Source organism: Tachypleus tridentatus, chromosome 13, assembly GCF_004210375.1.
Source record: "Tachypleus tridentatus isolate NWPU-2018 chromosome 13, ASM421037v1, whole genome shotgun sequence".
Taxonomy (NCBI): Eukaryota; Metazoa; Arthropoda; class Merostomata; order Xiphosura; family Limulidae; genus Tachypleus; species Tachypleus tridentatus.
Genome location: NC_134837.1, coordinates 241,585,962 through 241,716,178, shown reverse-complemented (window position 1 = coordinate 241,716,178; position 130,217 = coordinate 241,585,962). Strand labels below are relative to the sequence as shown.

General features: G+C 31.0%; 2 protein-coding genes and 1 long non-coding RNA gene across 4 annotated transcripts; 1 reads left to right on the top strand and 2 right to left on the bottom strand.

Moving 5' to 3' along the window:
• The first annotated feature begins 1,011 nt into the window (after nt 1-1,011).
• LOC143236705 (uncharacterized) lies at nt 1,012-28,192 on the top strand. Its single transcript, XR_013019714.1, has 3 exons — nt 1,012-1,220; nt 18,624-18,904; nt 27,962-28,192. It is a non-coding gene; the product is annotated as an uncharacterized LOC143236705 (long non-coding RNA).
• On the bottom strand, nt 2,081-57,454 carry LOC143236699 (transmembrane protein 145-like). Its single transcript, XM_076475124.1, has 13 exons — nt 57,322-57,454; nt 54,647-54,721; nt 46,045-46,119; nt 40,094-40,294; nt 38,564-38,645; nt 35,934-36,005; nt 33,525-33,674; nt 29,444-29,616; nt 18,682-18,854; nt 14,365-14,485; nt 9,226-9,285; nt 8,766-8,918; nt 2,081-7,389 (listed from the first exon to the last, which is right to left on the bottom strand). The coding sequence occupies exons 1-13, from the start codon at nt 57,448-57,450 to the stop codon at nt 7,300-7,302; spliced, it is 1,554 nt and encodes a 517-aa protein (XP_076331239.1). The 5' UTR covers nt 57,451-57,454; the 3' UTR covers nt 2,081-7,299.
• A 10,107-nt stretch (nt 57,455-67,561) lies between these two features.
• Nucleotides 67,562-128,973, bottom strand: LOC143240578 (glycogen synthase kinase-3 beta-like). 2 transcript variants are annotated; one of them, XM_076483242.1, is made up of 10 exons: nt 128,383-128,973; nt 118,484-118,621; nt 111,304-111,494; nt 98,503-98,586; nt 97,821-97,931; nt 96,355-96,485; nt 84,944-85,050; nt 83,073-83,266; nt 80,135-80,321; nt 67,562-71,800 (listed from the first exon to the last, which is right to left on the bottom strand). In XM_076483242.1, the coding sequence occupies exons 2-10, from the start codon at nt 118,515-118,517 to the stop codon at nt 71,547-71,549; spliced, it is 1,293 nt and encodes a 430-aa protein (XP_076339357.1). In that variant the 5' UTR covers nt 118,518-118,621; nt 128,383-128,973; the 3' UTR covers nt 67,562-71,546. The 2 variants fall into 2 exon arrangements, with proteins under 2 accessions (XP_076339357.1, XP_076339356.1); XM_076483241.1 differs by lacking the exon at nt 118,484-118,621 and having other exon boundaries at nt 128,383-128,939.
• Nucleotides 128,974-130,217: the final 1,244 nt, after the last annotated feature.

The following is a 130,217-nucleotide window of genomic DNA, read 5'->3' as shown; positions in this document are numbered from 1 at the left end:
TTCTCTTTTTGTACTTCAGTGATGTTTTCCTTTTAAGTCCTCTCTTTCTTTCTTCGAGTTCTTTTTTATTACTTTAAGTACTATTATTTTAATTTTCTGTCTCTTTCTACTCGAGCCCGGCATAGCCAAGTAGTTAAGGCACTCGACTCGTAATCTGAGAATCGCGGGTTCAAATCCCCATCACACCAAATATGCTCGCTCTTTCAGCCGTAGGGACCTTATAATATGACGGTCAATCTCACTATTCGTTGGTAAAAGAGTAGCCCAAGTGTTGGCGGTGGGTAGTGATGAGTAGCTGCCTTCCCTCTACTCTTACACTGCTAAATTAAGGACAGTTAGCGCAGATGGCCCTGGAGTAGCTTTGCGCGAAATTCAAAACGAACCAAACTTTTCGTCAGATTACATCTCGTTTCGTTTTGTTGAAAATCAAATTCATTTAAAGTTCTATTTTGTTTTCACCAAAATAATCGCGCTTCTGATAATATTATAGCAATAGGTTCTATCATTGGATGGATTACTTTTTAAAAATAATGCCAAATGCAGTCCATGTAACCATAAAGAATTGATTTACTCCTTGTAAACGTTTGCTACAGAATATTAAAGGTTAAACCCATATTATGCTTAAACATTCTGAAGTGTGTTAGTTTAATACAAAATTACCATTTCTCTGTTTCATTACTCGAAATTATTAGACCGAAAAAAATAAGCATAGACAACCATTTCACTTTAGCATCTTCGTTAGACAATTTAGAAAGATCAGCTACATAGAAATAATGATCTCATCTATCTTCAGGCTCTTTAACAAACAAAACTCAAATTAAACCCTTCAATCGTACCATGATAAGGAACAAGATTAATTTTGTGGACTTATGAAATACGTCCTTATGAACTTGTATGAGAAGTTTCCTGCGTAAATTTATTTGTATGTTCTTTCTGTTGGTTGGTATACTGCCAAGTACCTCATGTGTCTCAGCGTTAAACACGCAAACTTATAACGGTGACACTCTGGGTTAAATCCCTTGATGGGTGCAGTGCAGTCAGCCCAACGTGCCGCTTTGGGTTTATCGGTAACTCGAACAATCGCGATCTGATGGTTAGGGCGCTCGACTCACAATCTGTGAGTCGACTTCTAACCCTGTGCTCGTTTTATTAGATGGAGACTTTATAGAGTGGCAGTCAATCACAATATTCTTCGGTATAAAGCAGCTCAAGAGTTGGCGGTGAGTAGCGTTGACAATTTGTTTCCTATAGACTATCACTTTAAAATTAGATACGATTAGCTCAGATAACCTTCAATCACCTTTGTATGGAATTCAACAAATATCAGAGGAGACAAATACTACCTCTATACGAACCCTAATACTGTTACGATGTCGTCAGCATCCTTACAGCAAAAAATTTACGACTGTCTAATACATATAATTATTAATGGAGCAATTTTAACTTTCTATTGTGTCTGAAAATATTTTCTGGATGAAAAGAACAAATTTAAATTATATATACTACCATAATATTATATCATGCGTTAATTTGTTCAAATTCAATGCTTAAGAGCCATCAATACCTGGTTTGGAATAGAAAATCATTTTTAGTTTTTAATTATATGTAGAATATCACATTAAACTCGCATCATTACACATTTACACTAGTTCTATAGACATCTAGGTATTATTATAAATAAGTAATTAAGTCTGTACTACAAAACACAAAATGTTGATTTAACCCAACGGTTCTTACTCAGCTTGTGGTGAGATAACCATTGTCGGTTCAAATTGTCCCTTTAGATTATTTGTGGAAAACTTGTATAATTATATAAAGTATCCAACAGCATAGCGTTAAGATTATATAATGAATTGTTGATAAACGCAAAGTTATACAATTGGCTATCTGTGTTGCGTCCACCACAAACATCGAAACTCGCTTTTAAGCGATACAAGCTTTCTGACTCGTTGCTTTGCCGCTAGGGGGCTCTATTGTGTTCCGCTGAGACAAAAAAACAAAACAAAGATAATGTGAACCGCGAATAAAAATGTTTGTTGCTTGTTCATGGAATGCTACTATGGCTATTTGCTGTTGTCGCTAATTTTAAACTGCTGACCACAGGGAAGGCAACTATCTTGCATCGCTCAGTGCCAACGCTTTAACAATGAATTGTACAATTGATTGTAATATTATAATATTCCCTCCTCCCAGCTGAAAGTGCAAACATGCTCGGCGTTTCGTTTCGATCACTCGACTCCAGAATGTAAAGTCGAGCGTCTAATTATTAAAAATGTTGGAAAACCATTAATGCAACACATTACAAAAAGTTAAATCAATATATATAAATACTTTTACTCACCACAACAAACATATGTTTAAATCGAATTTCAAGAATATGTAGTATTGACATAACTAAAATATTCTACTTCATTATTCAGCAACAAACCTGTATAAAACACTAAAAAGATTTTTATCAACAAGTGCATGAATTTGATTTATTAATATTTTTTTCCATAAAGAGAGAGAGAACTGAATGTATTTTATTAACCACTTTGATAAATTTATAGCCATATTAGGAAACAATATACCCCCATACACACATACCCACGATGTTTTCAAAGGATATTATTAACTACGTTTCACATTCGTTACAGGAATATCAACATTTCATTGGCCACAGTTACACGACATATTATTATCGAATTAAATTACAAGCTCAGTCCATGTTTTTTAAACAGAAGGCACGTTTTACTCAATACTTTGTGCGTACAGCAGTCTCGCCCAAATAACCGATTTCCCTCGTCCAATAACAAGGATGAGTGAAACGCCTACCTGGTATACTCTTTAATATTGCTATTACATATTTATTAATCTATGAAATCTTGTTTGTTTGTTAGAACTGGACAAGCCTTAATTCTACGTCCTGGTTCTTGATGACCAGTAATAGCTACTAAAACTGGACTGAAGAGTTATTATGCGTTCTTTTTATTAAATATTCCCTCCAGGCCAATAGAACTAAAGGGTGCAGTAAACAACAACAGGTGTGATGGTTCAATTTATTTTCTTCAATACAGCAGTGGAAGGGAGTATCTATTATTGACGTGAAAATCATACAGCAGGGTTTTTTTTTTTAATGAGACTAGACCTAAGTATCACGACTATACCTCCCACGAGAAGTAATAAACGACCGCTCCCCGTAAATGAAATAGATTGGAACGTTAACTTATGTCCTTATTATGTCGCGAAAATACTTACATTTCAAAGTACATTGATTTGAAACTCGTTAATGCAGTACCACCTGAAGAAGTTACGATAGTCAACGCGACATATATTCAAATGAAAACAGCACATTTAATAAACATGCAATACTTTAGTAAATCAAGATTACTGTTTTTCAGATAACTTTTAATTTCTGTTTCTTTGTTTTAAGCACAAAGCTATAGTACAGAATGAGCTATCTGTGTTATGCCAACCACAAGTATCGCAACTCGGCTTTTAGCATTATAAGCCTTCAAACTTACCGCTGAGCCCTTCGGATACATCAAGTATTAATAAAGTTGCTTTATCACTGCCAGGCTAAATAAATATATGCATATATAATTACGACCACAATTTTCTCCACATATAAAGATTTAAAACACATGTGTGAGTATGTGTTTCAAATTTCAATTTATTTCAAAATTGATGTATTTATTTCAAATACACCTATGCAGAATGAATACAAAAAGGTACATGAATCCTATACCTAATGTTACTTCACCACGCAATGCAGATTCTGTTCAAGTTTGAATCAGACGAAAGTCACTCATTCCTCTGAAATTTGACTAAAATGCATAGCCACCATGCATGTTTTACTGCTTGTTTTTTTGAATTTCCCGCAAAACTACACGAGGGCTATCTGCGCTAGCCGTCCCTGATTTATCGGTGTAGGACTAGAGGGAAGGCAGCTAGTCACCACCACCCATTGCAAACACATGGACTACTCTTTTACCAACGACCCTACGACTGAAAGGACAAGCATGTTTGATGTGACGGGAATTCGAACCCGCAACACTAAGCAACCTTTACTATTTCAAATATTTGTAAATAACCTTTATCTACAAATTAGATGTAGCTCTGTAAATAATGGTTAAGTATAAATATTTATGGCAGCATTGTTCTAGAGTATGTTATTATACGATGTGTTTGTAAGTTATATTTTTTATTTTAAAAATACCCTGTACATACGTGTTATATCGAAACTTACGCAAGACTGAACTAACGATGATACTACAGGGTGGCCCCTAAGTCCCTACCCATCCATATATTATTATGTTACATTCAATTATGCATGTATTATATTTTTTTTTTCAGAGAAATATGGCCGATGTAAGCCCATTTACACTTGAAGAGCGTATTGTGACAAGTACGTGGGCACATGAGTGCAAGAATACTGGTGACACCATACAAATACACAGGATACATAAGATATATGGATGGGTATGGACTTACGGGCCACCCTGTAGTATCACAGTTCTACTATAAAGTACAGTTAATGGTCCCACACAAAGCAGTGTGTTAATGAACTGTATTATACTGTCGTAGATCTATTTTAATAATGGAGTTCGTGAGAGATTAATTCTTAGAATTTTTTCTTTATGTTATTGTAACAAATGAAAAATATAGTACAGAATCTATGGTGTAAAATTCTGTTTCCCATACTGGCAGAATATTAGTAGAGAAACTCTTAAGCTGGCACCATACAATATGCACTTATTTTTAGGAACACTGACATATAAACTGTGATTACCGCTGGTTGAAGAACTTTGCTCCACGTGTTATAGTGCTACTCTATATAAAAACTAAATCTATTAGAGTGTAACTCTACTTGTTGCTGTTGTAATGGCATTACTTGGTATTAAAAAGCACAACTTACTTGTGCCATAGTAATGTATTAAGGCATTTAATTTCTTACCCACCAAACATATACAATAATTTCAGCTTATTAATAAAAACGTTTCTGAACCTGACGATCACCGAAGAAGGTCGAAACGTTGTTCGCTCCTCTACGTAAAAAAATTTCTCAACCCAAACGAGCCGTTTTTACATATATAAAAAAGGTTCTGCACACAAAAATACTCTTCCATTCCAATGTGTCATTACTAATAATTTGAGTCAATAATGATAAAAAACAAAGCAAAATTTTGACTTTGGCCATATAAATAGTTCAATAAGTTCTATGGTGTTTTGAATCTGTTTTACTTCATCATATAACAACATAAGTTAATTTAGGTATACGAATATGTTATGACATTTTTTCGAATTTAATACTTAATGTTATATAACTCTTAGAGCTCTGTGGAAAAAGAACTCTTTAATATACACAGTTCATTAAATTCTTTCTATAGATCTTAAATAAAATATTAATTTTTAAGGAAAATATACATTCAAATCAATTAGGTAAAGTAATATTTTAGTTTTGTGACACAACAACTATTAGTAATATTTACTTAGATCTTTAGTTATCAGCAGAGGCTGAAAACAAAACATACAGTAAAAATTGTTGTACTATTCAAATGATTCATTATACACCAAATTTAAATCAAAACAAAAACAACCTCAGATTCTAGACCTTTAAAGCCAAAATTGTGATGAAGAACTGTATAACTTGTTACGATAGACTAGTAGTTTGCAATCAGGGAGCTCAGGTATATGAAAATGGTAGAAAATATTGTATCATCAGAATTATAAGTTTATTATAATAACTTAAATTCAAAATATCACCATAAATAATGTTAATTTACTTGCTACCAAGTTTGAGAAGTACAACAAAAATGAGACCATGAGTAGTACAGTGTTTCCTGACTAATTCATCAAGGTACAACATTGGTTTAACACAGCTAGATATACTGCAAATTCAAATATTAAATTCTAAAAAAAAATCTTTGAAATTTTCCACATATGTAATTTTTCCCAATTACACATTTTCATAATTATTAATAAGGTCAACAAAAAGGAATTCGGCTCACTTATTTGTTTGTTTGTACTTAAACATAAAATTACATAATGGGCTATCTATGCTCTACCCAACATGGGTATCAAAACCCAGTTTCTAGTGGTATAAGTCCACAGACATATTGCTGTGTCAGTGGTGGGCAAATTCAGTTCACATCCATGTAAAATAAGCTGATGTAAAGTCAAAGTTTAATCAACATACATTAAAATCCTGATTCTGTGTGAACAGATCACATAGGTCAAGTAAATATGTATTGTAGCAAATACATGATTCATGATGATGAGAAACCCACTTGAAGTAAAAATGTATTCTCAAGATGGCTGGTATGGGTATTAAAACTTTATTTTAATTAAAGTTTTAATATCCATACCAGCCATCTTCAGAATACATTATAGCAAATAATAATCCACCATCAGAAGTGGTAACAGGTGAAAAGGTATATGTATTAATAAATAGGTAAACTACATGAAGTTGATCTAGTGTCTTTAATGAAATTAATACATTTTCCTGAAAGAATCCTACTTTAAGGAAATAAAAATAAAAAAAATTCTAATTTTTGTTGATGAAAAAACATTTTGTGCACAAACATTACCAAACAATACTTTTGTGCCCTTGAGCAAAAGACAGAAAGAATGTAGATATTTATCTTATGAATGACTTACCACATAAAAATGAAATTCATAAGCAAAATTTATATCAATTTCAAAAAAATAAGTCCTATAAACTAAGGAATCTCAGAATGACATTAGAATATGTGTCAACTAATGGACCTCATACATGTAAACTGCTCTCTATGAGTTTCTCTTTCACCAAACATGCTATCCATGTTGAGCTATATGAACCAAACAATCTTATAAAAATGTCATTTCCCTTAACAGTATGCTGTTTGCGACCTCTTATACAAGATGATATTAAATTACATGACACTTCTAACGACTTGTAATGACTGACTGCAGGATATCACACCTATGAAATTTGTGCTTTGTAGTGATATATGCATGTCATACGTACACACTTACTGACTGCAGACCTCACACCTATGAAGTTTGTGCCTTGTAGTGATACATGCATGCCATACTTACACACTTACTGACTGCAGACACCACAGCTATAAAGTTTGTACCTGCCATACTTACACACACATGCAAAAATAATATTTTCTCTGAAAATTGTATGTGGTACATGAATAAGTTTTTAAGTCATCTCTTTAGTATCAACTAACTAACAGCAGTAAATATATTTTTTACTAATAATAAATTGTTTAAGGTGCATAATCTGTATGTGTATTTCTAGAAGAGATGTTCACAAAATTCTATGTTTTTTTATTTGTCAAAAGAGTTTCTAGGCCTTAGAAAGATGTTTTTATTGATGTTTTCTTCTGAAGCTCCTGATGTAGCTAAGCAGCGATCAGCCTGAAAGAAAGACTTAACTCATTAGCTCTTTTATTTCACTTAAAAATAACTTCCAAGTAAAACACAATACACCTTAAAACATAAGTTGAAAATCGATATAAAGTTAGTGAATGAGGTTATAATACTATCAGGTAACAAATTTTAAAATTTGTTTTCTGAAATATACATGCAAATTACTTCTACTGAGACTACTGTTTTTGTGATAGAAATACCTTTCAAGTTTTTTAAATTATTAAGTACAGTTTTTCTAAGTTACTGTAACTATGAGCAAGAAAGAAACAACATGTCAACAGAAAGAAATTCAGCGTATAACAAAAATTGTTTTCTTATTTATTTCCAAATTATAAAAAAGAAATCACAAACATATTTTAAAGTATTTATATTTAGCATATTCATTTGCAAACACAATTTTAAAATCAAAAGTGATTCATATTAACTTAAATCTTAAAGTGAAATATGTTTGTGTGTTTGTAAAAACTAAATAATTGTACACATTAACATCTAAAGGTAAATTTATAGCCACCATAACTGAAACATGAACAAAGCTTGTTCAGTATACATGATTAAAAAAAGTCCAAAAACTTTGTATCATATAAGTAATGATAATACAAGTTATAAACTATTATGATGCAAGAATATTGAAGAATGTGATAAAAATTAAAAGTTAGAAACACATTTAAGGCAACATAATTTAAACATAATGAGCTGCTGTACATACCAAGCAGTAGTGAAACATTGGAAGGCCTTAACAGTAATTAGTAAGTTCTTGTAAGACTTAATTTTTTATTCTTTCAATTTTTTTAAAACTTAGCACATTTAAATAATATTCATAATACTCTGCTATAATTCTCCATTTTAATCTTGGAAATGTCTTTAAAAGTACATATATGAAATTTTATAAAAAACATAAAATCACTCATCTGTGCAAAAGTAATTTTTTTTAGTCTCACAATTATGTTTTTAAGTGAGAACAATACTGGTTGAATTACTTATCAATACGATACTCATAATAATTTCAGTTTTTTTTTAAAGTGAATATATTTGTGGTTAATCTTGTACTCTAGAGGTCACTGATATTTTTTTAACTAACTTAAGTGGAAAGTATACTTTTCCTGATTATGAACCTAATATTACTTCCCAGTACATTTCAAAGTGCAGATAAAATTATGTATAATTATTTAATATGTAACATATGGCACTGAAACAAGTGAAACTAGTATGACAATCCCATATACTTCTGACAAAAACATAATTCTTTATAGTAATGAGAAATGCAAAGATTTCATCTTTAATACATTTTCTACAAAATAAAAATTTTTAAATCAAATTAGATTTAATATTTGAAATATGAAGTTATATATCTAGTGCATATTTACCATTTCCATGGCTGCTTCCTGACCCTGAATGCCAAACAAAAAGGTATAGTTCAACTGATAGTTTACAGAGTTAGGAGCATATGGATGATGACTGAAATTGTCAATGGTGTTATCTTCAACACAATCTTTTCTAATATGTTGCATTATGTCAACCTGTAAAGTGGATGATATGTCTGTTCAGCTAAGCAATACTTAGCTACTGTAAAACTAAAAAATACTTTTTTTTAATGCATTTATGTATACCTGAATTGCAGAGAACACTAATAATCTTTGGCTAATATCAATAACAATTACTGTATCATTTTTCATATAGAGCTAACTTTTTTTATTCTCTCTTTGATTCTTGATGGTTCTGTTATTGAAATATAAACATAATTTTATTCCTAACATTATGCTCACATTCAGAAAATTCTAGGGCCTGGGAAAAACTAATCAGATGAATTTTACAGTAAAGGATTACCTGTGTTGTTCGAACATGGAAGGGGAAGTTCTTATTAGCTGTAGAAGGTCTTGTTAAAACCTGCAAAATGATAACCTTTAAATGTATTTGACATTGCAGAAAAATGCCCAATTTCATAAAAATTTAACCAAACTGAGAAAAAGTAATAATTATTAACTGTTTAGTGGCATAAAGAAATGGCAATGCATTATATTTAATAAATTTCATGAAACTGAATAGCTAGTTAATATTACCTGTTATTCCATGAGATAACTTTAAAGTTTTCATACATACAGTTAAGGCACTTTAAACAACTATTACATCACATTGTATTATGTCATACACAAGACAATCATGACATGCATACAACGGATTATTATTAGCTACTTTTACATCATCACAAAAGATAAAAACTAAATAAACAATTTAATTTATATTAAATAAAATTATTTTAAATTGAATTTATATACATCTAGTCATTACATGTATAGATGGTCATTATTAACTGCTTTTACATCACATTCTTTTAAATGGCATTCACAGAAGCATTTCTGATTGCTTTTATTTTACAATGTTTAAATAACCTGTATAACTAATAGTGACTCATTACACCCTCTTGTACGTCATAAAGATACAACTTTATTTTAACTGCCTTTACATTACATCCTTTTAAGTAACACACATGGACACATATTTACATACTTTATTATGTGCCCTGTAGTGATGGGAGGTCCATTACATCTTACTGATGCAGCCTTGAAAAAGTCTCTTCATAACTTTTACATGGTAAACTGCAGTGTGTAATATTTAAGCCTTTCTATTTTATTAAGAACCTAAACTACAAAGGTTCATACAACTGATATTAATTTTCCCACAGAGTGGCATAAATATATATTTTAGTTAAGCAGTAACTTTCTAAATAATGTTACTGAAAATTAAAAAAACGAAAGAAAACCTATGATTATACAGTTACACTAAACCAACAAAATTATTCTATCACAGTAACTGCTAATATTAACTTCATGCAGAAAGCATGGTACTTTTAGATTAATAAAGTAGCTGGCTCATTAATCTTATAGAATATTCTTAGTAGCAAAAAGCATATTCATACAAACAAAATCCATTCAAAAAACATAACTAACAATCAATGGCTTACTGAAAAATATTTACAGTAGCATGTGAAATTTTGTGTAAAATAAAACAAAAACTTTAACTTTTTAAATCTGTCATTTTATTGCACATTCTACTAGAATTGTTTTCATTACATCGTAATAACTGTCACCAAACCCCATAAAATATATAGTTTACTTATAACAGGTGGATTATAACATAGTTTCAATTAGTTTTCAGTGAAAGAGACATAAATGTTATTGGATGCTGTTACATTCCAATGGGTAAATTGGGATTTTCAACCAGATGCTGGCAGTGTCCACTCGGATTTAAGGACTTAATACACTAAAAAAAAAATCCTTTCATAAAAATGTCTTCCACCTTATCATAACTGTAACAGATGTCACAGCCATCAAGAGATTGAAATAAGTAATATAAGAAAGTTGAAACTAATTTTACATTTTATACACCTCTGAGGTTCACAAAATCTCTTTAAAGTTAAAAGACATGTAATTTGTGTTATTCTTAACACTGTGACTTGTAATATTTTGAGGTTTTGACATACGACAAGTTACAGAAGAAATAAAACTCATTATTCCTAAGAAACTTAGTGCCTTTGAAAGGAAATTTATTTATACTTGTAAAACAATGTAAAATGTTACTTTTTATTAAATATGATAAAAAACAAAACAATAAGATATCAAAAAGTAGTATTATATCATTGATTATATATATATATTCATTGTCTTTGTTTACATGTGCATATGGGGAAAGAGCCCTTCTAGTTTCTATAGAAAGATTTATTCAAATAGTTTTGTCATTCAATTTTATTTAACCTTAGTCACTTATGTTTTGTTATACAGTATATTCTATTCACAAAAAACGTGAAGGAAAATGTTAATGCTACAGCATACAATGACATTCTAGAGAATTGTGTACTTCCAACTTTGTGGCAACAGTTTGAGGAAGGATCTTTTTTTTGTTTTAGCATGACATTGCCCCTGTGCACAAAGCGAGGTCCATAAATACATGGTTTGCCAAGGTTGGTGTGGAAGAATTTGACTGGCCTGCACAAAACCCTGATGTCAACCCCATCGAACACCTTTGAGATGAATTGGAACACCGGCTGCGAACCAGGCTTTCTTGCCCAACATCAGCGTCTGACCTCACTAATGCTCTGTTGGCTGAATAGGAGCGAATCCTGCAGCCATGTTCCAAAATCTAGTAAAAAGACTTCCCAGAAGGGTGGAGGCTGTTATAGCAGCAAAGGGGGGAACAACTCCATATTAATGTCCATGGTTTTGGAATGAGATGTTCAACAAGCACATAGGGTGTGATGGTTGGGTGTTCACATACTTTTGGCCATACAGTGTATGTAAGGACAGCCAAAACATATGCACTTAACAACACCTAAAGTATATGTGCATAAAGACAGCCAAATTGGATTCAACTAGGGATAACTAATTTGGGTGCAAGAAGTGGTAACTAAGCTGTTTAGTCAAGTACTTTAGTTGAATATTCATCCATCAAATATTTGATACAATTATTTAAACTAAGTTTCATTAGTTCTACAGGACAATGAAAACTATGAGATGAAAGTAAACATGAAATTGTGGAAAAAAATTAAACTAAGTAGGAAGCTGTAATAATATTTTAACAAAGGAGCATATAACAATTCCAGATGAATACTCATATTGTAGTTCACCATGTCTAGATTGTACAACTGTTAATATTCTTATTTTAGTAATTCCTGGTGAATTACCAAGCATGCATATTTCCCTGAAAGAAAAAAAAAGGCCAATGTATAAATGAAAAATGCAAGGCTTGAACTTCTGGTGTGATTAATAAGATCAGTGCCATTTCTTTTAACATCAGATATCTGATCATACTGAAGACAAATAACAGTTTCATTAGTTTTACCTGACACTATATTACAGAAAATACAGATTACAACATGTTGCTCTTAGTATCCAGTATTTCATAGGAAGTTATACTGATGATGAAATAAGGTAAATATTTAAATATATAACAAACACACAAGAAATAAAAAAGAACATAATGCACCTACAAGTAACAGGTAATGAGGTAAATGTTGTGAAAAGTGAAACAGATGATGGATTGTCAAGTGAATTATGTTTTTTCCGCACATTATAACTTATGATAAAGCATGTTTTCAAACCTCAGCAAGTTACACTTGATTGAAAGATTATTATACATTTTAACCAGTCATCTCTAGCATGTTCAAAATTAATGGCCACAGAAAACAATTTAAATATGACTCATTATAACCTTCTATAAAATGTACAGACAAGATGGAATTTAAGGTTTCATTTCTGTGGAAGGATTTTTGGAAAAAAAAATCAAAACAAAGAGCTATGCATTTCTGTACAGCTGAGAACAATTATTAGCGGTCCCAGTTGATGATGTGTTTAAAACTGCTACAAGCATTGGAAGAAATTACGAGAAACCTAAGTTTAACAGATAAACAATTTCACATGTTGCCCCAACTGTGACTGTACTTCACTGCTATCTGTCAAGACCAGCACAAACTAAACTATTTTGGACAAAGAACAATAAGACCATCCTTGAGAGGAATATTAAAGCTATATTTGCTGGAATATAAAATATTTACACCCATTGCTGATGTTTTGTTTGACCTTGAATTTAGCTGCTAACTACATAATAACATCAAGTTAAATCCGACATATTAACAACTTTCCATAACAAAAACAGTGGAAAAAAATTATATATACAGAGGGAGAAAGAAAGAGTGAGAGAGAGTTGCCTATTTTAAAATAATGTTAAATAAATTTTTTTTAAACTGTGGCCCTCTATCCTTAGAGTGCCTTCAACATTTTCAGTCATATGACTGTAAAAAATACAAGGCTTATAGGTTAATCTCAACTGGATATAAAAATTAAGAAATTAAGAAACTGTTTTACTTCTAACAATGTTTTCATATTAAAACAATACTTCATATACATAGTTCCACATCAAAGCCAAAAAACACTTATATTTGTTAAAAATACACCATGAAAAATTTAGAGACCCACTCCTTAAATAAAAAGCAAACAAAGACACGAACACAAAATATATATATACATATATTAAAATATATTTACGCACATAAATACTCATACTCAATTACCCTTATTCAGTATAGGACAATAAAAGCATTGTAATTATATGTTACCTTCATGAGAGAGTAGTTTTATTTTAAAGGAACAAGTGCAAAGCCAAGGAAAATAGTTAATTTAAGGCCTCATGGGAATTGCTTTGAGATATTTCTTTGCATTTCATGCAGTCTTTTGGAGTCACTGATTGTTATATAAGTTTTAAATGGTGGAAAATGGAAAGATATTGAAAAAGTTTGTAACTATTAAATCATTTCAGCTGGCTTGCACCTATGACTTTACAAACTTACAGATATTTCACAAATGTCACTCCTACTATAATCTTTATACATTCATGTCTGAAGATCACCAACATGTTACAAAAAAACATTTTACAAGTAAAATATATCAATATGTATTGAAACACAAGTTCAAAACAACTAACTGTATGTAGAACAGTAACAAGAAAAATTATAACATTAGTAATAGATTCAGTACAAAATATACACTAAATCTTAATATACTTTAGATTCCAAAAACAAGAGCAATTGATAAAATTTACCATCTTTATATCAGCACAGTATTATTAAAGTGGTAAAGGCACAAACTTTTAACAAAGCTCTAGTTTCATTTCTGTGCCGATGGAATTAAGTTCCCACATCTCAATAAGTTTGTCAGTAGAAATAAAATATCAGAAGAAACAGATATATTGTAAAAACACATGAATTACATTTATACTTATTCAACACAGAAATACAAGAGCTTTAAGAGCTTTGTGATGGCAATATTAACATAAACAGAAAATTTTCAACTACTACATGTGTATGTGTGTGTGTACATATAATACCATTAACCTAATGGTCAGTAAATTCTAAGTTATATATTTTCTAGATAGTTTATTAAAATTGGTTCTTGGTTACATGAGAAAAAAACTTACGAAAAAGGCAAAGTGAGCAAACAAGCTGATGAGTAACTCAACTCCATTAATAGTTTTTTCTCTCATCCATTTAGGAACTACAAAGTTTGAGATTAAGATCACTACTGGGCCAGAGAGAAACCTAAATGAAGGTTATATGATATTAATACATAAGCAACACTTGTTCATGAGTGCTAATATTTCAAGTTTTCTAATAGCATTTTGCATGGTATGTTAAATGATGATAAAATAAAGTACTTTATTAAAAGACTTATACATAAGGTACAGCTTTACCATTTATGTCCGTATTGTACAAATTTACATTTCATTCATAATAAGAATAAAAATATAGCTGAAGTAAATATTTCAACCAAATAGTTACAGTTAAATGATCAGATGGATAATCAAAATTGAAATGAAATTTTAGACACTTATTAATTTTCATATGCTGTGCAAGTTTTGTATTAACCCTTTTGGTACAGACTTAGTATAATATACATGAGTTCATCTACACATTTGCACATGTTAAGTATTTGCACTATAACGTTTGATAAAATATACGCATCTTCACAAAAGTTGGTAGACTTTTAATACAGATTACTAGCACTTTGTATAAAAAAATTCAGATTTTTTTAATAAAATATTTTTACTAAAGATCTGTTTGCAAAAATAGTCTGTTTCATTACAAGTCTTAGTGTAAAGTGATTTTATGTTGTGATTACAAAAAAACTATTCTTCATCACTAAAATCTCAAATATTATTTGAGTAATCTTTAAAAACCTCCTGAATATATTTCAAACATTTGTTTTTAGTAAGATATCATATTTTATGTTGTTTTCCATACTCTAACTGTGTGGGGTCTGTAACTTTACCAACCTCAAAACCATCATAAAAAAAATTAGGAAATAAATATACATTATGGTTTTTTCATGCCAAAATGGCAATATATTATAACCCAAAAATAAAAATGTTTAGTCTAATAAGCTTAAGTCTCATAACCCTATATATATATTTTTTTATTATATAGACCTTCCAATCATGCCTAGCTGACAATACATAACTTCATTCGTGTGATGCACATGTATTTACATTACGTATCCAGCAAAGTAAAAGTGATCTTTAGTCTTCCCTGTCTTGGCTGTGTTTTAGTGGACTAGTATTTTGTAATATACAGTCACATTTAAATTATTATACATTATTTTTATATATACACTTATGGCCAAAATCTTAAGGCCAATGAACATAAATAAAAATATGCATTTTGCGCTATTAGACTAAACCACTTATTTGAGTAGAGCTTTGAAAGATGAAAATAAGAAAAGGGAAAATAAAAGTAAAAACCTTTTTAGCATTTAATAGGAAAATGTGAACACTATGAAATTAGCCTAAATAATAGCTGGTCAAAAGTTTAAGACCATACTGAAATGAAGTGTTAATTGGTAAACAGTTAAAGACATTTAGTCATTTGTATTCAAGCATTAGTATTGTCAACATCTCCCACTGACATCTCCTGTGTTACATTGGGTAAAAACATGGCAAAGACTAAAACGTTGAAATAATTTGAACGTGGCAGAACTGTCGAGCTGCAAAAGCAAGGTCTCTCTCAACTGGCCATAGCTGGTGAGATTGGGCATAGTAAAACTGCTGTTGAAAATTTCTTAAAAGACCCTGAGGAATACAGAACGAGAATTTCAAGTGGTCGGCCCAAGAAGATTTTGCCGGTGTTGAGCAGGAGGATTTGATGAGTTGTCCAGCAGGACACCAGCCAATCGTCAAACTAGATTAAGGCCCTTATGGATGCAGAATGCAGCTCAAGAACAATAAGACAGCATCTTTAAAGGCCATGCCTCCTTCCACACCACGAAACAGCTCAGTTAAACTTTGCTGAGAAGCACCAAATTTGGGATGTAGAAAAGTGGATGAAGGTTTTGTTCTCTGATGAGACAAAATTTAACCTGGATGGTCCAAATGGCTTCCAACATTACTGGCATGATAAGGATATCCCACCAGAGACATTTTCTACACGACACAGTGGAGGAGGTTCCATCATAATCTGGGGTGCTTTCTCTTTCCATGGAACAATGGAGCTTCAAGTTATACAGGGGCATCAAACAGCAGCTGGCTACATTGGCATGTTGGAGAGAGCATCCTTATTGACTGAAGGCCCTCGCTTGTGTGGAAATGACTGGATCTTTCAGCAGGACAAAGCTGCAATCCACAATGCCTGCAGGACAAAGGACCTTTTCATGGCAAATAATGTGATTCTTTTGGACCATCCAGTGTGTTTGCCCAAACTGAACCCCATTGAAAATGTTTGGGGTGGATGGCAAGGGAAGTCTAAAGAAATGTACGTCAATTCCAAACAGTGCATGATCTTCGTGAAGCCATCTTCACCAATTGGAATAACATTCCAGCCAGCCTTCTGTAAACACTTATATCAACAATGCCAAAGTGAACGTTTGAAGTTATTCACAATGACGGCCGTACAACTCACTACTGAGACCTCTTGTTGGACATTTCCTATCCTGTTTAGGACTTCTTTTTGGTATAGTCTTAAACTTTTTACCAGCTAGTATTTAGGTTAATTTCACAGTGTTCACATTTTCCCAATTAAATGCCAAAAAAGGTTTTTTCTTTTCTTATTTTCATCTTTCAAAGCTCTACTCAAATAAGTGGTTTAGTCTAACAATGCAAAATGCATATTTTTTCTTTATGTTCATTAGCCTTAAGATTTTGGCCAGCTGTGTATATATGTATATAATTATTATTATTATTTAGAAAAAATTATTAAACTTATTTCTCTTAAAATACAGAACAATAAAATGATGAAGTAAAGCAAACAATTATCTCTTCTTGCTATAACCTTTGTATCTGGTTGCTGCTAAACATAGGTTGCCAAGTCTTTTAAAATTTCACATGTAGAGGATATCAAACAAAATTTTTTAAAGTTTTATATATATAGTTTAATAACCAAAAATCATAAATAACTACATTGATACCATAGAATTCTACTTTAATTTATTTAGCTTAGTAACTAAGATATATTTAGATTTTAAAAAAATATGAAGCTTTGAACAGACAAAAAACTGAGGTAGACTTTTAACAGGTTAAAATGGCTGAGAAAACTAGTCTGAAAACATTCCAAGCTGTTGACTGGTTATTCATGTCATATGTTGTAGTAAGAGTATATAATGGACCATTTCAAAAAATGGAAAGAGTTGAACATGGTCATACTGTCTGATTCAGTACATAAGCTACATGTTAGAAAAATAAAAGGTATGAGGTTCTTATTTTATATTCTAGCTTGTCAGTATTAGTAATCCGAGTTCCTAATTTGTACAAAATTAGACTTAGTATTTTGACATCACAAACACCTAATTTTAAACAGTGCTGCATTCATCATACCACGTGACTCAATAAATCTATATTTAGATGTGTCCTTGTAAAATTTAATTTTAAATTAAAAACTTAACTCATACATAATAGTAAAGTTTGATTTGTAATATACAATTTGATTCCAAATGTACTGACATAAATTCATAAAATAGTAGTTCAATAAACTTTTGAATTCAAGTCAATAAACATGATGGTATGGCCTTTGACCTGTGACCTGTAAAAGGGTTAACAATTCACAGACACCCTTTCTTTAAAAAAAACAACATCATATTTGTATAATTTCACTGAAAAAAACCTGCAGACTGCATGGAAGTTTCATCTCTTTTAATTTCTCACATGACTAAACAGTAATATGTTGTCTGTCAGTCACATATTGCAATTTGTGCTGTTGGGATGCCAGTAAAACATGCACATGCCATAAATCATGGGAAGAACTATGCACTCTGCAGACATAACACAGCATAACATATGGACTTCAAAAGCAAGAAGTAAAAATGTTTCTTACTCTTAACTTTGGTTGCTTTCTTTAAACACTGTATGGTAATAAGAAAATACTTGCTAGCTTCACATTCAAATCTTTACACATGCTAATATACAAATTATAACAAATGTTCAGTTAGAGAAAGTATTATTTCTAATTGTTTATCTGTAGTGTCTCTAAAAAATCTAATTAATTCTTTTTTTGCAGAGTAAAATATTGTATTTGTCATTAATTTTCACTACAGCATATTTGTTTATAGTGACAGTTAAATGGATCACAATTAGCTTCTGATTTAATACATACTGCTTAATGTAACATTTTAAAAGTATATATAAAGAAAACTCAGTTTAAATATGTGAAATAAACTATTTTCTCTCTAAAGTTCAATATATTAATATTACAGGTGTATACATTTCTCCTGCATCTTTTCTGCATTTATTGGATAGAAACAGTTTATTTACCAAAATGTGTAGATGAGAAAGAGTTTTGTGTAAAAAGCTGACTTCTCTGGGTAATGCAACAAGGTAAAAGCATTAGAATAAACAAACCAAATCCATCCCACCAGCCGCATGCCCACTAATCCATACCCTGCTGGACTATCATAAATGTAGAGCACTTCTCCAGGATCAAAGACCTATAATACAATACATGAAGTTACTGCAAGATATTACATGCATCTAAAAGGTAAGCTATATTTAACTAAAATATCATATATCAATACTTTTTCTCAGTTAAAATGTTTAATGATATTGTGGCATTTATTAAACAATGATCTTAGAAAAGCCAAACAATTACCTTCAGAAATTTGCTGTTTCTCTCAAAATATAAACTATGAATACATAGCACTGATGAATAAACAATAATTAATGTTATTAGTTCATTTTATGTGAAATGGCTGATTGTATAGGTAAAAATTAAAACACCATATTTTTAACAAACACCAATTTTATTAATAAAAATAAGCTCCATTTGCTACAATGGTTTTCTTTCAATGGGTATTAATAAAAATATCTCATATGTATAAAATTTCATTGCTTTGGAGACAATAAACTCTTCAAAAGCTTTGACAATAGTCTCCTGATTCCTAAATGTTTCGTTCTGGAAAACCAGCTTCAAGTGCCAGAAAAGGTGATAATCAGTTAAGATAGGTCATATGAGTGTGGTGGATGATCCAAACTTTCATATTTCAATTCTCTGAATTTTGAAACAGTGAGTGGTGAAGTAGGGGGTCTGGCATTATCTTACAACAGAACTGGTCCATGCCTGCTCATCAATGATGGCTGTTTAGTGATTGATTTTTGATGCATTTTATCAATTTGTTGGCAGTAAGATTATACTGTAATTGTTTTACCACATTGTAGAAAGGAGTCATGGATAATTCTCTCTGCAGACCACCAAACTGTTATGATATCTTTTTTGGGTGAAAAGGCAGTTTCTATGCACTTTTTGGAGATTTGCCTGCATCTAACCATTGTCCTGATCTCTTCCAGTTGTTGTATAGGATCCACTCTTCATTGCACTTAACAATTCATTTCAAGAATGACGTCCTTTTGTTTCTAACCAGTTTCTGCTCTTCCATCAAATCATGCAGTACCCATTTATCCAATTTTTTAACCTTCCTCATTGTAGCCTGCTGACTAGAAACAATTCCACTGGAAACTTCTAAGTCTGCTGCAAGTGTCTGAACTGTCATTTTGAGCTAGCTTTCACAATAGCTCTTAATATTTCTTCATTCATAACAGATTGAGGCCTTCCATGAGGTTCATTCTCAAGAATCATATCAGCAGAACGAAATTTCTGGAACAAATACCAAATAGTCCATTGAGAAGTAGTCCATTGTCCAAACACCAAATTGATGTTTATGGTGGCCTCTGCTGTATTTTTTCCAAATTTGAGCTCATACAGAAAAAGTAGTCTCAATTCTTTTGAATACATTATCTTGTATAGGGTTCCAAAGAAACACAAAAACAATTATAATACAATTTGGTATGACAGACAAATGAAAAGCACAGCACTCTCATCACTACTGAGTAGCATACAGTCAAATTATTGTATCTCACTTTTCCTAATCACAGTCATTCTTCAACTAAGCAAAAGTTAGCTAATTCATATGAAACAACCTAATATATACATATTTGGAAAGTTTTTAATTTGTATCAATTCAATAAGCATTTTAACCCAGTGATTTTTCAGAATATTAAAACAGGTTACTAAACTAACAGATTTTGGATAAAGCATACAAAAATAACATTTTTGACACATGATGTTTTAATGAGATATCACAAAAAACAAATTATTGAGTTAGCAAAACATTAATCAAGTTACACAATCAAACCAAGCCCCCCAAAACCTTAAGCCCAAGTGCTCAGTAAGCTTTGAAATAATATATAATAAGTCCTAAAACTATTAATCCATTCAAATGGTTCATAAACAAAGAAAGTCCAAAACCATCTTTACACTCTCTGTCTTCTCAAACTTTAACTGCTTTAAATATAAAATAAGCCACTAATCCCATCAAATCATATATAAGTGTAAGGCCATGCTCCTTTTGCTATCAATTATTTTATAAGTTTTGAATGTTCAAACCCTTCCTCTTCTATTTTGAGAGCTCTATATACCACAGAAAATACAAGTAATTAATGTATTGATTTCAAACACAGAATATTTTCAGGATTTGGAATTGACAAAAGAAATTTCACAGTTATTTAAAGTTAACATTTTCCTTAGTTGAAAAATCTATTTCTGATAGATACTTTTCACCCAGTTTAGTTACCTTCCCCATGCATCTGCAACTCCTACCAAATTTCATATTTTAAGATGAACTGCACTGATGCTTAACAACATCATCATGTAACAAAAGTCTTCCATCAATATGAGAACAACATAATCTCCATGTGCAATAAATTCCCCCTATTCAGTTATGATAGCTTCATTCTTTGATGAGGCATGACAAAACTATACATCAGAAGTGGTGAGGTATCAATTGGAAATACATTTACAGAAAAGAAAAATGTTAATGTCTAAGAAGATAACTCATTGCCTAACACAGTTTAGCTAGAACACATTGAAATAGTGATGGGGCCAATGTAAATTTGTATTTATATGACTCCCCTTCAGAAAGTGACAGAAGGAAAGTCCATGGAGTGTGACCCCTGATGGCAGGGGCTCCATAGAAGCACACCAATAGGAAATTGCATCTCATCTTAACCAGGGAATACTCTTCACCCAGAATGTAAGAAGGAAAAATGCAAATGAATCCCAATTGTTGTAGACACACTGAATGAGAATATGACCACCCAAGCACTTACACACAAGTGATCCTAAAGCCAGTATGTATATTGTGATTGGGGTGCACTCAGACCATACCACAGGTACTCATCTCAACTGTAATAAGCAAAACATGTGACATACTCCAGCTGCAGGAAGTGGGCATATTAGTGATACATTATGATTCTGAATAGCATGTGTTACCTCATTTCTACTGAGCAGACTCTACAGAACAGATTTCAAGAAGGCACTTAATGTATGAAGGTTTGTTTTGTACAGCATGATGTACTCATCTCAACTCTACTGAGTAGATTTTGGCTGCACAAAGAGAGCACAATAGATTTTGACCATGTTTGTTGTTCATTATGTGCTCAACTCAACTGAAGAGGCTCAGGCTGTTGAATGAGAGCATGAGTGGTATGAGTTATGTTTTAGAGCAGTGACCCACAATACACTGTCCCACCTCTCAACTCACTGTACCAAGCCCAAGCTGTGAGAATTCTCTTTGGTCTACCACAACAGCTAAACACTGGTACGTAATAAGGATGGTAGACTTATAATGCATGCTAATCCATGAAATTCATACTGTCTAGATCATACAACTGAATATATATGTATACCTTAAGTATGCCTCAAGTGCTCTTGTGGAATGCCCCATCTCACTGTGAAGCTGGGGCACTTGGTATGAGCATTTTCTATTATCTTGTCTCAATGCAGATTTTGAGTAAATATAACCCAGGAGGCAACATCATTACCATATAGAATCCTATGAAAGTAAAAGGAGCCCTGAAAAAGGAAATGGTAAAAATTCCTCTCAAAAAAGGTGGAATGATTGATGAAAGGTAACCAGTGGAAGCCTATATCCATCAGGAGAGAAAATAGCCAGATGGTGTAGAGAAGGAAGGGGATATGCACTAGGAGTTTTCCACATGCACACCAGAAGGATCTCAGAGCTGGTGAAGGTGAAATACAAAACAATCAGAGAGATAATGAATAGCCTGTGAGTATTCACAACCAAAGAAATTACTGGGGCCCATGCCATTGAACAGGATACTGGAGCCAATCCAGGTAAAATCAACCAAATCAATGAGCTGGAGGAAAATAAGCTAGAGGAGAAAGTACAGATAACCTACAAAGCAGATGAAGTATGAAGAAGGGAAGATTTGTACAAGCAAAGACTTATACTTTTAAGTGCAATGGAAAAGAGTGCAAGAAGCATCCATTGCATCAACAATGGAATGATGAAATTGTAGGTAAAAAAAATAAAAAAGGAAGTAAAACAAGGTTGATAAAAAATGAATAAACCTACAGCTCAAACTGGACATACATAACAATGCAAATCTCCATTATGGTCTTAGTAAGGAACAGGAGTCAGGCAAAGAAGTCGGAGTGTGACTGAGAGAAGAGTACGAGAGATAAGCACACTGTGGTACCGTGAAAGGCAAAATGCCAAGAACAATGCCACCCAATAATGAACAAAGGCACAACTGAAAAAAAACATAGACAAACAGTTGGGTAGAAAAACAGAAAGGTGGTTCACAGCAGGACTGTCAGGAGGAAAGACAGTTGCAGATGAATCAATGATGAAAATTCCACCACTTTCATTGATAAACACAACAGAAGGGTGACAGAAGTGAAATTGGGTAGAAGTAGGAATAGGCAGACAGAAGGAGTTGATATCAGGAGGTGAGGAAGCCTGAAACAGAGAATGGGATCAAAAGCATTCATGAGCAACATGCCACACCAAGTGTGGCAGCCCACCAACAAGTTTTAAGCTCATGGCAAAGGACAGACAATAAGCCAAACTTTTTGTGAATATGCCCAGAAGTGTATATCCAATGCCCAAAAGCAAAGGGTCCTAGAATACATGTCTCTTAGACAGTTTACAGAAGAGACAAGTACAGAACTGACTGAGTGAAACATGACCAAGTGATCCACCAGTATGGGCAGGAACAGGAATGTGCCCAACAAACAGCAAAAAGATCAAGCACATTGAGATTGAGTGTACACTCATTATTTGCCCAAATAACAGAATTTCTGCTCTCTATCAAAGAGGGAAACATCAGTGAAGAGAGAGGTTTGGTCCAAGAGGAAGTAAGGAAGTGCTTGAAGAAGTATGGGCATGGAACAGTCACCATGAAAAGTCCTCACAAGCAAGGGCAACAGAACTCCAAAAAGAAATACTTGAATCAACATGACGTTAGGGATTTCAATGAAGTCAGAGTCCACAAAAGTGAAAGAACCTCTGCACAGGAAGAAAAAGAAAAGCACAAAACTTGACGACCAATATATCACAGATAATACATGAGGGGAAAACAGATGAACTCAGCTGAGACATGAAATGAGGAGAATGCTCAGAAGTACCACATATTGAATGGGCAAGAGTAACAACTTAGATTTCAGGATAAATCATGGGGACAATCATTAAGCTGGCCAAAAAAAAAAAAAAGGGCAGGGAGTCAGAAAAAGGAAAGGATGAAAGTCTATAGCTTGGGATAAAGAGTCACAAACATGACTTTATATTTTTCCATGTTGTCGTAGATGTTAATTTTTTTTTCATTCTTATATCAAATAGGAGGAGAAGGATAATAAAAGTGGATTTGTAGTTTGGTGTTGTAAATGAAAAAGTCCCACAGAATTACATTAAAAAGAAATGAAAATTTAACTGTGATTAATAGTAAGGTTTCGAACAATAATACGCTTGTAAATAAATGAAAGAACTGACACAATTAGTATACTGTTATGTTTTCAGGAAGTTCATGACAACAAACCTGTGTTCTTTCATGATGAATGCCAGCAAATTAAACTGTTTTAATTTATATTTTTTGTAACATACATTAAATATTGTGCATAATTACAGACAGGTATAAATGTAAAGTATATGCTGTAAATGATGAAAAATACACTGCTAAAAACTGCAAAATTTTATAGTGTAATTTTATATTAGTGAATGCATAAAATTAAAAAGCATTTTATGAAAACACCAATTTCTGTTGATGTGTAATCATAAAATTGTAAAAAAATAATTTAAAAATGACACTTGTGTAAAACATCTTTTTACAATTAAAATGAATACAACATTAAAAGGTACACAATCAATAGCTATTAAAAACAAGGACTTGCCCTGAAATGACTCTACATATGTTTCAGTGTCTATGTTACATTCTTAACGAATAACAACAAAATCAAGGTTGTGACTTCCATAACCAAATAATCATTTACATATCAAAACACCACTTAGACTTGAACCACCTATACTTAAACACATCTTAATATTTTTAAGGTAAAAAGTTAGAAGTAAAATGTAAAGTAGACAGCATGAGTTTACTTACCATATGTTTAAGGCTTATCTACAAAAAACAAGTAATATAATTAAAAAATACAAAGAATGTATTTTAAATTAAACAGTCTCACTAGTACTAAAGATATAATAGAGGAAATAGATAAATGTGGGATTTATAAAATTCCTTTTAGCTCTGGTCAAATTTACAGTAGCCAAATATGCAGAAATTTAAAATGCAGAATCAAGGAACATAAAAACACAGTAGTAAAATAGAAAGTAAATTAATCAATATTAGCAGAAAATGTGGCTGAAAAATCTCATGTTATAGAATGGAGAAACACTAAGATAATAACACAGGTAGAATTTAAAATAAAATTAAATATCAGAGAAACTACTGAAAATGAAGAAAAAAAAGATGATATATTTAGCAGAGAAAATTGTCTAGATCTAGAAATAGTAGAGTACTGGATAAGTACACTGTAATTCTGTATAAAGTTTAGCCAGCATTTGATATTGTTGTATTAGAAATTACTGATTGTGAAATGAACAAACAAGACATAGACAATTTACAATAATACTTATTTACAAATTCAGCATATCCCAAATTTTCTCAGTTCACAGTACTCTTAGTGTCTTAACAATTTTTTCACGGTGCCACTAGGCAAAAAGAAAAACATAACAGTTATTTTTATTAAGCAGTTAGGTCCAAATAACTTAATACTTAATAAGTATTTATGTCCGAACAACTCAGTAGCCATTTGAAAGAATAATACACATGAATTGAAAACAAAAACATATTTTATTTCATTTTTAAATAACCACAATTACTGATGGGATGTGTGTCTGTTAGGAATTGCACAGCTTCTCAAACCTTAGAATAAGATTGGACAATGCCATTCTTATTTCCTGTTCCACATTGATTTTTGCATGGTACTTGCTTTTTATCACAGCAACTGCCAAAAACCCAGCTTCCAGAGATATGGCATCGCAATTGGAATTAGGGTTCACCAAACTTTAGCACTTAGCAGCAGATATTCATCTTTTACTGATATCCAAAACTCAGTTAGTTCATGCTGCCAAGTTTTGTTTTTAAAGCCTTGTTACAAGACAGCTCAATACGATTTTCTTCTTCTGCAGAGGTAAATTCAGATAGGGCCTTAGCTTTGAATGGGTCATGGATTCATGAAAACTTCACATATTCTGTAAAGTAATTTTCAAACCAGACACTGAGATGTGTTAGGTACTCCTCGAAAACAGATTTTAGTTTGTGGGTCAAATCAATTTCATTGGATGTAACAAACTGCTGCAACAAGGGAAACATTTGCCACCATCTTCATTCATTTTTCTACTCCATAGTAGTAACTTTTTCCTGAAGGCTGAAACATTCTCTGCGAGTTTCAGAATCTGGGTGTTGCTTTCCCGCAGAGAGAGAATCAACGCATTCAGTTTTTCGAAGAGATCACACTAGTATGTTAATTTTTACAAAAAATCAGTATCCAAGAAGTTTTTAGCATGTTGTGTTCTTCTCTTTGAGATAAAAGTAGACTTTCTGTTGTAAACCAAACACACTTGACAGTACATTCCCACAGGAGAGCCATTGTGAGCTACAGTAGCACAACAAAGATGTGTCCTCAGATCCCATATCCTCACACAATTTTAAAAAAACCTCACCTTCTGCAGCCAAGTTTTTATAAAGTTCACCACTTTCAACACACTTTCTTGGACTAGGTTGAGTGAAGGACTCAGATGCTTTAATGCAAGGGCTTTCCCTGTGGATTTTGCAGTGGGTCCACAGTGCATCAAGAGCTTTGCTTCGTATGAGTGCCTTCAATCCTCCATAACAGCCAGACCTAGGGAGGCCATCATTGGCACAGATGCCTAAGCACTTAGTCCAGTCTAAGTTGTTTTCACACATAAGAGTGTCAAGGATCCTAAACAGGTCTTGAGCCTTTGTACCTGCAGTGATACTTTTACAAAAGAGAAGATTTTCCATAATTTTGTCACCATCCATAAATCATGTGTAGTAAATCAAATGAGCATTCTTGTTATTATCCATTGCCTCATCTAACTGTAACCAGAATTCTTTCCCTTTCATTTTCTCAGTTAGTTGGCCATTGATGTCTTTGGCCATATGTTTGATTCCACAACTGAGAAGATTGTTAGATAAAGGCACCTTTGAAAGCAGTCTTCCTGCAAATTCACCAACCATAATGTTGAAATCAGTTCTTCTGCAATGGCATGAGGCTTTTTACATTTTGTGACTGTATATGCTACCTTGTAGGATGCTAGCAAAGCATTGCTTGGTATTGATGCTTGTTTCAAAATTGTACCTTTTTGTTCTTTCAATTCTTTTAACTTTCTGATAAAATAATCATGGGATTTACTAGCAAAACTTTAACACATAATAAACACTGTGGACACTCTTCATGACTGACATCTACCGAAGTAAAACCAAAATCTAGATAAATATCGTCACATTTCTGATATTTCCGTTTCTTCACAACTTTGCCACTGGTCTGTGGTTCACTATCCTTTTCTTTCCATTTCAAGGACTAAAAAGCAACAAAATAATTCACTGAACTTCACTAGACCTCACAGACACTTGATTACAACACTCTTCAGTTATTTCGATTGCTGATAGATCTGAAGAGTCAACAGGTTTTTTATACAAAATCTAAGAAACAAGAAAGTTCAAGAAGTTACTGGCATAGCTGAAATTACAAGTAAACAAAAACATATCTCAAACATTTGAGAACGTCATTGAAAGGAATGTAGTGTGATCTAATATTAAAACTGTGAACTACCTCGAGCTAGTAGATTACGCAATGTCTGACAGAAGTCGATGTTGCTGTGTTTCCCTTAAAAATCTGAAATATCCCACAGTGCCCTAAGACACAATAAACTGAGAAAGTTTTGGAAAAGCTGGCCTAAGTTTTCTTTAATAAGAACATATAAATACAATGCAAATCAAATAAAGTCTGAAATGAATAAAACAGAGATAAAGCAATGTTTCTAAACTGAAGATAATGTTAAGGAGAAATTTATTGTACTCATGTCATTGTATTTTTTATCTAAGTAGTAAGGGTTTATTTCTTTAAGATATTTTTTTCAGTTTATTTATTTTTTTAACATTAATAAATTGCTTTAACTTCTTTTACATTTTATTTTGATATTCTATTTTTTCTTCTTAGTTTTACTATTGGACACTTCATGACAGTATAGTCTAGGACTGTGATGGCAAAACTATGACACGCTGCTCTTTTTTATTGGCATGCCTAAACTGACATTTCTATTGTCCAAAAGTTAAACCCAAACTATAAAGTGTGAAAACCAATCAAATCAAGAGATGTTTTTAATTTCATCTAATTAAACAGAAAATGATTATAAGATGTTCTTTGTAAATAAACAGTCAATTCTCTATATTTGATGGCTATTTAATTACATATTACTGTGGTTAGATCTGAATTGAAAACATCATCATTCAAAGGAATGTAGCACAATCTAATGTTAAAACTATGAACTACCTCGAGCTAGTAATTTGTGTAGTGTCCAACAGATGTTGATATTGATGTGTTTCCCTCGAAAATTTGAAATATCCCGCCAGTACCTGTGCAAGTTCACCAAACAATTTGGGAACCACTGCACAAATTTATTAAATCACAATAAAAATAAGTTTACACTGACAATATTTACATAATTATTAATTTAACAATATTCATACAATTATGAATACTGATACAATCACATAAATACAAAAAATTAATTGACCTTGACAGAATCAAGAATTTCTTAATAACATATGCTTTAACAAGTCCAATTTCACCACCAAATAAAATTTCAGCTTCTTTTTTTTTTAAATCATCACACACAACTCTCAAGTTGTCTAAAAGCTCAAAACTGATGACTTTAGGCATTCAGTGATATCTCTGCATCCTCAGAAACATTTATATACTATTATAGAGCTCCAGAAACTTCAGACCGTAAAAACTTCCACACATGAATGCCATCACATTTTCTCCAGAAAGTTTGATTCTAATAAATTTGCTGACCTCCAATCTGCATTCCAGAAAGTTTCAACACCTCATAGTTTTCCAGGCCTAAGTCACAAGCATTCCGAAATTATCAATAACTTTCCTGTAGTTCAAGAATATTTTTCAAAAATCAACCATATTAGTTATGCTAAGAATTCTGATCAGGCTTATTTGGTTTTTAAATTGGTCTTTTGTTCCATATTCAAAACCATAAGTTTTACATCTAAACATTACAGTGCTATTATTTATTATTAACACTATTACGTAACAGATATGTAAAGCATGTGAGTATACTAGTCCCAACACTGTTTTTAATTATTACTCCTGAACTTAGTGTCACAGACACCAAAACGTGTGTAGAGTCATTTTACATAATAGAGTTATTATGTAAGATTTTAATATTGTATTCCCTTTACTTGTAAACAGAAAAAAACTTAAACTTAAGTTACTTGTGTTAGTCTTATCTTGTTCCACAATTTCATACAGTATATAATTTGACTAAAGAAATATTCAATTTTGGAGAAAAATTTTCATGTGGATTAACAAGTTGTTATATGCTTTAAAAATTCTGCTCAAACCCTATTTTATAATTGAAATGATAAGAGTTATGTTGCACTAGATAAAACTCACTATTCCAGGTACCTTTTTCTCATATATAAACAAGGCTGAATATACTACTGTATATAATGTCATGAATATGCCTATTTTAGCTGATGTCAGTGATCTCAAACGCCCTCTTGTGACAGTGTATCCCTTAGCAATAAGAATCAATAGGAGAAGAAAGGTCATTGTACTTGCTGCTTCAAGCAACCTTCCTGAAAAAAACATTTAAAAATGAAATCACTACAGAACAGTAAGAAAATGTAAATGCATGTTTTCAAACACTGTAAAGAATTAATAACAAGGATAGTAACTCCATAGAACAAATACAGTATAATTCAGTGAAAAAAAAAAAAATCACAGTCTATACTAGAACATCAGCTTTATGCAAAAAGGATGATGTTTTTTACTGTAATAAGATGAAGAAATTTATGTATAGAACATCAAAACGTCCAATTTAAGTTACAATTAACAAATCACTACCCTTAATGATTGTATGACCATGATCTCTCTAGTAAAGGTCTACTTATTGATTTTGGGCTCTTGAACTTTATCTAATCTTCTATAAAAGCATAAAACCTATGGTTTTCTGAAAAAAATTCATGTGTAAGCTGACTTAAATAACACTATGTAACAAAATTTTTACTTTTTCTTGTTCCTGGGCAGGAAATGTCATTTCCCAATTGCTTATGCCTAAAGTAAATGGAAAATACCTATTTTTCTTTTCAAACTTTGCTTTTGTGACCTGGGAGTGTATAAGGAAAACATGATGGGAAAGTATATTTGGGGGCTGATACGTGAAAGTAATTTACATCACAGTCTCAAATCTCAAAAAACTACTCATTTCTAAACATTTTTGTATAACTTTAATATAAATAAATGTAAATCTTGATTCATATGTTGTTTTATTGAGACCTTATGTAAATGAAAATGTCCAAACTGCCCATTTTTACATAAAAAACAGGTTAATTTCTAAATTTCGTTATCCAGGTCATAAAAGCAAAGTTTGAAGGGAATAATGGCCATTTTCTGTACTTTTACAACATCAACAATTAAAAAATAACACATACTATCCAGGAATAAAATTTGTGTTGCATAGTGTAATATGACTTTGTCAGTGATTTTTTTGTAAGCCCTCTCAATATTTAACCTTTCTAGTGATCATTTATGGGCATGTTCTAATAATGTTTATCTTAATGTGAAGACTATGTGCAAATTTCTTCTCTACTTACGTACATTAGAAATGGCTTTTCTCTACCCTTCATATTGTCCAGTTGCTTACATCTTCCTTTAAATTAATTATGGCATTCAAATTAACTCTCTGACCACAATAAAATAAAGACCATACTTAATAACATGAAAACTAACCTTAATAATGACAACATATATGTTGGTTTTAAAACATTTACAATAAAAACAACAGACAAAATTGTTTTAAAGCTGACAAAAACTCTGTAGACTTTGATTTTTAAACACCTATATATTCACTGGCTACTCGTATGCAAATTTTAAGATAAATCTTCTTGCCTTCATATGCTAATGCTATAGCTTTAACAATGGCATTAATAATCAGCCTGTTAGTTCTAAAACTGTAGGGTTAATTTTCTTCTTTATGTGAACTGTAAATCTATAGTCTTTTAGTTATTATTTCAGAAGGCTTTCTTTGATGAAAATTTCAAATAATCCAACTATATCATAGTTTTATTCACATGATGCTCAAAGGTAATAAATTAATTTTATTGGTCCCCTTGGTTATTTTGTTCAAGTAATCACTTTTGTAATTACAAAAATTCCTATTCATAATATGACATTAATGGAGTCTGAAGGTGTACTTTGTTCCAGCATGAGTTTGCACGTTAGCAGGTACAACATATTTATACAAGTAATAATAAAACATTTTGAAATAAATAAGGATAATGCACAGATGGCAATCCCAAAAGTACAGAAATGAGGTATGAATGAATACACACAACTATACAAAATTCCCTACATAAGTAGCCAAGATTGAATAAAAGCACTTAAACTGAATAATGCTATAAAGTCTTACAATGTTTAATTACCATAAGCCGTACTATTGACTCCTTATGTGAGTATTTTTGTATGGTTGTGTGTATTCATCCATATCTTGTTTCAAAATTCTTTTGGCATTGTCATCCCTACATCATCCTTATTTTTTCAAAATTCGTTTATTACTTGTCTTCCCTCTTTTTTTTAAATGCCAATGAATATTTTGTAACAAATGGCAGCTGCTATTACAGCAGCAATTTTAGCCTGTGTGATGTTCATCATGTGTTAAAATTGGTGAAATGTTATACTGTTTCTGCACTCTCCAATGCTAACCCTTCTGACACCAGGACCAGAATAATCAGCAGAACATTTGGTTCTTACTCTACTTACCAATTCTCTGTGTTAGTGATTTTTTTTGCCTAAATTCAAAATCTTAATAGCTTTTGAAAACCTCAAAAACAGGAATTAGGTTTAAATACATATACATTTCTAAGCTTGGTATAAGAAAGATTTGAGACTATAATGAGCAATATATAATATGCATTAGTCTTTTTTTACAACCCCTCCCTACATACTTAGTTCTACCAATGCTTAGTAATAATTTCCAAAGAAAATAATTCAAAAATGTTTTTATAAATAAGATAAAGTGTGTAAACCTACTTGTATTAGTTTCAACAACACATACTATGTTATTGGAAAACTTTTTTTAATACTATAGGCTTATACATGCCAACATTACACCTGTACTTGTATTTATTACTAATGAAAAATGTGTAAGTTTATTAGATTTAAATTGATTTTAAAAAATGGTTGTTAAAAAATTGGCTTCGATGTTGAATATCGATTTCAGTTTATGGACAATCATACTTATATTATAAAATTAATATGATAATGTATGAAGAATAGAAATATACTGATGAATTACGGTTCACAAAACCAGTGCAGTTTGTAGAACAAGTATCCATGAAACCTAATTTTGAAGCCAACTACAATAGATAAACTATCTATCTGCTATTAAAAGAATTTTCAAAAAATATATAATTTACATTAAGTATTATTTGTAAATTATCAGGACTTATTTCTACAATTTCAAATACAGTGACATTTTAAATAAGATTTTATGAATGGAAATGCAGAAATGACAATCAACAGTTCTGCTACCAGGCTGTAAAAGATTAACTAACCTTTTCATTGTGTATTTGTAGGTTTCTAGACCATAAGATTTCTGTTCATATTTATTAAATGTTTCTACAAAATTAATCATCCTTTTGATTGTTTACCTATTGGTTCTAAGACTTTAAACAGCTTATTGTTCATCTATTTATTGATTCTAATATTATATTAGTTTTAAAAGCCTTATGTACAATGCCATTAATCTGTTTTGAGTATTATCTTTCTTACTGCTAACGTTAAAAATCTTATTTTTAGGTACCACAGAGATTAGCTGGTTCAGATATTTGATCTTCTTGAAGACAATGTTTTAGTAGTTTGAAAATTTTTGTTTTTTTAGCTTTTAAATAACCACGCATATGTTAGCTAAAACACCACTGGAATAGAAAATCACTTTTTGTCAACTATGTGTTTATTGTAAGGACCACAAATTCCTAAATTAATCTAAAGAAACAAAAAAAGGAAATTACATACAAAATTGTAACTACATATAAATTAGTTGTTATTTCTTAAAAGTGAAAAACTAATTAACACCTTTCTTTAGTGTAGTGATGTGGACATCTTGGGAATTCTTTTACAGACATGAAACTACCTTATGTATACTTTGAGAATGTTTTAATCTCTGAGGCCTTCTTAAGCACTGAACCCAAAATGTCTTCCAAAATGGATAAAAACATATTAGGTAGTCTTCCCACTTATACAAGATTCCTAAGATTATTGGCATTGGTTTTATAATATGTAGACAGATCACGAACAAAGACTTTTCAAAAATGGTTACAAATGCTATAAAATATGCAGACAAATCTATGATCAACATTTTTCAAAAGAAATGTCAAACCAAAAACAGATGTAAAACTGCAACATTGTGTAAAAGTACAGTACTCTCTTCATTGTCTTACATTACTTGAAAGATTAAAAGTCAGGCCTTCTATCTATGTTTCCTTACCTAAGAGTTTAAAACCAGGGAGACCGATGCCATCATGTGCAAATACTGCATAAAAGATACACAGACAGGAAACTCCAGCTGACTCCAATATCAAAGATGCTAAGAAGAGTTTATATGTCACATGAAGCAGGTGGCGTGACCGAAGAGTATCTAGAAAGTATCACTACTAGTATTTTCAAAGAATTCAGAAAATTAATTATATAAAAGTGCATTTAGTACAAGAAAAATTTTACAAAAGAGCACTATAAAACACTTCCTGTAATTATTATGTAGCTATGATTCATATTTGCATCATTTGGTAGTTTAAACTAGTAAGAAGTAAAGAAAAAGGTGCAACTATTTATGGATAAAAGACTTTAGAGCTAAGTGTACAATACAACATACACTTAACTATCAACAATATTGCTGGTTTTATGCTCTATTTTTATACAAACGACTATTCTACAAATTAGCAATTACTATTCACAAAATTTCTATGACACACTCAAAAATTTAAAAACTTAGTTTGAATCATCCAAATCAATTACATTTTACAAATGATCCTTAAACTGTTCTTTTTATATTTAATTTAATTATCCACTATTTGTTAAACTCTGTGCCATGATTTCATTTCAGAAAAATTCATTTCAAATCTATTTTGTTTTTATACATCTTATTAAATAACCTAATACAAAAATAGCAGTAATTGGCTAAAAACAAATTCATAAAAAATAAGGTACCAATGATTAAAGAATTAATAAGTATTTAAACAATTAGACAAGTTTGGATTGGCAAAGCTTGTCAACCTCAAAGGGTGGAGAAAAATGTTCTTAGCATCTTATATGTTCAGGTTCAAAATGGTCAGAAAAATCAACATTCACTTACAGTAAAAACTGGAAAGAATAGGAAGAAAAAAAAAAAGGATTCCAAAGAGGGTTTAATATTTTATTATTGAGAATGTTTTTGATATTTTAAACTATTTATATTAATTCTTTTGTGTTACATTGATAAAAGAATTTTGGTTCAGCAATGATTTTTTTGATTGATCAAAATTAATTCTCTGGTTAATTGTGTCAACATTTAATGCTAAAGTCATTTTTTAAACTTTCTTTAGACAACATTAGATTTCATGGTCCTTTACTTCAGTTGAAATAAATTATTTTGTTTAACCAATATAACCATGATTAAAAGAACAAGAAATGGAATAAATACCATGCTTGTAGTGGGTTTCTATCTTATCTTTCCCTTTGTCAAATGTATTTGAAAGTTTGTTTCACTGGCTCAAAAGCAAGTATTATTCTATTTTAGAACAGCACTAATTTGTTTAATATCAAGTGGTAGTAAAATATCATTAGATATGACCCATTTCTTAACCTATCCACAGCTGTTTGTCTGTTTTGTTAAATTTAAAACCACAGGAAATAGGCAACATTTTAAGGCAGTTCAAATCAGTATTGATTTCCCCTTTTTGTTAGAATAAATGTTTCAAATAACTCAAATAAGAAATGGGCATATGTTAAGCTTTTGTAAATAATGCTCTTCGGACTTAATGTAGAGAAAAAAGGCTCATACATTCTGGTTTTCAATACATTTCTGTGCCTAACTTACCATATGAGCATCTGTAACTAAAATATCAAGTCAATATGAATCAGGATGAACCAAGTTTAATTCTTCATGAAATTGTTTAATGAAGTTCTCTTTCAACTAGAGTAAAGGAACATGAAGGTTATCATTGTAAGAAAGAAAGAAAAAATCAGCTTTAGCATTATATGTTCACAAACAAAAATATAAAATTAATTTTGATTAATAAAAAAATTCACTGTTGATCCGAAATTAATTCATAATTCAAGCACAGAAGAATCAATAGAAATAAAAAAGTGAAACATGTTTAATAATGAAATAGGATTTGAACTCAACTCTATTTGGAAGTTTGTCTTTATTAAATGTTTTGCTCTACTACTGTTTGTGAACAAATGATCCTTCTGGACAATTCTGAAGTAGAATGTACAAGATAATTAAAACAATTTTACTCCTTCCCTTGAGAATGACACTTGGCCTGTTTTTTGTTGTTGTTGTTAACTCTTTAGTTATTTGTGCATCATTATACTGATGGATAAACACTTGTTTTCAAATGCACACACTTTTACAAGTTTTCATAACAAATCTTTTTACCCATGTGATATTAATGTCTGAGTTTAAAAAAAAACATGTTCTAAGTTAGGACTTATTTTAGTTGAACTGTTTTTCCACAACTGAATCCATACATCACACATTTCAAGTTATAATCCATCTGAACAAGTCTTCATAAATGTGCAGCACACTACAATAAAATAAAATTATTTTAAAGAACAGTATTTAGAAATTAACAGATGTATTTGAAGTGTTATTTGTGAAGTTTTAAGATAAAAATAATCTTAACAAGTAACTTACATGCTTCAAAACATGAGGCCAAAATCAAAAGGAAATACACAGCAGCAAATGTGATGTCAGTTTGCAAAATATCTAAATGAAATGTTAAAAGGATTACAAATTAGCACATTTCAATTGCATAGTAAATTATCCTTTCCTGAGGCCCATCGAGCCAAATCTAGCAATATAAAAGAAAATAGTCATGTTAAACAAAACACAATTATACAGATAATAAGTTCATCTGTAATATCTGACAAAATTCCATTATTTAAATACAGCCACTCAACACGAAAATTCTTTGAATTTTGTGCTAAAAATAAAGCATTGAAACAATATCTGTGGATAATACGCCACTCATTCCAAAATTCTGAATCTTTATGCACACACCATTATTGACAAAAGAACAATTATTTAAATTAGGTCTATCATTTTTCAAAAACAATCAGTAAGGTGTCAGCTCTTAATGATTCTTAACAAAATTAAATTCATGCAGATCAGTACAAATTCAGTTAAGTCTGTAATAAGTTTTGGGTTTATTTAGTACTCTCGGAGAAAATTCTATAAGTTTTAGGCCTTCATCGTGAGGAATGCTTGTAGAAAGAAGAAATATCCATAGCACAGATAATATATAAAGTTCAAATTAGGAGTATGCAATATCATAAAACAAAAATTATATTAAATAATAATTAGAATACACTGAATTATCATTTGGCCATAACATTTAACATATCTGGTAAGGTTCAGACAGCCTATGAAATATAAATCAGTCCAAAGACTCAAGCTAACAATGCAAAATAATCCTCATAATAAAACCATACGTTCATATAACCAAAAAATAATAACTATACATACTAAACACTCTGAGTTATACTGTTATTGGAACTAATGAAATATAATTTTACAAACAATGCACAAAAACCAGTTATTTGTTTCATGCATTTTACTGGCATGTTAGAAAATGCTGAGTGAAGTAACAGCATCCAGCTACTAATCATATAAATCCCCATTTTAGACATTTGCATTTGCCAAAAAAAGTATTTCTTTATGTAGATACTTGGAATACCAACGAATAAATCTATTTGTAACAAAAGCTATGGATGTTCAAAGAAATCAGTCACCGAGCTTGGTAGTCATCAGTATAACAAACTTTGTTTGTACAGTAAGAGAAGCAAATTTTATTTGTTTTTGACAAATTGGGAACATTATTAACTCTTGGAATACCGTTAAAACATAATCAGGTATTTACATAAACACGCCTCTCATGGAGTACTTCCACACGACATCTGGATATATCATCATTAAATTAACTCACTAACATGTTATTGGAATAAGATAACTTTAGTAAGCCAAGTGACAGAGTACTCAGTTTATCAAGAAATTAAGTCTGCAATGAGGAGACAGAAACAGCACAATGTTGCAGTGAGACATAGACCTAGCTACCCTTTAGTAAAATGTAACTTGCAGCTTAGAGTAACAAAATACAAACATTACGGATATCAGTAATGGCTGAAAATGTTGAAACATCATGCAATCAATGGTAGGATAAAACAGACTGTGCAAAATTAAAGCATTTTACAGCTAAATGCATGAATATCAAGTAAAAGATTTGAAATAAGATGTTTAACAGAAAAAATAAAGATACTTCTGATAGACTTCATAATGTAGGTGTTAAAGTGGAGGATAGAAACATTGTAGTTGATGGTCCAATGTTAACTACTTACAACAGGGCTAGTATGTACTTGTATTATTTAAGAGCAAATACTATCAATTCTCAAAAGAAATACTGAAAGTTATCAACTCTCAGCATGTTTTAATTGTGTGTTTTGGTCTATTCAATTCACAAAATAGAGACAATCATAAAAAGAAACACATCTTAAAACTAATATATACTTACATTTAGAAAGATCAAATATTATCCACTCTCAGCAGTGTGTAAACATTATGAGTTCTTAGTGTTATTGATCTAGGAATATTACACAGATGTAAATATATTTTTTCCAACTTTATTTCTTTTACCCATCTTATGTAATATACATAATGGAAAATTAAGTATCCTTAAAATAATATACATTTATATAAAAGATATATATATATGCCATTACACATTTTACAACTACCTCTTTTGTAACATATAGTATGCATACATAACTATTCATACAACATCCTTAGAAAAGCAAGAAAAATTTTCAAACTACCTATAATAAAAATCAAAAACAATAAATCCCATCAATTAGATCGCCAGCTTCATGAAATGATACTAATATGCTTTGCTTGGTTCATTGTAGGTTTTGTACAAATAACTGGAACAATCAAAGAGACAAAATAGCTTGAAAGTTTGTTGTTCTTATTATGTATGTAAAAAGTGGGTTTTCTCGACATCAATGATTTTGTTGTTCTTATTGTTTTTTTTGTTTGAAACCAGAATCTTAAGCAATGTGTTTTAATATAATGATAAGACTTTGAGCCAATCACCATCTAGTATATTATATTAATTTTTATGATGTCTTTAGGGGTTTTAAAAAACTCGTAAGACAAACATTTCATGAAACAAATTTTGCTAAAAATTTACATTATCAAATATAATTTTGACTTTAAAAATTATGCATTCAGATAACTTTTACTGAAAAATATGACAGTTTGATAAAACTTACAAAACTCATCAGCAGAAAATTGTTTAAGCCAAGAATTTTTCTCATTGTTAGTCAGCACAAAACGATACTTGAACTTTAAACCCTGAAAATAAAGTATAATGATTATAAAACCTTAAATAAATTACAAAAATATGTTGCAGAGCTTATGAATAGCAGTTGTGTGAAATTACAAAAACATGAAATGGCAACAGTGTGCATTTGTTAGTTGTCATATTTGTGTTGTACCAATCGTGGATAAAATAAAGCCAAGTTTTTAGAATTATAAACTTAAGACTTATGGCAGAGCCACTGATGGGAAGAGGGACAGTATATTGTTGAAACTTAGAAATGAATAAGTAATTCATTTCACCCTCTATTTTGTTATTATTAGATTTTTCTTTGAGTCAAACAAAACTGAAAAAGGCCATAGAGGTTTATAGAGCAACTAACTCAGTTTATAAACTATAAGTGTGTTAAAAATATCTTTAAGAAAATTCAAAATGAAAAATAAGTGTGTAATTACAAATAATTTACAAGGAAATAAGAAAACACTGTGAAATTAGGGTGAAAAGAGCAGATGAAACAATTTATAAAAAAACATGTGGAGAACATGAGAGGAAAAACATTGGAAAAAGTCTGAATATTGGAACATAAAAAGTCACCCACTGGATAAATAAAAATTGTGTAAAAAAATAAATGTGCAGAATCTACCTTGATGTAACTCAGAATATATGTCACTTGTAATGACCAAAATATTCAAATTGAATATTTGGGAATTTGTCTGTAATGAAATAGGGAGATTCAAAGGAAACTGAAGGATTCTAATGAAAAAACGAGGAGGAAAAATGGGTTACATAACACCTCCAAGCTTGAAAGGCTAAAACAAATTATTAGACTATAATTGTTTGCAGAAGGAAGAAATATATGGCAAAAGAATTCCAGAAATAGATGTGTCCCTATCCCTAGTTGCCAGAGACTTAGAAAGAAAAGACCTATCAGGATATAGTAAAACCTAAGGGAAGAGAAAAAGTCTTACAAACATGCCAGCAACTCCAACTTATGACATCAACATGTCAGCAGCCAAAAAAATATAATTCCACCTGAAAGCAGAAAATCAAGGCAAGCAAAGAGGTAGGGAGAATACAAGGTATATCTATCATATCAGACCCTCAATCTTAAAATACAAAGAAATTGTTAAAACAAAATTGTGATATGCAATTTGTTATAATCTCAGCAATTTTTGCACATCTAATTCACTATTTTTGTATCAAAGCAAATTCAAATACTCCAACAAATACAATTGTACTGCCTTTTATTTTTGTTGATATTATCAGTTGTATTTCATATTTCATGATGTCAACTTAATACAATGAAAAATTAAATATATAGGTTTAATATAGAATGTTTACATCCACAAGTCACAAAAACTAATTTTTTTTTAAATCTCTATCATTAGAAAACTAAAATATATTTATAAACCTAAAATACATCCAACTTTCTAGTTTTAATTCTTTCTAGAACTCCATCACTTAATGCTTTAACAGATCATACCTTAGATGAATTGCAGTTACTAACAGCAATAAACCACCAACGTGGTCGTGCAGTTTCAAAGATTCGGTATTGGAAACAGTGATACATACTTTCACCACCAGGATTACGCTCAACAGCACAACCTGAATTAGGACTTTCTATAGTGAGGTTTATCACTTGACCTCTCTGAACAGAAAGAACAGCTTCTCTTTCCTGGCAAGCCTGTAAATATTTAAAAAAATGAAAACTTTACATTTTCAACAAGTGCAAGTGTATTATAATTGTAAGTTTTTAAGCTAATCTTCAAAAAATTTAAGACCTGTGCAGTTATTTATAAAATCACAATATATATATAGACATGCATTCACATAATATATATTTTCTGAAAAAAAAAACACATGAAAGAGATTGAATAACACACAGACAATACTAAGAGTAACCATTAAAATATACTAAACTCTTGAATACAAAATACACACACACACACACACATACAGATATATATATATATCTAATTGTGACAAGGCAGAACATAAACAAAAAAAACCAAGGCTACAAGACCAACTAAAATATTATGAACTATGGAATATAAGGAGCATTTTAGCAAATCAAGACGTCCAGAGTCCCAGTTAACCTAAACAAAAATTGAAGTATTCACAAAATCCAGCCCAGATCTCTAAAATATTTATCAACCCATTTCCTAAACTCCTAAAAGGTTGCAACTTTTAACACTCTAGAAGGCAATTTATTCTACTTATTTTTCATACTTTTAGAGAAAAAAAAATTTCCTTCACGCAGAGATGTCTGACCTTTCCAAATCTTCAATTTAAGACCTTTTCAGGTGAAATGAATATAAGTTTAAGCTTCACAGAATACGTCTGCTTAACATGACATTCCAACAAGATAAGGTATTACAAAACAGTACTAATCAACAGTACTCATCAGCTGAGTTTAAGCTAAGGAATATTGAACAGACAGGATACAATATGTATAATACATAATGAAAATTATACTTATCAAAACTTGAAACAAAAAATAGTGTTTGTGGTTGTGTATTTCAGGAACATTCATCAGACTAAACAAATGCAATGTTTCTACCTAAATTAAACCATATATTCATCTAACATGACTATGTATCACATTATTGGTTATTTTCATTTCACATAGTCAGGGATATGGTCTGTAGATATTACCTGAACAAACAGTGACAGACATTGCTATTCAACAGTCACTATAAGTCATGTTCTCCACAGGTGATAACAAGCATCACCTACTTTGAAAATGACACAGGAACAAAAGTGGCTTAAAACCAGATTTACTTAATGGTTTTCTTGACCACATGCTATGAGAAAAGCCTGCATGTACACAGAACAAAGAATAAATTCAAAATATATTTTAACTGTAGAGAAAGAATAAATCTAGGTCATATTCCTGTAACACTTTTTATGTCTTCCTTACTTTAAGCTTGTCTCAATTCAATAATTAACTTTAAAATAACCAATAAACTTAAAATCATACTGGTCAAAAAATGCATTAACCCTTCCTGCCTTTCACATTTCACAGATGTCATAACCATCAAACAATGAAATACACAAATATCTTAAACAATAAAACCATTTAAATGCAATGCAGTATACCATTAAAAAATGGGTACAGAAAGAAAACAAAAAAATGCAAAGTTTACAACAGAAACTTATAACACAGAACATTATGTAATTACGATAAAGAATGAAATACAACTGAGTAATCAGAAAACTAGGAAAGTAAAATACAAAAACAAAAAAAATGTTGAAAAACAAATTACTTCACAACCCTTTTAAATCAAATTTTACATATATTTACACTCATACATGAGGCCCAACTCCCCTTTCTCCAATCTTCATAGCAGACCCTTCAAAATGACAGTAGAATAATGACTGGTTAACGTTTTGACACTGAAAATGTGGTAAATCCAGACCAAAACTTTCTCGGTCTGTGCCAACTCCATTAAAATGTTGGTTAGCTTCCTCTTCCAGTTTTTGAAGGCAGAGTTTCATTCTAGTGATGCAAGTTTTCTTTATAGTTACACAAGGCTAAGGACTTGGTTCATTTTCCCACCATATCTTTAAAACTGAGATCTACTGCAAGGTTAATTAGACATTGATAGTGGTTATTATTAATATGTTAGTCCTCTGTTGTCAATGTAGTTTTTTTCATTCACTCTAGGTTTCATCACTAGTACTGCTTTTACCTTAAATGTTGTTTCTGGTGCAAATTTCAGTGTTTTCTCTATATCAGTAACCCAGTGGTGGTAGTAGTTACCCTGAAGAGTATGGTTGCTCTGGTTGGCTTTCAAAAAGTTCTGAGGACCTAGTTGGTTCTCAAGTTGACTTCAGCTCAGGAAATGCCTTTTTATTCATAACGAAGTGATTCCATTAGAGGTGAGCATACATTTGTTCGTACTTATATGAAGTTCTATTGCATCCTCTAACTTCAAATTGGATGCTGGAATTTTGTTGTCAGGAACCATCCTGGTTCCTGTTTCATATGAATGTATTCATAGGTTGTGATGCCTCCTTTGAAGCTGGTTCCACTGATCTGTTGCTGTTGTTGCTTGAATTTCTGCAATGGTTGTGGCTTCCTGTGGGAAGTCTAAGGTTAAATGAGGCTGCCAGAACCCTAGAGATCTTATGGGTAACCCAACAACAGATGTTGTAAGATCCTCAAAATCAGATGCATTACTAAATGCATCTTCATCCATGAAAACATCTGTGTTAAATATCAGGTCTGCCCCCTGGAGTCTTGGGATCAGTCTCAAATACCAGCTCCTTACCCAACAGGATGGTCCAGGTACATTCCTAATCAAAATATCCTCTGTTCTTTATTATAACAGTTTCACCAAATAAATATGGAAAACTGGCCATATAAAGATGAAATGACCAATACCACCCACAAACTTAACCTTAAATACCAAAGGATTGATATGAAAATGTTATATCAGTGAAACTCAAAAGGTTAAAAAGTAAGAGAAGCATGCAAGTTGTTGAGATTCTTAATCTAATAGCTACAACATAAATCACCCCTATAAACTATATTTAGGGGCCAAGCAATGTATAAGACCTTTAGTACAGCATTTTTCTCTTTTTAGGCTCTAACAAAACAAAGAATCAAAAACCAAGCTATTACTGTAGTATATAACAATATACATAAAATAAAAACAAATCTTTCACTGCAGGAGGAAATATTATGTGCCTTTTAAGAGTACCTGCAACAAAGGTCTAGCAGATATTATACAAAATCCTTTGCAGATCTCTTGCTATTCTACCAGATCAGGTAAGTAATATTCATGAAAGTGGACATTACACTTCGGAAAAAATCACTACACACCTCAGAAACCAAAGCTGCAAAAAAACCATTCAACTGAGTTTTCAAAACCTTCAATGCATCAGGCATTATATCTACTGACACCAGCCATCTTAAACTACCTTACATGAGCAGCTACCATCTAATATGTTAGGGATATTTACTGTTGTGAAACTGTTTAATAGCTCAGAAAGTAATGCTTGCAAAGTCCTTTCAATCCAGTTAATCTTATGACCAACAAACTGTCCAAACTTCACTATACTCAAGAGGGTGTTTTCAAACTTCTAGCTAACATCTCTGGTTGAACAAGTTGTTCACACACTATTCATTACATTTACTAACACCATCCATCATAGCCTCATGATAATCAAGTGGATATCACACAATATGGTATAACACTGGCTGGCAGCACTCACCACTAGATCTTGAAATATTCTCTTTACCAACAATGAGGATTGTCACATTATAAACCCTAGGATCTACATACAGCCTAATGTTTAGGACTGGGTGATTGCCTTGTGAATGAAGGATCATGGATATGATACCAGATACCATCAAACACCTCTTCACAACATATTTCCCATTTTTCATTCTTCTCACCAACTTTACATACACTATATTCATAGTATATAACAGATTTATTGTTTCTACAACTTAGTTCACATCAACCAGGTACATGTGTTCCTTTTAAATATTAATATTATTTGTTCTAAACAGCATATTTAAAACAAATAAAAATTATTTTACACACTACCACTATCATTATAAAGAAAATCATTGCTAAGTTTCATTACAGCTGACAGCAAGAAAACAAGAGGTGGTTACAAGATTTTTCACTTTGACCAATCCTTCATATCAAATTATGAAGAGAGAACCTGCTTCCACTCAAATTTCAACAGCTAAACAAAAACTCAATTAGTTACACACAGTGATTAGCAGATGAAGCTACTATGATACTAACAATTAACATTCTATGGTTATCACTGTTGACATAAATCAATACATAACCATGATTATGTTAGTGCTCAATATAGGAATCACTGTATCACTTATTCCGTCAGCAAGAAATATATGGCAGTAAACAGTGTGCACTGATGTACTGGAACTCATGACCAAAGAAGTGTAAGCTTCGTGAAGAAGAAACTTGCAAAATCGTTGAGAAAATAGCACCCAAAGAGGGAACAAATCTACAGAAACACCAAAAGATGTATGGATCACTCTGTTGGAAGGATATAATTTGGACAAAGAGCTAATCCACCTTTGAATTCAAAGTTTCTGGGACATAGAAGGCTGACAAACTTGAAATTGTTGTTATAAGTCCAAATGATAGTACCCATTGTTTTTCTGGGTTATAAATTTAAAAAACCAAACATGTGGAAGTAGATGCTATAATACATAACACAAGAAAACAAGCTTTCACACAATTTATTTTAAACATAACATGTTATTACAGTGTTAATTCTTACCTCACCAAAAGTTTTGCACAAGCTTTGAGGTTTGGTTTGTTTTGAATTTTGCACAAAGCTACATGAGGGCTATCTGTACTAGCTGTCCCTAATTTAGCAGTGTAAGACTAGAAGGAAGGCAGCTAGTCATTATCAACCACTGCCAACTCTTAGGCTACTCTTTTAACAATGAATAGTGGGATTGACCATCACATTATAATGCCCCAATGGCTGAAAGGGCAAGCATGTTTGGTGTGGCAGGAATTCAAACCCGCAACCCTCGGGTTGCAAGTCGAGTGCCTTAACCTCCTGGCCATGCTGGGCCTGTGTAGATCGAAGGAAGAAACAACAGAGAAGTTGTCCTACTGAATAATGATAAGACACCAAGACAGACATAACAGAATATAGTGGTAAATCAATTTACTGTTAACAAACTAAGGGTTTGCATGTGCATGGACAGTTCCTTTGAAGACCAAACACTGGAAATGATGAACATATCCAGGATTGCACCACATATGAACAGAAAGTTGTCCATGAATGGTACAGTCAGTCAAGGTGGAGAAACAACAATGTCCAAGAATGTGTGAGATTGACTGAGCCAACATGATAACAAGAGGTGATGGAATTTAGAGAGAAAAATGAGAGAAGTTAGCAGATCTTTTAGACTTATTCATCAGATTTGCTAGAGTTCACTGAAGGAGATTCAAATTGTTGAAAAAAATACAAGTTATTTGAATTGCATTTTCTGTTAATTTTTATTTAATTTTCCAAACTTTAATACTGCTTGCAACTACAATTCTTTGCTGTTTACATATTAGTTTCAATACACAATACTAAGAACAAAAATGTTAATATAACAATAAAGTCCAAGTGATGACAAAGCAACATGATTACTAAATTACATAAAACAATATGGCTGATTGTTATAGAAAAGTAAGTAGATTTATAATACTTAAATATCTTTTGAATGATCAGTACAAACTATGAGTTTCAGAAAAATACAGATAAAAATATACTGACCAAACACTAAACATTTAAAGCTATGCTAAACACATCTTTGAAATGCTTGTAAAAATGATGCCATATTTACTTAGGTGAAAAAAATAAAGAAGTTAATAAGAATGATGGCAAAGATTAGAAAATAAAAATTGACAGCCAAAATTATTTTTGTACTAAAATACCTACCTTGTCATTTTTATAGATAGAAGGCCACTGATTACTTGAGTCATAATACAACAGAATATTCTGAACTTCATAATCCTACACAGAAAAAAGTTAAAGTAAAAATAATAAATCAAAAACAAAAGATGTAATGTATGAACAAATAATGTAAACACAAAAACCAATAGTGGGGTAATAAGATAATCCCCACCATCACCTTCATTCATTTACTTTTATAGGAGTACTGAATTTAAAAAAAAAAAAAATATCTTGGCTGAGGGACAAAATATTGGATATATATGACCTTCTCAAAAATTTACCTTTTCTCTCCCAATCTCAAAACACACACAAAAAAAAAAATACTATCCATCCATATGTTATTATGTTATATTCAATTATGCATGTATTATAAATTTGTTTCTTTTTTTCAGATAAAAATGTGGCAATGTACACCCATTTACACTTAAAATGTCTCACAGATCATGGTATTGCATAATATTATGCAGCGAGAATGAAAGACAGCACACAGATACACTCAATACATAAGATATATGGATGGGTAGGAACTTACAGGCCACCCTGTAGAATACAACATTTAGAATTTTGTTTTTAGTAAACAGTGAAAAAAACACTGGTTTTGAATTTTGCACAAAGCTACATGAAGGTTCCCTGTACCAGCCATCCCTAATGTACCAGTGTAAGACTAGAGGGAAAGCAGCTAGTCATCACCACCCACTGCAACTCTTGGGCTACTCTTTTACCAACAAATAGTGGGATTGACTATCATATTATAATGCCCCCATGGCTGAAGGGACGAGTACATTTAGTGTGACAGGGATTCGAACCCACAACCCTCGGATTAGGAAAAAAAATATAATTCTTTATCCTAATTATAAATATGGATAAAAAGCACTGAAGGCTCAACCATTTTGACAATTTCAAGAAATAAGTTTATAATGTTTGTCATATAATCATGACCCTGCACAAAAATAGTGTACACACACAGTTTTTAAAAGTTAATAAAATGAAAACAGGTCAATAAGTTGTAAAGAAAAAAGTGCCAATTTTATAAGATGCAAAACTGTGATACATTCTTTACTGCTGTTTTCTGTCTGTTGCCATCTATTACATTCTTTACAGTGTAAAATGGATAAGCTGGACATAAGTATTATTAATATCTGAATCATATACACATATATTAAGAGCTTAGATGCAAAATATTGTTTATCCAATTTCACCATTTTTAGATTTTTTTTCTATAGCTTTCATAAACAATATTGTGAAACTTATAAAGCCATTAGAAAGTGGTATACGAAAACCTAAAAAAGCTGAATTAATTATAAAATTGGTTCAACACTGCTAATAAATAAACGTAACATTTTATTTTTACAATATTTGCTATTCCCGAGAGTTATCGTAATCACTAAAAATGTAATGAACTGAATAATTTCGCAAAAGTTGGAAAAAAATGACTGATGTGAATTACAATTTACAAAGTTTATAAGACACAATTAACAATTATATTTTAAAAAATGTATGAACAAATTTTACAAAAATTGAAAAATAAATTTTCAGCTATCAGTTGTAGGCTTTCCCTAAAAGATTTATTATAATTTCAAGTCACTTTTTTTAAAACAGTTTTACTCAGTTTAGACTTCTTGTTTTGTTACAAAAAACATAGGTATCTCTTGTCTGGTGGTAATGCTTAAGTTTATAATTGTTTTATAGATGTGTTTTGTCGAAAACAAAACACTTTACCGTTTCTTTCTAAAAGGCTATTACATTTAAATAACTTATAACATGGAATATCAGAATAATTCCTACGCTCCAATAATTCGAAACAACAACTAAAAACTTATTTTAACACTACACTATCACCATCAACACTGCACATAAAACCACGCAAAAAACAATGATTTTGGTCGTAAAATGGAAACACAAAATTACTTTTGTTCTATGACAAACGAGATGACAATGCTCTTAATTTCTTCTATACGAACACCTACATTAAAACAAAAAGAATGGAAGTAATGCTTGACTATAACAACAGAAGATAGTAAACAATTTCTGATTACATTCTGAGGTTTTTTGTAAAACAAAAGAAGATGTACATTAAAGGTGACAGAACAGCAATATTAAGCAATTTCTAAAACTGCATCAAAAGCACTAGCTCACTGGGCAGTTGTGCAGTGTCATAGTCGGACAATCCACCAAACTTGCGAAGGAAATGCTAAGTCTACTACAACTTTGCAGCTTAAACAATCCTCCTACCAATGGCAGAACATGCTCTAATTGCTGGTATTTTGAGGTGCTCCTTCCTCCGCTTTCTCCCTAGAGTGCTTTTATTCGTGCTGGTACTGGTACACAACTCAGAAAATTATTTCACTTTGCTGTTTGAGCCTGATAATGTTATTTTCATTTTTCAATGTCATTGAACATCAAGCTGGCAGCAACGGTAGTAGGTGGGGTGGCTAGAAGTCCCAGTGGTACCCAAGGTAATGCTGAAAATCTTTATACCAACACTGCCAGTAAATAAACATATTTTATTTTTACAATATTTGATATTCCCGAGTGTCATTGTAATCACTAAAAATGCCATCAGTAATCAGTGTTTTTATGGTATCTCCCTTAAAATTTAGGGAATATGTTGGACCAAATAATATCATTGAAGATGTGAAATGGTTTGATCTTTGTGTGGCTTTATATTGCCCATTTTTCAACGGGATATCAGTCTTGTTTCCAGCAGCTGGAAACAGTTGAAGTTGATTAAGTCACAGTAATTTGCCCCATGTTTCTATGAGCGGATTGAGCAGTTTCCAGCAAACTGTAGAGAGTGCAACACTAGAAGAGGCATGAAATTCAATTGAATATTGAAACCTAGATAGTCGTTAGCATTGTCGGACCAGTAACATATGTAAAGTGAGCACCTGTTATCATGGGCTCATTTAGTTGAAGTTGCCAACTCGTACTGGGAATAACAGGCACCTCAAGAAGATTTTGTTTGCCATTGTCATCCAGAAGAAAATATACTGTGTTGTTGATACAGTAGGTATGGCCTGACTAGTGTTGACAAATGGATACTACGGTAGCAATAAGACTATCAATACTATTTGTCTGATGATGGCGACACGAGTGTACGGGATCAAAATTTCTACACAAGGAAAGGACCAATAACTGTTAGCTTAACACCATAGGAAAGAGTGAAAGATCTTATTTGGAAGAGGAAGTCATAAGCTTAACAGAAAAGATTGTTGAGTTAAGAGACTGGATAATGGGGGTTCTTCTGCCTGACTACATAGCAGCAAGGATAAAACAAGAAGACAAAATGCAAAGAAAAAATACGCCAAAAACTAAAGCAAAGATGTAACAAAGGTGGATGGAAGACCCTAGGAAAAACCGGCCTGATCAACAACATGTCTAACAGAAAGTTGGAAGATGAAGGAAAAGAAGCTTGTCGCATGGTTTAACATTTTACACAGAAATAGGAGGAAGAAGTTTCTTAAACCACATGATCCACAATCACAATTGGACGGACGGTGATGCTGATAAAGGGTTCAAATAAGGAGTAGTCACCTGATACAAGGAAATGGGAGATTCCCAGCACCCTACTATTCCTAAGAGATACATCATAGTTCTAAAGTGGCTGAGCAACAACGGCAACGTCTTCGTATCTAAAGCAGATAAAGGCGGAGTAGTAGTAATTGTGAACAGGAATGAATACGTAGGGAAGATGGATGCACTGTTGGCTGAAAACTCCTCATACACAAAGAAAGAGAAATATTCCAGAAAGAAGGAAGCTGGGACATTCAAACAGAAAGCAATGAAGATCGCAAGAAAAACAGATAATTAGAAAAGACTAATGCATATCTTAGAAAGAACCCTCGTACTCCAACTATGAGGGGGATGTCAAAGATACACAAATAGGGATCTCTATTTGATCCCTAGTATCAGGCATAAGCAGTGCCCCACAACAGTTGGTTAAAATCCTGGCTAAACTACTATTCCAGACCTTGGGCTTGATAAGAAACTCAACCTGAAGGTCTCAATAAGTCTGATCTGAAGAATACAAAGAGCAAGGTTCAAGAACAAAAAGGGTAAGCTTTACGTAAAGTCACTGTTCACGAAGATACCTAAAGAAGCTGTTATCAGTGCTAACACCAGATTCATTCAAGAGATAAAAGAAGATAAAATCCCTCTTCAAAGCGAAGATTACACTGATGTCGTATTTTTGAAAGATTTGGTTCATTTGAGTTCGTGGGATAAGAATATCGTCAGCACAATGGGCTCGCCATCAAGTTCTGTTCTAGTTCCTCTAGTAATAGAAACATTGAAAGAACATTACAAGCAAACAGAAGCGATTTTATACACTTCTTCTCAACAGAAACAATGAAGTAAAGACAGGTGTGGGATTGGGCTTCTTTCTGAGGGCATTAAAGATATCCAGCTCAGAATTTTTCGATTAAGAAAATAAACCCACAGTGGAAGTTTTAAGGAAGCTTCGGTACCCTACATGCTCATAAAGCTAAAGCAGGCTATGACCCAATCTTTTCTACTAAAAATGATCAAATTGGTTATACCACACGTGCTGTTTATTGTAGTAAAAATGATAAATAGAACTAATTATCTACTACTGGAAAGTAATCCTTAAATAACCTTTAGATGTCTAATTCATTTGGTTTATATGGGACAACTGCACATATAGCTGCATTAAATTAACCCCTTATCACACTGTTCAATGACAATAGCCCTACAAGTGATTGAGTTCAGCCATCTCCCATACACATTTCTCTCATCACTTTATGATTGTTACAGTCGTTTTGTTCCAGCAAAGAAGAGGTGAGAAATGTGTGTTTGGTCTCTAAACTAGAGATCAGAAATACATTATCCACTTGACAAGTGGTGATCAATGCTTGTAACCTTGAGAATTTAATGATTTGTTTCTTCAAACTACCAACTTGTTTTCTGAAATAACTCAAGTGTAACCTAGCTAAATTAGTGAAACCTTTGTGATTCTACTACTAAGTTTAGGAATTATACTCACACAACTAATGTAAGAACTAAGTTATATGTCTACTAATAAATGTAGCCAACACAAAATTAATTCATGAAAACTACCAAGACAAATGTCAAGCACAAAATTTGGAAATAGCTTAATTTTTAATTTAACACATTCCTTAATTAAATATATTTAAAACATAGATAAATCATGATTTCTTTTGTTTCAGATAAACAATTAATCACGATTTCATTTTTTGCAGAAAATTTCTTGAAATTTATTAATACCCCAATTTTTTACAGCAATTACAAAATATTTCTGTACCAACATCAATGAAAATAATTGACTCACTGTTTTTAATTTATTGTGATGTAACTTATTCTCAAAACTTTTAATCCCTTTCAGTTGTATTACAAGCCTACACATATTTCATTATAAAACCAAACCAAATATATTCTTTACAAACATTAAGCAAACACAAAATAAACGGTGCTTTTTTTTGTCCCAAAGTGGTGAAGGCTATATACTGCTCTTGTATATTTTATGCTTATATACAAAATGAATACAAACCAATCCATATAAGACAAGCGTGTGCCAACATAGAAACATACATATTCAGAACTGTATATATGTATTACTTTGCATTTCATTACCATTCAGTGACAATCCAAATAATTAACACAACCAATACTTTTCTTTTTCGACTTTGGTATGCATATGTAAGGCTTTTGGAACCCAATTGTTAAGCACTTGCAATGTTAAAACAAACAATATCATGGTAATAAATATAAATTTTGGTCAAGAAGTTAGTACACAGAACCACCTACAATACTTGTAATGCTTCCAAACTAGACACAAATCTGGAGCACTTTCGAATAGTTGACTGTTTTCCTTCATGAGAATAAATAGTTACGTTTCTCTCTTTCTGGCAGTTATTCTGTATGAAAGTAATTCGTTCAGTAGGACTAATTAACCACCAAGGACATTCAATTTTTAATCATCTTTTGCCCCGCTCGTGGTTAAAAGAAAATGTACGCCTGATTTGTAAAAGTTTGTAATAGGGAGCAGACTGCAAATAAATTGGATGAGCTGAAGACTTTGGAATTAATGAACGAACTATCGAAGGAGATATTTATGTGAATATGAATAAACGACCAATGTGTGACATAAGATCCTTCATGACACCGTGGATCTATAAATCCTATACCAAGAGTTAGTGTGGGGAAAATGGGAGTACTCCGAGAAAAATTACTTTTGCTGGTAAGGCGCAAATCCGTTACCAGTGCCCAGTTAGTGAGAAGAAATAAGTGTGGAAGGCAAAGTGAAGGTTGATGCTGGGGGTTAATTAATGCTTTTTGGAGTCTCTGATTCTTCGGTTCAACAGGAGTTTACTAGTCTTCGGGTTCAAAAAGGATTTAGACAGTGAGGAATATTTGGTTTCACTGGTACGTGGATGGAAAAAGAAGAAGAGTGTGTCGGGTATGTCGTTATGGTGACGATAAGGAGAGCATTGGGTTTGTTCGACGAAGAGGAAGCGAAAAGAGGTTCTGAGCTGAGTGACGGGAAAGGTGCAAGTTCAGATAGGTTACTGGCTTGTTGTGAAATTTTGATGGTTACGGATTGAGTTAGCGACTGGGTCTGGATACCATTTTTTTCTTCTTGCGGTTGTTTAAGTGATGTGATCTTGTACTTCTGTTTCTGGTGTGGGCAAAGGCTGAGTTTCTTCATCTCTTGTATTTGGTTGTTTTTCACTGTGGATTTTTTTTCTAAACACAGCAGTGGAAAATTATTTGGTATTATTCAATAAAGCATACCAAAAAAACAACAACAATAACTACAAATGCATGAGTTTCGAAAATCAATCGTTAAATCACTGTATCAAGTAAATGTTCAAGCAGCAGTAACACCAACAACAATAGCCGGAAGAGCCAACACACGGCTCATTATGAAGGGTTACACTGAGAGAGACAAGTTTAACAGAATAATTTGTAAAAGATGCATTGGCTGCTACAGTGAAATAAGAAAGACAATTACTGCAAAAGAAGCGGACAGAAAAATAAAAAACGTTTGCACATACTATGATGAATGTAAAGGTAGCCATGCTCTACGCATTACTTGTTTCAATAAAAGGCATAAAGTCATATAACTTCAAATTATACCTATACAATGACTGTCACTTTGTACTGCTTTCTTACTGTTCATTATTTTTATTTTCACGGTGAACTGATTTATCTGTTTTCTAATCTCTTTTGAAAACAGTATATTGGAAAATTTACACAACATTTCGCTTTAAAAATTCTTTTTATGCTTTTTTCATATTTACTATGTCAAAATAACAATTTTGTTGCAAAATTCTTTTTTTGTATCCATTTATGTATGAATAAAGTTATTTGCTTAGTCTTTTTTTATATACTATATACAACTCTGAGGTTAATAAAACATGAGAAAAAATAAGTGGACTTAGAAAAGGAATATTGTCCTGATGTTCCACTTTCATCTGTATATGTAGCTGTTGTGTCCCAATCAGCAAGTGGTCCTTTAAAAAGAAACTAGAGTACGACTCACCAATGGGTTGTGTTGGAGCCAACGTGTTAATGATGCAAGTTACACTCGAACGAACCAACAATGAACCACTAACCATACAAGTATTTGTGATAACGTTCGAAAAACACTACAACTGTACACACTTTTTTCTCCTCTTTAGATTTCACCAGTCGCATGGTTATTAATGAAAAATGCGTTAAAGAACAAATATTTGGTTGTTTTCAGGTTTAAAAAAAAACAGCAAAGAAATTTCTGAAGGAAGGTTTAATGAAGCAAGAGACTTTGTTAAAGTTTCACTAACACCACAAAAGCTACTTAAATATTTTTTAAAAAAAGAAAAAAAGAATTCAATCATTATTACACTTAACTAATACTTGAAAAGAGAACTTAATATAAATTTGTCGCTTTTAAAATTTTGCGAAAAACATCAATGTTAGTGAGAAATGCTTTAAAAGAGAGAGACAGAGAAAGTAAATTTTTAAATGTTCTAATTGAATATAATTTACTGAATCATGTTTCAAAGAAAAATTTGTGTTTAAACTTAAGAACATTAACATTATATTTTTTTTTTTTGTAAATGTTTAAAATCGTGTCATTTTCAGATCTAAGGGCCCGGGATGGCCAAGCTTGTTAAGGTCTGCGACTCGTAATCTGAGGGTCGCGGGTTTGCATTCCCGTCGCGCCAAACATGCTCGTCCTTTCAGCCGTGGGGGCGTTATAATATGACGATCAATTCCACTATTCGTTGGTAAAAGAGTAGCCCAAGAGTTGGCGGTGGGTGGTAATGACTAGCTGCCTTCCCTCTAGTCTTATACTGCTAAATTAGGGACGGCTATCACAGATAGCCCTCAAGTAGCTTTGTGCAAAATTCAAAAACAAACAAACAATTCAGATCTAAATTGCTGCATGTCATTCGTTAATAAATTACATTTTCAGAATTCTTATACATGAAATGCTTTATTAGTAGTGATATTAAAATAACAGTCTATTATCAGACTTCCACTAAAATATAGAATTTAATATGAATGCGTCAAATAAAACTTACAATTACCATTTTCAGATTTTATCATTCATAACAATACTTACCAATGGATATTCCAAGTTGTAAGAAAACCTTCCGTGTTTTGACAGGAAGCAAAATCGAGTTAGAAATTTCCAGTTCTGGAATATATATAAAATAAAATATAATTATTTACATGAAGAGTTTTTTATGTTATTGTTATATGAATGTATCAAAATGTGTTTTTGAAGCGATTTTTGAAACCTAATCATTAAAGTATGGTTGTTAGTTAGTTTGAGTTTTTTGAAAACTGGCTTGTTGGGAACATCTGAAAGTTATCTGTTTAGTTTATTTAGTAGAGAGCAAGCACTGTATACGAAATGTACGGGAATATCATCTCCAGAGATGAAAAAATTTGGATTATGACAGGAATATTAGCATCCATCTAATTCTTAGACAGCCTCAAGTCAAAAACCAAGGAGGAAAGATTGTGGTAGCCAAATAGCTTGCTTGGGTTTTCAACAAATGTATCTTCGTAACCACTGTTCTGAAATTAATTATTAATTCAGGCTAGACAGTCCATACTGAATTTGTTTCAGTGCCAAGGAAATAAGAAATACAGATTAACACAAAAGCACAGAATGATAGATGAGAGTCTCCCTGAAATAAAAAATAAATTATGTTCAATTAAAGAATAAAGTTTATATTACTGCCATTTTATAAAGTGTTAGCAGATGTTTGGTTTTGAATAACTTCTGTCTATAAAAGATAATAATATGATTGAGCCATAACCCTACTGGTCTTAATTTTAATTTAGGCTTAAAAATTCGTGTGGTAAAATTCTTCAGTGAGTTTTATTAAAGCTTCCGTCTATTATGAACATTTATTCTTTTTCTTTTCCTTTAATAACTAACTCATTTTGTTTTAACTTTTTGATTTAATAAATAATATAAATTATTTACATTCAGATCCATTTACATTCAACATATATTTTTAAAAACATTTTGCAAAATAAGATTCTAGAAATGTTAGGCGGAGAATAAATTGAACACAAACAGCAAGGGGAAAAAAAAAGAAACATAAGTGAGCAAATAAACTTTGCTTAAATGTCTTTACTGACACACTGAAAGAGAGTTGAGAATTTGTCAAACTGTCAACTAGCTTGTGAATAACAGATTGATTATACTAGCTGCGAAGATGGAGAGAAAACGTTTCTTACAAACGTACACAAAAAACAGGGTGAACGGAAATTCTGATTTGTTGACCTAATTCGGATGATAATACATAGTACTATAAGAGAATTTTATGTTAAATATGTTACCAGCTATCCACATAACTTTGACATGGGAGAAAAAACATCTATACCAATTTATACAAGTCTCAGTATTATCTTTTTCCATAGAAAATGGTCCAGCATGGCCAGGTGGTTAAGGCACTCGACTCGTAATTTGAGGGTTGCGGGTTCGAATCCCCATCACACCAAACATGCTCGCCCTTTCGGCCGTGGGGATGTTATAATGTTACGATCAATCACACTATTCGTTGGTAAAAAAGTAGCCCAACAGTTGGTAGTAAGTGTTGAATGACTATCTGCCTTCCCTCTACTTTTACATTGCTTAATTAGGGACGGCTAGCACAAATAGCTCTCGTGTAGCTTTGCGCGAAATTCAAAAAACAAACAAAACAAACGTACTTAACACGTGTGGAAACCGGACAATTAGACACCTAAAAACGACGACGTAGGACACTTAAACAACTAATAATTTTAGATGGCGTTAAAAATTTTAAAACTTCGCAACATTCTCAAAGTTAAAGGAAGAACTTGCTGATTCGCAAGAAACTTGTCTACTTCTACGATGTCTAGTTATTCGGTTACTATGCTTGTCATATAATAGAGTAGCTTAAATCGGTAATATAATAAATCTAGATCTATACAGTTTACATAATGAAGTAAATTACACCGATGATATTGTTGGCCAAAATATATACGGTTCATATAATGAAAAAAAATCAATGTTTTATTTTATAATAAATATGTGGTGCCAAAATGCCTAATTCGTCTTTTTTTAGGTGTTTAAATGCCTTGTATCTAGTTGTCCTGTATTTAGGTAATCTCGTCGTACATGTATATTTTAATACATGTTATGATACGAACCCTTTCATTCTCTCTCTTTAAAATCTATATTGGTTATGCAATAGTATCGTGGCTGTTTTATTTCACCAGTTATTGGAAAGGCTATTTTCATTTCAGTCTTGCAGAAGCTTAAATTTTCTTTTATGTAATAAAAATATACTTAACTTACATCATTCTCTCTCTTGTAGTATAGTTGTTTTAAACACACTGTCTCGTAACTTAGTTATTGCACGATTTCTTTTCATTTGTGCCTTTCAATATTTTTTGCTTCCGTTTTCTTTCTCTTTTAATTTTCTCGATCAAATTATTAATTCGTAGCATTGATGTCTAAAAGTAAAATTGTGACCCACAATATTTTCTTTAATAACCCGTTAGTTTATATTCTCATTTTATCTTTCACTTTCTTACAAACTATACATACACTGTTTAAGTGCATCTGTTGTATTCCAAAACCTAATTTGTAATATTCCAAGCCGTTTGTGTTATCTAACATTTAATTACAGTTATTGTAATGTTAATGTTATTGTGTATGTGGTATCTGCCTCAGTTTACCAATTACCCCATTACCTGCCGCGTTGTCAAAAGGCTGATTTATATATTTTGAATCAAGCAAACCTAATTACTTACCTCTGTTGTTGTTAATTCACCTATTACAACTTTTGTTTCTACAAGAAAAAAACTGATTGGGAAAGCCAGACAAAAATATTCGAATAATATCATACAGTAACCGCACGAAAAATAGATACGCGCTACCATATTAAAAGTCAATAGGTGGCAAGTTGGTTACCATAGCAACATCATTTATAACGTAATGATCGTACGTTAGCTTTTTCTACAATGCTTTAGATTGCATTCAAGAAATGACATATAAATTCTGAATTTTAGTTGTGATACGAACAACTGAAATTTTAGTACATAATATATTTGTCACAATATATTTTATACAGGTAATTTTTACTATAAATAAATTAATATATAGACCTAAATCATTATTTTTAGATATCTCTCAAAATGATCAATTTCGATTCTAATTTAATATCAAATTTCGGAAAAAGCTACCAAATCATCACAGTTTGATACGGTGATATTGGATAACATGTAGGGGGTTGGACCTTCCGTCTAATTTTATATTGATAGAATTCTTAAAAATTAGATTGTATTTCACCCGTTTAACAATCGTGTGCTACAACTGTCTATAGAAATAAAGATCTGTATGTGTATATGTGTGTGTATCTGTTCCTTATACGATTCTAAATTTCTTGATCAATCAGCTCCAAGCTTGATACAGGTTGATATGAAGAAGGCTACGAAGTGGGGGTTATACCCCAATGTAATTTCATATTGGTATAATTCTTGAAAACAGTACGTCTTTTTTTTTCAGTACTGGCACCATTATTAATTTTTATTTCACGTTTTGGCATTTATTATCTTAAGAGAAAAAAAATAGAAGCACAATTTCCTATCCTTTGTTACAAGTGAGATTTTATTCCACCCGTCCGACAAACAGGTACTCCAGCTAATAATATATGAACATAGTATAACACAAAGACTACCAAAAGACCAAATCAAGTGTTATTGCATTTTTGTTGTTGTTTTTCTTTTTCTTATACTTAGTGTTATTGCATTTTTGTTGTTGTTTTTCTTTTTCTTATACTTAGTGTTATTGACATGGAAGACAATTAAATGTGAAGAATTAATTTACGAACCAATCTGTAATTACTTTTTCTGGGTTAAATTGATTTTTTTTTTTTTTTGGTGCAGTAGGGAATAACTAAATTACAACACATCTAACAAAGTCATAATTAAATAAGCACTCAGAATAACTACAAGTGAGGATATGGAAAGAAATTATTAAATGCAAGTCAGTTGAAAACGATAGTTACTTGTAACACCATTGAATATTATGTGATTATAAAGGCACAATAGGAATAGATAGTAATAATGCATCCCGGGATAAAGAACTTTGCAATTATGAAGTTCGAAGTATTTCTCACCTAACAAGAAAACATAATTATTAAGCACAAAATGTGTTATAAAGCTTAAAGCTAGTCATTTTACAACATTTTACATTTCTAATTCTGATCTTAGGTTCCAAGTTTTTATCCAACCAGTTATTATTATCAGAAAGAGGAGTTATCTTAGTGAAAGAAAGTAACCAAATGTTGAAACGTCTCTTAACATGAAGTAAATCAGCCTAGTACAAGGTTTTATGGATATTAATCAAATACTTTATTGGTGAAAGTTTGTACGAGAATGTTATTATTTTGAACCATCCTGTGACATTAATCGAATATGTAAAAAACTGATTATAAGGAGCACCTAACGTGAAGCACAAAATGCATTCCTGTAACAGTAGTTCCATATCTCATATTTGAAATATGCTTTTATGTTGGATTTTGCTCAAAGGTACGTGAGAGCTACAGTCATGTGAAAAAGTTAGGACACCCTGTGAAAGCCTGTGTATTTTTGTAACATTTTTGGATATATAGATATTTAATCTCAATTTTAACAATACTGAGAGATTATAGGAATATAACTAAACAATTAAAACTGAAGAAAAGGCTTTTCAAGATAATCTGTAAATGTAATTCTACAAAAATGCATGTTCTAACTGAGGAAAAAGTTAAGACACCCCCACATTTATTCTCACTTAAAATGGCTCAACTCACACACAGATGTATCACACCAGGTGCACATGATTAGAAGATCGTTACTCAGCATTTTTAATGAGGCTTGCCCTATTTAAACCTCAGACATTTGGTTTGGTGTGCTCCTGACTGTTGAAGTGAGAGTGAGCACCATGGTGAGAGCAAAAGAGCTGTCTGAGGCCTTCAGAAAGAAAATTGTAGCAGCTGATGAGCCTGGTAAGGGATTTAAAAGATCCCAAAAGATTTTGAAATCAGCCATTTCACTGTCTGGAAAATAGTCAACAAGTGGAGAGCTTTCAAAACAACTGCCAACATGCCCAGGTTTGGTTGTCAAACCAAGTTCACCCCGAAAGCAGACCACAAGATGCTAAAAGAGGTCTCCAAACACCCTAACATGTCATCACGGGACCTACAGCAGGCTTTGGCTACTGTTGATGTGAAAGTGCATGCCTCTACAATCAGAAAGAGACTGCACAAGTTTAACTTGCATGGGAGGTGTGCAAGAAGAAAACCTTTGCTCTCTAAGACAAACATCAAGGCCAGACTGAAGTTTGCTAGAGAGAATGTAGACAAAGACCAGGACTTCTGAAATAATGTTCTTTGGACAGATGAGTCCAAAACTAAATTATTTGGACACCAGAACAGAGGACATGTTTGGCGTAAACGAAATACAGCATTCCAGGAAAAGAACCTCATACCAACTGTGAAGCATGGAAGTGTCATGGTTTGAGGCTGCTTTGCTGCAGCAGAACCTGGACAGCTCACAATCATAGAATTCATCATGAATTATACTATATATCAGAGGGTGCTTGAGGATCATGTAAGATCATCTGTACGAAAATTAAAGCTGAAGCGGAACTGGACCCTGCAACACGATAATGACCCAAAACATACCAGTAAATCCACCAAGAACTGGCTGAAAACTAAGAAATAGAGAATCTTGGGGTAGCCGAGTCAAAGCCCAGATCTTAATCCCATTGAGATGCTGTTGGGTGACTTGAAACAGGCTGTACATGCAAGACGCCCCTCAAACATCTCACAGCTGAAAGAATTCTGCATTGAGGAGTGGGGCAAACTTTCTTCAGACCGATGTCAGAGACTGGTAGATGGCTACAAGAAGCGTCTCGCTGCAGTTATTTCTGCCAAAGGGGGTAACACTAGCTATTAGAGGATAGGGTGTCCTAACTTTTCCTCAGTTAGAATATGCATTTTTGTAGAATTACATTTACAGAAGGTCTTGAAAATTCTTTTATTCAGTTTTAATTGTTTAGTTATATTCTTATAATCTCTCAGTACTGTTGAAATTGAGATTAAATATCTATATATCCAAAAATGTTACAAAAATACAAAGGCTTTCATAGGGTGTCCTAACTTTTTAACATGACTGTATCTGTGCTCGCTATCTACAATTTTGAAATGCTAGACTAGAAGGGGTGTGGTTACTCGATATCACCCATTTCCAAATTTTGCCAGACGGAACAGTAAATTTGACATTCACCCTTAAAACGCACCACTGCCCAAAAGTGTGAAACGTATTTGGGTGGAAGACAGTAATGGGGAGTGAATTATGAAACCTCGGCCTTACATTTCGGTACACTAACTATTGGCCCATGTTCGTAGATGTAAATGTATTTACCCAAATGAAATAACGAGTGTGATGAATATTGATGCTTTATGAACAGTTGAAAGAAAGGAGAAAATAACTAGGTAAATTCGTATGATTCTTCTAACAACAAGTTAAAAAATCTCCTGTTTGCAGTGCGAAAGAGTCAATTATTTTTTCATCTCTGACACTCAATTTTGAAATATGTTCAAAATCAGGTTTTGATACCGGCAGGGAGAACAGCGAAGATAGCATAATTTGTAATTTTGTAATTAATAACAGGATAAATGTTTTTTATTAAAAATTCAGTAAATAATATAATTAGTAAAAGTGGTTCATTGAAAACATATCTAATTAAAACAGATAAATTTTTAGTTTGTTTAAGTTTTGAATCCTGCAGTAGTCACTTCGACTTCAGATGGTTTGTTTTTCCTCCAGATGTTTTTATTAGTGATGTATCGTTCACACGTAAATCTCAATCGGTGTACATGTATTAGGTCCACAAAGCAAATAGCTATGAATTTTATATCAAAATGTTAACGTGTATGAATCTAATGGAAATGGATAACAAAAAATGTTACATAACAGTAAAACATTTGTATTCTTATAAAATATCAATGAACAGCTGGACAAGATATGTTAACGGATATGCCTCTTACGTCTAGGTTGACAATTTGCGGTAGTTACTGAATGTTGTAACCAAAGCCATAATTGGAGTCGACTGCAATCGACAAGGACCAAGAAAAATCTGAGTTAGACCAATCAGAAGTAGTATTATATTCAAGAACTGCCTAGAATGTCATGTTATTCATACAACCAAACAAACTTCTTCGTTATAAAAACAAACCAAAAAGACAGACCTGCGTTTCCTCCTCTGTTTATGACATGACCCACAACCTTTACGCTCCACTGATTCTCAGTTGTATGGTCATTAAAGTTAGACTTGAACAAAAATTAATAAATTTTTGTTAGCACTCATGAAACTAACATTTGTAATAAAAATCTTGAAAAAATTTCTTGGGGAGACATTTTTACACAAAAAATTACCAAATTAACCCTATTACACCTCAACTTTATGTACACGTTATCTTTACTCTGTTATTTTCAATTTCGTTTCTAGAATGTAAAGATAACATTAAATATTAAACTTAATATGATTAAGGTTATCAAATATTATCCTAGTTTAGAGTACTTAGTTCAGTTATTCATAATTTTTATTCTGTGAAATTTGGATGTCATATTTTGCCACTGGGTATCAGCTGCTGGTTTGTTTGTTTTTTTTAATTCAGTGCAAAGATACACGAGGGTTATCTACGTTAGTCGTCCCTAATTTAGCAGTGTAAGACTGGAGATAAGGCAACTAGTCATAATCACCCACCGTCAACTCTTGGGCTACTCTTTTACCAACGAATAGTGGGATTGATCATAACATTATAGCACCCCAACGGCTGAAAGAACGAGCATATTCGTATGACGGAAATTCGAACTCGCCACCCTCAGATTATGAGTCGAGTGCCTTAACCACCTGGCTATGCTGGTCCTAGCTGATGCTACAAGTGTCGTTAAAATATATAACTGACATAAAGAAAAACCTCTGCTTTGATACAACGCACTAGTTGAGGCCCATGGCTTAAGATTGCACATAAAACAAGGTCGCAGTATAGATATTTGACCATAAAGAAAAGTTATCTCATCCACCTGATTTACATGCTAACACGATGTTCCTAATGTGTCTTGAGAAGTTGTATATAGTATATCTCTATTATTCGATTTGCTTTTTATACTAATTACTACAATCTAAGCGAATTAATTATAATTTATGATATTAAGCCGCTAATTTAAAATCATTTACTTACTTTACTTCTGCATTACGGGCCCCATTACCCGGTGGTTACATAAAATTCATACTTCACTAGAATAGCTCTTCTACATTTGATGTTGTGCAAGTAGTATTAATAGTTAAGAGGTTGGTTGAAACGTCATGAATCAACGAAAATACGAATAGAACTTAACAAAGTTCGTTGTGTTTGGTCTTGCCGTATAATTTTTCTAATTATTTTATTACAATAGTTTAAAATTACATCCAGCAGAATTCAAGATCAATCAAATAATAGATTAAGAGGGGTAACAGACTTATTGTTGTACATTTATTTTAATACTTACGTTTGTTTCGGTATAGTTTTCTTTCTTGCATGTAACGTATATTATTGACTGCATTATGATAGGTCCCGGGCTCATATCCAGCACGGGCAGCCATTTATTATGTTACGTATTATACTTTATATACGTCAAGTAATAAATCAAAAACTCGTCCGAAATAAAGTATAATACGTAACAGAGGAAGCCAGTGTTGTCGCTTTGGGGTTTTAGAAGAATTAAAAGTTTTTCGTGGCCAAGAAGTATGGAAAACTATTGTCTTCCAAAGTGACACGTGATGTACAAGTCGTCCGTCCCGATACACGTGATCATGCGGGAATTATAAGGCAATTATTTTCTGGAACCAATATAATCTGCAACCAGAGTCAGATGATTAAGGCCCGACATGATCATGTGGTTAGGTCTCTTGCCTTGAAATCTGAGGGAAGCTGGTGTGTTATAATACCCATCCCACTAAACACGCTACTTTCAGCCATGGTGGCGTTTTAATGTCATAATCAATTCCACTATTCGCTGGTAAAAAAGTAGACCAAGAGGGGCGGTGGGTGGTGATGACTAGCTGCTTTTCCTCTAGTCTCACACTGCTAAATTATGGACGGCTAGCGCAGATAGCTCTCTTGAAACTTTGCGCGAAATTAAAAAACAAACAGATGATTAGCACCAAAACGAACGAATTTCGTGAAAAATGGAATTCGCCACCTTGTCGTGTTACAACGAGGAACCTGCTAAACAATTAGCGTAATATAGAATCAATGGTGTATATTTCATCTTTACTAACTTAATTTTTAACACAAGTTGAGGTACCCTTCATTTTTCCGGGTTACAAACTAAAAAACCAAAACCAAAAATGTGGAGGTAGTTTCTATAATACATAACATGAAAAAACAAGCTTTCACATAATATATTTTGAACATACTATGTTATTACGATGTTCATTATTACATCACCAAAAGTTTTGCATAAGATTTGAGGTTTGGTTTGTTTTCAATTTCGCTCACAGCTACTCGAGGGCTATCCGCCCCTAATTTAGCAAAGACTAGAGGGAAGGCTGCTAGTAATCACCACCCACCGCCAACTCATGGGCTACTCTTTTACCAACGAATAGTGGGACTGATCGTAACATTATAAAGCTCCCGTGGCTGAAAGGGTGAACATGTATGGTATGACGGGGATTTGAACCCGCGACCCTCGGATAACGAGTCGAGTATCTAAACCACCTGGCCATGCTGGGCCCTTGGATGGAAGAAAGCAGAGGGTTGTTACAAATGATGTTCATTCAAACTAGATTAATGTACAAGTGAGGTACCTGAGGGCTCAGTCGTATGAACTCCGCTCTTTTTGATTTACACCAATGACATATATGAAGGAATGGTTAATAAATTGCTTATGTTTATTGATTGTATTACAGTCTTGGATGTTGCTAGTTGTGAAGATGATACTAATGCTTATCCAAAACGGTTTAGATCATTTAGTGAGTTGAACAAATAAATGGCAGATGGGTTTTAATTACTGAAAATGGAACACAGTACATATGTGTTATCATAACTTGAATTATAAGTGTTACTTGGATAGGAATAATCTCATAAACTTTATGAAAGAAAAGAATCTCGGTGTAATGGTTGGTCACTCTCTTTAGCTATCTAAGCAGTGTGCTGTTGTTAGTGGTAGGTGAAATAGGATTTTAGGTTTTACCTAAAAACATATTGAATACAAGTATAAAAAAAGTGACAATTTCATTGTACAGCTAACTGCTTAAGGCAACATTTGGAATACTGTGTATAGTCTTGGTTTTACCTTAGGAAGGACATTGAACTATTGGAAAAGGTTTACAGGAGGGTTATTAGAATGGTGCTTGGGATGGAATTGTCACATGAAGAGAAATTAATATTTTTGAAATTTTCTTTTGAAAAAAGACGCATCAGTGGATCTGATTAAAGTATTTAAGATTTTAAATGGAAGTAATAGTGTTGATGCATCATTTTTTCCCATAATTATTGGCAAGTATAGGAGGACTAACGGACACACATTTTTGTAAGGTAGGAATAATTTTTAGCTAAGTTTTATTTTTCTTACCGGATGGTTGAACTCTGGAATGAGTTGCCTTTGGATGTTGTGAAGGCAGTAAATGAGCTGAAGAAAAAGCTTGATAACTGCATGAATGTTAATCACCTTTCTTTTTTAATACATTTTACTTTAGAGGCTGGGATAGCCATGATTATTGTCCCTCAACACCATACCATGTTATTCTATGTACTTCAGTGAATACATCTTTCATTTTATTAGAAAGCAGGTTATATCATGATACAACAATCCTATCCTGTTTAAAACCACTCCATTTGCACATTCAATGGTGACTGCAGCACTTGTCACAGTTAGTGACCTATGCAATCATCTAAGACAAGTACTACCAGTTAGCTAATCTCTATCAAAAGGAACAGGATGCAATCTCAGCCACAACCACCACAGAAATAGTCCTCAGGACTTTTCTGAGGACAGAACATACTATTAACAGAAAACGAATATTTAAGCTAGTTATTAATTAGCATTTACTAATTAAGTAAAAAAAAAATGTAAGTAATAATTAACTCAAGGTAATCACATAAACTACAAATTATGCCTATAATAGTTTACCCTGATTTAAAGGATATCTTCTGGCTGCACTGATACTGCTCTTAATAATAAAAACTACTTTCAGTCAACTAAAATTAAAGTAAATTAGAATGTCCATGCCTCGTGAAGTATTTAAATGAGCATTTTCTGTACGAGTACAAAAATTGCCATTTATATCATAGGATTATTCTTGTTTTATTATGCCACATTTAAGTGATGCACCACTTTCAAGCAACTCTTGTTTCCTGTTTTAGGTCTTTAGACCACAGTAGCTATGCAACTCAAACATACTAATAGGGAATGCCATGAGTGACCAAACTCTTTCAGTTTCAAGAGTAAAATTTCATTTTTTTTACTACTTACGTTTCCAGCAGTCATTCTTTTTGTTAACTGGGAAATAGTGATGCCTACTGGATTTTTTTATTTATTTATTTACAGCAAAGCCACATCAGGTAATCTGCTGTGTCCACTGAGGGGAATCAAGCCCCTTAATTTAGCAGTGTAAATCTGTAGACTTACCACTTTACCAGCAAGGAACTTGGAAAAAGAAATACGCTCTAGCAACTATCTTTTTATTTTACAACAGCTATTTCTGAGACAGACTTTGCTGGCATATGCAACCACTATTTATGTACCTCTTTAATGTGTACTAACACTAAACAGTTCTACCTCTGCTACTTTCATCCACAGTGAAGATAAATTTACAGTTGGACTTGGATACGTAGGCCACACTCGGCTTGGATTTTGTGACTGGAATTCTAGGAAAGCAAAAACATGAACCAGAAAGCTGAATGCTATGTTCCTTGTGTTATGAAACATGAATAGAGTTTAGGTAGCAAAAAGCATTTACTGTGATGTAAATCACTTTTCTGACATTGACTTGTAACCTCAATAGGTATTTATTCTTCCAGACAATAAAAATTGATTATTGTCACATAATTCATGATTGCTAAAATGGTATTTTACATTGCATGCTTCTTATTTGAAAGATGAAATCTGTAAGACAAAAAAATGACATGACTGGTGAAAGACAAGGAATAAAGCTTCACATTCAACTGTGAAAGTTTTGGTAACTTTCCATTAACTTTTAGAAAGTTTATTACAATATGTTGTAATAAAAGGATTTGAACTACAAATATTACAATATGTCTTTTATCTCACAACAGAACATAAGAATATTAATATCCAAATAATTTTTTATTTGCAAAAAAAAACTATCTTAATCATGTAAATAACCTTTAATTATTTGATTTGCTTTTATAAATTTATTCAAAATCTCAGTATTTTCAAGTTTTGTTAAATACAGAACCCCATCTTACTCTACATTTTCAGTGTTTTAAAATTCCTTGAAGTTTCTTAACAATAACTTTGAAACTAAATTTTAATTAACTGCATGAAAACATTAAATGGTACAGCATTGAATTAGACTTATCTCTACCTTGTATGTTTTTATAAATTAGTAAGATGTATAAGCCTCAAATATTTAAACAGGTGACCACACTTTTTGTAATTATGAAACTTTACAATAAACCTATAGATCGTGTAAATGTATTCTGGTGACAACGTTTCCCATGTTAATTTAATCAAAAGTTTATTCTCATTTCCCTGCCTTGTCAGTCAAAATTTAATAATTGTACTGGATTGAGAAGCAGCTGAAAATAAATAATCTCACAACACGTACAACTGTTAAGTACTCTATGGTAATAGCTCTTTGAATTTGTATCAAACATACAGCTTTAATAAAAGTGCTAGTGAGCTTAGTTTTTGCATTTTTTTCGAATTACTGATAAAACATTGAAAGATCAGCAAAAACAACAAAATAATTGACACCAGAATATATATATATATCTTTTTTTTTTACATACAATAAATTTATTACACATCAGTGCTGGCAGAATACACAAAAAGCCACCTGAGGTACTTTCTAAAGGACTCTACATGACCTCAAGCTGTATTAAACAAAAATTATTTTGGTGTATAAGATTGGGTAACACAAGAATGCATCTTGTCAATGATAAATAGCTGATATTTGTTCAGTCAAATTTATGTTGAACACTTAATGAAGGTACTAATGTTGCTAGTCAAGATAATATGGTTCCTGATTTCCTGTTACATAGTTAGAAATGTTCCTTTTTTTTTTTTAATTCAGCACTATCAACAAAAGCTCAGAACACACAGCTATGATGAAAGTTCACCTGTAAATAAAACAAACTAGAAAACATGATAATAAAACTTTTATAGGAATTACCTAAAAACATTTTTTACAAAACATTATATCTTCTGAAGTAAAAGCCAAATTTTTTTATCATTTAATACCTAAAACACATTTAATAGATACAAAACTCACAAATGGTACGACATATAATTTGCTTCTTGACTGGTATTACTATAATCCATTAAGAAAGTGGATTAGAAAAACATACTGTGGAGAAAGTTTAAAAAGTGTTAGTTATGACAGTTTATAAAATTTCTAATTGAATCATACAAAGAGAAACAGGTGCATCAAATTTAGAAAAAACAAAATACAAGTACAATTACATTTCTAATCTAAAACCTACATACTTCTCCAAATTTTTTTTACAGTTATCTCAATTGTTTCAGTTTATTAATTGTATATATTCAATAATCTCATTAAACTCTTGACTAACTTTACTAAACTACCTAAATACCAGAACAGTATGTTATTAAATAACCTGTAATCTATTTTTGTTTCTTTATCTAAACTACCCTTCTGTGGTATTCCAACCCTAAACAATCGTATGTTACTATAATCAAGATTTACTGAAAAACAATTGAGAAGTACTTTCTAAAGGCACGTACAAATAAGTGTTTTTTTTATGTTAGTTACATTTTTCTGATGAATTTTGTATTATGCAAATGTCAGTATCTTAATCTTTATAAAATAATTTAATGTATTACATTATTTTAAACTTTAGCTCTAAATGAAACAAAAAATACCATCAAGTAACATTTCACTGATAACTTCAAATTCAATACTGCCAATACAGATTAAGTGCTTAGAATTTCTATGTACATTCAAATAAATGGATACTAAATATCTTTCTTAGACTTAATTTCAAAATATTAATCTAAAATTGTTTTATTTAAATCCTTAAAGAATTAAACTGAAATCAACATCTTTATATAATAATTCCTTAAAAGATTGTTGTAAAACTTTTCCAATTCCAGTTGCCTTTGCAAATCAATAAATACAAACACCTGCTAAACATTTGAAAACAAAAAAAATAACAACATCTTTGTCTGTAATTAACATGAACTCCGTACCTCACTGAACTACAAAACTGGATTAAGACACAACTGATGTACTGAAACCATAAAGAAATAGCTTCATAAAGAGGACTATACTCAAATAAAACCTCTTAACAGGGAACAAGGTCTTTTAGTAAGCCACGTTTTTCAAACATTCTAATATAATTAACCACAAAAACATACGTCCATCTTGATATAGTAATAAATTATGACAAATCCCAACTAATATTTCTAAAACCCACTGGCTTGTAGTTAACAAAGGTTATCATCACAATAATTTAAAATTTTGCCTCGCTTAAAAATATTACAAATGAATGTGATTATGTGTGTTGTGAGATATCTATTTACACACAAATACACACAAAACTCCACTTAGTTGATGTTAGAAAACTTCTAAAATCTTGACACAAGTAAGAATTATATATATTTTTAGTCTTTAACTAATTTTTTCCACTTTAACAAATGTTCAAACAGAACTAAGGAAAGTTAAACTCCATACAGACTTCGTTTTTGCTTTAAACATTGGATTCATCTAGTTTGATAAGATTCATTTGAAGTAATTTTTTTTTATTACAAAATCTTCTTCCTGCAAAAAAAATTGTAACAGACACCGATAAAAAGCTCCAAGTCAGCAATACAAACATGAAAATACAGTTTTGCAAATGTGACACCAGAAATCATGATTTTTACACAAGTTACTTAAAACAATAATAGTGATGAAATGAACAAGTTAGTAACATTTATTAGGCCAATGAGAAATAATATTTGGACAATTTTCTAATTATCAGTTATTTTATGTCTTAGGCATAGATGAAATAAGACACATAACTGCTGATTCTACATCTACATCAAATAGTGTTTTCAAATTATCTAAAAAAATGTATAATTTAATATTAAGTAAAAAACTTTCCTTGGAAAACCCTAGCTTCATTAAATAAATTTCTTGAAGAAAAAAATATAATACTTATCTATCAGAACAGTGAAATTTTCAAGAAAACAAGTTCTCATAAACTGAAGTTATTCCACATTCCAAAACACTTAGTTTACTGTAACTATGTAAGAACATAATTTCTACAATAATCCTCATGGATATAAAACCATTTAGATCTAGGACTTCTTTTTACTGTTATAGAAGAAAGCATCTTACAAAATGTAAGTATAGAAATTGCAAGCCAAAAATTAAAATGTACATGGCACAAAGCCTTCTACCATCACAAGATAAACCTGAAGATGCTAGTTATAATCAAAGACACAAAATCACATCTTAAAACAAACTTTCATTTCAATAAAACCTGAACAAGAGAATAACTAAGTTTTGTTTAACATAAAACTGTAATAAACCTTTCACATTAGTCAATATTTATAGATTACAAGTGTTGTACTGTTAAACTTCCTGATGTGCTTCAAGAACTCATTCATATCATCAATAATTTCCTGGGAACAAAAACCCAAAAATCCTTTGAAATAACCCCCCTCCAACATATGGATGACATCCAGAAATGCTTTATTTATATGCACACTTTTTAATAGACTGTTTTTAAAATAATAAAGCAGTGACTTGAAAATCAAATATTTTATTAAGGTTAAGCACTGGGATATAACTCAAGACTTGTACCACAAATATTATATATATATATATATTTTTTTTTTTATATATACAAAAAATTCCCTTTTCACTACTTGGGGTTACCAAGCATTGTGAAAGCATTACAAATGTCTGGTTATTAAGGAGCTACTTCCACAAAACAGGCACATTTACAATCCCTGACTTTTCAGCTGGAAAACATTATAAATAATAATATATCAGTTTGTTCAGAAATAATACTCAAATGTCACTGATTACAGCTCTGTCATTTGGCAAGAAATATTAATTATATGCAACTCACAAGTGTATTCCACTTAAAATGCTACTGTTTTCTTGTTCTTTAAATTTCATATATCTAGTGAAAAAATTTGTAAATTTTAAATATAACTTCTTGATTTTAATATATTTTTAAGCCTCTCTATTTCATTCAATATAATTGTGAATACTTTGATGTAAGTGCAGCAAATATTTACTAATTGCTTACTCAGATATAAACCTGGCAACATTTAAAGTTAAAAATGCAGCTTTCACTAAACCAATTACATGATATTTTATTTAAACTGATGTTTTCCTTTATAACTTATGTTTGTCACATATAGTTCAAAACTACATAATGCTAACAATAAACATGCTCCATACATATCAGGAAAATACCTAGTGAAAGGGAGTCTAAAACACACTGATAAAGCATTCTGGCCTATGTACAAGCACTCTGTATTCTTTTACATGCAATATAAACCTTTACTTACTAAGGCTTACAAGAATTTAACAAACAAAAAGATACAAGCCATAAATGGCTGGACTGGTCTAAGATGTAGACAATGTGCTGCACTGGGGAGTCGGTTAATATTTTGTTACCACTATGAGTCCAAATGTTTCTACACTGTTGCTTGTTGTCTTTAACATTTGCTCTTCTATTCTCTTGATCATCATGTTAGGCTTAGCTGCCAGTTAGTCCAGCAATTCAACAGTGTTAAAATCACGCTGTAGCTGTTGATGCTGAAGCTTGGGCAGATGATGAAGCCTCTGCACTAGATCCTGCCATGGCAACAGAATTAGCTATCTCTCCAGTCCCCATACTACCACCACCTAGACATGGGTTTCCATTACTACCAGTTTCTTCTGAATTCCCTCCTGGATTAGCCGAGGTTACAGTGTTTTGTGGATTTCCAATGTTGTTGCGAATATGGGGAGGAACAAGGATAGAGTTCAATGATGGCTGGATTCGCAGTTCTAGAAATGAAAAAACAAATCAAAACTTAAGTATATTTTGGTGGTCTAATTTCATAACAATTACTGAAATAATGAAGTCACAAATCATATAAAAATAAAAAAATACTATCATGATAATCAAATGGAAATGGGCTGTAAAAAAATAATAAAGTAGATATAATAAAAAAATACAGATATACTAAAAGAGATATAGCTACAAAAATATAATGCTGAAAACCAGATAACAGCTAAGTTCTGCATTAAAAAAAATTATGTTAATATTCTCAGCTGACTGTCATATTTTCTTTTTTACCAACTGCATCACATATCTAAAAGAAACAGATTTAAATTAAAGTGGACTACAAGTCCAAAATTAAAGAAAAGAGAAAATTGTAGAATTTAATAAGAGAAACAATATATATATATATATATATTTAAAGTTTAAATATAGTTTAAAACAAGAGTGTATTACACGTTTTTTTTTAACAAACAGTGGGATTTACCATCATATTATAATGCCCCACACCTGAAAGAGCAAGCATGTTGGATGGGAAAGGAATCAGAACCCACAACCTTCAGACTGTGAATTGAGCACTCTTACCACTTGGCAATGCCAAGCCTAATTACATACATGCATCTTGTCTTTAATTATAATTCTTATTCTTAGGTAGACACTCCTGGTAATAGCACTCTTTCAGAAAATAAAACAGGAACTTAATTTCTTTTACTGTCTTTAATAATAAAATGCAATACAATTTCTTTCAAATATATTTAAACCTAATAATATGAAAACTTACACACACACACACACACACACACACACACACATTTAACCTATTATAAACTATTCAATTTTTCAAAGTCTTGCTGTGCTAGTATTTTTGAAGAATTATATACCTGACCAATTCTGCACTCAATTGTAAAGACCAAACATTAAAAGCACTTGACTTCTGCAGTTTTTGTCAATTTTTTTTGTTCTACTAATATTTATGAATTCAGTACTACATTTATGCTAATTATTACAGTGTGATGTTAATTACTGGAAGAAATGCAAATAACAAAATATTACACATAGTAGAACAGAAATATAGTAGTATAAATATACTGAAAACAATCTGTACAAAGCTGTATAGATAGAAACTGAGTATCTTGTAGTGTTTAATAAGTTTAATTTTAACTGAAATTACATTCCCAGATTATCAATTAGCATATGCTTTTAAACAGATCCATTAATTTATACTGATTTTTAAATGTAACAATTCTAGTGCACATGCATATTAAACTTTATGTGTATGTCGCATGGCTACTAAAAAAGTTTGATTTTAAAAGCTATGCAACTTGCTAATTACACTGATTACAAAAAAAAAGTCATATAATAAAACAAACTATTTATTTATTATTTCAAGATAACTCATTTTTGACACTTAACCCTTTCATGATGAGTTACTGTAACTTGTGAAAATTGAATTGTGAATTTCACTTGTACAATAACACCCTGGGATTTCTTGACATATCTCAAAAACTGGTAAGATTTTGTTAAAGATCAAAAAGTATCTTGCACATAAAGAATGACTATTATAATTGTTTCTACTACAAACATTTATCTACTGTAGTTATTTGCAACCAACTCTTAACAAATTGAGTACAAAGTGATTTTTAAGTATAAAAATACTTTTCGTTATCTGAGTTTTTATATCTCATTTGCATTATCTCTAGAACATCCCAAAAACAATATTAAAAGTTTTTTCAAGGTAACTATTTAATTTTATTTTTCATTTTCTTTATCATATCACTAACTCTTATTATCAACATATAATGCAAAGAAATAATTATATTACAAAACAGAAAAAATACCTTTTAATCTGTTCAGAAAATCTTTTAAAGATTTTCTTTCAGTTAAATTCAGAATTTCACATACAATTAATTTTCAATATTTTATTTTCCCTTCTTATACTTTGACACTTTTTATTCACCTCAATGGTACCCTCAAGGTATATTACTATGTAATAAACAGACATGTGCAACCCTTTAGTAAAATATTCATACACCATGTAATATTGTGAGGCTTGAGAACTACTGTAAAGTACAATGTACATTTACAATATAATTAATACACAGTTAACTAAAATATAACAGTAAGATTTAAAAACACAATTTAAACTATATTTCAACTATAACACACTTACATAAGAAACTAAGTGCTATAATCAGTCAAGCAACAAATAATACCTTTCAATTACATATACTTTGTGATGACAAATGCATGCCCATTTAAAAATAAATTATATTATAGTGTAAAATTAGCTCTTTCTAATGAGTACACAAGTGTATGTAACATCTACATGTAAGCTATATAGCTCAAACAAATCTGTTGAAGGTAGGTGTGGTATCTGTCAGGAGTTGTAAAAATTCATTATTTGTTTCCACTGCAATCATTCAAAGAACTTATGAAACATACAAGTCAAAAAACTATGTAAGCATTGTAGAGTCTAGATTCTTTGCTCTCACTAGTTGATCACCATGCTTATAAATGTGATCTGAACTCAATGTAGAGAATTTAAATTACCTTTAATTTGCCACAAGTGAACTGAAATTCATTATTACTTTTTTAAGTATTCTTGACAGCAAAGAAACCACCACTGAACATGACATAAAAGCACATTGTATAATCAATGAAAAACTTTATCAAAAGTAAATTTTAAACTTTGCAATTTTTCTCATAGAAAATTTAAGAAATTTCTTTTAATTCAATCCAAAATCCCTTTAATTAACAAGCACAATGCCTGGCCCCTGTAATACTTTTTAAATTCTTTTTCTTAACCATTAAGATCAGCAATTCTAAACCATTTAACAATACATTTAACACACTTTACATGTACTGTCCCCTAATATTGGTGTAGTTCTATTTTCTTGTTGGCTACTCCAATTTCAGATCAGTCTAGCACCTGTGACATTCACTGACCCTTGAAAAAGGCATAAGTTAAGATGCCATATTGAATAAATTAACTGTTATCTGTAGCTTTTTGTCCTCTTTGTCCAGAATACAAATTAACTCACACAAAAACATATATAACACTAAGACCATATAATGAACTGTCAACACATTTTAACACTTTGTGGTTTACACTTGTCAAATCCATGTTCTGTAAAGATGGCATTGCAGGTTCTAAAAAAATGCAAGTCAAAAGAAATTAAACCAATACTGTCTTTTTAGCTACCAGTCCCAAAAAAGAACAATGATAAGGATCCAGGGATGCAAAAAAAAAACAAACTTTGATTATGACTACTTGAGAACTGTCAAGGCTCAATGGTTGCATCGAGATTTAAGTTTTTCTTTTCATACCAGTGCATGTTTAGTACAATGTTACAGTATTATAATAGTGTATTACTCACAATTTTAGACATATAACTTTTTATGCCAAACAGTGTTAATGATTACTGCCTCTACAATGCTGCATAATAGTATAATTAATTTATGTCTAGTCCTGTTTTGTATTAATTTACAACATAAAAATTCCTTGAAGATACTTCTTGTCTTTTATACATACAAATATATTTTATAGAGTATAAATGCTGGCAATGTGATTGCTTTGGTAACAAATACCTCAAAGTTACCATTCTTACATTCGCATCATTATACTACTACAGTACCTCAAATATAATACATTTCTATTGAACAGCTTCAATATACCTACTAACATTAGTTTAATACTTTAAGTGGCATGACTAATGAAATGAGTGTTGGCTAATGCAGATTTCATTGCATTAGCTATAGTGGCTAAAAGATTTATGAAGCATAAGTGAGGAGATAGATGTACATCTGTGTAACTGCCATTTTATTATTGAAGACGCTGAGTGACAAAGTAGAAAATTTTCATAGCCTATTATTAATGTGACAATAAGTTTCAAGTTACAAGTAGGTTTTAAAAGTTTTTTTTTTTAAAAAAAGACTTGAAACTAAAGAGCCATGACATATATTATGTTAATTTTGTTCAAATACACTGATAATAAATTTTGAATGCAACACAGTGAGTTACACAGAAAAGCATTCAAGGGGCATCCATTCTGGAAGGGTTAAAGAGAAGTAACAGAATGCATGACTATTTATGAAGTAGTTAAAAAGTTTTAATTTTTATTTTTTTAACTAGACTCTGTAAAAGTAGCACAATGTGATAAATTAAGTCATTCATTGATATTTTCCTTACTGATGTTTTCATGAAGTTTTAATCTGTGATGATGAAAAAACCCACTTGAAGAGAAAAATATACACATAAAAACAGCTGGTATGGGAAAAGAAAACTATTTAGAGGAGCAAACAATGTTTCGCTTTCTTCGGTCATCATCAGGTTCACAAAGAAAGAAAGAGGTAACTGACTGATAGCTGACCACATGTTTGAAGGTGGTTGTGTAATTGAGTGTAGGATTGTAGAGGGTGTGTTTAGATGTTGGATTATATTTATTAATATAGGTATAAAGGTGTTCCTTTGTATTGGTTTATTTTGGGCTTGAGTTGTTGTACAAGTAAGGCTTCTTTAATTTTGCATTTGTTTATGTTTGTTTCTTTATTTAGTATTTGGGTGTTTATGGTTATGTTGTGTTTGTTCGATTTGCAGTGTTCAAAAACATGTGAAGGTGACTTTGTGTTCTGTGAATCTGGTTTCCATTTTTACACTTGTTTCTCCAATATAAAAGTTGTGGCAGTTATCACATTGTATTTTATAAATAATGTTGGTGTTGTGTTTGTCAGTGTAGTTTTCACATAGTATAGACCTTAGTTTTGTGCCTGATTTTTAAATAAATTTGGTATTAATTGGAATGTCACATTTTGTTACTAGTTTTTGCCAAATGTTGGTTATTTTGCTGCTGATGTCGGGAATATATGGTATGCAGCAGTATATGGTTTCCAGATTTCTTAAATTGTGGGGTATATTTACTTTTGTTGGTTGATTTTGCTTTCCGTCTAGGTGTGTGCGTATAAATGCTTTCTTTGGTTTGTGGAGGAAGCTTATTGATATTGATGAAGTATTGTTTTACTTTGTACCTATCATTCCAATGCATATGAAATAGCTTTCAAGGTAATGAAAAATTATGAATAAAGTTTATTCCCTTACCATTCCAATGTGAATATGATTGTACACTTAAGGGTTAAGATGTGTTAAGTCTATATGATGCATAATTTATGTTAAAGAAAAGCTAAGAGCTTTAAATCTAAACATATACATTACAATCTTAAAAGAATACATATTTAGATTCAAGTCTAGAATTAACAACACTTTCAGTCTTATTTTGAAAAGCCATCTTTAAACTTCAAAGAAGTAAGTATTTATCTTGCAGATTTAAAAACCTGCTGAGAATCTATGAACATCTCAAAATTTCCTGTTTGGAAAAGAACTAATCACAAATTCCTGTATATGTCCCTGATTACTACTATGTTAAATTAATCTTTTGTAAAACATTGTACAAAGTATAAGATATAATTGAAAACATCAATTTAACTGATATTTTAATAATTTTGTCTCCATTAATGTAAGTGTAAAGCTACATTACTCGGCCATAAGTATAAGTATATTTTCTAACACTGCACAACAATTTTTTGAAAAGTTTTTGCTGATTGTGACAGGTACCCGGTGGGTATGCACAAATATAGTTTTGGTTTTGCTTCATCACATAGGAACTCTGAGAAATACATAGTTAACTGTTTACCTGCAATAACGTATTTAATTGCGTTTATGTTTCTAATACACTATTAAGTTCAACATAATTAAAAGTGTTTTGCTCCTGATTTTCATTTGTATTCAATGTCCAGTGCATCACGTTGCAGTGTCCAACAGTAGTCAGCAAGCACCGACAGATTCCAATTGACCTGATATTGTTTTTCCATTGTAGCAATATCCTGGTGAAACTGAAGATTTCGATGAAATGGTACGTGATGGGCAAATTTGGATGTGATTTTCTTGATCAGCAGCCATAAATTTATAAGGAACACTCAACAGTGTTCAAGAAGCAAAAACTTTGTTGTGCAGTGTTATTAGCCAGTGTAACTAAAATACTAATATTAAAGAATTTTCCTGTACTACAAATATGAGTTTGATACCTTCTATAGGTGCAATGCAGAAATAGTCCATTGTTTATATTTTTAGGCTCCATGAAGTTGAATAAAGTATCACCACAGACAAAGTGATATTTACCTTCTAATATTCATGTAGCTTTGCGTGAACTTCAAAACAAACAAACAAATTTTCTAATAAAATTGAAGGTGCGAGTCCAGTGCAATATTAGTCGTTTATTTTTGAACTTTACACAAAGCTACACAAGGGCTATCTATGCTAGCTGTCCCTTATTTAGCAGCATAAGCCTAGTGGGAGGGCAGCTTGTCACCACTATCCACCTCCAACACTTGGACTACTCTTTTGTCAATTAATAGTGAGATTGACTATCGTTTATAATGTCCCCACAGGTGGAAAGGGTTTGATGGGAATTTGAACAACCTTCATATTATGAGTCTAGCACCCTAACTGCCTGGCCAGTATTAGTCATACAAAGGGTAAGATGTGCAAATCAGAAAGATATGTGATAACTACAACTGATATCAAGTTTTTGTATAATAGCAATAATCAAAACTACCTTTTGACATTCCATTACATAGGTTTTGGTTCTTTTTTCTAATTTCATGCAAAGCTATTCAAGGGCTATCTGCGCTAGCTGTCCCTTAATTCAGCAGTGTAAGACAAGAGGGAAGGCAGCTAGCCATCACCACCCACTGCCAACTCTTTTACCAACAAATAGTAGAATTGACCGTCACATTTTAACACCCCCACAACTGAAAGGGGGAGCATGTTTGGTGTGACAGGGATTCGAACCCACAACCCTCAGATTATAAGTCGAGTGCCTTAACTACCAGCAGCCGAAAATCTATAAGGAACACGCAACAGTGTTCAAGAAGTAAAAACTTTGTTGTGCAGTGTAATTAGTGGGTTCACCTATTTCAGCCACACCCATTACTAACAGGAGCATAAAATCAAGAATACTGCCATGCAATCTCCATAGATAAACACTAGCAGTAGAATGGATCAAACTGAAGAGCTCAGTGACTTTCAACGAGACACTGTCACAGGATGCCACCTTTTCAACAAGTCAGTTCATCAAATTTCTACCCCGATCAGCTGTAAGTTCTGTTATTGTAAAGTGGAAATGCCTGGGAGCTACAACAGCTCAGCCATGAAATGGTAGGCCAAACAAGCTCACAGAACAGGACCCCCCTGAGTGCTGAGGTGTGTAAAAATCATCTATCCACAGTTGCAACACTCACCAATGAGTTCCAAATTGTCTCTGGAAGCAACGTCAGCACAATAACTGTTCATTTTGGAGCTTCATGAAATGGGTTTCCATGGCCAAGCAGCCATACACACAAACTTCGAATCACCATGTGCAAAAACAAGCATCAGGTGTAATAGTGTAAACCACAACCCCGTTGGACTCTGAAGTAGTGGAAACACATTCTCTGGAGTAATGAATCATGTTTCAGTATCTTGCAGTCTGATGAATGAATCTGGACTTGGCAGATGCCTGGAGAATGCTTCCTGCCTTAATGCATAGTGCCAACTGTAAAATTTTGCAGAGGAGGAATAATTGTCTGAGGCTGTTTTTTATGGTTTGGGCTAGGCTCTTTTGTTCCAGTGAAGGGAAATGTTAATATTACAGCTCACAGTGACATTCTGGAGAATTGTGTGCTTCCAACTTTGTGGCAACAGTTTGGGGAAGGCCCTTTTTTGTTTCAGCATGACAATGTTCCCGTGCACAAAGTGAAGTCCATAAAGACATGGTTTGCTGAGGTTGGTGTGGAAGAACTTGATTGGCCTGCACAGACCCCTGATAAACCCTATCAAACACCTTTTGGAATGAACTGGAATGCCAACTGCGAGCCAGGCCTCCTTGCTCGACATCAGTGCCTGGTCTCACTACTATTCTTGTGGCTGAATAGGAGCAAATCCCTGTAGCCATGTTCCAAAATCTAGTGAAAAGACTCCCCATAAGAGTGGAGGCTGTAATAGCCACAAAGGGAGGACCAACTCTATAATAATGCTTATGGTTTTGGAATGAGATGTTCAACAAGCACATATGTGTGTGATGGTTGGGTGTTCACATACTTTTAGCCATGTAGTGTATTTCCTCTCCTCTTCAAGACCTTGGTATATTTAATTTTCTACAGTTAAACAATATTGTAACTATTTATAATAAATCCTTTATTATCTCATGGAATTAAGTAATCGCTCAATTTCATGTATGTTTTATGTGATTAAGTATCAACTCTATTGTTAAGTACCATAAGTTCTAACTTTTAATAGTTTAAGTTACCATTCTCAGTGAAATTAAATAAAGGTGGCAATTCTCTCCCAGTAGGTAATTTTGTCCCTGGTTCACGTAATTCATCAAAAAAGGTATGAGCACATGCTTGCAGAGGAGTGATACGAGCTGATGGAGTATATTCTAGTAACTTTGCAACAAGATCAATAGCTTCAGGTGGTGTCCGAGCTCGGAATACCTAAAAAAAATTAATTTTTTGTGATAAGTGTTTAAAATAACAATTCAAACATTACAATTACAAAATGATTTTCATTCTTTTCAGTCTTCCCAATTTTCTTTTAAGTACCATATTATCTGTTTAGAAGAAACAATTGAAAACATTACTCATTACAGTTTATTCAGAAGTTTAATACTAAAACTTTTGTAAGTTTCATTTCTACAAGTCCTTTGTAATGCACACAAATAATAAATACATAATTGGAGGTGCAGCTTCCTATACACAAAGAAATACTAACCAGCTGATTGTAACCTTTTATTTCCTTTAAATAATTTGTTATAAATGATAAAAAACAGAATTACGGTTGTACAGTATTCATTTCAAAATAATTGTAGGAACAATTATGACATTTTAGAGAGTCAATTTTATCAAATAAATGCTTTATAGAAATTTAGAGTGCATATTTGAAGGAATAATTTAATTCTTTATATGTTTTCAGGTAGAACATTCTGTAAATGCAACATTACATAGTTGGACATGTAAACTACACGAGAGAGAATTTAAGAGAAACTATATTTTTACATTTAATTCACAGGGACTGAAAAAATATAAGAAACATCATTCTTTATGACATATCGTACTATAATTATGCTGTTTTTGTCAAATATCAATCCATTTTACAATGCAAATTATTATATACATTATATTTATCCTCCAGTTGTTATTGCTGTATGGATTAAGAAAATTTTATTCAGGTAATTGTGAAACGTGTACTTTCTCAACTACAGTACCTGCATAATAATCACCATAACAGGTACATAAACCTAGGTTTAAGTCGCAAGTTACTTGAGCTTCACAAAAAAATTAAAAGCATTTTTTTTCATGATAAATTATTAGCTGCATATATCACATGACAAATGAAGTAAACTTAATGATGAACAGTAAAATGATGGCAACAACAATGAACATTTGACATGTGAGAGTAACATTTAATTATTGAATGTCTTAGAATATATATATTCCATCTTCAGCTAGCGATATTGAACAGGGTAAGACATTAGGTACAAATATTTGTAATCTTGTAAACGTAAAGATGAAATAAATTTAAAGCCAAATAAACAAGAACAGGATAATGCAACAATTGTAACAATATTATACAAATAGTCAGAGCAGACTTAACTGTAGTGAAGCTGCGTTATTATTTAAGATTGTAAGTTCGTTTACAACAGACAGACTTTAACTAAAAATTCAATATTGGTTGATCCAAATGAGATGCTTTGAAATTTGTAAACAAGATAGGATGGTATTTTTTTTTTCATTGTGTGTGTGACTGATAAAGTCTGGTGGATTTTATAGTTTTTTTGTGTTTTTTTTAACCAGTTCTGTTTGATACTTCCACATGTTCACAGGCTTGCAGGTGTAAGAGGCATATAGTGCTGCCAATGTAAGTGGCATAACCACTATACATGTGTATTTATATACAATCCCGGAATGTGCAGGAGTAGGTAATAGGTCATTAGCACTGAATAGATTTTGTATTTTAAAAGGTGATTCAACTGTCATTTGTAGTTGAACTTGCAAATACAATATATTAATTATTCCTAAAATTTGTAACTTTGCTATGAAACTTTGCTTACCTAAAAAAAAAAAAAATCAATCAATCAATCTTAATGGGTATTTGTCAACAATGTATGGATTCTTTGGGAGTTAAATCTTTGAGAAAGGAACTTGTGTTAGGGCTTGAAAAAATGATGGGATAGCCATTGTTTATTAGAATTTTTGTAGGTGGTGATTTCAGTATGAACTGATCATTCCTTTTTTTGTAGACAAGCAAAGTTCCATGGCAAAGTCACAAATTTTAAGAATAATTAAAACATTTTATCCACAAATTCAACTGCAAATGAAATTTGAATCAGCTTTCAAAATACAAAATCTATTTACACCTAAGGACCTATTACCTCCCATGCAACATTCCAGGGTTGTATATAAATGCAAGTGGTGCCTATAATGTTACTTAAAATTGGCAAAACTGTATGCTACAAACACCTGCAAGCCTGAAAACATGTGGAAATATCAATCAGAACCTGTTAAAAAAATAACCAAATCCACTAGGCTCTACAATTCACACACACAGTTAAAACAATCACCACCACATCTTGATTACAAATTTCAAAGTCATCTCATCTGGATCATCCAATAATGAACTTTTACTTGGAGAAAGTTTATCTATTACAAATGAATTTACAACTTTAAATAGTAGCACAACTTCTGTAAAATTACATCTGTTCTAAATATTTGTATAATACTGTTAAATTGTTGCATTATGCTGTTCTTGTTTACTTGTTTGCCTTTTAATTTACTTCATCTTTATATTCTGTATTTTAATTACTTTTTATAAAATGTTTGAACTTTATAAATTTTGATTCCTGTTGAATAAGTCTATTGCAAACAAAATTAAGATATAAAATAATCTGGATGGAAATGGTCAAAGTAAAAAAACATGTGTAACAATCACAAATTTCATACATAATAATTAATATGACAATTAAAAATTTAATTTAAAGAAGGGATACAAGAAAATTATTCACATAAGCATACATAATTTCTCTTTGTCCTGAAAGTAACATAATACAATATACAACAACGGCACATTAAAAACCTCAAATGTTAAAAAGGATAATAAATTCTCCAAAACACATTCCAGTAATTAAAAATTATCTAGAAAATAAACAATATAAATCAAGACAAAAGTGGTTTGTAGAAAACTACTACCTTTTGCCAAGGATGGGCCTTGATTTGAGGAAACTTAAATTCTGTGTAGTTGCGGTTCATCTCCCTGATTTGTTCCTTGGTGGGAGTACCAAGAACCTTGATAATCTCTACCAACTGGTCCACCCCACTGTCACCAGGAAAGATAGGCTGACCAAGTAATAGTTCTGCAAGAACACATCCTGCTGACCAGACATCTGAATAAAAAGAACACCACAGACTTTACTAAGCAATATATTTATAAGCTCACAGACCAAACCTGATTACAAGCAACAGAAAGATAGACAGACTGCACTGTTCTGCATTTTGTAAATATAGTAGCATGTAAAGTCTATACAAAAATATAAAACAAGGCATTTCATACATATGTAGACTTTACCACTAAAATATTTTGGTTCTTTAACTAGCCATTTAATTCCTCATCATTTTTTTTTTTTTAAGACTGTATTACACCATTTAAAATAAAAAATCTGTATGTATGTATGTATGTATGTATGTATAACTGATATAGGTAAGTAACCAAATGAAGATGAAACAGTATTTATAACAATGTTCAAGAAGCATGTGTATATTTTATATAAAAAAATTCTCAGAACAGAACAGACTAAGTTAATATTTTTCATGTAACATACCCAGAGAGTGAAAGTTCTATCATCCCAGGCACAGAACAAGAAACTTAAAACATTTAACAAGTAGTGTTATCTTGATATTTTACCTGGTGTGAAAACAGGCTACCTACAAATTACCTACAATAAGGCTAATTTAGAAGAAACACCTTCTATAAGCATTTAATTTTAACAGAAAAAAAAGGTGAAATTTTCCTAAAATCCACAGCAGTTGACGAACAGGATTTGTAAGGTGATGTTAGAATTCCACACCTCCACCCATGTGACTTGAATATACATTCAACAGTATGCGAATACACAGTAATCAAAGATTTACAAATATATTAGTATATTTTATATTTGATAAAAAATAATGCGAGTTATTACACAAAACTGTTTCAAATTCTGACAACAATTATAACAATTAAGAATGGAAAATGGTTGTAAAATCATGTTTATGATTGGTTAAACAACAACCTGATGATAAATTGCTGATTAATTAAACATACTTGGTTAATTATTTTAATTTTTTTTAATTATCCTGTTTTTGTTGCTGTGGGATACAGCACTACTGTCATTATAATATGATCAAGATCCACTCATTAGCCAATTAAAAGGTGCTTGTGCAAATGGACTTTTATACATCACTGTATGATAAATGGAAATTGCTTTCACACAGATGATTTTCAATTATTTATCTTAAAGTTTATCAACCTTTACAAGTTACCATTATCAAGGTCTTTCCTTGCAGTGAAGTACATATTTTTAAAAGCTTTGTTTTAAAGGAAAAAGGCAAACTGATGTACTTTCAAGGTTTACAAACATCTATGTAAGCCCTGTAGAGTTCAACAATTTATTCACAGTTTTAGTCATTTTAAACTATTTCATCTACCACAAATATAATTTTACAATATTTCATGTTATAATGATTAGATGTTAACTTAAGTTGCTTAAAAATACAATTTTCTGAAACTCTTAATGCAAATTCAATATACTCAATAGAAATGTTTTCAGAAAGGCTATTTCACATCAGCAAATCAATTCTCCTAACAATTTTCATTTTTTAATCAACTTAGTATTTTCTTGAACAATATAATACATTTATTGACAGCAAAATATGGAATTTAGTATATGAAACCTAGTACACTAATCAACCAACCAAAGTAATTAAAGTTCATTCACTCTGAGACCAACATCAATCTTTAAAGAACACTAGACAATCACAAAGACATGCTCATATTATTAAAACAAGATTATCAGCCTCCTTACCTATCATTGTTGTATAGTCAGTAGCACCAAATATCAGTTCCGGTGCTCGGTAGTAACGTGAGCAAATGTATGAAACATTTGGTTCACCTTTAATTAGGTTCTTAGCACTAAAATAAAAAAAAACTTAAATGTTAGTTCTTGACACATAAAATTATTTCATGAAAGAGTTTAACAAACAAATTAACAATATATAACAGTTAATTCAAAACAGTATGGCTATTTATATTTCATTTTCTGAAATAAAATTTGAATAATCTTCAAATGTTGTCTCTCAACGTGTTAATATTTTTCATCATTCTGAAGCAACTATGACAACACTGCCTACTTATCTAGATTTTTTTTTACTCAACAGAAGCAAATCAATAATTATTTATAATTACAACTATTATTTTATGTTAAAAGAAAATGAACATACTTATAAACTTACCAAAACAAAAACATGAAAACCTCACATTGAACTTGGTATAAACCACATACAGCATTTGCCAATCACCCCACCCACATATGGTGATTATTTATAAGATAGTACATATATGTTAATATGAACTTTATGAATGTTTGTAACTCATCAATTTATCAGCTTGCAGATGTAGCCTTCATTTATCATTTCTACAGATGTGTGTATTGAAGAAGGTGTTATCTCCAACAAGAATATATTGAAGGTCATAGGAAGCAGTAAGGCCAGTCAAGCCATGACCTGACCAATTTTCATGGCATATAAAACTACAACTCGTATTAAAACCTGCTTCTTTTAATTAAATACATAATTTTGTGTATGTAATATCTGTAGTTAAAATGGCTGAAGATTCAATATCATAGCATTAAATTTTCAAACATTTTCTCACGGGGCATATCCCCAGATATCAACAAAAATAGCATGTTTTGTATTCTGATATTGTATTTTGCAGGTATCACTAGATGATGTATACAAAACATTCTTAAAAACTCAAATATTAGTGTAAATTACAAATATGGTAATGGAAGAAAGCTCAAACTATTATTAACTCTTGCGACGGGTCACAGGCAATGTTATTGTTTGTTGACTTGCATTCAAAATTTTATTGAACTACTGTTTTATGAATTTATGTCAATAAATCTGGAATCAAACTGTAGTTTATAATTCAAACTTTAATATTAACAATGAGTTACTTTATTAATTTCAAAATAAATATTATGAAAATACATCTAAATATAGATTTTATTGAGTCATGTGGTATATTGAATGCAGCACTTTAAAATTAGATGTTTGTGACATCAAAATAACAAGTCTATAGTTTTATACAAATTAGGAACTCAAATTACTAATATTAACAAGCTAGAATATAAAATAAAAACCTCATACCCTTTTATTTTGCTGTATTTAACTTGTGTACCAAACCAAATACCATGGCTCCATTCATCTCTTTCCATTTTTTGAAACAATTTCTTATATACTCTTACTACAGTATACAAGATGTGTAACCAAACAACAGCTTAGAACATCTCTAGTGTTTTATTTCAGCCATTCTGATCTGTGAAATGGCTACCATGTTCTTTCGATCCAAGTTTTCAAAGAGGTAGGTGTCTTTAGTCTGCTCAAAGTTTCACATTTTTTAAAATCTAAATACATCTTAGTTATTTATGATACTTTGTTTGTTCAACTGTATATATAAAATGTAAAAAAATTTTTTGATATCGTCCATGTGTGAAATTCTAAAAGGCTTAGCAACCTACGTTCAACAACAACTGGATATAAAGGTCTTAGTGAGAAGAGATAATTGTTTGCTTTTCTTGATGTATTGCTCTATATTTTAAGAAATATAAGTCTAATAATTTATTTCTAAATAATAATAATAACCTGTAATCTATATATAATGTATAATAATTGAAAAGAGAATGTATATTACAAAATACTAGTCCATTAAAACAATCACGACAGTGAAGACTAGAGTTCAGTTTTATATTACTGGATATATACCTAAGGAGTACTCATCCACTGCATTAATACAAGTTATGTAATGTTAGCTGGGCATGACTGGAAGGTCAATACAATAAATTAATAAATATATATGTTTATGTAATGTTAAGATCAATATAATAAAACAGTAAAATATATATACGTTCACATGTAGTGTTATGAGACTAAGTTACTTCTTAAACTAAACGTTTGTATTTTCATTTACTTTCTAATTTTTTTACAATAGTTATGAGTATAGAAAATAACAAAATATAAAATCTTACTGAAAACAAATGTTTGAAATGTTTTTAGGTTTTATATATTATGCAAATAATATTTGAGATTCTTGGGAAGAATAGCTTTTTAATCAAAACATGAAATCACTTTTCACTCAGACTAATAATGAAAGACTATTTTCACAAATCTTTAGTAAAAATATTTCATTAAAAAGCCTACCAAATTTTGTGAAGATACATATATGGTATCAAAACTTGTAGTGCAAATACTTAGTGTGCAAATATGTAGGTGAACTCATGTATATTATACCAAAAATGTAGCCAAAGGGTGAATGTAAATTATCTCAGGACATGTCACCTGGCATATAGGAATAATTCCAATAGTGATCTGTCCAGTAACTCAGTTTTAAGAACAGGTGGTTAAAGTCACCCTAAGATAAGAAAAATGTTGATCCAGAACAATCATGTAGCTGTACATAAACCTATGCAATGCAGAGAGAACCAAATAAAAAAAACTCAACTGGAAAATGGGGCATTTTCTTGTCATTAAACACTAGGCTATGCAATGGGTCTATGCTGTGCCCATCACAGTTATTGAAACATGGTTTGTGTTATTTTGAGTTTCATTTTTACATTTGATTAGTGCAGAGAAACTTGTTTGATCATTCTGTAGGCTACTTAGAATAAGATCTAAATCTACAGCAGATGTACAATACTTTTTTATGAGAACATGTAACTAAAATCATGAAAAGTTCAGATATTTGCAAAAGCCAATGTTGAAATTAGGATTTGAAATTATATATGAACAGATCTTGTTGAGTGAGTTCTAAAAAAAAATAAATATAGTTTTACATTTTTTTCTGTTATCTAATAAAAGATATTACAAATTAACATTTTCAAGGGGAACTTTTTTTTTTGTTCACCCCCTGCAATTGTGGACTATAAATAGTTTGTTGGAGAAGTGGACCTAAGTGACGAACAATTAAGTTACCATTCTACTGCACAAAGGACTATAAATTGGAATTGAAAAAAATTTTTTTTGACTTGACGGTTGTAAATGCTTACATTTTGTACAAGCTATAGACCAATCAGCCGGCATTATCCCAGAAGGCCTTCAGAATGGACCTGGTCACAGCTCATATTGAGCCTCAACTTCAAAAAAGACCAGGCCCATCTGGTATATCACTCTCTACAACTGTACAAGACTCATGATTTCTGAAACTTACTCTTGGCAGGCTCTTCTCTACACTTGCTGACACAAGTGTAGGGAAAAAAGTGAACAGAAAAAAGATGCAGAATGTGTCTCCCTAGAAATAAAAGTACTTACAAAATGTAAAATGTGTACAATTTCTTTGTATGAAACACTTTGAAGAGTATCACACCAACGTTAGTCTTAAAAAAAGTTAAGACTATGTACAAGGTCTGTCTGCCATTTTCCTTTATAAGCAGTTTTTCATTTTCTAAAATAAAAAATTAACAAATCTTAGCAGCATTTTAGCTTGGTTTTTCACTTTAATATTTCTGTAAATTTTGTTAGTATTCATACACTTACATGTAAAATAGTGATGCTCTCTTTCACATGTCAAAATCAGTTCATAATGCTATACTGTATATATTATCATAAGTTTGGTTTTTGCAGTTTTCTTAAGTGTTTGTAATAAAAATACATATCTATAAGTTTCCATTCATTCATAAAGTTTTCCTATGCACAACTTTATGTATTTGTTTTGATTCATACAGTTTGAAATTGTATTATTTCTTTTAGGCATGTATTATAATGCTATCATTAGTATGGCTTTTACAGTTTTCTAAAATGTTTGCAATAAAAATACATGTCTATAAATTTCCCTTTAATCACAAAGTTTCTTCTGTGCACAATCTTGTGTATTTGGTATTGGTTCATGCAGTTTGAAACTGCATTATTCCTTTAAGATATGTATTATAATTTTATACTGTATATGTTATTACTGGTATGGCCTTTTATAGTTTTCTAAAACGTTTGTAGTAAAGTACATGCCTCTCAATTTCCAGTCACTCTTACATACAGTTTTTTCTTTGCACAACTTTGTGCATTTGTTTTTGATTTATGGAATTTGTATGTGCATTATTCCTTTCAGACATATATAAACAGTTTTATTCTGTTCTGAGTTTTATGTATGTGTTCTTGATCCAAACAATTTGTAAATCTATTTTTCATTTTAGGCATAAATTTGTGTACAATATTATTTCCCTATATTTTTAAAATACTTTTCCACATGTTATGAATAAACTTATTTAAGAAAGCTAAGTTTCAATTGTTGTAAAATTTGGTTCTAACTTACTTCAGTTCAGACAATTAGAATAACAAAATCAGTAGGTGTAACTATGTACTGGCCTACAAAACACAAATGTAACTACAGTACAAATATACTGAAAATTACAGTGATATTTTGCACATGTATATAAATATATATATTATTTACTCATAAATGTTTAAAGTTTAGCTCTATTTCCTAAAATGTAGAAATTAAATGAAGAATATACTGAAAAACAAAGATAGAGTAAGTAACCATGTTAAAAAATGCTGCTCTCGTGCATCAAATATGCTAGACTTCACCATAAGTCTTGTTTATTCTTCTGTGTGGAATGTGTAGAAATAACTTTTATAGGCTTCAAATATTAATTTTTGAAAACTAAAAAATCATCAAATTACTCTTAGTACACTCACAAAATGCCTGTAATTTATCTGTCTTTAAATAAACTATATGTGGTTAAAAAAATATCCCATTCTGAGCAATGACTTATTTCTCAACACTCAACAGTTTTGTCAAAATTACTATTTTTCCCTCAAGTTATTTATAAACAATTATCAATATTAAATAGAGGGTAGAATGTTATTTCTATCTGTTATAAACAGGAGCTAATTAGTAGTAAATGAGACAAAAGAAAAGCTTGCAAAAGATTGGCATAATGGGAGGAGCTACTGTGGCAGATTCAGTAAAAATATTGGTATCTCAGCAAATCACAGAGGAGGGTGGTTCTTATATCATATTTACCTTGTCTATATTTCACATTCTTGATTCTCATTCTTAGCTACTTGTACATGTTTATTAGATGGGAATAATAAAATGGAAACTGAACGATAAGACAAATGGACATGTTATGTGACACAAAAATCAAAATTTAAAATTTTTTCTTAGAGCAAAAGGACCCACATACAAAACATTAACCCTCTTATGCATGCATATCCTTTACCCCATGTGTCACAAGGTTTTAGTGATTTAAGTAAAAAATTTAATTCAACTACTTTTTTTTATGTCATACAAATTAGTATAGCATAAAATTAAAGCTAATAATCCAATTTTAACAGTATACAACTTAAGTACTTAAGCTTATAAAGAAATGTTTATAAAAATCCTCAATTTTCCCCAGTGTGAAAAACTAACTTTTTTGCCAGGTATCCCCTCTTCTCCATTTTATTCAATACCTCTCCTATAAGCATGAAATTAAATAAATTATTCACTATAAGTGTCATCATTTATACAAACCATAATTTTTATAGATTTTAATCTTGTTTGGTTACAGAGCTATTAAGTGGAAAAACAGACTGCCCTTGTCACACCCACCCATCACATCCTCTCTTTTCAAAATTTGTTGATAGTTCTATCTTACTTTTAATACTGTATTATTTATAATCAATAGAAAGCCCAAATGTTTACCTATCAAGAGGTGTATTATATTATGTAGTTATATGAATGGAGAATTGCAAATTTTTTCTTTCAGCACAAGCTTCATTCCCATGGGATACACATTAACTGACTTGAATGAATTTGTAATGGCTTTTGTCACGTAGTTAGAAAGCCAGAAATACTGCGATAGTTACAAGACATTGCTTGCTTTTAGCATATAATAATATGATCTTTCATGCATTACTTAATTAAATAAAAATGGTTTAGTGCATTACTACCATTATTTAAAAAGGTTAAGGGTCATCAACACAGCAAACAAGGAAAAAAAAAAACCTGCATGAGTATATTATTTCTTGTTTTTCACAAGTATTTTTATTTATCATAAAAGTAATTAAATTGTAAAAAATATTAATCTCTAAATTATTTAAAGTTAAATTAGGCAATATAAATTATAAAAAATATTTCACGGGGCATGGACACAAGCAGCTTGGGTAACATTATTCAGAGTATAGTGATCTCCACATTCTGCAAGTGTATTACAACTTATAATGGCACCAATAGTAGTTAGACACTGTTCAATGGGCAATAAAAGTTAAGCAGAAACACGATGTTACAAGCTTAAAGCTATTTAGGGTAAGCAAAAGTTGTATTATGTTACAAGTTGAAGTCATTCTAGAAAGAAAAAAGTAATTTAGATTTATTTTGATTATTTTATGGTGGTTATGAACTCAGTCAAATTGACCAACCTTGATGAAATGACATAAATTAGTTTTATTGAAAACAAATATTTTTTTATGTATTTAGGAGGTTTTAGAGTATGCAACTAAAATTTGAGATTTTTAAGAGGAAGAAAAGTGTTTCCAGTCTTAACATAAAAATCACCTTGTACTCAGAATTGTAAAAAAAAAAAAGAAGATATATTCATGGACAAATTTTTTTTTGGCTTGTTAAAAGTGCTCCACTAAAAAATCTGATTTTTTTATGTGAAAGATATATTATGTTTACTAAAAGTCTGCTAAATTTTATGAAGATATATGTACCATATTAAAGGTTAGTAGTATCACAACTATAATGACTAAGTGAGTACAAAATGGTAATGTGGTTGGTCAATTCAACTCAAATCCATGTAGAGAAAGTTAATTAATTGTTTGTTTGTTGGGAATATTCATGCAAAACTACACAATGACTATCTGTGTCAACAGTTCTTTATTTTTACTTAACAAACAAAAAGAGAAGGTAGCCTGTCAACAGCATCCACTACAAACACTTGGACTACTCTTATTGAAAATAATGGGACTTCACCATTACTTTTGTAATACACTTGCATTCTACTAACAGGATGTAAATCATAGACCTACATTCTTATCATTAGGTTACTCCTGGCCTCAAGTCCTAATTTATATAGCAACATATTTACGTTTTCAGTATGATTTAGCTTTCTACACATTTGTAGACATATTTAGGCTTATATATTAAACAATATCATCCCTGTAATACAATGACTCTTAAGTATTTACACATTTCCACTGTTTACATCTACATAAAGTAATGACAGTGAAAATTAAGTTTCCTGGAATTTATGTGATCAACATTACATCTATTCCAGTTTAAGTTTATATTAAACATTTTTATTTCTGTACTGAAATTATAATTTGTTCATCTTCCTGAATTCTTACTTTACCCCCATCATCCATCCAATTTTCAATAAAATAATCTAACTAAAAAAACTCCATTGTCAAAAACAATGCATGTTAGTTTGAATTCATCATTAAACTCTAACTCAAAATTTTATAACTAATATATAATTAAGCTCCAATTATTCATATAACTAATAGTGAATAGCTGACAAAAATAAGTTTTACACTGCAGGTAATATTGTGGTAACATATGAAGTACCTGCTAAGTCTACCTTTATAGTTATAATTTATAAACAACAGTTAATGATTTGAATACAAAAAAAGTATTAGGAGAAAATGAAAGTATATAATGCAAATTAGGTCACACATTAATGTCAAACTTCAAAATTTAAGCATAAAAAGATAATCTAACAATTCTTTGCTAAAACATTTTATAGCTCAAAACTGAGTATTATAAAACATTTATTTGATGCATTTCACAAAGAAAAACTATGTTCCATCTTTTAGTTCTGATAGCTCTGAGGAATTGTGCCTGTAAAAAATGTTTATAAATTTTCTTTAGAAATATTCTGTTCAACCCAAAGTAAATATATTTTTCATGAAACAACCATCTCTATGTAATATCATAGTGTCTTGTTTTTCAAGTAATTTTCTTTCTCTGTTAGTAGTTTTACTATTACAGCTCTTTCTTACTACTGTTTTATCATTATATTATACCATATGACTACTAATGAAGCTCACCTTGGAAAACAGTTATATCCCAGTGCTAATTTAGTCAGTATTTTTAGTCTTATCCAGTCTTGTTAAGCTTAATAATTTTTGGAATTCTAGTCCAGTCTTGGTCAAAGGTCCAATTTAGTCAGTCTTAGTCTTATTTAATTAATATATTATTTAAAGTTAGAATCCAAACCATGATGCCACTTCATACACACAAAAACCATAAAAATTAAGTTCTAATGCAGTTACATAACCTATTCCCATCCTCTTGCAGCTTAATTAGTGGTACTAAGAGTGATTTTCATATGATTTATACATTGTAGTTTGAAGTTTCAGTTCTTCTACAAAATTATGAAAACACACACCCTTTACACAAGTCATTCGTGATGACGAGAAAGCTCATCCGATAAAATTAACAATGAAATCAACAAAAACAACACTTCATCAACATCAACAAATTTCCTGCAAAAACTGTTGAAAAAATTATACACATACACACACCTGGATCAAGAATATGGTCAACAACAAACAAACAATAATAAATCCCAAGAAAAACTATAAAACTTTACACTGCTGTATATCATACATTCCTGATATCAGTGAAAAATAATCACAATTTGGAAAAAAACTTGCAACAAAACACAACATTCCAGTAAACACCATATTTATTCAAAAACCAAGTACAAAACTAAAGTCCATACTATGTAAAAACTACACTGACAAACAACACCAACATTATTTATAAAATACAATGCAACAACTGCCATGACTCACATGTTGGAGAAACAAGCAGAAAAATGGAAACCATATTCAAATGACACAAAAAAACACCTTCACATTTTTGAACACTGCAAATCAAATAAACACAACATAAACATAGAAAACATCCAGATACTAAGTAGGGAAACAAACAAATGCAAAATCAAAGAAGCCCTACTTATACAGCAACTAAAACTAAAATTAAACCAATATAAATAAACACTTTTACACCTATACTAATTTATAACCTAACATATACTGCAACACCTACAATCCCATACCTGTTTACACTCTCATCCTCAAGATATTCCCAGCAACTGACAGTTGCAAACTATCTTTGTTAACCTGAAAATGACCTAAGAAGGTTGAAAGATTGTTCTTTATTTTAATAAAAGTTTTAATACCTGTACAAGCCTTCTTGAGATACATTCTTACTCAGGTCAGTTTGCTAACTAAATTGCATTAACTCTATGATGATGACTACTTGCATTGGAAGTAGGTATGCAGCTCGCATGAGAGTTCTTCATAACAATGAAATTAGTTGAATGTTTTTGTTTTAAATGATCCTAAGATTATGTGGTTTTAAAAAACAAGGTATTTAATTTTGATTTTTTCTGCTATTTACAATAAAACATTCTTTACTTAATATAGCTATTTGCTCTCAAACTCTGAATAGTTCACGTGCAATGTGATTTTGAGTATAAAAATCCTGCTATTTTAGTTTTTCACATTTCATTTGTATAATCTCTAGAATGTCCTAAATGAATATCAAATGTTTTTTTAAAATATTTATATTTTACTTTCCAGTTTCTTTATTCAATCATTAACTCTAGACATTATCAACATACAGTGCAATGAAATCTTTATATTTAAGAAATGAAAATATGTACATACATTTTAAATTTTCATAGAATACCTTTCAATCCTGTTTTTCTTGTATATTTAATTTTACATCTATCTTTTCACTTAGTTTAATTTTAATTTTCCTTTCCAATTCTTTGTCTTTTATTCTTGATGTTGATATGTCAACCTGACCTCAAGGTATTTTATAGTTATTACAAGCAAAGGTCATCCACCAATTATTTCACTGACGATCGCATATGAATTATGCCATCTTGATTGTACATTGTCACAGGGCAAACTACATCAAGTTAAATGCACACAATCACAAAATTTTCAAACAAATAATACATAACTAATTAAAATATAAATGTAAAACCTACATGCAATCTAACTGTTTAGCAAACTACACTTGCAAAACACTATACGTGCCTTAAGAAAACAACAAATTAAGCATCTTTTCTATTTAATACTACAAATCCATACACAGGTAAAGGTTTCTTCAGACTATAAATGAATAGTGCAAAATATTGTCTCATTCCATTGGTTATAAATTTGCTATTCAACTTCAAACTGGCACTTGAAAACACAAGTTTGACCTCGCAAGTGGGTGAAGTTGACCTTCAACTTAGAAGTATTAGAAGGCTGTTTCACAGGGAAGAAAATTTAGCAACATACAGTTATTAGGTAACTGTATGTTATGAGAGAGAGCTGAAAATATACTTTGATCATCTATGCCAATAGTATATATTAATTTTTTCACTGTTTCTTGTCTAAGAGATCTTAAACTTAATTTTAATCGAGTGGATCCTATGAGAGCAAAATGTACAGTTTTAAATGTTCCTGTTTAAAATAAAGGAATAACACATTACATTTTAATATACTTGATAACAGCAATTTCATTAGTACATGTTTATAGTAAAGTGGTTTAATGCAATTTTAAATTTAACTCGCAAAAGTAAAAATCTTTCACGATGTTTAATAAATCTTTCAGGAGTTTAATAAACGACTTAGCTGGAATCATATGGTAAAAGAAAAAAGAACACTATTCAAGTTTTAGCCCATTTTATATAGAATTCTAATTTGGCTTACCTGTACATTCAAAGAACTACAAGCATTAAGAAATATTATAAATAAAAACTTGAATAAAGCAACTGTTAGACACATGGTTTGCAAATACTAAAAAAGGAAAAAAAACTTGGCAGATAAAGTGAGTTAAATTATATACTTTTTTTAAAGCAGAATTTAAATACTAAAAAATTTTGCACTGTGTATTAAACAACTTGGTTCAGCATATCAAATATATAAAGAAAAAATATGGGATATCAGTGACAACTCTTTGGTGATAGGATTATATGAATTAAAAATTTTTTTTTACTTTCCACTAATGTTAGTTTGTATTTATATACTTTTGTTTCTAGACATAATTTTTATATTAATGGTGTGACAAAATGAAGATACATACTGCACAACCATAAGAGAATTCAGTCCTAACAATACGACTGGTACAATAGCTTAAGAAAATACTTATTTGAAAATTAACATACCAAAAATAACTAAATTTTTCCTCACTGGTTGGAAATTTCCAAACACTGACTGAACTTTAGCTCAACTTTACCTTCCAAAATCACACAACTTTAGAACTCCTGTCTCTGGATCTAGAAGTAAGTTTTGTGGTTTTATGTCTCGATGACAAATTCCTAAGGAATGAATGTAGGCTAAGCTCCGGAACAGCTGATACATGTACAACTGAAATGCAAAAACAATACATATTAGTTGAAAACATCTAAAATAGATTGTTTAAAATGATGACCTAACTAACCATAGTCATTTAAATATATTTATATCAAAACAAAGTGAAACAGAAAATAGATATCTTCATACTGAAAATCAAAATTGCAACTCAATTGAAATAGTTTCAAACAAAAAAGTAGCAAATAACTTAAAATATTACACATCTTTCTCAGTATCTTTTTCATTTATGACTCAAGACAAAAATTGCAATTCTCATAATCAAATATTTACTATCCAATAATTTTCATAATTCCAGCCATTACAGACACTGTGGATGCACTTACTACATACAGCAAAATGACACCATCAAATTAAAAATTTATAGTACACAAACTTCCACTTATTCTTCTAATAAGAAAACCTTATTTCATTTTATGAAAAAATGTTTGAAATTTTAAATTTTGGTTGATTTCAGGACACTACACTTAAAACCCCAAGGAAGAAAGATGGAGCATTCTGAACCAAACATGCTAACTTAAACCTTGTTATTTTAATACAAGTATAATTATTTTGATTTCAACCAAGTTTCTCAACCTCAGTTGTCATGGTGTTATATAAATAGCTATAATTCAGCTCCAAAAGTCATAGGGCTAGTGATCTAAATATAAAAGGGAAACTTTTTTTACTGTTATTTTAACTGTATAACCTAATTTGTTTTCCAGATTAGCAAAAAACTATTTAGATAACAGAATGAAGGGGTAAAAACTAAAAATTTCTTCAAATACCACATACAAAATCCATTTCTAATTTCCAACGATTTCATCCAGTAGGTTGATTTTTGCAAAGCTATAAAACAACAGGTGTATCAAAGTTAAAAATATAGCGGGTTAGAAAAACAAAGACAAAGCTACTACTTAGTTGCACAATGCTTTGCCATTAGCTGTGTCTCATACGCAACAGAAATTATATATGGTATTTAAAGTTCTTAAGTATCATGATCACAGAAGTCATTCTCATTACATAGTTTTCCCCATGTAAGAAAAAATGCCACTAATTGCCATATATTTAGTGCTCATTATAGCATAGGATTTCATAAAAACTAAGGCAGTGGTTATGTTCTTGCACCCTTCACAGTAATTATTCATTTATGAATAAAGGTGAAGGTGGCCAAAACAAATGTTATCTCGCACCCACAAAAGTGTAAGCACCTCTGGTTGGGAACCACCAAACTGAGGCAATTACCTTGTACTAAAAGTGAGAATGATTGTGCATTAAACAAAAGTTACAATGCCAGAAGATTAAATAGTAGCCTACAGAAAAGTATCAGAGTTAAAATTATTCACCACTCACCTTAATAAATGATATTGGTATAGTTTGTCTTGATTTACTATAGTGTCTTGCTACTCTATAGACCATTTCAGGAATAAATTCCATGACCAAGTTGAGGTATACTTCATCTTTCTGAAATAAAACATACTGAAAGTTAATTACTAATGAATAAGAAACATCTATATCTATTAATGTAACTATTTTTTGTATATAAAGTGCTGATTCTCTGTATTCGTAGACTGGAATAAAATGTATATATTTTTTTCCTATTAATTATATTGCAAAGTACATAAAACAAAGAAAAAATAAAATATATACTCAGTGGACACACCACATAGCCCAATTTGGCTTTGCTTTAATAAAACACACAGTTACACATGGCTATCTGCTGTGTCCACTCAGGGGAATCAAACCTCTGATTTTAGCATCATAATTCCAAAGATTTGCCATTGTCCACTGGGGGACACACTCAGAGTTAAAAAGTACTTTAACTGTGTGAAGTTATGATATATCAAAGGATCTGCATTAAAGAAATTCAAACTAGTATAAGAATTAAGTGAAAGAAAAAAATATTTGTTGAAACACACAATACTCAAGGTTCTTTAGTCAATCTTGAGACTTTGAGGGAAAAAAAATTATGCATGTGAGATGTACTTAAAAACTCTTTATGTTCCATCACTTTCATACATTTCTGCAAGCTTACCCTTTCTCCACTTGAATAGAAAAAGTACTTCAGCCTGACTATATTACAGTGATCCAAACGTCTCATAATCTGCAACTCCCTATTCTGAAATTTAAAAACAACATAGTGAAATACATTGTGATTACTTTGAGCATGACAATATAACACTATGTTCAAAGAATCATCTATTTATCCCCATTTTATTACTTTTCATATACTTGAAAAATCCTGACCTACTTCAACAAAATTTATTGACACCATAAATAAGCCCAATTTTATGACTGTACTAAAGTATCAAAATGAATTAAATTCTTTTATCTATGAACATTTTTAGAATTAGATTTTAAGTAGGGAATGACTTAAAATAGGGCAATTTAATTAATTTATTCATCACCTACGAGCAGCAGTTATATCAATTAGTATCCCATAAATTAAGATTTTAATTAATGTTATGAAAATAATCAACTAACTGAAATTAATGTTTTCAGTTATTCCAAATACCCAAGTAACTGAAATAATGCCATTACATTTATTTGTTATCAAGCACAAAACCTCATGATCATTTTGCTAAAACCATGTCTGTATATGTGAGAGGGCAAACCCCAAATATGCTTTGAGAAGTTAAAAGCTAAATCATTTATTGTATAAGCAGATAAAGATTTAGGGAAAAGGGTCAAAACCCCTACTTCATCCTTGTTATACATTTTTTTTCAGAAAGTAATTAAACAGTCAAAAATACTTTTTGTTTGTTTTAAATTTCCTGCAAAGCTACTCAAGGGCTGTGTGTGTTAGCCATCCCTAATTTTGCAGTGCAAGATGAGAGGGAAAGCAGCTAGTCAACACCACCCACTGCCAATTCTTGGGCTACTCTTTTACCAACGAACAGTGGAATTGCCTGTTACATTATAACGTGCCTATGGCTGAAAGGATGAGCATGTTTGGTGTGACAAGGATTCAAACTCGTGACTTTCAGACTGGGAAGACAGTTTGGATTATTGGATGGGTAAAAAAGAAAACTTATTACAAGTTTAACATAGTAATAAATGTACTATGTTTGGAGAAGGTTTTATCATCATCAGTTAAACAGTTCACCTAAGACAAAGGAATGAATATACACAGTACAAAGAAAAACAAATCACATTACTGGATATTGCTTATAACACAAAGGTATATTGACGTTGTTTGATTCTTTGTTTAAAATTGGTTTTTACTTTTTAACAGGTATGCTAACAGCTTTACTGAGTTGCAAAGTTAAAAAGCATGATGTTTTATTTATTATATTCACCAAATAAAATAAATCTGTCGTCAAATTAGATACGTTTACTGTTGAGTTAATTTGGTAGGCAACTGCAAAATACTAATAACTTAAATCTTTATTGAAAATCAATTTTACATTTATCCTATTCAGTTTTTAAAACAAGGCCACAATGGGCTTCCTGCTGTATCCATCATGGAGAATTGAACCCAGGATTTCAGTTTTGTTACTTAATTATTTGTATTCATGATATGTTATAAACAAACATTTTTATCCTTAGAGTAAGAGTGAAACATGTTTTCATTATTTAATTGTTAATTTATTTGATTTACACATCAGTGTAGAATTACTGCACATTTGAAAAACAAATATTGGCAATCACTTGGTGGTATTGTGTCAACATTGGTAGTTCATCTGCAAAATAGGAAAGGTTTTTAAAACTTTTTGGAAAATACTTTTTCAGACAAAAGACGTTTTTCATAAATGTATAAATAGTAACCTTCAAAAGAGATCATCATATTGAATCAAAGGTAATTTGAAGATTACCAAAAAGAAAGAAAATCAATGTAAAAGAAAATTGAACATTTAATATTATAATAATGCAGTGGTAGAAAAAGTTAAGATATTAACAAATACAGTTTTTTGTTTTGCTCATATTGATTGTTGGTGGCAAGGTGTCATAATCAGTTGATAAGCCTATTGTTCAATGAATTACAAAATAGTACTAATCACCCAGTTCTATTTACTATTATTCACAAAAGCTGAGAAAGAATGTTACAGAATTAGCATATAACAAATAGTGTTGATTAAAAAACAATTGGAATACATCATTTGTGTAAAAATATTAGTAATACCTGGTGCCCTCAAGAGTTTAAAATATTGTGTACATTTAAACATTGTTTTAACTGATTTTTAATAGCTGATCTGCAGTATGCACAATAATATTTCAATATGCCTTATTAAACCTAAAACACTTGAGGTATTTCCATGTTAATTCATCAATATATACAACTTCTTTCAATACAGAGCTTTCAAATTGTTTCAGTCATTTTCTTATATGCCATGCAACAGGACCTGAAAAGTGAGAATATATATGCCTGCTTTCACTGAATAACTTATAATAAGCATCTGACAATTGCAAAATTACAAAAATTTTCATTTTCAAAGGATAAGATCTAATGAGTATGGTGGCACAGTATTCTATTAACATAAACTGGGTTTCAAGTTTGGGGAATATTTCAACTGTTTTTATGCACAAAACTATATACTCACCTGAATTAGAAATAATTCTCATCTAATTTTCAGTGAGTTGTAACCTTTCAGATTCAATTTTGCATTGTGTGTGCGTGCATGTGCTAGTAACTGATGATGCTAGAATATTACATAAAACATGGTCAATTGGGTGCTTGAGCAAAGCTTTATCTTTTTTTTTTTTTGCATCATTAAAATGTTCTTCAAAGTCTCCTCTGGCTTCATATATTTGACATATACATTATGATATTCGTACAACTTTTTGAAAATAATCCTAATACACCATTCTTTGCCACACAATACAGTAATATAATTGTCATGATGTACACCAGTCCCATTCTAGAAGCAACATATTAACTTTGTATTCCTTCCAATACATCTGAAAGTTCAGCATTGACTGAAATGTGATTGTGTGTTTAAGTTTTCTGGTACAGAAAAAAAAAAAAATCTTATGATACCCATTTAATCAATACATCCACAGTTCTTTACATACAACACAAATGTGAAAGTACCCAAAAAAATTAAATTTGAATTGTACATAACATGTATTGATCCATCCTCATAAAGAACTAACGGAATAAAACTGAGTATTTCTAACATTTTAAACTTGATTTATATCTACTACTATAAAAAAACTCTTCCTACCATCAGATTTAGTGTTGCAAGGTATATAATTTTGTTATTTTTACAATTTTTAAGTGGTTATACTAAATTTTTTTTGATCAATGCCCTGGAAAAATTTTACCACTGTACTCTGCCTACTGAACAAACATTTTCTTCACATTATTTATTTTACTCCTAAAAAGATACTCCAGATAGATTTCCATGAAATCATCCAAATTCCTGAACATTTTTACCTACAGGAGTCAAACTCATACATAACTAATTAGAAATGTTTAATTAATCACACCAATATTATATACACAAATATACATGTACCTTTAATTCAAACAACCAGTCACATATACATTTAAATGTATTACATTTGCTTTTATCTACAGTAGGAGACCAGAAAAGTCTAACTGTGAATCTTAGTAAGGTAATAACATAACAGAAATTATGATAAACTCTAAATACTGTACATAGGTGTGTGCACTCACATCCATGTATAAATCACCCATACATTATCTTAGTTTGTAACTGAATTAAGGAAGATCATATATTTCTTCTTATACAACATTATGCATGAGCTACTACACATAATGCACTGTAAAATCCTAAAGAGTAAATGTTAAAAATGTATACTATATGAAGGATTACACATAAAAAACTTAGATACAAAATGTAGTAAACACCATTCCCCAAAAAAACTAAACTGCCAATAGAATTGCATTGATTGTATTCACTATTATATAAATGTAAAATCCTCAAGTTTTACTCTAGCTTTCTACATAGGATGAGAGGGGGACAAGTGCATCTTTCTAACATTTTGTTCAATCCCTTGTTATGGATCAGACAAATAGAATTATACATAGAATATACTGGAAGGATATAAACATTTGTAAACTGGGGTGAACTTTCAAGTTTGTAAGACAAATAATTCAGTTCATACAACTTAAATATAAATTAACACACTCTACATATCCCACCCCCTCAGATAAATTGTCATGAGCTTCTTTATAACAAGTTTAAGATTTGGAAATTCTCCATAACCAACACTAATTTAGCAGAGTAGAATTATACTAAAATATAACAGTTGAGAAATGACCCATTATCTGAGTTGGCATGGAATTACACATTATAGATTAAAGAAACACAAAATTTAGCTGCCAACTGATTTACTAATATTTCACATTTTACAAAACTCCACAATTATCACAGATGTTGACTTTTTGTTTTTTACTTTTTCTGTTTACTTACATATAGAACACGATAACTTATTCAAAGCACATGCAATTATCCAGCAAAAAGCTTATTAATTTCATTTTACTTTATATATTTTTATACAAAAACTTTAGTCTGAATTAGTGGTAACAAAATAATTTCCTATTAATGAAATATATATAGACAGTGTAAGCTGCTAAGTTACTTGTCAACCAAGATTGGAAATTGTTAATTTAAACCTGTAATCATTTTAAAATTATTATTGCATATTTATAAGAGAATGCAATCCAAGTTATTCTAAGATGACACACTCAGAAGAATAATCAGTACAATCATGGTTCTAATTAAAACATTTTAACAACCAACATGCACTATTCCATAAAATGTGGAATTTCATTCATATTTTAAATTTAAACTTACATTTTTTTACTCACACCAACAAAAGTAAATGTAAATCATATTTTTTGCAAATCAATGACTAAAGTCTTTTCAAAAGGTAATTGTCTGAAAAATAAAGCACAAATAACTTAAATCTAATTTTATAATGTCATTACAAAACAATCATATGCTTTGTTGGAATTTTCCAAGGATAATTTAATGTTTAATGTAAATAAAATACTGTTAATTGTAAACAGAATACTCAATTCATAATGAAAATTAACTGTCCATATGAAAATTCTACTTTTCCACTAATAAATGTGGCTTTTCTACAGTTGCTTTAGGTATATCTGCCAAAACTTATAAAATATGAAATATAAAACAACTGTTACATAACTAAATTTATCTTAAAGAAAATAACTACATATGAAAAAATAAAGTTATACTGACCAGCAGTGTAATTGAATTTACTCTTATCTAAAAATGCACATCTCAAAATCAGAACTACAAGTACAGTTATCCAGAATTACTATTCTATGAAGTAAAGAAAGGTCTAAATAAAAGCAAACACATTGCATATGGGAAATCACTTATGTGAAACAGATATTTTAAATAAAAAATCTAGAGGTCAGCTAAAACACAAGACATGGTATTTCATGAAGTGACAGTTATGTCCCACATAAAACAGTCCTTACAAATGATGCAGGGTATAAGAATAACAATAAATAATTTTATAAAAAAATAATATTCTCAAAATAATATATATATATATTTAGAAAAAATAATGTGCAAGTATTATGTATACCAAGAAACCTGAATGAATTATTAAGCAAAATGATGGAACAGGTTATTTCACAATCTCAACTAAACCATTCACATGTATTGCAAAAGCCTTTACAAGTACAGCTATGACTTAGGAATTCTGTTTGTATCATATGCAAGGTGTCCCCATAAACCTTTTCATAACAGGAGCCTTTTTAAATGCTTTTCTCTGCAAGTCACTATGTTACATTCAAGAGTTAATAGAACATCTATAATATCAATGTCTGAAAGAAATTAACATATTATGATCAAAGGTTTTATTTTATCTAAGTTTTAAGTTTATTTCAAAGTAAATATTTATAAACTATTTACAACTTCAGATGTATTGTCAAATGCCAACAAGTGATAAAAACTTTCTACTTTGGCACTCTGTAATTTTCTAACAGTACTATGACAGTACTGTAGAGGTAAGTCTAAACAATATGATGCTTAGATAAGAATTTTTTTCTTTTCAAAGTTTCCTGAACAAAACAGAGTTGACAAAAGCAATATCTTTTTAACCCCTGACAAATGCCATATCCATCATCAACCATTTGTTTCAACTTTATACCTTCCATATAGATTTGTACAGAACGTGTATAAACATTAGAGAGATGTAATCTTATACTATAAACTAGCACTGGTAATTTTGAAATTGGTATGCAGCAGTTGTCATGGGCTATGTGAAATTGATTATAGTATGGTTGGATGTTTGGGGAACTATAGCACTTACAGGTAATTTCTCACTTAAATATGTTATAGTCAAAGATCATTTAAATTGTATTTAGGTCTCACTGCTATACTTTAGGTAATCATGTATTACTTATGGTTTAAAATGTATACTTAGCATGTTTAAACATTATTTTTAAATGTACATGATACTTCACTTCCATTCTTAAGGCTTGTGATATTTCATGCTGAATGAAAATTTTGCCCAGTGTTGTGCATGTCTCCCAAGGAAACTGTCTTTAGAGCACTATTGACTTGTGTTGAGATGAATAGTAAGTGGTAAAGGAAAAGGATGTAAAATAAAACATTAAAAATTAACTATGTGTGAAGAGTAAAAAATAGTCTTCAACAAATTAAAATATGAATTACTGCACATATTTCATACAAGTAAAATTCACAAAGTCACAGCAAAAGGGTTGTCAACTAAGTATCAAACAAGGATGCAGGTGAAAATTTATCTAATTCGTGATGTATGACAAGAGAAAGCTTCAACAATTAATACAAACAATAAAAGATATATAAATTGAAAAAGAACTCATAAAATTAAGGAGTTGACCTGACTAGGAACATTTGACACGGAATACAGTTCTCTAAAGCCTCCACGTTTTGAACAAAAACTTCCTACTGATGCCCATAAATTCCTCTTTCTGCAAATTAGTTGAAGGACTGGAAGAAGATTTGAGGAAGAGCCATCCAAAAGAAAGAAAATCACAAGTAACACAAAAAAAATCACATAATTGTGTATGCATAAAAGAAAAAAGCTTGAATATGATTTAATGAAAGAACAATATTAAATGAAACCAAATAGGAGGTTTATACATTTTATATTACATGTAATAGATAAGAAAAATATTAAATATCCATATTGAATGTAGGAACAAGAAATAATTTACCTGTTTCAGAAAGAAGAAAAAAACTAAGTTTGAAAATGTGAAGAAAGATTAAGCGTATTACAAATATACAGAAAAAGTGGTTTCAGTCAACTACAAAACAAATGACAAGAAATAAAAATAGAGTACTGAGAAAATAGTCTGATGTAACCTCACTGAAAGCACCTATATTCTGCAAGTTACATGTAGATCAACACCAATTTCCTAGAGACAATTTATAAATGAGGAACCAGCCTAAAAATATAAATAACTAAAAATTTGAATGAATCCAGTCTATTAGAAAAGCTTGGGTTTAAAAAGTTACTAGACAATAAAATCGAGTCTGGTATAGGCTAAAATCATCATGAAAAAACCTTGAAAATGTTTAGAATGTCTATAAAAAAACAGAAGACATTCCAGTTTAAAATCAGAATGGTTTTAGTCGTATCTCTTGCCTTCTTTTTAGTCTCTTGTTACATCCATCCACAATCATGCTCCCACATGTTGAACATTCCTGAACTTCTTTTGTAGGTTATAAGTTACAATTCAAACACTACCTGATTAAAATACATGAACTTAATATTTATTTTTGAAGTTCAACAATTCAGTCTCCACACCTGGTGAAGTCAAATAATTTTATGAAATGTTTATTGAATATGCAAGTTTCCATCCACTTAACATGTAGCACATTTTCAGTATTCATATACTATTGGATAATGGAAGTATCAAAATCAGATTGGATATCCAATAAAAACTACTTTTTATTTCATTCCTACCCATTAACCAACCTAATTGGAATTAAGTTGTATGTAGATAATGTGAGGTGAACCTTTTGTTGTCTTCTATTTCTGACTTGTATGACTGTTTTTTTTTTACTTACTATTTGTTGGTAAAGATTTCCCTGTCCTTGCTGTAGTTACCGAGCTGCTTTAAACCTTTGTTTTATCTTCTGTCTCTTTTCCCTCTCTGCTCTGTTATTTTATCTAACAAGACCTCATATTCTTCTTTGTTTTTAAAGGCTTGGCTCAAAGTCCTTTTGACTGGGTAGCCACTTATGATTTCAGTTTTATTTTGTAGATGTTATTTTTTTGCATTTATTAACTTCTGCTTGTTGTCAGTATGACTTTAATGCTAACAATGTTAATTTCATGTTCATTATTTTTTTGGAAAAGGACAGATGTTTACCAAAAAATGTTTACAAATGATTATCTCAATTCTAATCATTTTTTGTGCCTAACAGGAGCAGTTGGCTATTGTGTGGCTTTTGTGACCTTCTTGGATATCTTCTTTAGGCAGTTATTAATATTGTAATAGGAACTAGTGATTTGGGGCTTATCTTTTATGAATAATTATGTTTACCTTAGCATGAATCATCAATGAAGTTTTTAGATCTCATTTCATTGGATATACAACTTGTGTTTTTTTTACTTATGGCTTTAGAATTTTGTTGGAAGATGCAAGGTGTAGAAATTGTTTCATATTTTCACTCACCATTACTTTTATGATCAAATAATGTTAGCAGATGGTTGTATTCTTCTACTAGAGTTGGCAACCAATTAAGTTTGTTGATGTTTGTCTTGTATGTTACTGTACCCACCTATCTTCATTCAGGCAGATTTGTTTTCAGGTAAGTAGTGCACTGTCAAAATTATTTAAGGAATGCTTGAAAAAAAAAAAAAAAAAAAAAAAAGAGCCTTATAAAAAAGAAAATAAATTTTAATAATAAAGTTAGAAAAAACCATTACACTCAGGGTAATTATAAGATAACTTTTATTTTAACCAAAATTTCACTTTTGCAGCTTCTTATGTATTTGTACATAAACTGTTTGATATTGCAGTGTTCATTAAATTATTAAACTGTTCTATTTCATTAGTGTAGCATAACAAACTTCTAATAGTGTTTAGAATATTTGTTACTACTTTAATATTATAGTATTGTTATACTAACATTTTTCATTATTTCACATTTCACACAAGTAACACTTTGCAGAATGATTTATGAATTACTACAGAACAAATATACAAAAAAATAAGCTACTACTTAGAATAAAAAATTTCAGGTTGAGAGGATACAAAGTTTACTAGCAGTGTTAGACTTCATGAAAAAATAGAAGAACTGCAGCTATTTACTTTGCTGTTGCAACTTTGAAAATTGTAGGTTATACTGTAGTAACATAACAGAGAAAAAAAATTGTATGCTTGTGTGGTATTCCTTGATTGGCTTTCTGTATGTATTATTATTTTACTGATTGCCCATTCTGTATATTCTGTCTTCAAAATCTTTGGCTTTCTGTGAGAAAGAAATGTTAAATGAGATTTCGTTTTCTGTGTTTGAAGTTTCAGGCTAGTTCTGCTGAGGCAGGTTTGTGTTGGCCATACATGTTTTTAGCACTGATGTGTTCTGAGATGTGAGTGTGTACACAAAGGTCTTCCAGTTTCTCATATGTATATAATTTCCACACATTACATAAAATCTGGTACACTGTTTTGTGTGGCACATTTGTCCTACTCTTTTTAATCACATTTTATTTGTGAGCATGAGGAGTAAACTGATGGTTCTTTCAGTATTTTGTGTGCTTGTGTTGTGTTGATTGTCATTTCAGGTTATTTAATAACTTTATGCATCTTGTGTTGATATGAAAATAATGGTCATTGTGGGTATTTTCATATATGCCTTTTTGATTAGGGGTTTGTTGCTATTGTAATGTTTGTTTTTACGATTTGAAAATATTGGTGTGATATTCAGGGTATCCATTTTGTAATAGTGTTTTAAAGTATTTTTGTGCTGTTTGAATGATATTTGGACTTGCATCTAAGTTTAAATTTAATCTCTTTGGTTCTTTTAGTTTTCCACTTTTGTCTTGGTTTGGGTGATGTGATTTGTAATGGAGAAATGTTGTCTTGTTATATTCTTTGTAATACATACTACCCTGCCTTGAACTTTAATTTATTTCATTATTTCATTTTAATTAATTTCATTAAATTATAGTATTAAACTAGTTATTTTGTTAATTTTTGAAAAACATAACAAGGATGTACAGGTCCCCATAAATGATTGCCCACAGCAGGCTTTTTAATGGAATAAGATATGTGGTGGCATATAACAGTGACTTGCAGTGATACCCACCCCTTATAATGCTATATGAATTTTTCTTGCCGTTCCAAACACTGCTAGGATGATCTGCATCACAGAGACAATTCTCTCAATATGGGCTCTGTCAGTTTGACTGACCACATGACCTCTTTGTACTCATTTAAAGTCACTAATTGAAACATACAACAGTGTGTATATCTTCACAAAATTTGTCAGTCTTTCAGCTAATATTACAAGTCTTTCACATAAAACAAATATTTTAGTTGAGCATTTTAATAAAATAAAGATTTGTCCATGAATCAACTGAATATTTGTTTTGAATAGTCCATGTGCAAAGTAATTTTTATGATAAATTAAAAACACTTTCCCTCATCTCAAAAGTCTCAAATTTCCTTTGTGTAATCCCTAAAACCTCCTAAACGCATTTAAAACATTTTTATTCAGTAAATCTTTATAGATTATTTTCTCTGCCCTATCTCAAAATGGAATCAGTCAATTTCACTGACCTCATTACCACAAAAATATAAATAAATCTAAGTTACCCCTTTTTTCTTTCTTGAATGACTTCAAATTGTAACATGAAACTACAGTTGTTTATCCAAAGTAGCTCTAAGTTCACAACAGTATATATCTAAACATAATTAAATTTTATTGTTTTATTTTCCTATGAACCATGTATAACTGATACCTGTGCCACTATAAGTTGTAAATTACTCAGGGAACATGCTGCTCACATTACATTAAAGACTTACATTACCCACAAAATACTATGAACTGCTTGTGTGTGTTTGCCTCTTGAAATATTTTACCTAATCTACGCTTAATTAACCTAAATGCATCTGTATTTTTCATCAAAGTTACTTTTATAATCACAAAGAATAAACATGAAAAACAAGAAAAAATATTTTACCAATTTTTTTTTCTTGCTTAATATTGTTGAAGAGGGTTAACCCTAATTTGTTTTTACACTAATGATATTAATGCACTTAATTTTTATTTAATTGAATGCACAAAATAACAGACTAATAACATGTAAAAAATAGACAAATTCTGTTACCTTTCAAACATTTTCTAGGTTTCTAACCATGCAACAAGTTTTGTTACAAATTCATCCAAGCTAGTCATTAACTTTCTCAAGAGAACAATACTGGTGCCCCTAGTGAAACTGACATTTAACTATTGAGAATAAAAAGTTACACAATAAGTCACTTTCTAGATAAAAAGCTTGACTTTCTATTTTTACAGTTAATATATAATTAAAAATAAGAGAGGATTGTTAATGGGTTATGAAAGAGAGAATGTGACAAAGATGTGGCATAGGGGTATGATTTTATATTCAATACCTCTGTAACCAAACAAATTTAAAGGCTATATAAAATATGGTTTGTCTGGATAATGGAAATTTTAGGGTAATTTAGATTTAATTTTGTACTATTTTAGGAGGTAGTGGATAAAATAGGAAAAATGACAAGCTAAGGAAAATGTGCTGTGTGTCACACTAGGGAAATTCAATATTTTTAAAATATTGCTTTGTAGAATTAATTAAAACTTACATACTATTAAAATATGGATTATTGGCTAAGATGTTTCACTATTCTAAATGAATGTAAGGCACTAAAACCTTGTATCATACTCAGTAAAAGATATCCATGGCAATAGGGTTAAAATACCTGTGTAATACAACTATTACAGTTACAGAGCTCCCACTGTTTAAAACTTGGGAAAATGCTACTATGTTTAAAAGCTATTATAATGTACCATTTGATGTTATGTGTGATACACATGCCAATATTATCATATCTGCATAATATACTGAGATTATTCATTGACAGAACTACCACCTTAGACAATTCATCACAAAATTAGCTGGACTACATTTCATCAGATGGTACAATGTAAAATCAAATCAGATATATTACACATTAATATTAAATGGTCACAAAGGACTGTTACAAGAGTTAGCAATCCACCTAGTGCATCAGAAGGCAAGTCCTATTTCTTGACCAAGGGAAAAGTTATTACAAAGTGAAACTGATCAACCCTGTACAGAGTTTAAGGTAGAGAAAACAACAGACAAAACATCTTATCAAAAAAAAGTTTGATAGTTTATTTAGAGGTTATGAAATTATTGAAATGAAGTCTGACAATGCTCAGAAGAAGAAAAGCATTTCTAATCTTAAATCAAGATAGCTTTGCATGTTGGAAAGTCAACATTCCAAAAAAAAAAAATCACAACTACATCATTAAAAAATTGATATGTTGTGTGTGAAAGCCTTGTAATGTTTGTTAATATGTTAAATTTCTACACAAATTTCATTACTTTACTGTCCTTTGAATAATGCCTAACAAATATTTACAATACAAAACTTGCAAATTACATGGAAAATAGTTCATCATTAATCTTTAAGAATATCAGTACTGAGAAATTATGTCTCAATGTGCAGACCTCACACAGTTGCAAGAAGGTTCATGCAAATTATGAAAAGTTTAAAAATGAAATGTTTAAAATTACAACAAAAAGCAAAGCTAGATCACTGATTACTAAAGTTAAAAACCATTGCTGAACCACCACTTATTTATTTTTACAAATTTCATAAAGATGAGGTGAAGACCAGATTTACCTTAAATCTTTTGTCTTGTAAAACTTTCTTGATAGCAACCAACTCTCCAGTATCTACAAGTCGAGCTTGGTAAACCACACCAAAAGAACCATTTCCAATAACTTTGGTATCAGTGTAAGATACTTCCTGTGGTCTGTCAGGTCCCTGGCCTGGAGTTGCCAAAACTGTAGTCACCTTTCCTCCATCTTTACCTGTTGAAAATGGGTAGTTTTGAAACAATAAAATGAACTTAACAAATCTTCATAATATTTATGAAATATTTATGGAAAAGACCCCATTTGTATGTTTTATATTTTTACTTAAAGTTTGAAAATTCTCATTTTCTGAAAACTTCCTCAGTTATCATGCTCAGAAAAATACATGTCAATGAAAAACTGTTTTGAAAAATATCCATGAAAGAACAAACAAAAAAGTCAGGAAAAATAAAACAATGCATAAGCATGTTCAGCTTTAATAATCATGACACTAACACCTCATAGAAATTTAAAGTTATCAATACCATATCAAATGAACTGGTTACATGCTACAGATTTTTAGTTACAGCCAAAACACAAACTCTCCTCCCAGTTATGAAGTAGCACACCTGCTACTTTGCAATACAGGTAGCATGATGCCATACTTAATTTCAAACCACCAATCAAAGATAAGCAGAAGATTGGCAGCAATCTACTGTTATATTTTTAATCCAGGTTATTTTGTTACTTATTCACTTTTTTTTTATTATGACATTCAATTTTTATACCACATTCCAAATGTAAATAATAAAACTATTACACTAAATAAACAGTGGAGGTCAAGTCTTCCAACTGCTGCTCAACAAGGTAATTAAACAAACCTAATTTAGTGTAAAAATTCATAATCTAGTTAAATTGATCCCAGTTCATTATAGTATTCTCAAAATAACTCAAACTTATTAGAATACTTGAAAAAAAATCAGGAAGAAAATATAGTACAAGGTTTCTATTCAAACCACTAAAAAGCATAATGGACAACACACATACAATAACTAAAAGTCAAGTTTAACTTCACTATCACTTTGTAACATATACTAATATTTGCACTGTGATCAGATAGATATATAACTAATAATGGAGGAGATAATTATTACTTTTATTTTTGCTAACTTATAAAATGTTTATGATTCATGTAACTCGTTTAATAAAACCACAATACTTCCTTTCTACATGTACAGTAAGAGCGTATCTTTTCAATGGATGACACTAAAATGTTAGGTTTTTGGAGTATTTTCATATGATTTTGACTAATGGATTAGCAAGTGGAAAAAGAAATGCCAGTGCCCCTGAACAACAGAACTGGTATTTGCCAGTTAATCAACAATGATTTCAATCTCTGCTTGAAATAGTCTTAGTAGTTCATTAAACCTGACAGTCTTTAGTAAGTTAAAAAGTAAAATGTACATATTTCCAATTGATATTTGTGTCCCTATACAAGTGAAGAGTAGAAACAATGATGTTTAAAAATTGATGCAACCTACATACACAAAGATGAATATATGTTGTCTACACAGCATGTGCAAAAAGCATCATCCCATTGGGATGTGAAAAAAAACAGAAGGCTTAACTACAATGATGTTAATTACTATGATCATGTTCTGTACTGAAACACTTGGAAATTCTAAAATGAGGATGTAGGCAGCCTAGTTGATAACAAGCAACAGTATTCACATATAGATACCATCCATTCACAGGGAAGGGATAAAAATTTCTCTTTAGTGAAGTTTTGTTCATATAATTATTTTACACAAATGATAAATGAATGTACAGAACCATATGTACTGATAAAAGCACAAAACCAACGTTCTTTAATATAACTTAAACATTAACCAAGTGTAAAACGATTAGTCTATGCTCAACAATTCTCTACCTCTTGTTCATTTCTAGTCATACTGCAACATAACTCATGAGGAATATAAAATGATAAAGCAAAGTCTACAAATTATGATTTTGACAGTTGTTCACAACTGTCTTATTCTAGCAGTATATTACCAAGTTAAGCTCTTAGCACTTTGTTCTGATCTCTAAGTGAGTCTACTACACTGTAAGCCATAGACTGGCACAACTGAAAAGACAAACTTACTTAGATAACTAACCTATGATTTTTCAAAGCTGAGATAGAGTAAGTTACATCTCAACATGACTATATAAACAAACACTAATTGACTAAAGTCAGTACTACTTCTGCACTGAAATTGCATAGTTCAAATTTAAGATATTTTGTTAAATACTATTTTATCTTTCCTCCTATAGAAATATGAGTGCTGTATTATGCTCAACAAAAATTCTGGAAATACATGAACATATCTTTTCTTTTAGTGTCTACTCAGAGGCATGGTGGACATAGCAATTCATTATAGGGTTAGGCATGTCTACTTTTTATATTAAAGAAACTCCTTACACTTCATAAACCATATTATAATGTGAAAAAAATGGTTGCTTCACACCTCATTTTCTTTGAAAATAAATTGTCGATATTTACTTATCTCTTGACATGTTCCATAGAAGTAATTCTTACATGTGTCACTGTACGCAATTCTGTAACAAATTATATTCAAGTTGTGGCAAGTGAACATTATCTGCAACTGCATATTTCTTTCAGCAGACACGTTTTTTGTTTTTCTGATAAACAATTCTTTAAGTGTAATGCTTCTTTTCTGTCCCTTTGTCAGGTTGTGTGCCATTTAAACTTAAGATTTGATCCCTTGTGTTTAATTGTCATCAAATGATACACTTAGCTAAGGTAGTTAGATGAAGAGCATAAACATGCAGTGATGAATATTTTAAAAATAGGAAAGTTATCAAAAAAGTTAAAATGACAATATTTCAGTAAATGGGCTTAATTATTTCTTAATATTGAATATTTCCACATGCTAAATATTTTACTGTTGATTACAAATATTATACATAATGCATAATGAAATATATTACTAGCCTTTGAAAATCTTGGCAAAATAGTTAACCATATTAATAATCCATGCTTATAAGTCAAGATCACTTATGTTAATCATTGTTTCACTAAACTTAAGTTTCCATGCTGTATCATTTTACAAAGATATAGCTATATCAGTCTGCCCAGTAAAAGTATTTTAAAAGAAAAAAAAAAACAATAAATGATTAAACACTTACAAGATCTAATGAACAAAATATTTAGTTTTTTTTCCACTGATGTTGAATAAAAACTTAAATAAAATACATTAAAACTATTGTATGCAGAGTAATTCTGAAATCTAAATATCAACATTTTAAATTTAATTGATTAGTTTAATCGGCTATTCTTATCGTCCTTGGAAAAATTACTGAGTATTTGCACTCATTTTTAATAGAATTGTATTATAAGGTCTCACAGTAAATGTAGCAATAAAACATTGAAACTAGCAGAACACCCATCTGCCCACCCAAGTCTGATGGTTAGCAACACATTTTACCTACGTACTTAAACTATCAAAATATAATGCAATAAAGAGCTCTTCATAGTTACTGAAATTATACATTCTTAAAATGAACTTCAAAAGGTATGTATCTCTGAAATACTATAGAACTTCCCTTTCCAAATTTTCTTTCTTTTCTTGCTGTCAGTAAAAGTTACTCAAAATGCTGAGTGCACTTTATTCACTGAAGAACATGTATTACTTACATATTTTCCATTCTTCCAGCTTCCATGTGACTTATTGCACATGTATTAAGAGATGTTGCCTGAGCTATACTTTCCTTCCATAATTCAGATTTTTGTTAAAGTTCCAGTTGTGATGACAACCAACTATTTTCTGGTTGTGGGATTGTAAAGTATATCAAAAATAAGTACCAGTATGATGTTCATTTTAATTCTAAAAATGTCAAATGTAAATCATCTAGTCTTACCTAAGAAATACTTTAGGCCAGAATATTCACAATGAAAAAGCAGAAAGGAGCTGGAGCTAGTAAGAGGGTTTAAAAAGGATAGCAATAATTTATTGTATCTGTGGAGTTAATAATGGGAAAACAAATGGTGGGTCAAATATGTAGGAGAAATAGTTGCTTTAGTGTTTCTTAGGAGAGCAGCCCAAACAAATACAAGTGGGAATATTCCAGTAGTTACAACTCACTTTTCATCCATATCTAAACACTTCAAGTCACAAAATTGGTCAAATTAATGGAACCCATGATTTCTCAGTGATAAGACTCAACAATTTGAGAACAGTGCAATGTCAAATTCAAAAATTAAAAAGAAATACAACATGAAAGGCAGATGATACCATCTTGATTGAAGCCAAGATAACTAAGAATGGGCAACACACCTCAGATCTCTAATACCATGCAAAGATGTGCACACACAGACCTGGAAGTATACATCAGGTGGCAACACACTGTTCCCTTCTAGTGTAACATCCTCTCCTAAATACCCAGTATAAAGAGTAAACTTAAATATAACAGAAATGGAGAATTTAATTAGCATCTTAGTGCTGACTGACTTAATCCATACAAATACAAAATCTCATAAGAGTTTATCTCAAGTATTTCAATAGGCTAGGTATCCTTGAAATGGGTACAGACAGTGTTGGCCATATTAGATATACAAAACATAAACATAGGTCCAAGGATTGAATAATCTCTATATGGAGAATAACTTACTTGCTTTATAATGCATCTAATTTGAAGAATAATTAAAGCAATCAACATCCCAATGTTGACAAAACAATATAATGAATGTAAACAATGAAGATCCACCCACTTGTTGCCCTATAAGATGTCCTCTAAAGTGGTGGTTCTCAACTCTTCCTACAATTGTACCTCTTTCAATAATCTGATCTGACTTGCCTTGTGGACCTCAGTATTATCTGCATGCCTGGTACAGTTTATGTTAATAATATGCTACATTACCATATATAATGGTATAAAGTGTAGGGCAGTAAAAAAAACTACTAACTACTGGATATTTTTTACGTTAAGCAACAGTTGAAAAACAAATACTTTCTAATTGTAACAAGAAAAGTCCATGTTACTATTCAATTTTTTTTAAGAGATCTTAATTTCTCAATGCTTCAACTATCCCCTGTTGAAAAACACTGCTCTAAAGGGTATCAAGGTCAGCAGGCCAGAAAATATTGTCAAATGACATACTTGATGAGATGGAATCCAAACTTCACAATAATGTTAAAGTTCATCTCAGTAGCACAAAAAAAACTTCATAAATGTCACATTGAATAATTAATGTTACCTGTATTGCATCACATTACTGAAAATTTGGTAATTTGTGATAAAATTAAGATTTGGAAATAATTGAATCTAATCTCAGAACTACCACATTATAAAATTTTCAGTACATAGTACCAAAAGCTCCTATCATTAGCAGCACTGTAATATAGCAGTTCCTAACAGTGGTATCCATGAAAGCACATTCTGATCATGATTTCAGCAAACTGCAATGAACCATAGAGACAGTTTGTTCTAAAAATATCATCATATAATTGCTGAACAAAAAGTCAATGAAAGAATTACCACCAAAAATTGAAATAAATTCCAAAAGACCCAGAAACTTGAGTGTTTGCAAATGCATGACTTTTTCAGGAATAACAGAAGAGGTAAAGATCACATGAACAGGAAGTGTTTGGCAAGGTGGCTGGAAAACTTCACCAATCACAAATGATTAACAGTGCATTAGGCAGCATAAATATTGAGGTCACTTCAAGAGATGTTTCCAGCTTTCATGATGCATATTTCTTTTTCCACATTTATTATTCCACACTAATTTTCTCTTTTTACTCCTTAAGAGCAGTCAACTACTGGAAATCATTGTGTTTCTTGGTGTTTGTTTTTTTGATCTACTGTAAAAAGTAGGTTTTATCATAAAGCAATAAATTCAGATAGAGTTGATAAGAGTGTGATGGTGGAAGGTTCATAACTCATTTATTTTGTGAATCTATAACAGTTCAAAGGATCTGTTAGAAAATCTCCTTTGCCAAATGTATTAATGATGAACAGAAATAGTTTATTTAAATTTTTTGATTCAATGTTCACATAATCTAAACTATTTTCGTTTTCTTAATGGTCAAAATTGTGCCATTTTACAAATATAAAACCATGCATTAATTTAGTTCAGTTTCTTAATCACAGAAATATAAGATTTACTAAGTGTTGAATAATTATCTAGTTTGGTTAATTGATGGTCATTTACTACCAAAGAAGCAGGATCTAAAACTAGGCACCAGTAAAGTAGGAGAAAATGATCAATCACAATAGTAACTATGTTAATCAAACAATCTGTGTGTTTAACAAAGAATACTTTTACACAATTTTAATTCACTCTACAATAGCTTTCTCAATGTTATGAACACTACAAAAAATAAATTTTTAAAAAGATGTAATTTAATGTTTTGTTACAATGTATACATAGAAGAAATTTTTGACTACATTAATTAAAACCTATGCCACTATAAAGTCTACATGATGTAAACTTAAACATTATTGAGAACACCCAGTTTGATTACAGAACACATACTAGTCTACAGCCTTCAAACAGAACAGCTACATTTCCTAAAGTTAGGGCTTACTGTGAGCTAAAAGGGAGTGATCTATGGTATCCATGACTACAGATAGGATATTATAATCTGAAGTATACTTTTGGTTTCCTAAATACACAAAAAGTAAAATATAAGAAAATACCAATGTTATAGAAATCTAAAACTTTATGATAAAAATCCACTTAAAAGCTTGGCTTACTGCACCAAGTGACACTGGTATGTTTAGTATATTTTCTTTCTTTTTCCTTTTTCATTAAATTTTTCTTATCTGACAAATTACACAATATCACAAATCTCTCATAGAACATTTTACCAAAATATTTATATTAATTACTTTCTAATGTTCCGATTAAGTTAAATCTCAGTTAGATGGTAAAATATTGAAAATTCCAAGGATGTAATTCATGTAGAAGATTGTTTACACCATTTTATTTTTACAGGAGATTCCTCTGGTGAATACTAAAAACATTTGGTGATTACATGTTACATTACAAAGTATAAAGAAAATTTATTTTTTGACTACATTAAAATCTATGATACTGCAACTCAACAAGATAATGTAAGTTGTAACAAATTACTGGGAACACCCAAGGTTTGACTACAGCACAGACACCACTCTACAGCCATCAAATGGAACAGCTTTATTCCCTAACAGTTAGTGCTTACTGTGAGCTGAAGGGGAACGTTCTGTGGTATCCATGACTGCAGATAGTATCTACCGTGACTGCTGTAGGTTTGTGCTGCTTTCTCGCTAGTTGAGTTGTGTCTCTCACAACACCATGGGACCTGCTGCATTCAGCTGGCCTGGTTAAAGGGGGTTAAAAGTGGCTCTGTTATCAACAGAAAAAACAATACACAGAAAACAAATGCAGATTGTTATTTTTGGATGGTATTATGATGAGTAAGAACATCTTCTTACACTTCAAACCCAAATTAATTGGCAATAACATCAACATGCATGCACCACATGTATACTCCCACTCTAGAGTACCTGCATTTTATAAAATATTTAATTGTGAAACCCAAGTTTATCAATTATATGAATTATGCACAAGTCAAAACAAACCAATTTAGAAAATTATCTAATCACTTACAAATAGTGCAAAATAAATTATTAAACGACAAAACAAGACATTCTTAAAACACCAAAAAACAGCTATGTAACATCACATCACACATTTCTGAACAAATACCAAGAGTTAATTACACAATTTACAAAGGATATAAAAGTACAAAAAAACAACATTTTACAGATACTGTTATGACAAATAAGTTTCATGAATATTTGTTTTAGCTATGTTGTTGATTCTTTATTGTTCCTCTAACTATTTCTTAAAAAATGTTAAAACTGACAACTTATAAATACATAAAGAATAGCTTATGCTTATAACATCACATAGGTAACAGAAGTTAGCTGTTACACTTTATTTTGCCAGTGTTTTTGTTATGAATACAAATTTAATTTTGTGAATTTTAGAGGTCTATGAGACTTAGGGGAACCTGATCATACAACTTTGTTTCCTGCTAGAAACCTTTTTTGAAAAATAATAGAAAGTTATCAAACATGTATGCTATTTACTTAATACTTAACACTTTTTTTTGGTAATAACAAATAGATACATATTTAATGATGTAAATAACTGTTAATGTAATGTATACAGTTGTGTAGCTCAGAAGTACTAAACTATTTTAGTTTAACTATAAATATAATCCTCACTGAAAGTATTACTTTGTTAATTGTTGGGGAAGTTTAAAAGAAAATATTTTTATACATTCAGTTTTGTGAAGAGGACCCAGAACTGCTGGAGTTGCACACTTTTTAAGCATGAATCCCCTTAAAAATGGTCAAATGCAAATTTCCATTACTAGGCATACATTTTACTGGATGAGTTCTTTGACACATTTTAAGTAAAAACATAACTACTTTCACTTTACTTTTGATCAATCAAAGAATCACTAATATGGAATTCTAACAAATCCCAAATGAGGAGAAATATCTGTATGACATTGGAAAGCCTCCCAACAGTGAATAATAAGGTACTAGCCACATTGATCTTGGCTAGGTGCACCATTATTCTTACATTTCTTTGAGTTGCTCATGAATTATTTTTTGCAAGTTTATACATAAAAGCATTTATAGAGATGTGCTTTACTGATAAGTAATAAAATACACAAAAAAGTATGGTTAATGCACTAGTGTATCGCTCATTCACATTCAAGATCAAACACGCAATTTGTGTTTAACGTACCACATCTACACAAATTACTTAACATCTTGTTTTGGAAAAATAAAAGATGTTGAAAATTGTAAATATAATTTGTTTAATGTAGAAGTAACTAGCAAAACAGTGTTCATAGAATTATATTCCATCAACATAATTGTTCATATTTTGTAATATTTTTTTATGAAAAATTATGCCCCTGTTTTCTCTGTGCCACCAAAACTTGATTAAATGTGTTTTTCTTATGGCAAAACCACATTAGGCTACCTATTGTGTCAACTAAGGGAAGCAAACTTCTGATTTTAGCATTGTAAATACAAAGACTTACTGCTGTTCCAGTGGGGGACTAATACTGATAGGATGAGACACAAGTCCTTTAAACACTATAACCTTGGAACAACACTATATTATGATGCCTCATTGAAAAAATCTTGCAGATGCCAGACAAGGAGCCATGATGTAACTTGCCAATGCTTATATACACAGCTCTCCATCAATGGCTATAACACTGCAAGACAAATTCTGGCAATTCTACTAATACAGAATTTGTTATCTTCTGTACACTGGTGTAAAAGTTTAACTACAAAATAACAAAATATACATCATTCAAGATCACTAGTTGGGAACTTTTCTCCAACAGCATCAGATGCTTTTAAGAGTTGTAATGAAGAGTACATTTTTGACCTTTTAAAGGTTCAAAACACATCACTGAACAAAGACTTGAACCATAAACAGTACTAATTTGCATAATTTACTGATGGCATAACCAGGTAAGCGGATGAACTAGTTTCTCAATAAAGAAAGTGGTGATGCATATCCACAGAAGAAATACAGAAAACATTATAAATGTGGTGTTCTAGTTGTAAAATGAGTGTAGGAGGTGGAATGTTCATCCAAGGTTCAAGAGTAGCTATCTGAACAAAAGGTGATAAAAAAAGTTGAAACTATATTCTAATTAGTTCACTCTTGACCTCCAATAAAACACAGCCTCAGACTGTTAGACTACCTTTCTGCATACAGGAAACTATGTCCTCCAACATCCAAGTAATGTTACACTCATGAGGTGGTAGAGGAGGGGCATCATTCATATTTAAAAATATGCATCCAAAACTCTTATCATAATTCAAGAAAGTAAACAAACTAAAGTGCCACAAAAATTGGTATACAATAATTTAAAACATAATAACAGCACTGAAGAGAAACTGGAAAACACATCAAATCATCTTTGTAGTTTCATTAGAAAACAGTGAATAAGGAAGAATAACAAGAATTTATATAAACCAGGTAAAGAGGTCACATTGATGTAGGTTGAGAAAGACAAGATTAAAATCACTAGGATCAACATAGTGTGGTATAAAGACTGGAGCAATCAAAGAAGAATTCATACTTGTGTTCAGACAAGCAAATAGAACCTTTAATCTAGATAAAGCTAAAGTGTGATAGGTAACAACTGTTTGAGAAAAACAATTACATTTAAGTATTAATTAAAACTTTAAAATGTGCTGGAAATAGGTAATGTTTTATTATTGAGAAAAGTTTTAATTTTGTGGTTGAAAAAGTAAATTTGATTCTTTGTACTGAAATTTCTTCAAAAAATTATAAATGATCAATTTAAATTAAAATAAAACTAAATGTTTTCATACATTCTGCATTGTCATTGTCTAATCCTTCTATTTTTAATTTGATTTGTAATAATTCAATGATGTTCTTCTCCACAACTCCAAAAACTGTATGATGATTTGAAATTACATTTTTATTTTAATTAGCTAATCCCATCATTATACTTCACTTTTTTCAATCCTTGCCAGAAAATCATTACATTCACATTCTATATGTAGGTTAATTACACTTCTTTTTATTAAATGTTATCCTAATATTTGTTATAAATCCATAAATATAAAAACACAAGTTATCTTGTAAGCTGTAATTCATACAAACTCATAACACAGCTCATAAACTTAATACTTTTCATTACCTTGTGTATTATTTTTAACTTGGTTGTGTATAGTTTATAGCCTGATAAAGTTTAATGTCCCCACTCATACAAGTTAAAAAAATGAGATTATGTGCTACTAACATGGCCATTTGTTGTGATAGCATATAATCTATGCAGCTGGCACTGAATTGGGTCTCATATTTTCAGCTAGTGTTTACCTAACAAGATTACTGTAATAATGTCATCTTCACTACTTAGTATACCAGAGCTCCATATAAAATATATAATCACATATTAGGTTGAGGAATAATTCGTGAAGCGTTTTTCAATAATTTCATTCAAGCATTACATGCAAGACTATACAATACTTAAATGCATGAACACATTACACCCAAAACATTTATTATGATACTTTATTTCATGTAATACCTAGGTATATAGTATGCATTGTTTTAAACGAAATTGCAAGAAATTAAACGTGAAAAGCAGATGGTGTCAAAAATGCTCGATTTTGTCCACTTGACATTCCATTTAATGAGCTGAAAATGAAAGCAAAAATTAAAGACATATGAAAATCAAACACACCATCTATTAGAGCAAAAAATTATCTACCAAATGACGTGAAATATTTTGTGAAAGCGTTTCATTTATGAATATATTTTTTTAACTTGAAAAAACGCTCGCGAATTATTCCTCAAACCAATAGATATGCATGTTTTCACATAAAAATGTATTACAAACAAAAAACTGTGTACACACTATTTGCCACTACATTACCATGTATTCACCAGTTTGAAAAAACAAAACCCAGTATCTGTAATAAAACAAACCATAAGAGATCATTATCACCATGAACTTACTGATGAGCCATATAGTGACTTGTAAAACTTGATGTAAAGGCCTTTATATCAAACCCAATAAATTGTTTACATTCCACTACTACAAGAAGGCCTAATTATCCTTTTAGCTTGCTCTCCTAAGCAATACTGAAGAATCAATCTGGTAAAATTACAGTCTACTGCAAAGAGAGTAGCAAACTGAATTATAAATTGGCCTCTGCACATTTTTTTCTTATATGAAATTACAAGTTTTAATGACTATAACAAAAATTCATAACTCAGTATAATTAGATGTATGGCTTTTACATGAATGTTTTCTTCAAACAATTTTATTATACAATTAAGAGGTGCCACAAAAAAGATTTTTGAAGAAAGATAAGGATATCAGTATTTTTAAAAACACTTTCCTGACTTAGGAATAAATTTATCACTTATCCAAAGTTAATAAAAGCAATTTTGGAATTTAGATTACTTCAAGAATGAATTTGATATTCTTTTTGTTCTAGAACGCATTTACATTTCATCATTTTGATTGTTTAATGCAAATTACAAAAGTTAATAATTAGATTTGTTAGTTTCCATGTATATATTTATGCATGAAAAGTAGACAATTCTTCACTGAAGTATTTTCACATTTAGATTTTAATATGAACTTTCAATTTAAAATTTATACATTGGCTTTAACATACATATTTACAGTTCCCATATTCATCAAGACTAACTGTTGTAAAACTGAGAATACTCTCAACAGACTTCATAAGTAACATTTATTACGTAACTGCCAAATAAAGAATTTACTTTGAGAAAAATTTCCTGATCTTTCATTTTTGTGAAACTAAATACAATTACAAGACTAATTTGTTTACATTTAAATATTATGAAAATATATTTATAAAGCATCCCAGTCAAAAACAAACATGGACGTGATTTGCAATGTATTTCAGTTGTAAAGTAGAAACTTGAAAACTTTCATAGCTTATAATATATGCATACAATATCAGATACAGACGATTTACCATGAATAACAATTCATTTCATGAATTAATTCAATAACACATTAAACTGGTGTCATTTTAAAATTTTTAATTCAGAAGTACACATGTAATACCACAAATGATTTTTTTTTACTTACTAAAAAAGATAAACTTACTTGAGGCTTGAAAACACAAGAAAATGTGCCTTTTGTTAACTTGCTGAATATGTCAAAGTGAAGAAAGTTTATTTTAATACTGGCAACTGTAAAGTTATGCAATTGGTTTACAGAAACAAGAAGACTTGCTTTCTTTTGTACAAGAGTACTTGTTTTGTGGAAAAAAAAAAAATTATTGAGAAATCTCATAATCCCACAACTGAATATTTAGTTGTGGTAAAAGCAAAATAAACTGATTCTATTTATAAATAACTTTGATTTAAGAGATTATTGTACTTTTGTGCAAAATTAATGAGGTCTTACTTGAGACAATGTGTGAAGTTTTGTTCCTCTTATTACATACCACACTGGAAAAAATGCAAAGCCATTAAAATAAAACATACAATGCCATATATACTGGCTAAATGAAAAAAATTCAAACTAGTTTCCTAGTCCATGTGCTAATAATCTGTTCCAAAAATATAAGTTTATTAAAATATCTGATTCAAATAATTTAGGCAATGAGAAAAGGCTAAGTTAACTTCTCTTTGTAGCACCTAATAACTAAGATACATGGTTGAGTTCTTAAGAAATTGGAATTTGTTTGGGTATTGAAATATACAAGTTTAAATATGAAATATTAGGAGTAACTGGTTTAACTATTAAAGTGTGAATGCTAACCCATTTAACTTTTGGTTAGTTAAAAAATTCTGGAATAGTTTGCACATGTTTGAGCTTCCAAAATTTTAAAAGTAAAATTGGATGTAAAAAGAACATTTAACTTCAGGTGTTAAAACTTTTTGTATAAAGTGGATTTCTTCAACTGGCTGACTATTTTTTTTTTACATTATTAAATATTAGCAGTAACAAATTTAAGCTTTAAGTCTACATGCAAACTAGCTCTGCGACCAAATTAATTTTCTGTTTGAGTTTAAATGCAGGGCTTAGTTTGAAAATGTAATGTGTATGCTCAGCTTGAATTATTTTAAGTACTTGTTAGAAAGAGAAGTGCATATTTATTATTACTACTTACATATCTGAATGTCATTTGCATTTTTTTGCTTTGATAGTAATACAGTAACCCACATGGGCTGAATGTTCATTTATGTAACTAATGAATGTTAATTGCAGTACATTTTCATTTATCACCAATGCAATAAATACCCTTAAATTCTTTTTAACTATATCACATGATCAATTGTTAGTTTTATAACTGCAAACAAACTTAGTTATCTCCCTGCTTATCTTCATCATACTGTGATTAAAACCTTTAAAAGAATTACTTCAAAGCTTGAGAATTTGCTGAAGAAAAAGTTATTCCTTAAATTATACACTTGTGTTTACACCATTTAATACAAGCATGGTTCACATATTACACTATACTGAGTAATCAAATGTTTTTGCCTGTTACAATACTCAAGAGTGAAAAAGTTATGAAGCCACTCATTATCTTTGTAAGAAACAAAAAGTTCCAGTAAAAGTTAATGGGATTAATCAAAATACAGATGAAATTGCTGTGAATATTTCTGTGTAATTCATACATTATTCAAGGCTCTGTAACCAACAAGATATTGGAAACCAAAGCAATTTGAAGCATACATAGTTTAGAAAAGTAGATTCAATAGGTAAGTGATCCTCCTGCCAATGTTTTTTTGTAATTACAGAGTTAAAATAACATTGCAAAATCTCAAATGTTTTCCAAAATTCTTTACCATCAACCAATAAAAGTGGAACAAGTTTAGCAGTTAAACTTAAAGCAATCCTATGGTCTAACAATCACTTGAAACTTACCATTAGGGGTTTGAGGGAAGACTTGATAAATATCTGAATAAGGGCTAGATTTGAAATTGTTTTTTTTTTAACAGTTCAGTGGATGATGCAGCTTGGGGAGATCAATAGGTCTCTTATTGTTTTTAAATATTTTATTGTAAATTTTGAGTAAATGTTAAAGGACTTATGATATTACCACAGGTAGGGGTCTTCTTCACTTAGTTTTATTTTTTTTAAAGGGTGGTTGGCCTTTGGAAAAAGTTGTTTTTGAAATGTGGTAAATAAAGTAATTTAACACATTTTCTGCTACAACAAATTCAATACATGTGCTAGACCACATTCTTTGTTGCTAAAATGTCAAAACTTTTACAATAGTTAGAAATTACATGATATAACAGTATTGATAAGCATAGTTGCCAGCATTGGATCAACTGGTTTTAAATTTTTTTTTCAGTGCCCATGATAAAATGGATGCTAAGAATACATCAGCTGCAGATCAACAATGCATTCTGCTTTTAGGTAGTTAAATTCCAAGAACTGTTAAGCAACTCATAATCACATCTTTCACAAGTTTCAAAATTTCAACCTGAATAGCTTTTGACAGCAAACCAACAACTATTTAATGCTGTGCAGTGAAATAAATATCAGTTGGTCTAGCATATGTAGTCTGGATAGTTTGCCATTCATCAACTAATGCTGGTATTCCAATCACACTACCAGTGTCAGCTACAGATAAATCGGCTTGAAATTTTATCTGCTCTGTACAATCCAGGCCTGTTTTATTATCAGGCTCAGAACCCTTATTCTTATCTACTCCTTCCTCTCCAAAATAACTATGAATCAATAAAACTAAACGTTTTCATGCAGTTCACATTGTCACTGTCTGATCCTCCTCTTTGCACAACTCTGCCATCTTGTAGCTTCAAGGTAACCAAAACAAACCAATGCAGAAGTCTCAGGTCAAGTGACTTGAAACTTAAGTGAAAACTATTTTTCTGTCATTCACAATATGGCAGAACACACACAATCACTGTACTATGCTAAGACACTGTTTACCTGTATTCTCACGTCATATCCCCTCTGCTAATCAGCATGTTAACACAACAGTAGCACCTGACTAATAAAAGCAACTGATACATCAACATATCATCAGCAGAGAATGTGTTAAAGGAGTTTAAGGAAAAGAAAACTGATAAATGTTTGAATAATAAACAAAAAACATACACAGACATACTGATTAGTTTGGTTGATTGTTTTGGGGTATTAAAGCAAACTTATTCAAGTGCCAGCCTTTAATAATAGACTAGAGGGAAAGAAGATTGTGAACAGTGACCACTACCAAATTTTAAGTTACTCCAGTCTGACTGAATAATGGTTTTCAATCTCACCTTAATAATACATTCATATACCCAAATTGTGGAACACTATTATTTTAGAAAGCACAATGTAAACAACAGCCCTGAACATTCACAGTCCAGAATGCTTACCAGTGAATCACAACTTTTGTTTCAACTGTGTACCAAAACAATTTCTATCATTAAAAACTAACCTGAACAAGCACTCCTGTAATAAACTGGCTCTACTTTCAGTTTAATAAAACATCAACTTCATGGTGAATCAAGATATAAATTAGCAGAAAACAAATATAAAAGCACAAACAGTCTTATGTTAAATTAGATTATCTTTTATACAGTGATATACATAAATCCCTAACAATAAAATGAAAAACTGACTTTGCACCATATTAATAGAATGCCAAAGAAAAAAAAAAAAAAAGTAACTGTCTGACAAGTAATTACATGTGATACATTTAGTGCTTTTTAACTCTTTTATTGCCATATTAGTATTTTTAACCAATTTGGTATATATATATATATATATGTGGCACACACACACACACAATCTTTTATATAAGTGTATGAGACAACTCAGTGACCAACATACCCTATGATGTTCTCAGATGCTACTTAAATGCTGTAGAACATAATTTCTATCAAATGTGCTTGCCTATAATCATGCCAGATTTTTCTCAGGTGATGAGTTTAAAAGTAAACTCTAAATATTAAATTCTCTAAGTTCAAAATGGGTAAGGTAATTTTTATGGTAATGTACAAGTATTTATCCAGCAATATCAAATATGAGTGTTTCGTCACTCACTTAACAGTTGAATATCAATTACCAGACCAGATATATGCAGAATAAATTCTTGAATTTTGAGTATAAATGTTATCTTACTAACTTCTAATAGTTATTCTGTTCTACTGTGACTTTCATGTGAATAGTAAACCTTGTTAATAGAAGAAAATATGTATGTATATATATTACCTTTACAACTTATAAAAAAAATCGAACAAAACTGAACAAAGGGGTTATTTATCTTAGATTAATCCCATTTTACAACTTGAATTGTTTGACCAACTAACTTAACCTGGCCAGTGTTGAAATCACATAGATATCTATTCAAAACTTAAGAGTTACACGAGTGCTGACGAACAGCCAAACTGATTTACTACTCCTACCACATTACAAGGCAGGTGAGTAAATAACCAATTTCATGCGCAAAAACGAAAATGATGAAAATCTGACACTAATGTAACTTATAATACTGTTTATAAACTAACAGCAAGAAAAGTACCAATAACAGTACAACAACTACCAAGTATACTTACTACTTATTTTAACTCCTGAAAAATTTGGCTGTTGTTGTTGCTGATGTTTATTACCTTCTGCAAAAGAAGTGGTTCTTGGTCTACCACTCATTATTAAATATTTTTTTCTTTCTTTTACACTTAACAGGCAATAGTTCGAACATCACATTCTAGAATCACAGCCTAGAAAAGCAGAATTAAGAAATGCTTAATACCGAAGATTTCACTAACGCAGCTAAGCCTAAAGTTAAACAAGGTCTTGATAATGATATCGAGAGGCACGCTCAGTGATACATATGATCCAAATTTCCATGTACGAGATCTTCTGGACAAGTTTGCTTTGTGTTTTATTGAAAATCAAAACACATAAAATTACTGCCTGGTCAAAAGATATCAGAAAAAGCGTGTTTAATAAGAAAATCAAAATTATAATATGGCTATCCCTAACTTCCTCTCCAACTTCCAGTCTACGTGCGATTAACCTTAACTAGTTAAAATGACGATAGCTGCATATACAGACATTGACCCCTACGTCATCTTCGTACAGCCTCGGACGCTAAAATAGACCAATGATACTCGTTATTTTGTTCAGCTTACATCCGAGCGCTTACTAACGCTACCCAGAATTTATATATATTTCCACAAGATGACTCTGTATTATTAGAAAGGGGACAATTTAAAATAAATAATAAAATATATTTTTTTGTATCATCGTAAACTTCCAAAACATTTTTATTCTTAATGTAACTATGACTAAATTAATTTTTACTAAACGTAAACTATTATTTTAGAGTCGTTTACACTAGTATATCAATACTTATAAATATTTTGATGTTTATCAGTATACATGATAAAAACGTATCATTTTCCCATTATAAATGGTAGTCATCATAATACAACTTACCCAAAGAAAACAGTGATACTACTTGAAACTTACATTTACTTACATTTTGTTAATATTGAAACACAATTTCATAGATTATGTGACTTTGTTTTATTATTTTAAATCTAATATTTTATATTTCTGGTTAGTTAGAACAGAGGTTTGCTACCAAACATATGCTATAATATATTTTCACTTATTTGTTTATTTTAGTGCATTTTTTTTTCTTATTGGTTGTTAAGTACAAAGCTACAAAACGATTTATTTGAGCTATACGAATTATGGGCATTGGAATCTCTTTTTTTTTTTGTCATTTTAAGTCATCAGACTTACCGCTGAGCCCCCAGTGGCACAGCGTAAGTCTGCAAAAGCACAATGCTAGAATCCGGGTTTCGATACCTTTGGTGAACCGAGCAAAGATAGCCTATTGTGTTGCTTAATTATAAACAAACAAACCTACCGCTGAGCCACTCGCTAGTTTTAGTGTAAGCAGCAATATTTTTCGGGAAAAATTACCATAAATAGGTGCACGGTTAAGAAACTTAACTTTTGTTAAATTCGTAAAGCTTGTCCACATTCCACCAGAAATTGAGCGAAATGAGAGTCTCAGACGCAGCACCTGACTTAGTATATGAATATGAAATAAGTTTCTATCTTCTTGTAATGTTATAACATTTATTCAAAATTTATTCTTTATATTTGCAGGCTTCACAAAACACTTTGTCGAAAAAGTCATCAAGTCGATTTCTTTCTAGTAGGATATGTTCTTTTGTTGTTCTTTGGTACGTGCTCCCCAATGGCACAGCGGCATGTCTATTGACTCACACCGCTGGAAACCGGGTTTAGATACCCGTGATTGGCAGAGCAGAGTTAGCCCATTGTATGGCTTTGTACTTAATTCTAAACAGTCAGTCAATCATTCTAGTAAGTAATACCTGTTCTGCTCTAGAGAGATAATACTGCTACAATACTT

What these genes read in the sequence shown, in the direction of transcription:
- LOC143236699 (XM_076475124.1), bottom strand. Translation starts at nt 57,450, where the DNA reads ATGGTAGCGCGTATCTATTTTTCGTGCGGTTACTGTATGATATTATTC. An exon ending in GTGAATTAACAACAACAGAG is followed by an intron (nt 54,722 to 57,321) that starts GTAAGTAATTAG and finishes TATATATTCCAG; the next exon opens with AACTGGAAATTTCTAACTCG. An exon ending in CTATCTATAAAAATGACAAG is followed by an intron (nt 40,295 to 46,044) that starts GTAGGTATTTTA and finishes AAATATTTACAG; the next exon opens with GCTTGCCAGGAAAGAGAAGC.
- LOC143240578 (XM_076483241.1), bottom strand. Translation starts at nt 128,473, where the DNA reads ATGAGTGGTAGACCAAGAACCACTTCTTTTGCAGAAGGTAATAAACAT. An exon ending in TTCAGGAGTTAAAATAAGTA is followed by an intron (nt 111,495 to 128,382) that starts GTAAGTATACTT and finishes CATTTTCAACAG; the next exon opens with GTAAAGATGGAGGAAAGGTG. An exon ending in TGACTATACAACAATGATAG is followed by an intron (nt 83,267 to 84,943) that starts GTAAGGAGGCTG and finishes CTTTTTATTCAG; the next exon opens with ATGTCTGGTCAGCAGGATGT.